Source organism: Chrysemys picta, chromosome 2, assembly GCF_011386835.1.
Source record: "Chrysemys picta bellii isolate R12L10 chromosome 2, ASM1138683v2, whole genome shotgun sequence".
NCBI classification, from domain to species: Eukaryota; Metazoa; Chordata; order Testudines; family Emydidae; genus Chrysemys; species Chrysemys picta.
The window spans coordinates 222,483,469-222,627,647 of record NC_088792.1 but is presented as its reverse complement, the minus strand read 5'-3'; the positions used below and the strand labels follow the sequence as shown (position 1 = coordinate 222,627,647).

General features: G+C 41.5%; 1 protein-coding gene and 1 long non-coding RNA gene across 7 annotated transcripts; both read left to right on the top strand.

Annotated features, from left to right (window-relative positions):
• The first annotated feature begins 55,012 nt into the window (after positions 1-55,012).
• Positions 55,013-76,273, top strand: LOC135981718 (uncharacterized). Of its 6 annotated transcripts, XR_010598875.1 has the most exons (8): positions 55,932-56,267; positions 57,641-57,768; positions 58,851-59,006; positions 59,100-59,165; positions 70,700-70,771; positions 71,739-71,822; positions 75,688-75,768; positions 75,982-76,273. It is a non-coding gene; the product is annotated as an uncharacterized LOC135981718 (long non-coding RNA). The 6 variants fall into 6 exon arrangements; XR_010598872.1 differs by lacking the exons at positions 55,932-56,267; positions 71,739-71,822 and adding an exon at positions 55,013-55,200; XR_010598873.1 differs by lacking the exon at positions 71,739-71,822 and having other exon boundaries at positions 55,935-56,259.
• A 19,173-nt stretch (positions 76,274-95,446) lies between these two features.
• Positions 95,447-138,725, top strand: OPRK1 (opioid receptor kappa 1). Its single transcript, XM_005301210.4, has 4 exons — positions 95,447-95,738; positions 96,256-96,580; positions 125,007-125,359; positions 133,576-138,725. The coding sequence occupies exons 2-4, from the start codon at positions 96,315-96,317 to the stop codon at positions 134,106-134,108; spliced, it is 1,152 nt and encodes a 383-aa protein (XP_005301267.1). The 5' UTR covers positions 95,447-95,738; positions 96,256-96,314; the 3' UTR covers positions 134,109-138,725.
• Positions 138,726-144,179: the final 5,454 nt, after the last annotated feature.

Sequence of the window (144,179 nt, the reverse complement as noted above, 5' to 3'; positions counted from 1 at the left end):
TTACAGAACTCCCTCTTTCCCCTTGTCCAAGTGTGTGTGTCAGGTCTCAATCTTTGTCCTAATGCAGCCAGGGTGTTACTCCCAAGATCTTCCTCTAGTTAAATTAATTTCAGCTGAACCCAGTTAAATCCTGCCATGGCTGGACAGGTGAGCAGTGGTCGGATTGTTGTGACCCTTCAGTTCAGAGACAGAGGTAAAACATCATCCTGGCCAACTACTGGATGAGGTTTTTACATCCAATCAACAAGATATTGAGGGATAATCATGCCCCTTTCCTTGTTAATCACACCAATAATCTCTGCAGCCTATAGCCAAACCTGCTTTCTCTTACCACTCACCTAATGTTGTTTTGTAAACAGATATGATGCTTCTTAAGTATTTTTCTATGAAGCTTCCAATTAGAGCCGTTTGAAAATTTTCCAGTGGAACAGGTTTCCATCAGAAAATGCTGATCTGATGGCATTGGGAAAAAAACCAGGCAGGCAGCCTGCCCAGCTCCCCAGCTTAGCCAGGAAACTGGGCTGAAAATGTTTGAAAAATTCCATTTTGGTTCTTCCAAAAGTGATTTTTTTTAAACTGTCCATTCCTCAGGAAGTATTGCATCTTGGACTTTTCGTTACAATTGGGAACAAGAAAAATGTTGGCAACGCGAACTTCCCCACAGGATGGAGATTCTGGTTTGTGTACAGCTCTAAAGACTTCAACTGAAACGGTTCCCACTGTACACAAGGACCTGGGTAGTACTGTGCAATGTACAGTACTAGCAGAGCAGGGAAGAATAATTCTAGTACTATTAGCCTAGTGGACAGATTCTTTGGACAATAAACTTCAAGAGAGTTATCTTGAGCACGTGAAGAAAGCCTCCACCTTTCTGCAATAGTGGCAATGGTTTGCACTATAGATGACTGTCATAAACATACAGTTAAGGGTAGCATAACGTCCCTCTTTACCCTGTAAGGGGTTAATTCCTCTTTTACCTGTAAAGGGTTCAGAAGCTCAGGTAACCTAACTGACACCTGACCAAAAGGACCAATAAGGGGACAAGATACTTTCAAATCTGGGGGCGGGGGGAGAGGCTTTGTCTGTCTGTTCTGTGTGCTTGCCGGAGACAGATCAAGAAAGCAAGCAATCCAACTCCATTAGTATTGGTGAAGGAATGCGTTAGCTTACTTTTATTTTGGCTTGTGATTTCCTTTGTAGGAGGAGGGAGGTTTATTCCTGGTTTTGTAACTTTAAGGTTTTGCCTAGAGGGGAGATCCTCTATGTTCTTGAGTCTTTTGTTATTCTGTATTTCCTTTACCTTTTCTTTAATTAAAATTCTTCTTTTAAGAACCTGACTGATTTTTCATTGTTTTAAGATCCAAGGGTTTGGGTCTGTGTTCACCGGTACCAATTGGTGAGGGGATTATTCTCAAGCCTGCCCAGGAAAAGGGGCTTAGGGGGATATTTGGGGAAGGTAGGGCTCCAAGTGGCCCTCCCTAAAAGTTTGTTTAAATCACTCGGTGGTCGCAGCGTTACTTAATCCAAGGTATAAGAAAGAATTTGTGTCTTGGGGAGTTTTTAAGCTAAGCTGGTAGAAATAAACTTAGGGGGTCTTTATGCGGGTCCCCACGTCTGTACCTTAAAGTTCAGAGTGGGGAGAGAACCCTGACAATGACACTTGTCAATCATTAATCTAGCTATGGTAGAGAAATGGCCCAAGTGAGGCTTTAGTGGCAAAATCATCCCCTGCACTACACATGCTCCTTTGTTGTTCCAGTGCATAATATGCTTTCTCCCCAAGCCAGGTTTTTTTTTCTAGTACTCTAACAGTAAAGAGACTTGTGGTCAGATTCTCAGCTGGTGTAAACTCTCATAGCTCCATTGACTTCCACAGAGCTATGCCCATGTACAGCAGATCCTCAAACTGCTGTAAGTGGTCATAGCTCTATGATTGCTGATGATTTCTTGACATCTCCAGTGACAATGTAGCAATTCTTTTGGGGCAATTTTCTGAAGCCCCACAAACATAGAGAAAGCAGTATATATAGGAATGAAATCTGCCATGCAGCGCCGAGAGTGGAATTTTGCCCTTAGTATTACAAGTGTTTGAAAACTAGCAAATACTTCGGTTTTCACTAAAAAGATAAATGGTTACCACATACTCAACACAATTAATATCAACAACAAGGGGGAAGGAACACAAGCTATAATAGGGAAAGAACAGTTAAGGACTATTTGGATAAGTTAGATGTATTCAAGTTTGCAGGGCCTGATGAAATTCACCCTAGGGTACTTAAGGAACTAGCTGGAGCAATCTTAGAACCATTAGCAATTATCTTTGAGGATGAATAAGTTGCCACAGGACTGGAGAAAGGCAAATGCAGAACCTATCCTTAAAAAGGGGAACAAACAGGACATGGGGAATTATAAACCAGTCAGCCTAACTTTGATACCTAGAAAGATACAGGAACAAATGATTAAACAATCAAATTGTGAGAAGATAATAGTGTTATAAGGAATAGCCAGCAGGGATTTGTCAAGAACAAATCAGGCCAAACCAACCCAACTTCCTTCTTTGACTGGATTACTGACCACGTGATTAGGGGGCAAGCTGTAGATGTGATATATCTTGATTTTAGTAAAGCATTTGACATTCTCATTAAGCAAACGAGGGAAATGTGTTTTAGATGGAAGTGAGGTAGAGGCAAAACTCACAATGGGATGTTGCAAACTCTAGAGCACAACACCGAGAGGAACATCCATGTACAGAGGGAAAGTGAATGTGTTCAGTAGTTCTTGATGGTTTGCTATCAAATAGTGAGGGATGTATTTAGTGGGATCCTGCAGGGGTCTGTCCTAGTTCCCTTGATTTAGATAATGTAGTGGCAATTAATTGCGGATGAGACCAAGCTGGGAAAGGTTGCTAGCATTTTGAAGAACAGGATTAGAATTCAAAAGGACCTGGACAAACTGGAGCCACCAAGATGAAAAAAAAAAATGAAATTCAATAAAGATAAGTTCAAAGTACTACACACAGGAAGGAAAAATCAAATACACAACTACAAAATGGGGAATAACTGACTAGCTGGTAGTACTGCTGAAAAGGATCTGGGGAGTTATAGTGGATCCCAAATTAAATATGTCAGAATTGTGATGCAGTTGCAAAAAAGACTAATATCATTCTGAAGTATCTTAACAGGCTTGTTATATGTAAGACATGGGAGATAACTGTCCCCTTCTATTCAGCATTGGTGAGGCCTCATGGTGTGTCCAATTCTGGACGGCACACTTTAGGAAAGATGTGGACAAACTGGAGAGAGTCCAGAGAGCTGCAAAAAAATGTATAAAAGGTTTAGGAAACCTGACCTATGGGGAAAGGTTAAAAAAATAGGCATCTTTAATCTTGAGAAAAGAAGATGGGGCGGGGGGCACGACCTGATAACAGTCTTCAAATATATTAAGGGCTGCTGTGAGGACGGTTATCAAGTGTTCACTGAAGGCAGGAGAAGTAATCCACTTAATCTGCAGCATGGGAGATTTAGGTTAGATATTAGGAAAAAACTTTCTACCTATAAGAATAGTTAAGCAATGGAATAGGCTTTCAGTGCAAGTTGTGGAAGCTCCATCATTGGAGGATTTAAAGAACAGGTTAGACAAACATCTGTCTTGGATGGTCTAGGTATACTTAGTTCTGCCTCAACGCAGGTGGCTAGATTAGATGATCGCTTGAGGTCCCCTCCAGCACTACACATGTATAATTGTATGCTGAAGTATTTTGCTGGATTTGAGTCAAAATATTTCAATTTTGTCTTTTTTGTTTGTATAATACAGCTTTAAAGGTAAAAAAAATCTTTTGGCTAAAATTAAGCGTACATTATCTTTTTATATTTGTTTTTTTTAACCTTTCCTTCAAATAGAAAAAACTTCCTAAAACTATAATCTCTTCCTAAAATCCTATTCTTTCCTAATCAAAGGTTTACTCATAAACTTTGTAAGCTTTAAATAAACAAAATTCCAATGCTGAGACACCACAAGCCAACAATAAGATTTACTGTTGTCTCAGTACATCCCTAGCTATCACACACAAGTAAAGCTTCATAGTCAGAATGTCACTGAAACTGAATCCCTGAATAGCTTTGCTATTTACATAACCAAGTTTTTAAAGAGACAAACTCCAAGCAGTGATGAGAATTCATTGTGAACTTCAAAACATTGGATAATTCTATTTTAATTTTATATAGTAGATCTTAGTTACTGTATTCCTAAAAGAGCTGGAAGGGAAATTTGGCATTTAATTTTATTATAAGAATTAAAAGGAAAACAAAATAAAAACATGATAGTGGATATAAATCAATCGGTGGATTTGTAATGGTTGGGGAAATATTTTCCATTAAAAAAAAAAGGGATAAAATACTGAAAACAGACAAGGAAATCTGAAAAAGGGGGAGGGAGTGGGAACGAAATGGCAAACTAACCAGATATAGTTCTCATCCTTCTGCCTGTATGTTTTATCCCTATCCCCAACCCATTACTTTTGTCTGTTAGGCCCTGATCCTGAACACACTTCATGTGAGCAGTCCCATTGTAATCCAGAGTAATTTGGGTAAAGTGGCCTTGTCTTAGGCCAGGTCTATACTACCACTTACTTGAGTATAACACGTCAACCACAGGTGTGAAAAAGCCACCTTCCAAGCGACGTAAATTACACCGACCTAAGTGTCAGTGTGGACAGCGTTATATCGGTGGGAGAACTTTTCCTGCCGACATAACTACCACTCCTCGTGGAGGTGGATTTATTATGCCGACGGGAGAATTTTCTCCCGTCGGCATAGAGCGTCTTCACCAAGATGTGCTATAGCAGTGCAGCTGCATTGGACCAGCTGCATCAATGTAGTACTCCTAGTGTAGACTAGCCCTTACAAACTCTGTTTAGATCTTTATCCTGCAAATTGTTCCATGCCAGCAGGCCTCCTATCAAAATCAATGGGGCTTTGTGCAGGCATAGGGGTGAGCCCGGATGGAACAGATTGCAGAATCAGGACCTTTGTCCGTGCACCACCTAACAAGATGTGGATGGCACTGTAATGTAAATAATACTACTAGATTGCCTAAAACATATTGGTTTGCACTAATGGAGCTTTACTTTGTTTTCTATAAATAAAATGCTGGCATGTGTTAACTGCATTACTGTGTCAACAGGAATTTCAGACACTCAGAACTCTAATAGTCCTCTTTAAAGTACTGCTTTCATCACTATTGAGGAAAATACTTAGGATTATCTCTTCTAACAGCCTGATCAGTAGTGGTGGTCTGATATTCTGCTCTCTCACTAGTGTTACTTGAATTACTAAAGTTCACTAGGACCTCGATATTGAGTAAAGTCAAATAATTTATATTTAAACTAAAATAAGCAAGTAATTGAAGTTGTGGCAGGAAAAGAGAAATTTTTTTGTCTTTAGCTTCTGTCAGTTCTCCTTTTAGAAATGTTTGTAGATAATAAGAGTTGTTTTATATGATTAGTTACTTGGTGTGTCCTGGACATGTTCCTTTAAGAAGAACATGTCTGTCTGAATGGAACTTAAATTGGAATAATTCGTATATTTCATTTGTTTTGCTAGAGGAGAAAAGCTTTTCCCTTGCTCTATGTCTCTGGCAGGTCTTTTAGAAATACAGTCAATAAAAATAATAGATCTAGCACAGGGGTTGGCAACCTTTCAGAAGTGGTGTGCCGAGTCTTCATTTATTCACTCTAATTTAAGGTTTCGCGTGCCAGTAATACATTTTAATGTTTTTAGAAAGTCTCTTTCTATAAGTCTATAATATATAACTAAACTATTGTTGTATGTAAATTAAATAAGGTTTTTAAAATATTTAATTAGCTTCATTTAAAATTAAATTAAATTACAATGCAGAGCCCCCCGGACCAGTGGCCAGACCCGGGCAGTGTGAGTGCCACTGAAAATAAGCTCGCGTGCCGCCTTTGGCACACGTGCCATAGGTTGCCTACCCCTGATCTAGCAATACAGCTTCAACCAACCAAACATCACACTATAGCAGAAAATTATCAGCCCCCACCCCCAAACAAACTAGCCCTCATCCAGCACACATTCATCCTCTTTACTGAACAAGGCAGGAGTCCTGTGGGGGTATGGCGGGCGGGGCGGGGGGAGGGGGGGGATTATGTAATTAAATACACTATCAGAGTGCATATACACAAGGATCTCCATTAAGGATGCATAGACAACCTTAGTTCTATCATTTCCTAACTTCCAAGTGCTTGACTTAGTAGCCTAAATAACGTTATTTTAACATTTCTTTTATAGGCAACTTCTGAATTTGTTTGTAAAAGTAAATTCGGTTGTGTGTTGCACTAAAAATTGCCTCATCAGCCATAATCAGCAGGATTTTTTGAACTCGGAACCTTTAGATTGTTACGACTTGAGCTATGGGACTAATTACATAGCAATTGCAAGCCACCCCCAGACAAATACCAGAGTGCTATGCCCAGCCACTCTTGAATTCCATATAGGGTATGTAATTTTTTTTGGAAAAATTGAAAACTGGCATTGAAAGAGCATTTTCCCACAAAAAAATTCTAATTCAATAAAACCACATTTTCTGAAGGGAAAATTTCTCTGAGAGGAGAAAAACTTCATCCCTCTCTAGTTCAGAGTGTGTTCTTGAAGAGAGTGGGGATGAAAAAGGGTTTTTTTCTGCTTTGACTTATTGTCTGTCTGAGTTAATTTATTAGCACTGGTTGTTTAATACTCCTATTATCCTTCTGCTTTCTCATTGTTGCTGCGTGGACATTATTATAGTGCAGGGGTTGGCAACCTTTCAGAAGTGGTGTGCCAAGTCTTCATTTATTCACTCTAATTTAAGGTTTTGCGTGCCAGTAATACATTTTAATGTTTTTAGAAAGTCTCTTTCTATAAGTCTATAATATATAACTAAACTATTGTTGTATGTAAAGTAAATAAGGTTTTTAAAATGTTTAAGAGGCTTCATTTAAAATTAAATTAAAATGCAGAGCCCCCCCCGGACCGGTGGCCAGGAACCGGGCAGTGTGAGTGCCACTGAAAATAAACTCGCGTGCCGCCTTTGGCACACATGCCATAGTTTGCCTACCCCTGTTATAGTAGATTAATTAAATGTCCAGGCTCACTGTTCTGTCAGGAACTCTTATCAGGCCTGACAGACTCACTACACCTAACACATTGCTGCTACAGTATTTATCTATAAAGGATGTCATGTGAGTATCAAATGATAGCCGGTGACACACAAGTCATTAACATCAATGTGAAGTGTATGTATTAACACTATATGAGGCATTATGTATTCCTGCATTAGGCTTTAAAGTCTGTAACCAAACACAGGGAGAAACAGGTTTTGTTCCAGACCGGAGGGAAGGTAGTTATCTTTCCATCATCTGTGAATTAAGTATTGTGAGACAAAAACTGTGGGAGCTACACTTACATGTAAAGTCAACAGAAAAAACAGGTTGATGGGGGGATGAGCGATGAATTCAATATGGCCCCAGCACACTGGAGAACAAACAGAAATACATTTCAAAGGTCTACTGCACTATGACAGGGGATGTAAGGACAACACACCGTTATCCATTTCACTGAGGAACACCCTTGGCAGAGGGGGTGATTTGTGCTTGGCTTAGATCCTGCTTTGACTGAAAACCAGCAAGCTCAGCAGAAAGACTTTGAGGGTGAAAAACTTCTTTAAACAAGGGTTGTAGCTTGTTAAAGATAAGTTTTAGTCTCTAGAAAGTGTTATACTTTTGTTTTATTCGTAACTATTTCTGTTTCCATGATTCTTACTCAATACTCTCTTGAATCTGTGAATCTTCGTTAACAAACTTATATTTGTTTTCACTACGAATAGTTTCCAGTGTTGTGTTGCTATAAAAGACCTGATCCTCAGTTGTAATCTTCCAGCCGGGTGTACTGTCTCTTTGGGATGGCTTACCTGATAATTACTGTGTGTGTCCAGTGACAGGGGCTAGACCAGAGGTGGGCAAACTTTTTGGCCCGAGGGCCACATCTGGGTATAGAAATTGTATGGTGCACCATGAATGCTCATGAAATTGGGGTTGGGGTGCGGGGGGGAGTGAGGGCTCTGGCTGGGGGTGCGGGCTCTGGGGTGGGGTTGGGGATGAGGGGTTTGGGGTGTAGGAGGGTGCTCCAGGCTGGGACTGAGGGGCTTGGAGGGTGGGAGGAGGATCAGGGATGGGGCAGGGGGTTGGGGTGCAGGGGGGTTGTTCAGGGGTGTAGGCTCGGGGCGGCGCTTACCTCAAGCGGCTCCTGGAAGCAGCGGTATATTCTCCCATCTGTAGGCGCTGCCCCTGCAGCTCCCATAGTAGCTCCGGGGGCGGCGCTTGGGGCAGGGGCAGCGTGCGGAGTGGAACCCCTTGGCTGCCCCTTCGCGTAGGAGCCGGAGTGGGGAGATACCGCTGCTTCTGGGAGCTGTGCCGAGCAGCCCCCAACCCTGCTCCCTGTCTGGAGCGCCAGAACTGGGCAAGCCCTAGACCTCGCTCCCCAGTGGGAGCTCAAGGGCCAGATTAAAATGGCTGGTGGGCCGGATGCAGCTCTTGGGCTGTTCTTTGCCCAACCGTGGGCCAGACACTTCAGGGGGAGGCTTCCGGGGAGTCAGGAACTTAGGTACACCCAAGGTTAACCTGCAAGGCAAAGCAAAGGCTGGCAGAGTCTGGGGGAGCTTGTTTGGGTGGCTAACTGACTTTGCATGTCAATTTACCACCAGCAAGTCTCTCTCACTGAGGCACAGGGTTAAAACGATGACCTATGGTTCTGGACACCTTGAAAAAGTGTCACATGCTCTTGTTTGGTTCCCTGTTGGCTAACAAAGAAAATAAACACCTTGTTAGCACAAGGACAGTGTGATGAGCTGCTCCTTGGACTTCCCTACTTTAGTTATCTTAAATCAGAACTTCTATGGCACTGTAACTTTAAATGAGAAAATTGATCTCTCAAAGTTTAATTTAACTCCAGAGTTTAATCAGTCTACTCTGTCAATCATATATTGTGCAGCAAGCTCCTTAATGCAGGCCTGATCTCTTTAAGATAGGGATTACTGACAGAATGAATTGTAACTCATTGAGACTTTAAAATTAAACTAATTAAAAATGTAAGCAAGGCAAGTTGTACACTTCTTTCACAGCAGCCTTAAATGGCCTGACTTTTTTTCAACTTAAGGCAGCAGATCAATAAAATGTAGAAGTAAGGTAGGCTGTGTCCTCTTAAACTATTGTACTCCGGTATTGGATTGCCTGGAATAGCTCTTCTGATGGTGAAATGAGGCTTTGTGTCCATACGCCATGGATTGGGTGAAGGTTTGCTTACACAAAGTATGGTACCTGGGTGCTACAGACTCCAGTAGCTCTAAAGCTTCCAAGTTAAATCCCACTTGAGAACTCTCTCTGGGGTGGAATCAGAGAACAGAGAGGCTATTTGTGGCATAAATCATGTCAGTGCAGCCCTGGCACATGCACAACTGTTCTGTAAAATGAACCCTACTTGAAAGTGGCTTTTAAATGACACAAATAATTGCCCTAACAGTGAAAGTGTCTTTTCCAAACAACAACCATTTACCTTAATGTGCAGGGACGAATAGCTTCTGAGCTGTCTGTGCAATCTCTAGCATACACTTCCCCACCACTATGCAAGTACTTCAAAGCAGGGTCACGTTTCACGGTCTTGCACCTAGTGTGGTCACTTATAACTGAACAAAGGGCATGAAAAATGATCCCATGTCATTTTGGCAGCATGTTATGCTCAATGGACCTCATTCATCAGGCCACCTTAGCTGAGTTTAGTGCAGGATCCAAGGAGAAGAGAGCAAAGCCAGCTTTTTGCTACCTTCGTTCTTCCTCTGTTCTTGGGCTGGCCCAGGGCCTGTCTAGACTCCAGTGCAAATCAGAGCATGCTCAGGGCTGACCTAAGTACCCAGACTCCAAAGGGCTGTTACAGCAGCCAGGAATGCCTCAGCCACGACCCACCCACCATGGGCTGCTACAGGGAGTGCTGAAGTCCTTATGCCAGCTCTGCACCTTCCAGGGAATTCCCTGGAGCTGGATCTGCTGGTTTGACAGGTCGTTTTCACCAGGAAAGCCAGTATAAATAAGCCACAGCAGTAGCACAAGGCTGAATCAAGCCCACTGTATGATCTCATGCTCCCTTCCGGCTGACTGACCTGTTTTGCAGGTTCCAGAGTGTTGCACTATAGTGGACTCATACAGCATGGTAATTGTGTTGCCCTCTGCAGTCAGGGCTGGCTCCAGCATTTCTGCCGCCCCAAGCAAAAAAAAAAAAAAAGCTGCGATCGCAATCACGACCAGCGGCGGCAATTGGGAAAAAAAAAAAAAAAAAAAGGAGCCGCTATCGGCGGCGGCAGTTCGGCAGCAGGTCCTTCGCTTCTAGAGGGAGCGAGGGACCTGCCATCCCCAAATTGCCACACATGCCGCCCTTCTCCCTTGGCCACCCCGGGCACCTGCTTCTTAAGCTGGTGCCTGGAGCCGGCCCTGTCTGCAGTCAACAGTCAGTGGATTCAATTAAAGTTGTTACTGAGTGATCATCTCTTTCATCCAATAGCAGGGACTTTTACATAGGTAGGATAGAGGATTCAGCTCTTATCTCTGAAGTTAGTGAGTTTTTTGCCATTGACTCAGTGGGCCCATACTGGATAGGTTGTATTCTTTATGGGACAGGGAATCGGCCTTCATCTGTGTCTAGCAGTAGCTGCCTCAAGTGTGTTCTAGCTGTCAGAAGGAAAGATTGCTTTCAGCCTGTGTTAATAGTAAATAGAAGATAAACATCTCTCCATTTTCTCTGACAGGGCCCAGTCTCCAGACAAACATGTTGTACTTTTTCTTAGACAAAAAGGAAATGATGCAAAGAATGGAATAGAAAGTTCTGCTCATATCTCCCAGTGCCTGCGTTCTGCAGCCTTGCCTGGTACTGCATCTTAACGGAGCTCCAATCTGACCATTTTCCCATGTCAGACCCTGATTTCAGCCACACCTCTTCCCCCAAGCAGTGTGGGGTATCTGAGGTTTAAGCACATGCCTGTGTGGTGTTTCTTTGTTTCAAATGTGCATTTGTTATAGGAAATTCAGATGAATTAAATGAGAAGCATAAAGACAAACTTTTAAAAAGTAAAGTACTACAGACATCCAGTTCCTGCTAGATCCTAAAAATCTAGTGGTATTACCTGCTAAATGGCATGTTCAGCTCTTAGCTGACAGCCAGAGCTGAATCTGATCAGAGTTCCAACCCCTATGCCAGTGCTAGCTGCAGTTTCTCTCTCCATTTCCATGAAAGCTGATGTTGGCTCAGCAGAAACATGGTGCCACTGCCAGTGAGTTTTAAAACCAGATAGTTTAAATCAGTGACCTTGCTCATTTCCATGGAAAGGGGCATTGAATGCCAGCCCAAATGAGAGGTTCCCTCTCTCTTGTTAATTGCAGCCATTGAGGCTGATGGCTGAGTTCTTTACTGCAGGTATAATTTTGCAACAGTACTTGAGATCTCTGTTGCCTCTCTTTAACGATGACAGGAGTATCAGAGAAAAAACTCTCCCTACTATCATTTCTCCTTTGAGTATGCAACATGATTTTAGGGACGATAAATTTGATGTGTGGTTATACTGGGTAACTGCAGTCAGATTCAGCCTTACATAAATCTAGATTGTGCCACCCTTCTTATTTTACTCTGAACAATCTCATTGAAATAAATAGGCCACCTCAAGAAAAAAGGTCCCACTCAACATATGGGTAGAACCTGGCCCGAAATGTCTAGCTTATATTATATGAATGTGAGCCAAAGACTAGAAGGCTTGAACATAAGAACGTCCATACTGAGTCAGACCAAATGTCCATCTAGCCCAGTATCCTGTCTTCCGACAGTGGCCAATGCCGGGTGCCCCAGAGGGAATGAACAGAACAGGTAATCATCAAGGGTCGCCCATTCCCAGCTTCTGGGAAACAGAGGCTAGGGACACCATCCCTGTCCACCCTGGCTAATAGCCATTGTTGGATCTATCCTTTATGAACTTATCTAGTTCTTTTTTGAACACTGTTATATATTTAAAGGGGAATCAAAGTCTCTGTTCCCTCATATATGAAAGGGGGAGGGAAGCTAAGTCTAGCAGGCTTAATTTACATATATTTCACCCCAATGCCATTCTGTACAGCATTTTATATTGTATTTTTTGGAGTTTGTGCTCTTTTTCTGGAAATATTAAATGATGCATATAATGTATTTGTGAAAGATACAGCCTGGGGAAAGAGGGTCACATGCTCAGCTGACAGGTGGTAGACTCTTATTGGGTAATGAGCCCAAAATCAATCAGACCACACAGTGTCTGAGAGCAGGACTCTGGCGGGAGGCTTTGCTCTGCCTTCCCTGCCCAGAGAGTCTGGATCCTATTTGGAGCTGACTTTGTGGAACTGGATCTAGTAGCAGTGGATCTGACACTGGAATTGGATGGGGCACTAGCTAGTTAGTGGCTTTGACGTCTTTGGATCAGAATCTGGCAGTAGCAGGTCTGGTAGCGCTGATTTTGTGGAACCAGCCCTGGAAAGTTGCAGAACAGAATAGGATCTGGTGGTGTGAACTTCACAGGAAAAGGCTGAGGAGAGCTATCTCCTGGCAGCCTCTCGTCTACCATTGAGTCTAATTGGTTTTGTAAATGAGGCATAGGGGGACTGGGGATTGTTTTGAGTGACAGTGTGGCCTTAGAGACAAAGCAGTGGGCTGGGACTCAGGAGACTGGGATCCTATTCCTGGCTCTGTCACTGCTGATCCTGAGGAAATCATTTCACCAGCTCCATGCCTCAGTTTCCCCATCTGTAAAATGGAGATCATGATACTGACCTCCTTAAGTGCTTTGAGACCTATTGGTGAAAAAACACTATATAAAAACTAGGTATTATTAAATATTTATAGTTCTGGGCCCCAACAAGCCAGGCAATTAATAACTGGGACTGTGCAGTCACCCATACCACTTGTACTGTTTGGGTTTTAATAATATCATTTTACTATGTAAATAAATGCTTATTTTCGCCATCCTGCACAAATTAAAAAAAAAACCACACACGCTATTTGTGGTTTCCTATTCCCAAGGATTCCAGATTGTTTGTTGGCAGGGAAGAACCACTAGTGAAGATGACTGGGGGGATGTAGGGTTCTTAAAACCTGAGATTAGATAAGGTCTGAGATGGGGGCTGAAGCCAGTTCTATGGCCTGTGTTATACTGAAGGCCACATGGTCACAATGGTTCCTGCCAGCCTTGGAATCTATGGATTTTATTTATTTTGGACATCATTTGAAACTGGCCTTTACTGCTAGTGACACCTGGCAGAAGGGTTACATGTATGCGAGAGCACTATTGCATTACAAAGGTTAAACTTTCGATATGTGGCTTTAAAAAAATTCCTCAGCTGGGACTCCTAGATATTCTTCAGTTGAGGATCACTTTAACCTGGACAATGTTTAGCTAGATAATATAGGACATTAGTTCCCCTCTGAAATAAAAGGTGACTTCCTGTTGAATGGGAGTTAGTGTTCCTAGTTCCCTTTTCATGTTGGGTCCTTGTTCTGGTAACGTAGAAGCATGTGTGTAAAGGTGAAACAGGTAAAAGCGCAAAATGGAGCCAGAAAAACCTTCACTGTTCATCAGACCTATTTGTCCAAATAGCAAATATTCTAAACTTTAGAATTAATGTAATAAAGGTAATGGAAGCTTGTACCATGTATGTGCTTTTCCTTGTCTTAGATAACATTTGAGCTCTTACATAAAATGCCTTGGTGATTTAATCAGGCTTCTCATTCTGTGAAATGCCATTTGCTGTGAAAAGGAAAAAAAGAGCAAAACAGACGAAAATATGTAAATTATGTCAAAATAAAAGTCTCTACATTAAGTTGAGCAACCCTGTTCCTTATTCTGCTGGTTTTCCCAATTAAATTGGAGAAGCTCATAGATCCATAGGCCAGAAAGGACCATTGTGACCATCTAGTCTCACCTCCTATATAACACAGTGCATGGAAAGTCCCAAAAATAATTCTGTGACGGACTTCCCCGGGGTGCAACCTGCAACTGGGATACTGCTGAGCCCTCTGGCATACCAGTCTGGGCCCCCTCTCACATTGTGAGGCTGTGACAAGCTGCAGTCCTCTCCAAGTCTTGCACTTACACAGCCATACACAAGTAGGGACACACCCACCGGCAGTGTAGTTACATGAGTGCTTTCGTCAGCCCTTCATAAACCAATAATTGAGAGTTCCCTCCCAGCTCTCCAGCTTAGGACCCCAGAATAGTACCATATTGCCTTAGTCAGAAGCCTGAGCTATGTAAGTTATTACCCAGTCCACCCCTCCCTCAGTATGGAGAGGACAATGCACCAGCCCCTGTTCCGGAGCAGATTTCCCTTTGCACTTCAAACAACACACAGTTTTAGGTAAAAATTATAAAACAGATGTATTAACTCCAGAAAGATAAATTTTAAGTGATTATAAGTAATAGCGTACAGATCAAAGTTGGTTACCTAAGAAATAAAACAAAATCACAATTTAAATTCTATACACTACACAGGATTTGAATCATGCAGTGTCTCACCCTGATGGTGCAAACAGTCCACCCATCTTCCATACACAGGCTAGAAATCCCTTCAGCCTGGGACCACCTCCCTGGTTCAGTCTTTGTTCCTCAGGTGTTTCCAGGTGTTGAGTTGTGGCGGGAGTGAGGCCAAGTGATGATGTCACTTCCCCCTTTTATAGTTTCTTCCATGTGGAGGGAACTTCATTGTTCCAAGCAAAGTCCTCAGCACAGTTTGTGGAAAAGTACAGGCACAAGATGGAGTCCAGTATCTCAAGATCTAGTCAATGCCCTTGCACGCTTCGATGAGTCATAGCAGCCATTATTCATATACTGGCTGAAGCATCCACAGGAAGCCCACCAGGTGGGGATAAGCTTCTTCTAAGGCCTATTGTGTTTCTTAATGGGCCATTACCTTGAATGGTTCATCCACAATGTGCTGGGTAGACTGGATGTACATGACCTTGTGGGTGTCACTGCAGAAGCAAACACATCTGAAATACTGGTACATATTCAATAGTCATAACTTCAGATACAATGATGGCACATAGAATCCAACATGATATTAATGTTCAACAGATCAGGACTTTTAAAGTGATACCTTACATGGCATACTTTTCACAAAACATATAATAATTATATCACCACGGTAAACATAGGGGTGCCAGGGTGTTGCGTCGGGGTATAGAATGTCACAAATTCTTACTCTGTATCTTTTAGAAAAAAATCCAAAATGGCTAGTGATGGAGAATCCACCGCAAACCTCAGTAAACTGTTCCAGTAGATTAGATTTTAGCTTCTGATTTATATTCGTTACTATCAACCTCCCTTTTCTTGTTTAATATTAATTAATATTAATTTTTATTTTTGTATTGCTGCCTGCACTTCCACTATAAACCAGGTCATTTTTCTTTAAACCCTTATGGTCTTCTTCCTTGATTGTGGGTTTTAGGCATCTGTTAAAGTGTTCTTAACAATTCACAATTATCATTCAAATTTTTTCTGATGAAATCATAGAAGATTAGGGTTGGAAGAGACCTCAGGAGGTCATCTAGTCCAACCTCCTGCTCAAAGCAGGACATCCGCAACTAAATCATCACAGCCAGGGCTTTGTCAAGCCGGGCCTTAAAAACCTCTAAGGATGGAGATTCCACCAGCTCCCTAGGTAACCCATTCCAGTGCTTCACCACCCTCCGAATGAAATAATTTTTCCTAATATTCAACCTAGACCTCCTGCACTGCAGCTTGAAACCATTGCTCCCTGTTCTGTCATCTGCCACCACTGAGAACAGCCTAGCTCCATCCTCTTTTGAACCCCGTTTCAGGTAGTTGAAGGCTGCTATCAAATCCCCTCCACTCTTCTCCTCTGAAGACTAAATAAGCCTAGGTCCATCAGCTTCTCCTCATAAGTCATGTGCCCCAGCCCCCTAATCATCTTTGTTGCCCTCCACTGGACTCTCTCCAATTTGACCACATCCTTTCTGTAGTGGGGCCCCCAAAACTGGATGCAATACTCCAGATGTGGCCTCACCAGTGCCGAACAGAGGGGCAATACTGCTGGCAATACTCCTACTAATACAGCCCAATATGCCATTAGCCTTCTTGGCAACAAGGGCACACTGTTGAATCATATCCAGCTTCTCGTCCACTATAATCCCCAGGTCCTTTTCTGCAGAACTGTCGCTTAGCCAGTCAGTCCCCAGCCTGTAGCAGTGCATGGGATTCTTCCATCCTAACTGCAGGACTCTGCACTTGTCCTTGTTGAACCTCATCAGATTTCTTTTAGCCAGATCCTCCAATTTGTCTAATTTGTTAGTCTCTAAGGTGCCACAAGTACTCCTGTTCTTCAATTTGTCTAAGTCACTCTGGACCCTACTCCTACCCACCAGCGTATTTACCACTTCTCCCAGTTTAGTGTCATCTGCAAACTTGCTGAGGGTGCAGTCCACACCATCATCTAGATCATTAATGAAGATATTGAAAAAACCGGCCCCAGGACCGAACCTTGCGGCACTCCGCTTGATACCGGCTGCCAACCAGACATCGAGCTATTGATCACTACATGTTAGGATCATTGAGCCTAACGATCTAGCCAGCTTTCTATCCACCATTATAGTCCATTCATCCAATCCATACTTTTTTAACTTGCTGGCAAGAATACTGTGGAGGTCCGTATCAAAAGCTTTGCTAAAGTCAAGATATAGCACATCCACCACTTTCCCCATATCTACAGAGCCAGTTATCTCATCATAGAAGGCAATCAGGTTGGTCAGGTATGACTTGCCCTTGGTGAATCCATGTTGACTGTTCCTGATCACCTTCCTCTCCTCCAAGTGCTTCAAAATGGATTCCTTTAGGATCTGCTTCATGATTTTTCTAGGGACTGAGGTGAGGTAGTTCCCTGGATTCTCCTTCTTCCCTTTTTTAAAGATGGCACTATATTTGCCTTTTCCCAATCATCTGGGACCTCCCCCAATCACCACGAGTTTTCAAAGATAATGGCCAATGGCTCTGCAATCACATCAGCCAACTCCCTCACACCTTCGGATGCATTAGATCTGGTCCCATGGACTTGTGCGTGTCCAGCTTTTCTAAATAATCCTTAACCTGTTCTTTCACTATTGAGGGCTGCTCACCTCCTCCCCATACTGTGCCTCCCAGTGCAGCAGTCTGGGAGCTGACCTTGTCTGTGAAGACTGAGGCAAAAAAACCATTGAGTATTTCATCTTTTTTTCACATTATCTGTCACTAGGTTGCCTCCCCCACTCAGTAAGGGCCTCACACTTTCCCTGACCACCTTCTTATTGTTAATGTACCTGTAGAAACCCTTCACATCCCTTGCTAGCTGCAACTCCAATTGTGCTTTGGCTTTCCTGATTACACCCCTGCATGCTCGAGCAATATCTTTATACTCCTCCCTAATCATCTGTCCAAGTTCTCACTTCTTTCTTTTTGTGTTTAAGTTCACTGAAGATTTCTCTGTTAAGCCAAATTCTTCCTCTCAGCTGATTTGGCTCATAATGGTTTTCAGGTTTGTGAAATTGGCCCTTTTAAAGCACCAGGGGTGTGTGTATATATTTTACTGGTTGGGACTTCATTGTGTTTGCAGATTATAAATGTGATCAAGTCATGATCACTTGTACCTAAGCTACCATTAATTTTTAGTTCTATGACCTCTTCATCTGTCAAGCCAAACTCTAATGTAGAATCCACTCATGTTGGATGCAGCACTTTTTGAGTTAGGAAATGCTCATCTATAATATTTAGAAATTCCAAGGATGTTTTAGTCCTGGCAGCATGAGACCTGCAGCATACATCACTCAGTCTTCCACCTGGGGAAGTGAGGAAACAGATTGACAGAGCAAGACGGGTACCCAGAAATCACCTACTACAGGACAGGCCCAACAAGGACAATAACAGAACACCACTGGCCATCACATACAGCCCCCAGCTAAAACCTCTCCAGCGCATTATCCACGATCTACAACCTATCCTGGAAAATGATCCCTCACTCTCACAGACTTTGGGAGGCAGGCCAGTCCTCGCTTACAGACAACCCCCCAACCTGAAACAAATACTCACCAGCAACTACACACCATACCACAGAAACACCAACCCAGGAACCAATCCCTGTAGCAAACCTCGTTGCCTACTCTGTCCCCATATCTACTCTGGCGACACCATCAGAGGACCCAACCACATCAGCCACACCATCAAGGGCTCATTCACCTGCACAGCCACTAATGTTATATATGCCATCATGTGCCAGCAATGCCCCTCTGCCATGTACATTGGCCAAACCGGACAGTCTCTCCGCAAAAGAATAAATGGACACAAATCGGACATCAGGAATGGTAACATACATAAGCCAGTAAGTGAACACTTCAATCTCCCTGGTCATTCTATTACAGATTTAAAAGTCAGTATCATTGAACAAAAAAACTTCAGAAACAGACTTCAAAGAGAAACAGCAGAACTAAAATTCATTTGCAAATTTAACACCATTAATCTGGGCTTGAACAGGGACTGGGAGTGGTTGGCTCATTACAGAAGCAGCTTTTCCTCTCCTGGAATTGACACCTCCTCATCTATTATTGGGAGTGGACTATATCCACCCTGATTGAATTGGCTCTGTCAACACTGGTTCTCCACTTGCGAAGTAACTCCCTGCTCTCCATGTGTCAGTATATAATGCCTGTATCTGTAACTTTCACTCTATGCATCCAAAGAAGTGAGGTTTTTACCCACGAAAGCTTATGTCCAAATAAATTTGTTAGTCTTTAAGGTGCCACCAGACTCCTTGTTGTTTCAGTCTTCCATAATCATACAACTTTCCCCCTCTACACATTGTAGATAGTGTAAGGAGCTGCTCATCCTATTCCCTAATGTGTGATTTGGTGGTCTGTAGCAGACATCAACTAGTACCCCATCTTGTGCCTTCTTTGTTAGGACATTGATCCATAAGCACGCAAGATCGTTTTCTTCCAAGTTATCAGTGACTCGGAAACTATTAATGACATTTTTGACATGGAGTGCCACTCCCCCACCCCTCATGCCCCCTCAATCCTTTATGCATAGATTATGACTGTTGATTTTACCATTCCAATCATGCAGATCATCCCACTGGTTTTCAGTAATACCAACTAGATTGATTTTGTACTCATAAATGGGCAATACTCATTCCTTTTGTTTGTTACCCATGCTTCTAGGATTGATGTATAGGGAATTAAAGAATTTCTTGTCTTCATGTCCTTTGGTTCCTTGATTAATTTTCTCACCATCTCAGTTTTGTGCTAAATGAATGCTCATATATTCCCATTTTTTACCCTCCCTTTTTGCTATTTGTTTAATGGTCTCCTGACTACTCTAGCCAGCCTGTCCTCAAGCAGATTGGTTCCCCTTCTATTGAGGTGGAGGCCGTTCATACTGTACAGCCATCACTCCCCAAAGGTGGACCATAGAAGGACCATCAGTGATCCACAAAATCAAAACCTCTGTCCTATGTTACTTACCAAGCCAGCAGTTCACTTCCAGAAGTGATTTAGTGGAGAATCCCTTTTGAGATTACTTGCATGAGTAAAACCAAATCCTGCTTGCCTTAGATGATACCAGTCTATTGGGATTCATGCTGTGCATAGTATTTTTGTTGTTCATTTGTAAACAGGGAAAACATGGATTGTCTAACTTCTGAGTTTTACTGACTTACATTATTCCATGTAAAAATATTTCAAATTTCAAGACGACTTAAAGAATAATAAGGAGGGTGTCTGAGTTGGCCCTGCATATGCCAACTTTTTATGGGCTACTTAGGGAAGACTTATGTCAAGTCTCTGCACTTAGTATCAATTTATTGTTGCTTGTTCCAGCCTCCTTGACTCTCCTGTCTTACCTGCCCAAAGCACAGCAGCTAAAATCATTTTTCTCTCCCCTGATCCCCCTCTAACCTATTTACTGGCTTCTGCTGCTTTCCATGTAGAGTTCAAATTACTGGTCCTCACTGTTCTGCCTGATATTCTCATTTCCTGACATTTCTTGCCTCATGCTCTGTCTTGTTCTCATCTTGTTCCCTTGGTCTGCTCATGCTTTCACCTTCCTACCTCTTGTCACACTATTCCCTATGCCTGGAATGACATTCCCCTTCCTGTGCCAGACATCCTTGCTTTTCTCCTCCTTGTCGGCAGCATGGTCTAAAGATAAGAAAAAAAGCTGCTTTGCATTCAAGGGCAAAAATGGACACAGACCAAGCCAAGCACAGAAAACAATAAAGTTTAGAGGCTGCAGAGATGGAAAACACAGACAAAACAGCGAAAGGAGGAGCCGAGCTTCGTGTCCCTGGAGCCGATGTGGGGATGCTAAAGAAGCCACAGTCAGCCGGCCTGGACTGAAATACCGAGCAAAGGGTCTCTAAAAGAGACATCCCAGAAGACCCCAGGGCGTAAAAGAACAGCTCTCCCAAGAGCAAAAGCAAGTTGAAAATTTTTGCAGCGTACCTATAGGCAACCCGTGCACAAAATAACCTCCTGCCCATCTCTCTCTCTGTCTCTCCTACCCCCGGGCCTGGCCAGCCCAGGCAGCGTGTTGGTAAGTATAAAAAAAGGGAGGGAAAAGGGTTGCAGGTGAATCTACCCCCGGTCATAGCAATAGTCTGTCAGCTACCTCATACAGAGAACCTATAATGAGGAATAATATGCATTGTGACCATTTGCTTTCTATCCTAAAAAGTTCACCAGGTTCTCAATTACAAGAGTTTTCATTGATCAAGCTGACTGCTATCTGATGATGGATGTAATGTGTAAAATAACTTTGGCTAAGGGCATACAATATAATTCTGATTAAAATTTACCATAAAAGACAGAGAGAAAGCTGATGTATTGAGCAGTAAAATAAGATTGAGAATATATCCCTTTTGTTAAGGCTGTCCCTATTTGTTACAATAGTCCAGTGCTTGTACATAATTATCTTAATATCTTTGTATCTTGATGACAAGTTAGCATTGTTGAAGGAATCACCTATTCTTCGGCAAAAAATTAATGGTGTCTTTGGGCACGGAGATTCTTTATTACACAGAGAAAGTTTTTGTCAAATTCCACATCTGGATTTTTCAAATGTGACAATTATCATAATGAGCAAGATCTGAATAAAGGGAGTTACTTTACTCAACCATTATCTTGAAAAGAGCCCTACATTAGAGCTAGAATGAGTTTTCTGTGTATGTGTCCAAATGACTTGGGTATAGTATAATGGGGAAACTCTTCCATCACTGAAAGTGCACATTACCAAGCAGGAGTGCAATCAAGAGAGGGAGCCTCATCTTGGATAGGAATGTCAAAGCATTCATCAGTCCATTAGTTCTTTGGGATTCCTGACAGATGCATGGACCAAAAAAGAGAGTAGGACAAAAGTTCCATTGTCCTAAAGAGAATCTTTCTGGACTTATTCTTTACGGTTATAAGCCAAATTCTTCCCTCGTGTATGTATATGTAGCTCCTACTGAGTTATGTTGCTGGCTTATTTCTGAGGGGAGAATTTAGCAGTGTCTTTCCATTAAGAAATAATGAAAAGTCTGGCATATCTTTCTTTCAAGAATGAATAAAACTCCCAAGAAAAAGCTTTCAGGGTCCTTTGGTCACATGTGCACAGAGGAGCTGAAGCAGGTGAAACTCTCCAGGGGTATGTACGGAGGGCAACAGTGGCTGTGCAGTATGCTCCCTCTTCTATCCCAACCCCACAGAAGCCTTTTGGCTACCATCTGGACAATTCAGGGGTCTGTTAGTCATGGGGGCTGTTTGTGGAATGACAGTAAACTGGGGGGGGGGGGGAGGAGAGGGAGAGGGGAAGTGCGAGAGAGGGAAGGTTTCATGGCCCTGTATTTCATTTTAGCATTTTGTAATTTACTATTATCCTTTTACTCATTTAAAAATATAAATACATCCAAACAATGATTTGTAAATCAGAAACAAAGGCTAAAGTGCATAGCTGAGACTGATATTTAAGAATTAAAATTTAAACATTCACAAATAAATTACAGATCTTATCGAATTTTCCCATAAATTTAATCCTAATAAATGAGTGTTCTGAACAATCAAAGTTTAAACTGACATTTTTATCTTGGAACTAAATTCTGCTTTCTGTTTCACTATAATAAAGTTGAAGCAGATTCTTCATTAATCTATATAGTTCCCCTGAAGACAATAAAAACCAACCACACAATTATAAACTTTCCAAAGTAATTGTTGGAACCTAGCCACTCTCCAGCAGCGACATGACTCAAAGGGCATGCAGCCACTCCCCCAAGGTGTGGGACAAGCCTCCTCCCTAGTTGGAGTGCCTTGTCTCCTCTCCTTGCTTGGGCTGGGTCCTGAGTTATTTTTCTGATGCCTGGCATCTCCACCCAACATGATGCCTCTCTGTGCCTGAGACCTAAGCAGTGCTGTCCCTTGGGAAAAATGAATAATGCTACTAATGGGCAAAGGTTTAAAAACCCCAGTACCCAAGAAACAAGAAAATACACCAGCACAACCCTAGTAAGAAGTGATATACCCCAAAATAACAGTATAACAAAACGGACTTTATTGGGAGCAGGAAAATAGGATCTGGGGAAGGAAAGGGTTATGTCGTTAACTAATACATACTAAACACAAACAAATCCACCTGCTAATACTCAGCTCTTCCCAAGGGGGGAGGGATAGCTTAGTGGTTTGGGCATTGGCCTGCTAAACCCAGGGTTGTGAGCTCAATCCTTGAGGGGGCCACTTAAGGATCTGGGGCAAAAATCAGTACTTGGTCCTGCTAGTGAAGGCAGGGGGCTGGACTCAATGACCTTTCAAGGTCCCTTCCCATTATAGGATATCTCTATTAATTATTATTATCCCCAACTCCCTCTCTGGCGATATGCTGATGAGGAGTCCAGAGATAAGGGCTGCAGCCTTGTGAATGAATGTTGGCTGGCTTAAAACAAAACAACAGTGATTGTGATGGGATGTCCACCGCACACTGGCAGAGAAGGGGTTAAAAGCAGCCTTGGGGAGGCGCATGGGGAGAAGCCAATCTGAAAGAGGCTGTGAGGAGCAGCCAATCAGGGTCCAGTAGGCCCATATAAAAAGAGCAGCAGGGCCAGAGGCAATCAGTTGCTTCAGGGAGCCCGATGGAGAGCATTGGGTTCCTAGAATGCTGCAGGAAGGTAGCACCTTGGACTGGGTAGCTGCTAGCATGGACTGGGGGAGCCAGAGAGAAAGAGAGAGAGCGCTCCTGGCTGGCTGCTGGGATTTGCAGGCTTAAGTCCTGAGAAGAGGGTGAAGAAGGTGCTGGAGCTCAAAACTAAAACTAGTCCTTGTCTCTGAGTCAGGCTGTCCCCTCCCACTGAAGGTCTGAGCAGCCCTGGCTCATCATTGGCACAGCAAACTGCCTGTCCATGTCACCTCATGCAGAAGCCTCACTCTTGGCCTCAGCAGGAGTTTCTACTCCACTCGGTCCCCATGCCTGACTCCAAGCATGCTGGGAAATGGTATCAGAGGGTTCTGGTAGCCATTACAGTTGTAGTTAGATCAGTCTAACACTCCAGGAGGTGACAAACTCCAAGTGGGATTCTGGGTAAGTTTACAGTATATACTTAATACCATATTTTCATTTTATCCAGCAATTAACCTTGTGTTAAACCTGCAATTCCAGTTTTACTTAGAGCTTAATCCTGAAGGTTCACGGTCTGGAGAAACAAGTATCGACCCTGCGTTGCATAAGAGAAAATGAAGATTTCCTGGACAGACGTCAGGATATGCTTCTACAGGCACAACATTCTGAAGAATCAGAGCAGGCTGTGCAGGGGACAGAGGGACGGTGAAGAAATTTGGCAGCATGTGACCTCCAGAAGAAGAAAGAGGAGCGTCCATGTACCAGCAATGGAGATACAGGTGAGCAACTGTTTTCATGTTCTCTCCACAGGTACTAATGCGGAGAGTAGACTAGATGATACATCTGAGGGAAGGGAGCAGAAGGAGACTCCACCAATTGGAAGGTATGAGATGCACTGTCATAGGGATGGGGGTTCCACGACCACCGCTCCCAAGAGAAGGAGGCGGGTGGTGGTGGTCGGGGGACTGCGTCATCTATCTGCCACCCCGACCGGGAAAACCGAGAGATCTGCTGCTTGCCAGGAGCTAGGATTCATGATGTACGGAGAGACTGCCGAGACTCATCAAGCCCTCGGATCGCTACCCCTTCCTGCTTCTCCAAGTGGGCACTTAGGGTTGTCAGGTCCTCTGGTCAAAAACTGGGCACCTGGCAACCCTAAATGGCTTTTGGACCCAGAAGCCAAAAACCGGACTGTCCAGGTAAAACCTGTATGAGTGGCAACCCTAAGTAAGCAGCACAAAAATAACTTTATTTTTGCCTCTATTTCCAACTTAGTTATTCTCATACTGGAAGACATCTGAAAATGAAAACCATAAATCCAAATACAATCTGGTTTTAGAAAATGAAAAGAAAAAAGGTTTTGCTATTAAAAACTTTCTCAAAAAATCCTAAGCAGCAGAAACTGTCATTTTGTCCACTTCCTGACCAGCTCCTGCAGTTTGAAATTGAAAGTCATGAACTGCCTTAATTCAGCAAACATGAATCTGTCATTGTATCAAGGTTTTAGTCAGGAAGAAGATTTGCGCAGTATCACTGAAGTGGCACTTGTAGTAGTAGCTGATATTTCCAGAGAAATTTTGCTTGAATTCAGTAAAACTGAATACCCCATAGCTGAGCTACAAAGCAACAAAGCTGAAGATCCCATAGATTATCTTAAAACAAACAAAAAACCCCAAAGACCTTGTAGGCGAATTTGAAAGGAGCAAAACAAAAGGCGCTGTAGATGAGTAAGTCAACGCATTCTTGCTGCTGAAATAGGTTTGGCATTCCGTCTGATAAAAGTGACTTTCAAGACACAGTTTTATCAGACTCGGCTGAATAACCTTGCTCTTTTTGCAATTGAAAAAGACAAGATAGCAAGGTTATAGCTGGAACAGTTTGCCAAGGAAAAGTGTCACGGTCATGCAAGGTTCCAGTATTTGGAAATATACAAGCCAACATGATTTGGGTGAGATTCCACTTTTGTTTAGGCTTCTGACTTACGTTTTTTTTTAAACTTTATCTTTTTTAAAGTGACATGACCATTTGGCCCCATGCGCAATAGTTTCTGACCGTGCTCTGACCTTTAAATCTGCCTGTCACTGGGGCAATTCTATGTAGGTTGAAAAGTTGTGACTCTTACTGATCTTGCACACAGAGTTCCCTATGTACCAATACTTTCGCCTGTGAAGATGCTTTTCAAAGTTCAAGAAGCTGTGCAGTGGCTGAAGTCAGAGCCAGAGCCAAGCTGTTGAACACAGTATGGTCTCCCCGCCCCATATAATGAAGCCTTCCTGTCTGACTGTGTGCAAGATCTTTAATTACCTTCAGTCTCAGGCTGATCAGATTTCAGAGTGGTAGCCATGTTAGTCTGTATCAGCAAAAACAATGAGGAGTCCTTGTGGTACCTTAGCAACTAACAAATGTATTTGGGCATAAGCTTTTGTAGGCTAAACTCCACTTCTTCAGATGCATGGAGTGAAAAATACAGTAAGCAGAATATATATGATAGCACATGAAAAGATGGGAGTTGCCTTTCCAAGGGGGGGTGTCAGTGCTAACGAGCCAATTCAATTAAGGTGGAAGTGGCCTATTCTTTTCCCTCTGCTGATACTCACACCTTCTTGTCAACTGTTTGAAATGGGCAACCTTGACTGGCCTCATTAGCACTACAAAAGTAATTTCCCCTCCCTTGGTATTCACCCCCTCTTGTCAACTGTTGAGAATAGGCCTCTGATACAAAAACTGCCCATTGTCTCTGGCATCACCATGCACAACTTACATTAAAGACAGGGAGATAACTATCCTCCATCTTGTCTGGAAGAAAAACCTGTTTGTCCATTTGGTTGGTTACAGACTTTAAAGCATAATATCCATAATTTCTTATACAGTGTTAATACATACATTTCACAATCATGTTAATTACCAGTGGGTCACTGGTTATTTGATCTCTCACATGACTTTCTTTATAGATAAGTATCATGACAGCAATTTGTTGGGTGTATTGAGTTTGTTAGGCCAGATGGGAGTTGTTACATAATGAACCACTTGCCAGCTGGCATTGAGGGGCTCTTAGGGTCACAAAGGCATGTTTCCCACACCTTGAATCATTCTTGCAGCTCTTCTCTGAACCCTTTCCATTCTGTCTACATCCTTTTTGAAATGTGAACATCAGAACTGGACACACTATTCCAATAATGGTCTTGCTAATGCCATACACAGAGGTAATAGTACATGTCTACTTTTGCTTGCTTTTCCCCTGCCTATGCACCAAAGGCTACATCTACACTGGCACGCATACCTGAGGACTAGATTGTGTATGTGGTTGCTTGTGCTCCACATACCCATGCCCACATATGCTGTGCTGCACATGGGTATAATGCTGTGTGTATGTGTATACCTGCATCCACACTCATAGTGCTACTCCAAGTACACAAGGCTAGCGCTTGCATTTCAGGGGTGGTATCCTAGGGTTGTGTGCATCACAGGGAGATAATCTAGGAACCATTTTGTTGCATACTGTAGGTACTGCTCCCTGCCTTCACACGTTTGCCAGTGGTGCTTCCTGATCATGTCGCCCCTAACTTTTATTCACTGCAAAACCAGGTTGAAGCCATGGATCATTTGTAAATGGTTCTGCTCTTACTCCTTATAGAGGGAACAATATTTGTGCAGTGTAGGCAGTGCTCAGCCTGGTACATGATGGTATTTGGGCAACATTTTCTTAGACATTGAAAACAGCTGATCTTGAGAGGCAATGAAAATTCATTCATGTCACACTGGACAAATACACTGGTATTGCCATAGTATGGCCTTTGGTGGATCATCAATTCTGATCCAGGAGAACCAGCATGGTGTGGTGGGATCACAATGTCTTGGAAAGCTGGGATGACTAGCAGTGGCTTCAGAACTTCCGAATGAGGAAACAGACCTTAATGGAGTTCTGTGAGCAGCTTGCATTAACCCTCCAGCAGAACACTCAATTCAGGGAAGCCATAGTGGTTCAGAAGCAGATTGCTATTGCCTTGTGGAGAATGGTTGTGGAATGTGCATTTGGTAGTCTGAAGGCTCGTTGGTGCTGCCTGTGCACCCGCCTGGATGCCATTTATATGATTGTTGACTGCTGTGCCCTGCACAACATTTGAGAGAGTAAAGGAGAGTGGTTTCCATGCCAAGTGGGTTCAGGAAAAATACAGCTTGCAAATTCTGTACAGGCAGCTGGATTCCATACAGATGCACCCCAGTCCTGGGCCCTAGTGGGAAATGGAAATTAGGGACTCTATATGTGCACATATGTTGACACAGCAGGGATCTTGAGGGGCAACAATGTCAAGGGACACCTTCACATCCTTTCTCTTTATCTGCTTTAAATGTACATTAGAGAACATACCTACCTACTTATGGGGCATATGGGCTGGTGTGTTGATGCAACTGCACCCCCTCTGTCCAGGCAGAGAATTGCACTAGAGTTTGCTCAGTCTGGTGGGATGATCAGTGAGTTTCTCTTGCCCAAGTCCTGTTGGGGGCGTGGGTTTTCGCCTTATTCCTGGTGAGGTCAACTGGTCCTGGCACCCAGGGGGTCTGAAAACCACCTCAGTTCTTCAGTCTCTTAGGTGTGCCCACTCCACTAGGTTCCAGCTTGAGTCCCTTAAGCCAGAAAGGCAGAATCAGGACTCAGTGACCCCTATTGTGCACTGAACTTCTTCCTACCTCACCTGGCTTTTCAGCCTGTTGGTCTGGTCATTCCTTCTATGTCTGGGCAGCTTCTCAGCAGCTTGCTGGCAGGAGTTCCCTTCTCCAGTGTGCTTGCTCATCTGGCAGCCATCCCGGCCCTCTGCTTCTCAGCTCTTTTATTCTCCTAGCTGCTGTGAGGCTGCCAATCAGCCTTGGATGGTAGTACCTGCATTAACCCCTTGGTTGCTGGGCCAGCATGGATATATATACACCCCATTACAAGGGTACATAGCTTTTTAAGGGATTTGTTCCCATTTGAAGTGCTGCAGCTGAAGTTTGTTATCTGTTGCTGTGGGTCACATTGTACACATTAAAGCCAATTATTATTGGGCACCTACATTGTGTCATCAGCATGGGGATGGGTTTCTGCTGTGGAGCATAGCAGCAGTGATGTAATGAGTTCATTAGTCAACGTTTGTCCTTCTCATTATTGGCACTTGAATGGAAGCCAACTCATCTGTTGTGATTCATTTAAAAAAAATAATGGGGTGGGTCTGATGGCAACAATTTCAGGCATTGATGCATATGACTTGCTTTTTTATTTTGCATCTCCTTGATCCCAGTTACAACAGTATGGGAAGCCTTCAGACAATTTACATAACGGTTTCTGATTTCACTTTAAAAGGTGAAGGACTTGTTTGCACTTCTTTTGGGAGATACGGGTTTTGAAGTACTTAACTGAATAGCACAAATAACTGATGAATGGAACCCTCTAATTTTAGTCTTACAAGAACTGCCTAGGGTGTTTTTTTTCCCCATTTATGGAGTCAAATTCTATTATTAATGTGCCTGCATAATTTTCAGCACCTTAAGTAATGGGTTTATGAGGAATAGCTGGGGAGGGGAGAGACATGCAACCATTATGTTAATATAGTGATTTAGAATTGTCAACCGTGCCGAGTGCAATTCACCGCTGTTAGAGCCCACTAATCCCTGGTGTGCTTGGAAGGTGCTTAAAGTCTTGAGGGGGTGGTTTGGTACAGGGTACTGACAGATGCTGTAATATTGCCAGTAAATTTTTATTTAGGTTTTCAAATTTCAACATGTTCAATAAAGGCATTAAGACACAGATTAATTAGTGCCATACAGCCTATGTATAAGACGTATGCTTAGCTGAAAATTAATAGTGGTTAATTTAATAGGAAACATACACTCCACTATTCCCTTTCTGCCATGTATCCCTAGGACTTCAGGTATTTCCCCCCAGGCTTGGGAAAGACTCAAACATTTCCACTATAATGGCAACAAAGTTTTTCACGCCATTCTACTACATGAGGTAGGAAGCTTGGGGCCCATTCCTAATCCAAAAAACACTTTCATTTCACTTACTCAGGAAGGAGGAGGTACACCCAGTTAAATCAGGTCAAATGCCTTACAGAAATCTGATATTATGCCAACACAGTTACCTTTAACAACCAAACTGGTAATCTCCTATAAAACAGATACCAAATTTGTTTCACAAAACCTGTTTTCTATAAAACCATTATTGATTGGCATTAGTTATGCTACCATCTTTTAAGTCTTTAGTGATTGCATCCTTTCCAGGATCTTTTGTGTGTATTTTTATATATCTATAGACATAGATAGTCCCAACCAGTGATGTATACATATCCATGTTCTGATGTGTGTACATAGAAATATATGTGGAACCTCCAGGAATGTTACTTGACATGGCCCAGGCTTGACAATGTACACTAAAAATGATGAAACCACATTTACTTTGGGTGACTTCTCATCTCTGTTACTACAGTACAAATTAATTTTTGATTATGTATCTTAATTAATTATATAATCTTTACATTTTAGCACCTTTTGTAATATATCCTCAGTTCAGGATAGCAAAGTGAAGAATGATTTCTTGACTAGAGAGAAGTTCAGAATTGACCTTAGAAACCTGCTCAGGAACTTACTGTCCTAATGAAGTTATATTAAATGTAACAATTAAATTTTATCTCCATGTGTCTGAACACAGGGCACTTTAAAAGATAGTCCTAACTGCTAGCATAAAACACAATATTCGAAGATTCAGGTAGAAGATTAGTAAAGTAACTTATAGTTTGTAAACTTGGTTGAGTTATTAAGGAGGATAAACTTCATTTAAAAAAATGATCTCACATCACATCAAGATAATAAGCGTAAAGGTGGAAACCTAATGACTTGTTCAAAATATCTTTGAGAAGTCACTAAGAGCCACATTTTCAAAGGTACCTAAGTGGGCTTTCACAAGCACCTAAGCAGTCTCATTAATATCAATAGGAGTTAGGCATTAATTAACCTGCTTAGGCACTTTTAAAAATCCCATTAGTCATCTATCTGCATCTTAAGGAAACTAAATATGTTTCAAAATATGGCCCCAAAAGCAACAAGCAACTTTCTAAACCCAATGATTGATTGTTAATTTGTTCTTGTACATGCTATTCTTCACCTTTTACCCTTGTAGTAAATGCTAAAGATAATTCAGCTAATAATGTGATCTAGGAGACACTGAAACACTAGACAAGTATTTTGTAGAAGGCATGGAGCATCTAGTAGCTGGAATAAGCCATTTAGTAAGGGTTCTTAAGATTCAGGCCTCTCAAGGCTATTTTTGTTCTCCAAAGAGTCTCTCAAGGACCTTATTTTGGAGAGTTTTCCCAGTTGTTCACATTAATGTCTCTGACCTCTCATTGGGGCTATCTGTTACTTTTCTTACATATTATCAAGATGATATATTTTCTTGATCCTTCCACTGTGTGGATTTTTAACATTCACAAGAGAAGCCAAATACTATGAAATAGTTAAAATGGCATGAACAAATAAAATGACTTACAATCACTCAGGCATTTTTAAACTTACATATGATTACAAGTTTAAGGATGTGTAGTACTGTAAATAAATAACCTGGGAAGAAACCATTGTTACCTGCTTCCCTGTTTATAAAAGTAGATTTTACTCAAAGGAATAGAAAACTGTTGGAAAAACACACACTGTATGTGTTACCACTGGATTCTGAACTGCTTTGTGAAGAAAACTCCTTCGGGGTACATATTTTAGACTTGACTTTAACGAATGTCTAAACAGAGAGACAGAACACAATTTGGCTAGCTATGACGGTCTCTGGATGCAAATCCTTTATTTTTTTCTTTGGCCATCCCAGGAATATAAGAAGAATTATTCCAGAACTTAGTGTCACATCAGTGCTCCTTTGTTGTGTCTGTACTTCTTAAAATCCCTCTGTGTATTCAGTAAGTCCTGAATAGATACTATATTAGATGAGACCCTTCTAAATTTTTTATTTTTACAGCTCTATCTGCAGTTCCCTAGTAGGATGATTACAGTATTTGCTATGTTCATACCCATCAAAGTTATAACTATGTAGTCAGGAGGGTTGACGAGGGGGAAGAACACTTTCTAAAACATGGTGTGTTTATACCCTAAGTCTTCTGTCAATATGGTATAGTGTGGTGTGACCAGCATCAGATAAATAAATTAATCTTAGTTTTGGGGAACATCTGCCTGTTTGTACATGGTCCCTGATTCAACTTCCTATGTGAATTCAGTGAGCATGAATATTAACAAAATGAAAATTACTCTACAAAAAAAAATGGAGGATGAGACTGCTAGCATTGGATCAGATCTTTCTAGCCATTTGTTTTCTATGTAGGATATGAGAAACTAGGAATAAGTTATTTCATTCCTTTACCTGTTCTTTCCCACCTTTTTTCTGTTTGTAGAGAAAGGGCCTACGTCTTGGAGGGAGAAAATAATGCCACCACCTTCAATTCTTCATTAGCCCTGGTGTGCAATCCACATGTGACTGGGGATCTTCATGGGTGTGGAAGGAAGAAGGAGGAACAGAACAGGGGCTTGCCAACTTTCTGTGTCATCCTCCCCATTGTAAAACTTGGAAGGTTCCATGAATAGAGAATGCAATATCATCATTATATTATATGGTTCCCACTAGAACTAGCTGAACAATGAAAACCTGACATTCAAGGTGCCTGCAACAGATCCATTTGATTTTTTTATTCTGAATTTTTTAATTTGAACTCAACTCCCTCCCCCCCATTTTTTTATTGACAGAATTTTTAACAGAAAACTCACTGTTTGGTTAATAAAAATATTTCCAATGTTTTTAACTTACAATGAAAAAAAGAGAGACAATTTTACACACACATGCACACACACACACACGGCAAAGTAAAATAAAAAAAGGCCCCCATATTATGAAAAAGATTTTCATTAAAAAGTATATTCCCACATTGACATCCTCCCTGAGGGTGTGTTTTGGTGCAGTCATTAGCAGGGATACTTTACATAAGGCTTATGTTATGCACAGTGCACAAGTTTAACAGACCCACACAATGGTGGAAAGCAGTGAAAAGCAAACCTCAAATTGCTATACCTGTTCATCTGAGTAGATAATGACTCTTTAATGTATTAATCTTTGAGGAGAAATAACCTCTGTTCTTTAATTGTAATTAAAATTGAGTTAGGGCAATTTGAAGATAAGTGGTATAGTCTCTTTGCTCACTTAGGGTCTGATTCAACTCCTGTGAAAGTCAATATTGGTTTCATCTGACACTGCAAGGACCAGGCTTTTTTAATCTTTCGTGGCTGCAGAAATTTCAAGGTTGGCTTACATAGTGTTTTATGGAAGGCATGATCTCCTGCAACTCCAGGTATGCTGAGAATGTTTGTGGAACATAGTGATGCTCAAGGGGCACTGGTTCATTGGGAGTATGATGTCTGCCAAAATCCTGCTTCCACAGATAGATCAGACATCCAGTCTGAAGTGGTGTGATTATCTATCAGCTCCTTGGTATAACATACTCTTCGACTTGGTTTGCTCTCTGTGTTCATTCTTTTTAATGAAAGCCTCCACTTTTCCATAATTCCTCATTTCATAGCACTTTCCCTTAGCTGAATGTTTAGTTCAATTTTATCCTATTATCATATACTATGCATAAGGCCCTACCAAATTCATGGTCCATTTTGGTCAATTTCACGGTCTAGGATTTTAAAAATAGTAAATTTCATGATTTCAGCTATTCAAATCTGAAATGTCACGGGGTCTTTTAATTGTTGGGGTCTTGGCCCAAAAAAGAGGTGTGTGTGGGCGTCCAAGGTTATTGAATGGGGGGTTGCGGTACTGCTACCCTTACTTCTGCACTGATGCTGGTGGCAGCCTGCCTTCAGAGCAGGGCAGCTGGACAGCGGCGGTTGCTGGCCAGGAGCCCAGCTCTGCAGGCAGAGCTGCCACTGCCAGCACCGCAGAAGTTAGGATGGCATGGTATGGTATTGTCACCCTTACTTCTGTGCTGCTGCCTGCAGAGCTGGGCCCTCAGTCAGCAGCCGCCACTCTCTGCCACCCAGCTCTGAAACAGCAGTGCAGAAGCAAGGGTGGTATGGTATGGTATTTCCACCCTTACTTCTGCGCTGCTGCTGGCGGGGCGCTGCCTGCTGGGCTGGGCACCTGGCCAACAGCTGCCACTCTCCAGCTGCACAGCTCTGAAGGCAGTGCAGAAGTAAGCGTGGCAATACTGTGACCCTCCTAAAATAATCTTGTGACCCCCCTGCAATCCTTTTTGGGTCAGGACCCCCAACTTGAGAAATGCTGGTCTCCCCCATGAAATCTGTATAGGGTAAAAGCACACAAAAGACCAGATTTCATGGTCCATGATGCGTTTCTTATGGCCATGAATTTGGTAGGGCCCTAACTATGTACAAACTAGATACCCATCCAGATCTTCCTCGCTCCAGTGTTCTATACTCATATCTGTGGTGAACCCTTGAACCTTTTGGTGATATTTTTGTCACAGTGGGTGTGTGTGGGGAGTGATTATTTTTGGCCTTAACATCACTTTTTTTTAATTCAAATCTTCAGAAAAATTGTGGATGTGGAGAAATAGGTATCTGAATATAGGTCTGTGTTAAGTCTGGACACAGACTGCAGTGAAATTTGCTAGTTAATAAATATTTCCGTGTCTACTCCTTATGTTGGTATAATACTTTATCAATATCTCATTTTAATGCCATATCTGAGATTTTAAAATCTATTTTAATGGCTCTACTTTTGGGATAGTCAGGTTGTACAAAGGCTAGGCAAAAATAAATCCTTAGTGGATACCATAAAATAAAAAAAATTAATTATACAGAGCTACATACACAATAATAATAATACCTAGCTCTTACATGCCTTTTTTTCATAAGTAGATGTCAACATGCTTTACAAAGAAGGTCAGTATTATTATCTCCATTTGACAAATGGGGACATGATTTACCCTTGGGCATCCAGTAGACAATTAAGACATTATGACTCATATGTGTTCCACGAGAGATACGATTGCCTTGACTTTTTTGTTCTGATGTACAGAGCTATTCATGGCAGAGCTGAATATCTATGAATACAAACTAGACCAACTAACTAGTGCATAGCAAATCTATGGACTGCATTGTCTAATCACCTAATGTCTCTTCAAAATCACAGATGCTGAATAAGATGAATGTGTTTAAAGTACATTTGGTTCTTCTGGTAGGTAGATGAGAGGCTTTTTTTAAAAAAAGCCTCTCAACAAAAAATGTCCAAAAGGTACGTAGGGTTCAATTATATCTCCAGCACAGTCGTGAATAATGAACAGCTCTGGGGTGTACTGTGCCTCAAATACACTGAGGCTCAAATCGCTCTCTGCTTCCTGCTGCTCCAAGGAGTAGAAGTTTGCTGCTTGTCTATAGATGCCACAGACCCCCTGCTTGGCTGATGCAGGGAGCTAAGTCTGGGCCCCTTCCTGTGCATGTGGCTAGGGAGTGAGCAGGTGGACAGTGTGACAGGTTGGGTCACAGAAACCCCCTTGGGACTGCCACCTGATGTGCTGAGACTACCCATAAGCCCGTTTTCCCTGGCAGCTTGGAACTTCAGTACCCTGCCTGGTTGTGCCAGACACACTAGCCTGCTACAAACACTGACCCAGGTCTGAACCACATCCCCCAAAAGCTGCAGGCTTAACTGAAAACAGATTAAGAAGTGCTCCTGTCTCCAACACCCAGATATCCAATGGGATCCAAACCCCAAATAAATCTGTTTTACTATGTATAAAGCTTATACAGGGTAAACTATGTCCACTGGATCCCCCTTTTCCACGTTTGTTGACCCCTTCAAAGAACTCTAATAGATTAGTAAGGCATGATTTCCCTTTACAGAAACCATGTTGACTTTTGCCCAACAATTTATGTTCTTCTATGTGTCTGACAATTTTATGCTTTACTATTGTTTCAACTAATTTGCCCGGTACTGACGTTAGACTTACCAGTCTGTAATTGTTGGCATCACCTATAGAACCCTTTTAAAATATTGGCATTACATTAGCTATCTTCCAGTCATTGGGTACAGAAGCTGATTTAAAGGACAGGTTACAAACCATAGTTAATAGTTCCGCAATTTCACATTTGAGTTCTTTCAGAACACTTGGGTGAATGCCATCTGGTCCCGGTGACTTGTTACTGTTAAGTTTATCAATTAATTCCAAAACCTCCTCTAGTGACACTTCAATCTATGACAATTCCTCAGATTGGTCACCTACAAAGGACAGCTCAGGTTTGGGAATCTCCCTAACATCCTCAGCCATGAAGACTGAAGCAAAGAATTCATTTAGTTTCTCTGAAATTACTTTATTGTCTTTAAGTGCTCCTTTTGTATCTCGATCATCCAGGGGCCCCACTGGTTTAGCAGGCTTCCTGCTTCTGATGTACTTTAAAAACATTTTATTATTACCTTTTGAGTTTTTGGCTAGCTGTTCTTCAAACTCCTTTTTGGCTTTTCTTATTGCATTTTTACATTTAATTTGGCAGTGTTTATGCTCCTTTCTATTCACCTCACTAGGATTTGACTTCCACTTTTTAAAAGATGCCTTTTTAGATGTTCCAATAAGCTTCTTTGGCAGACTAGACTCCTTCCTAATCTGGGTCCAGCAATCACTCACACCCTTGTAGTTACTGTCCTTTGTTCCAGTTTCTTTCAGGCATCTCTTTGGGGTGGAGAGGCTATCTCTTGAGCCAGCTGAAGACAAAATGGAGGGGTATCCAGGGGCTAATATTGTCTTTCTCTTGTCCCACCTCACAGGATAAGATGGGGTCTCTAGCCACTTGGACAAGTCACATGTCTCTGAATGATTCAGCTTTTTGCAGTCCAACACCATTGTTTACATGTTAGTTTGAATGTTCCCAGGAAAGCTCAGATGTGGATTGGCATCTCCAAAGTCCGTTGCTAGTTAAGTACTCCCAATTACTTGAATAACCCAACCCCTTAAGCCCTATGTTGACCAAATCTGTCTTATGAACTTCCTACAGCAAACACTTTAAATACAAGCATAGAGCCAATGCTCATAACTTCAGATATAAAAATGATACATGCATGCAAATAGGATGAATATATTCAGTAGATTATAACCTTTGCAAAGATATGTTACATGGCATACATAGCATAAAACATATTCCGGTTATGTCATATTTACACTCATAAGCATATGCCCATAAAGCATTATGGGGTGCAACATCACAGACAGTGCCCACATAACTCTTCACCCCAGAACCTAAGGGCCAGGGACCAAGTACAGATGGGAAAGGGTGATTGTTTGAGTCTTCCTGTCTCATTTACTCTGCAGCCCAGGAATATAGCAAAGATAGAATCTAGCATTTACTATTGATGCTATATATCTTATTAAAGAGAATCAGATAATGAAAACCAGAGAGTATCATTGAATAGGACAGTCAGAAACTTGTTTTATTGTCCACTGTGGATTTTCCTAAGGTGACAACAAGAAATCATTTCAAGACTCTTGTAAACAAGAGAGGCATGTGCAGTGAAACAAATGTCTGTCCAGATGTAATGTTTGTGTTACATTGGAGCATATTGAATTTGAAGAAATCTGTTGACTGGATATTGAGCAAAATAACTCTAAGTGTAGTAAAAGTGTAGACAGCTGGGCCTCAAGATTAAAACCATTAATGTCTGTCATTGAAATAGGGATCAGGTGCCCATCAGCTCTATGTCTATGTGGATGAAGAAGAACATGTTCTCTGATCACTTTAGTGCAGAAGTAAAGACATTCCTGATGGGTATGTTGATTAGACTTCTTCAGAGAACAGAGGACATCCAAATTACTTCTTCCTAGTTTCTGACAAACACATAGATGGTCAGGCAGAGGGCCACATTGTCACTTCTCAATCTGCCCTGTGTTACCCCAGGAGACGACCAATGAGAGCTTGAACCAAGAAGGGAATTGTCTGAGCACCTCCTTTGCTCCAGGAAGAACCATCTGTGCTGGTTCAGGTTTGCTGATCATCACGTTGGGTAGATGGGGAAAAATCAGGTCTCATTTCTTACAAAAAGGCCATATAATGGTCAAAGTACTGAAGTAAAACATTCAACCAGCTCTAGTTATTTAATCTCTACTTCTTTCTAAGAACATAAAGGGAGGTGCTACTGTGTTTGAGGCCAGGTCTACACTACAAATGTCTGCTGGCAAAGCTATATTGGCCAGAGGTGTGAAGAGGTATGACCCCTGACTGATATAGCTGTTCCTTCAAAAGCCCCTAGAATAGATGCGGTTATATCAGCAAAACTGTGCTTTGCCAGCATAGCATATTTTGCTTTGGGTGGGGGAATGGAATAAGTTGTGTCCATAGTATGTGTGCTTTGCCAGCATAGTATAGCTTTGCCAGCAAAGAGCTCCTGCTGTACACCTGGCTGGTAACACAATTCCAGCTCTTGACAAACACCGCTTCCACACTGCTTTCATTCATGTTCAGTAAATTGCATTTTGTCCTTCATATGAATTTACTTGAAGTAAATCCAGTGGAGAAAAAGACGTTCTTTCCACTTCTTGCTAGCGTATGTGCAATGTGCCTCAAGTGGCACGTGACTAAGATTCATCACTGAATTTGGTCCGCTGTTGGATCATTAGCTTCCCCGGGGCGGGTACTGACACAGAGAGCAACATAAATGCTGATTCATGTCACTCATTCCAAAGTAACTCCTCAATTGTTGACCAGATATAATTGGTGATCACATTCAGATAGAAGCTTGAAAAACGCACACTAACACTCTCATAGAAACTGTATTTCTTTTACCCTGAACAAACTTCAGAGATCTTTAACATACAGTAGAGGTTTTAACCAAATTTTCAAACCAAATAATACTTAGATAATACTATGTTTTGGCAAATACCACACAATTTGAGTTTGGTTCAAATTTAAAAATAAACTGTCTTTGTTCATGTATCATTTTATGTTTGCCTTCGGTGAACATTCAAGCTCCCAGAAACTGAATCTTAAGCTTACACGTTTGAGTATTTGCAGTGGAAGTTGTATAACTTTTATGGGATAGAACACTGATTCACACAGCAAGGGGACAGACTACTCAAAACTCGCATCACTTCACTGGCAACTGGCACAGAGGCAGTTAAATGAGCTTAACGAGGGTATGACCACATTGTCTGTGGTTAGTCTAGTGTGGAACATGTTCTTTCGTGGATGAATGGGATGAGGCAAAGTTAGCTATAAGTTCTTCTCTGTTTAACATTTGATGATGAGTAAGTTTGAGGAAATTGCAATCTTCTTGCAGACATTCCATGAGTAGAAAGAGGCAAAGCATGTTGAACTTATTTGCTCAATTCTAATACATTATTAATTTGCTGTAAGGTCCAGAGTTTTAGCTAAGCTTTAACTCAGTCTCCTTTTTTGTGGATGAAAGTCTACACGGGCAAATAAATAGGCCCACAGTATTGAAATTGTAATGAATTGTGGGTCCAAATACTAGTTAATATTTTCAAAGTGGTGCATGGGGTTTGGCTACATGTCTTTTATTAGTACTGAGATATAATGCTTTGAAGAGTAAAATCCTCATGTGTTGTTATTATGTAACAAGCATATACACTGATCTTGACACAACTAACTTATCATTGTATGTTTTGATGGCTGTGGAATTTAAGGCTGTACAAAGAACAAAATATGTTCCTGTACTATGTGCAATAGGACACTTGTTTTACATACAATAGTGACCAGGTGGCAGAAATGGTGCATGCAGGGCTGCCCGGAGGCTTTTGGAGGCCCGGGGCAAAATTTGAAGCTGAGGCTCTTTCACCCTTCCACAAAAATTGCCACTGAGGGAAGGCCCTGGGAGTAGAAGGGACACTGGAGAGCGAACCTGCCCTAGACTCACCCAACAGCAGTGGCTCCTGGCCCAAGGAGCTGAGTCTGGTTCCCTGCTCCAGGCATTGAGACCTGGGCTGCCGGGTTTGACTTGATTACTTCTCCATCATAGGAGCGTCCAGGCCAAAGCTGAGTGCCACTTCAACCCTGCATGCTAGCTTGAAAGACTATTCAAATTTCGCACCGTCATCCCACATACTAGGATGTAACGAGATTCCCTCACATTTGGCACACTACCAGTCTGTTAACACAGAGGGGATGCCAGCCAAAAATGAGTAGCAATTCTACCCCCATGCCAGGTCACAATGACATTTGCTTTGGGGACCCTCTCAAATGGGGGCCTGAGGCAAACTGCCCCTTTTCCCATCCCCCTCCGACCAGGATGGCCCTGTCAACATGCTATATTTAACACAAAGGAGTGGAAGGAATTTCTGTAGCACATTAATCTCAAATGAATAAATGAGCAAATCCTTCATAATATGAAGCATCGACTTCGGGAAGCAGCGGGAAACACTAAGTGGATAGACAAATTTATTAGAGCATAAGCTTTCGTGGACTACAGCCCACTTCTTCGTGGGCTGTAGTCCACGAAAGCTTATGCTCTAATAAATTTGTTAGTCTCTAAGGTGCCACAAGTCCTCCTGTTCTTCTTTTTGCGGATACAGACTAACACGGCTGCTACTCTGAAACTAAGTGGATACAGACTCATAGGATCTTAACCATTCAGTGGGCCAAAAAAAAGTAAAGCAGATGCTGCATCTGAAGCTTGGTCTACATTAGCAACTTATGTCAGTAAAAATATGGCTCTCACGGGTGTGAAAAATCCACACCTCTGAGCAATGCAGGGAGTGCTGTCTACACCTGGAGTTATGTCGGTATATGTTGATGGAAGGGCTTCTCCCATCAGCATGGCTACCGCTTCTCGGGGAGGTGGAGTACCTATGCCAACAGGAAAAGCTCTCCCATTGGTCTAGGTGGCATCATCACTGAGGTGCTGGGTTGGTGCAGCTGTGCCGCTGCAGCAATTTAAGTGTAGAGCAGTCCTGAGGGAAGAAAAATAATCTCTCCTTCTCAGTGGCCTCTGGGCCTTTTTAAAGGTCAGTTCCTCCAAAGCTGGTTATTCTGCTGGATGCCACAGCTACTCAGATTAGCTAAATCCAGTGCAAAAGCCCATTAACACTTTTATGAAGAATTGCATAATTTTAATGTATGTGGTAAAACTACAGTTGTTCATATGACCAACTGGGAATCTTTCTATTTCCTATATCTCGGTCACCATTGTTTAGTAGATTTCCTACTGGACATGTAGGAAACTTAGCTTATTGACTCAGAGGCTGGATAAAAAAATCTTGCCTTAATCCTTATTTGCAATGGAAAATGAAGGCAGCCTTTTATTTAAAGTAGAAAAGATAAAAAATAGTTTTAAAAAAGAAAAACATAAGAGATTGTGCAGACAATGGAGCCTTGCAACTGCATATCCAGCAACATACCCTGAACACAGCAAAATGCGGAGTGCTGATCAGTCGCACCTTTAAAAGAAAGTACAGATGGTGCAAATGAGAGAAATGTATTTAATGTATTTGAGAAATAAAAAAGCATTTCACCAGATTGAAAACCAATGGGAAGGAAAAGAACCAATATTATCTCTGGCTGAGAAGCATGACTCAATATAAACAAGGCCACAAGCTAATAACAAAAATGCTTTTATTTATTGCTCACTAACCTACAGGGCTTAGTACCACAGAGGGTTACAAAATTTCCCATAGAAATAACACTTTTCAATTCAATCCTGCAAGCATTATAGCACATTTCAGGACATAAAGGTAAAACTCCTTTAAAGTGAAAGAATGCTATATTAGAATTACATTAAAGAGAACTTTCACTGTCAAGTTAAAATATATTTATCTATTGAGGGTCCTACTTTGCCTCCTTATTCACACTGAATAGTACCTTACTCCAAAATAGATCCATTAATATACATCCTGTGTTAACCTCATCAATTTCTTTTTCTTGCTCACTTATTTTCTTATGTGCTGTTCACTATGGGATTTTGGTGCACATAAGAGGGAGACATTTATAAGCAGGCTACCATACTTAATTATAGCTTCTGCTATAGTTTAGTGGAAAGCAAACCTCACTGCTCTTGTCCAGCAATTGCAACTTTCTTTAACTTTGAGTCTTTCCTGTATAAATATGCACATGCTTAAAGCTGAAGCAAGACAGATGCCTAAAGTATCTTGTATCCTGAGATTTATAATTTACGTGAATGTCTGAGTGAGAGAATTTGTTAGTCAACAGGACCTGTTGATGTGTCTGTGCATGACACACAAGCCTGAACCAGCGACAATGACAGGGCTTGTAATTTCACATCAACAATAGAGCAGAAGAATTCTGCAAGAGAAAAGAAGCAGCAAGTAAGAAAAAATTCAAATAAAACTTGTGTAAAATATTTGTATCTTGAAGAGAACAACAACAACAAAATTACAAGGATTGCAATTTGCTCCTTATAGAATGGACAGGGACAGCAAGTCAACCATTTAATTTTTTCCAGGGCTTTTTGCTTTGTCAGCTGGAACCAAGTCTTGATAGCCTTCACGGCATGGTGAAAGGATGTTTTCTGTGAATAATTTCCTGAGGCAGAATAGGTTATGAGCAAAGCTGGCAGGAAAATGTAAAAACAATTTTGTGATTTTTTTTTTGACATTTTAAAGTTGTTTCTGTTTTGTAGAGTTCAAAACTGGACAATTTTTTTTCGTCTTAACTTTTTGTGGATTTGAAATTTTCAACATTTTCTTGGTTCTTCTCCTTCTTTTTTTCTTTTTGCCTATAAGTGACATAAATTGATTTTCCATTTTGATTTTTCCACTCTAACATTTCAAAAGTTGAAGTTATGGAAATTTAGTGTGGGGAAGAAAAGAAATTCAAAAACATGTGGGAGAGGAACCTACATACCACTCAGTGGCAAAAAAGGAACCCTCCTAAAATTTTAAAATAGCAAAAAAATATTTTTAAAAACTAAAATGAACATTTTTATTCTAAACAAAATGAAACTTCTCATCAAGCTTAATACATTTACGTAAATAAAATTTTCTTGCAAATTGTTTGTTTCCAATGAAAACACATTTTTGACATGAAATGTTTTCAATCAAAACATTTTTGACCAGCTCTAGTTCTAAATAATGTTTTGATACTTTGGGTATTGAACTAATTTCTTATTTTAATATTTTAGCTGCTTATTATGAATAGTTGTTGTATTTGTACTAAGCTGATTGATTAGCACATTTTAAGTAAAATGTTTTTATTTAAGAAGAAATCCATTCACCTTTATATTTTTTTTCCTGCCATTTTGCTCATATTGAAAATAATACTTTTCATTATCTTCCTACTTAACCATATACTAATGTCATATTATGTCATACATGAATAAGTTCCAATATCACAAAACCCTGTCACAAACAAGTATAATATGGGAGCAAGGTGCTGTATAAGGTTGGTTGTGAGGGAGAAAGCTGCTACTCAAATATCTGATGAACTGTCACGCTCTTGACCTCTCCACAGGGTATGGGGATGGGTCAGGCCCATGTCTCTGCACTAGCCAGTGGAAATAACTAGGCAGGGAGGAGTGGATTCTGCATCCTCTTAAATTGTGGCAATGTGGCCACCTCCCCCTGCAACCTATGGAGTTCTAGGAAGCTTTGTACCCAGTTCAGGTGTAATGTTTCCCACAACTCCTGCTGGGGCAGTCGGCCATGTCACCATCACTTAAGCAGAAATGTGTACTAATGGAAGAAAGCAAGGAAGACCTTTTATGAACATGTATTAACAAGGAGTAGGTAAGGACACACACTAAAATCTTCAACATAAATAAGTCAGCAAAGCTGGAAGATATGCATCTTAAAGTACTAAGGGAATTAATAAACTTACGGTACATACAATGGACAATTATTGGCAATAAACTTAGGGTACAGCAGGAAAGTAAACATAGCACCAATTTTGCCTCCACCCTCCCCAAAAAGGTTATTTCTAGACATTGTAATGAAAATGTACTTCTCAGTAGAGATGGGTGAAATTTTTTGGGCAAAAACTCTCCCCCTCCATCCCTGAAAATGCATATTTGGGTTGACTAAAACTTTTTGTGAATTCATGTTGAATTTGCTAAATTGTTTCAGCTAAAAAAATCAGAAAATGTTAATATTTCATTTTGATATTTTTGAAAAGAAACTTGATCTTTTTATTCAAAATGCCTTTTAAAATCTAATTTTACTTCTATTTTATAAAAATAGGGAAAATTCCACAAACGAAAAAAACCTCTCGTTTCTGGTCCAGAAAAACATTTTATTTGACTAAAACACATTCCCCCCACTTTTTTGGTTCAGCCACTGTCTGAAAAATCAGTTATTTACACAAACCTACTTCTCAGTGACCCCAGAATTATTTGCTACTGTTCATCTGTGCTTTTGCATGGAATGGCAATACAGACAATTTTGACTTACCATGTAATTGTCAGGACACTAGCAAGTTGCAATGTCTCTATTAATGGGCTCTGAGGATCATGACTAACGAGGAAGCCTTATTCCCTGTGTTTTCTACTGCTTTATCATAATTCAGGCAGCCTTTCCAGCCTTAATCACACCACATCACATCACTCAAATGCTATCTGGAATCAATTTCTTTACAACAGGCTTATCTCTGATTTCAGTAAGACAATTAGCAATGGTGTACTGCTTCCTCACTTGTTTTCTAATCACTTACTGTCACTCTACCGTGAGCAAGTTTCCAGTGAGCACATGTTTTGAATGATTGAGGATTGCCTACCTTGCAGTAGAACTGGTTTAATGCACCTTAATTTTAATGATTTCACCCAATGTCATACAACCCTTAGCAATAACAAATGTCCCTTTTGCTAGATGTCAGATTGTAAAGATACTTTTTATGATACTAGCTAAAGAAAAGACAATCTAATATTCCCAGAATTTCACACCTCTCCCTCACCTGAACCCTCCTTTACTACCCAGCCCTGGCTGAGAATTGATTCCCCAGCCCCTGGAATCTTTCCCTTCCAGAGTCAATCTTTGTGGATGTTGAGCTGGTAAATTAGGGTTTCACTATGTCTCTTTCTCTCTTCCTCTCACCCTCCTCCTCCGACTCCTCTCTGAGGCAAGCAAACTGAGCTAGCAGAAGTGATAGACCGTTGCCTACAACAGGCTAGAATGTTAGTGACTAATAATGAAGGAGGAAGGAATAGATTAACTGGTATATAAACTCTGTTCTGGGGTGGGGAAGGACCCTGAGAAATGAATGGAAAAGAGAAATATCCTTCTCCAAATAAGTTATTACAAACTCCTGTCTTCTAAGTAATATACAGACTAATAAGGATTTATGGCTCAAAAGGGGAGTCCGTTAAAACTGTCACTTCACTTTTATCCATCATAATGCTGCTTTAACAGAAGAGACGTATCCTTTAGGATTGTCGATTAATCACATTAAATCAGATTAATGACTTGCATCTGAAGAAGTGAGGTTCTTACCCACGAAAGCTTATGCTCCCTATACTTCTGTTAGTCTCAAAGGTGCCACAGGACCCTCTGTTGCTTTTTACAGACTCAGACTAACACGGCTACCCCTCTGATGATTAATCACAGTTAACTCAGGCAATGAACTCAAAAAAATTAATCGCGATTAAAAAAATTAATCATGATTAATCAGTTTTAATTGCACTGTTAAACAAGAGAATACCAATTGAAATTTATTAAATATTTTGGGTGTTTTTCTACATTTTCATACAGATCTTTTTATTCTGTGTTGTAATTGAAATCAAAGTGTATATTTTGAAATATTTGCACTGTAAAAATGATAAACAGAAGAAATAGTATTTTTCAATTCACTTCATACAAGTACCATAGTGCAATCTCTTTGTCCTGAAAGTGCAACTTACAAATGTAGATTTTTTTTGTTACATAACTGCACTCAAAAACAAAACAATGTAAAACTTCAGAGGCTACAAGTCCACTCAGTCCTACTTCTTGTTTAACCAATTGCTAAGAGAAACAAGTTTGTTTACATTCACAGGAGATAATGCTGCCCTCTTCTTATTTACAATGTCACCAGAAAGTGAGAACAGGCAATTACATGGCACTTTTGTAGTCAGCATTGCAAGGTATTTATGTGCCAGATATGTTAAACATTCGTATGCTCCTTCATGCTTCGGCCACCATTCCAGAGGACATGCTTCCATACTTGATGACTCTTGTTAAAAAAAAAATATGTTAATTAAATTTGTGACTGAACTCCTTGGGGGAGAATTGTATATCCCCTGCTCTGTTTTACCCACATTCTGCCATATATTTCAGTTTATAGCAGTCTCAGATGACCCAGCACACGTTGTTCATTTTAAGAACACTTTTACTGCAGATCTCACAAAACACAAAGAAGGTACCAATGTGAAATTTCTAAAGATAGCTACAGCACTCAACCCAAGATTTAAGAATCTGAAGTGCCTTCCAAAATCTGAGCGGGACGAGGTAGGGAGCATGCTTTCAGAAGTCTTAAAAGAGCAACACTCTTATGCGGAAACTACAGAACCCAAAGCACGAAAAAAGAAAATCAACCTTCCACTGGTGGCATCTGACTCAGATAATGAACATGTGTCGGTCCACACTGCTTTGGATGGTTTTCGAGCAGAACCCGTCATCAACATGGACACATGTCCTCTGAAATGGTGGTTGAAGCATGCGCATCTGGCACATAAATATCTTGCGACACCAGCTACTACAGTGCCATAGGAACACCTGTTCTCAATTTCAGGTGACATTGTAAACAAGAAGCGGGCAGCATTATCTCCTGCAAATGTAAACAAACTTGTTTGTCTGAGTGATTGGCTGAACAAAACGTAGGACTGAGTGGACTTGCAAGCTCTACAATTTTACATTTTGTTTTTGAATACAGTTATTTTTTGTACATAATTCTATATTTATAAGATCAACTTTCATGATAAAGAGATTGCATTACAGTACATGTATTAGGTGAATTGAAAAATACTATTTCTTTTGTCTTTTTACAGTGCAAACACTTGTAATCAAAAAGAAAGATAAAGTGAGCACTGTACACTTTGTATTCTGTGTTGTAATTGAAATCAATATATTTGAAAATGTAGAAAACATTTAAAATCAATGGTATTCTATTATTGTTTAGCAGTGCGATTAATTGTGCAATTAATTGTGATTAATTTTTTTAATCGTGCAATTAATTGCGATTAATTTTTTTAATTGTTTGACAGCCCTAGTATCCTTCAAAATGAGACTGCTCTAAATAATGTATGAAAGGAAGCTCAGGGTATGGGACTGATTATTTTATAGCCCTATTCCAGTTTTGGGCTAATAGAGCCACTCTATAGTCTTTGCTTCATTAGTGGCTCAGATAAAAACCTTTCCTGCTGAGCTCTAGCCTGCAGGATTTTCATCCTATTGGGAAATAGCCATTCTGCTCTCACCCTGCAGGAGCTTAGGTCTTACACAGCTTGTGGATGAATCTTTCCGGATGTGGACTTGAGATGTTTTATTTTGGGTTGGAGCCATTTCCAGCCCATGACCCAATGGATTATATTACTGTCACTTGAATGCTGGCTCTTATTACTGCCCCAAAAATCTGACTGACTGAATAATTATGGTATTAACCATCTTCATTATATCACTTTATTTGTAAAGCCATATGTTTGGGTCATGGACAATTAACACACAATAATAATCAAATAACCCCTCATAAAATATACAAAATGAATTCCAGCTACAGTACTAAGAAGTCTAATGGAATGAGAACATTTACATAACTACCAGTAATGGAGTGATTTGTCAAACATGGAATTAGTTTCCTTTCCTCCCTCCCAGAGCATTGTAACTGTACATGGCATTAAGGGATGCATTCTGGCTTTGAGGCACAGCCCTGTGAAAAGGTTGATGTTGAGGTTCAAGGCTGAAGCAGGAGCTCCTGAAGATGTTAGGACCCCAATCCCAATGAGAGCTCTGCAGAGGTGGAACCCCACTGAAGTAAATGAGGTTCTGCTTGGGTACGGGAGCCTGTCTACACTAAGCTAATTGTAGGACTGGGGCCTAAACAGGGAGTGTGGCTGCTCTTTGTCATCCTACTGCACTGAGCAAGCTGGGGTGCTAAGTGCAAGGAGGGGTGGCTCCATGACCTAGATAACAATATCACAATCAAGGCTGCATTGTCAGCTTTATCTGATTTCCTGGGGCAAAACCTGGAAGGAAGGAATTCTGAGTACTTATTTGCTCTCATTAAAAGTTGGAAGCACAGGGCCTGATTCTGATTTTACATGAGTATAAATCAAAAGTAATCCTACTGAGACCAATGGAGTTACTCTAGTGTAAAAAATGGTGTGACTGAGATCAGAATACATCCTGTAAGTTTTGACATCTGATCCCATGAAGAAACAGAAACAAAACAACAAAACCCACACAGCTCAATTTGTCATGGGTGGCTCTTTTTAAAATAGCATTTACCTTCTTATAAGTAAACATGGCACTTGTGAAAAGTTGTATGTATTTAACCACTAGTTTTATATAGTTACCCCCAGCTAACTCCTAGAACATAAACAGTAGCAGTGCTTCCCTGCAGTGATGGCTTAACCCTGACCTGGATTAAGCAGAGTATTTTTGGAAGATCTTTCTTAATGAGCTGGAAGACGTTAGCAAAATCTAGAGGTCATGGGGATGATGGAATTGCAAACTCCACTCATGGCAGAAGAATAATACACAGGGACCTATAGAGATTAGAGTTAGGGGCAAGAAATAACAAAATTAGATTCAGATTGGAAAAAATGCAAGTAAATATATCTGGGGGAAATTAATCCAAAACACTTTTATGGAGCATATGCTCCATAAAAGAGAGAGACCTCTGAAAACCTAATGCTGAAAGAGATCTAGGGGTATGAGAGAACATCAGACAAGCCATAAAGGATGAAGTCCTTGCCTCACTTTAAGTCTATGACAATTTTGCCACTGACTTCAATGGAGCCAGAATATTGCCGCAGTTTGCAAAGCAACATACCTGCCAGCAAAAAGGCCAATGTAGTTTTGTGCTGCATATACAGAAACAACATATAATGGGGTATGGAGGTAATACACCTCTACCCTGATATAACACAACCTGATCTAACACAAATTTGGATATAACATGGTAAAGCAGCGCTCGGGGAGGGGGGGGAGGTGCGCTCCGGCGGATCAAAGCAAGTTCAATATAATGCGGTTTCACCTATAACCTGGTAAGATTTTTTTGGCTCCCGAGGACAGTGTTATATCTGGGTAGAGGTGTACCTATTAACCAGGTCTGGGCATTTGTTACCAAAACAATATCGAGAAACTGGAAGGAGTTCAGACATGCATAATTAAGATTAGAGCTGGTTGGGAATTTTCCAGTGAAACAGTGTAGTCAGAAAATGCCAATTTGTTGAACCAGAAATGCTTGCAGAATCTGGACTGCCAGGCAGCCTGGTTCCTTGCCAGCTCACCTTATGGGCTGCAGGGGATCCTGGGCTTCCAAGGTCCACAGTGCTGGGGCAGGAGTGCCATACAGAGTGCCCCAGGATTTCCAGGATGTGTGGCTATGGGGAAGCCCTGCCATGTGGATTGCTACAGTGTCAGGGACCCCAGGGATTCCAGTCTCCCTGCCACAGAGATTGGAACCTAGACATTCTGGGAGTCCCAGCTATGCAGCAAGGAGTCTGGAAGTCCTGAGAATCCCATCTCAAGGCTCTGGGGGCAGCCCCACAATCTGAATCAGAACTAAACCAAATTTCAAAATGTCAAAATTTCCCATGAACCTGGAATTCCTAGTCTGAGCCAGCTCTAATTAAAATGATTGGTGGGGTGGAGGGATTGAGATGTGAGAATAGATTGTTTTCATCTTAAGACGTTGTGACAGAGGGCTGAGAGAAACAGCTGTCCCAGCATTCTGGTCACTTAAGCTCTGCTTAATTCCCCCCAGAGAAGACTTGAATGAGGAATGGAGTACTTAATTACCTAATAAGAGTGTGGGCTGGGGGCAGTAAGGAGCAAATTGTCCCATCAGCTGGGAGAGGTAGTTAAAAAGCATAGGAAGGCAGTGTAGAGAAGAGAGAGAGAAAAAAAACCTAGCAATGTTGAGGGAAAGGGGGAATCTCTGGAGGATGAGATTGTGCCCTCTTTTTGGAAAAAGGGCTGACATCTTAAAAAATATTGTAGATAGAGCTCCTGCACAGGATTGTGATGGTGCTGGTAATAATAATAAATTGTATAAAGGTATTAACAAACAAGAGGCATACAAGACTGTTTGTGTGGGATCACAGGACAGGAGTGAAGCCTGCCCTGTTACCTGTGTATAGCTAAGGCTCCATATAATTCATGGCAAGCTAACCCTAAATTTTGAGGCAGCTTTATTTATATTTAAAATTGGATAATTCCTAATTAAAAATGAAAACAACTGACTAAAGTAGTCTTAACTGATACTTTACATACTGTATTCCCTGTTATTTAGTTTGATAGTCAATTTATTTTAAGCTGTTTCACACATTTTCAACTTTCATTGTGTTTCAGATGTTTGTGTCGACAACAGATGAATACACTGTAGAAGTGGGAGCTCTCACTTCAGCAGGATTCCCTATTTATGGGGAGGGTCTCTCTGGGGCATCTGGGTTCAGAGGAAGACCATGGTATTGTGGTTTGCAGCGTTGCCAAGGAACAGGGCAGCTGGGCCTGAAATGCTGTGCTCATGTACCTGGTCCCCTGCGATGTTTGGAATCCAGAAGTGGGTTCTGTGGGAGTAACTCTGTGAGGAGAATCTCACTGAGGTTTCCTACTCTGGAAACCCCTCCATCAGTTTTACTATATGAGAGGTGCATGTGGGTATAACTAGGAATAGAGGGCGATTATATAGAAAGGGAGAATGTATACTGAAGCTCAAGAGAAACATCAAGATACAGTAGAAACCCCATTGCTTGCAACTTTTAAAAAACAGACTAAATAAAGCACTAGGAACAGTACTATATGGAACTATCCTGCTTTGGCAGGGGGCTGGACTGAATGACCTAATAGGTCTTTTGTATATCTAACTTCTGTGAGAAAAGGGACGTTTGATCAAATTAAAAGGCACTGCATTTAAAATAAAACATTGAAATGATAAAGTTTTGAAAGAAATTCACAAGTTAGTGAATTAGTTCAATGATTTTTTGACTAAAAGAGTTGGAGCCTCAGACAATTGATATTTAGATCCTAAAATTGACCATAAAAATATCTTTGCATCTCTATTATAAAATAAGGAACTGGTAAAGGAAATTGCTTAGGGGGTAAAGCGAGGCTGTACGTAGAAATCACCATATGCTGGTCTCAATCCATACTGTGAGTCAAGAGTTATCTGTTGCTCAAAGTGTTAAGGATTTGTTGTAATTTGAGGTGGATAAATGTTCATATTTTTAAACAGTGATTTATTGAAATATTTATTGTTCTATATAACTGGTAACTTAATACTAGAAACATTCTGTTTATTATCCAGTGGGGTTCAAACAAATATTTCTGCCTATTCTGCTTCTGACATACTGCACACTAGTGTTTTATAATTATTGATTTTTTTCCCCTCCATTCTCTGGATTAATGTCACTATTCTCTCTTGCCTTTTGGTTAGCTATTTTATTGCTTCAGAGTCATGCACAGTAACGTGGTCTAACCGAGGGGTCGGCAACGTTTGGCACGCGGCTTGCCAGGGTAAGCACCCTAGCGGGCCGGGCCAATTTATTTACCTGCTGACGCGGCAGGTTCGGCCGATTGCAGCTCCCACTGGCTGCGGTTCACCGTCCCAGGCCAATGGGGGCGGCGAGAAGCCGCGGCCAGCACATCACTCACCCGCACCACTTCCCGCCGCTCCCATTGGCCCGGGACGGTGAACCGCAGCCAGTGGGGGCCACGATCGGCCAAACCTGCCGCGTCAGCAGGTAAATAAACTGGCCTGGCCCGCCAGGGTGCTTACCCTGGCGAGCCGCATGCCAAACATTGCCGACCCCTGGTCTAACCTGATATAATAAGATGTCATGTCAAAAACTCAAGCAATTTGTTTTGATTTTTCCTCTCCATCATCTGCACGATGTAGGTTATATGGCAACTAACAGAGGGTAGGAAGAATCGAATGGTTCATCAGCCTGGGATAATTAAAATCCCAGTCCAGTCAATTGATATATATTTACTTACTGGCTATCAGACAAGCAGCTGATTTACATTTAGAAGTCTAGTGGCCCCAGTCTTGGGGCACTAACTGACCAGAATTTTCAACCTGAAGCTGAAATCTGTCTTCCTACCTTAGTTTCCTTATAATCACCACTGAGGAGCAGACAGAACTGATTTGCGTACTTAGCCCACTTGGGCTTGCTCCATGGAAGTCAATGGAAGTCCTGCCATTGACTTCAAAGGGACTAAGATAAAGCCCTAAATTCCTTCTCTGGCTCTACTCATCCAATTGCATAATGCTCTTTGGGAAGGTTGTGTAAAACAAGCACCAGAGGCACTTATAGGGAAGGTCATTCTATTTAATTATATTTTCAGTTTTAAATCAGTAATAAAACTTATGGGTACAAAAGCAATGTTCAGAAATCCCCTCTGACAGTGAATAGGCTTTCCCTACTCTGTTCTGCATGGTACTTTTACTTAAAAATTCCTTTATGCACCTATATATTCATAGACACATACACTTTAAGGTCAGAACGGACCATCATGATCATCTAGTCTGATCTCCTGCACATTGCAGGCCACAGAAACTCTCCCACCCATTCCTGCAATAGACCTCTAACTTCTGGCTGAGTTACTGAAGTCCTGTTATACCCTTATTGCCTATTTTATGCAATAAGTCATCTCATATGCTTTTTCAATATTTAGGAAAGCTACTATCATATATTTTTTATTTCTCCTTTTTTTGAGCTTCCATCTCTACTCTTACTATATAAGCAGCTTTATCCCTTCCCCTCCTGAACCCACTTTGCATATTATCTGTAAATTCATTTAGCTCTAGATATGTTTTTAATCTTTCAGTCACTATTCTTGCCATGGCTTTAACCATGGCAATTGGCCTGTACACATCAGGTCTTGTTTGCAGCTTATCTGCTTTCTATACTGGGACTACGATCACGTGTTTCCACTCTACTGGTAGCTCAACTTTCCCTCATATACTGTTGTACAGTTTTAGCAGTATTTTCAGACTCCCTTCATCCAGGTGTTTTTAGCATTTTGATATATATGACATCTTTGCCTGGTGCAGAGATTTTGCTTTTAGCTATAACTTTTTCAAGTTCCCTCATACTGAAGTTTTTGTTCAATATTGTAGCCTCATCTTCCACCCACCTCTTCCAGTTCTCATGATTCTCTTTAATGAATTTTCTTTTCCTCAAGTGGATTTCTATACTGAGATTTTCACCATTACTGACATTGTGGAATATTTTTGCTGGAACTTCACTTTTTCTTTATAAGAGTTTTTATCCCTTGGCCTTCTACAATAAGGCCTGGTAAAGAAATGCTCCTACTCTGTATTCCATTTGTTGTCATAATCTGCCTCTGATATTTTACTGATTTTCTCACAGTACTTTTACTAGCTTTCTTTTTTTGCATTTTTAAGACCTTTGCACAATTGCCTTGTTTCTTAAGTATTGATTATATAAGAAAGCAAAAAATACAGCTTGTTCCTTTCTTTAATTGCTTTTTTTGCACTCCTCATTTCGCTGTGGTACATGGTCTCTGCCTTTAGGGTGCTTTGATATCTTAAGTATAGCTAACTTTTCTGCCACCAGGATTCCTTTAGTTATATTGCTACTAAACTCCTCAATGCCATCATTTATACATTGTTCATTAATATTTTCATTACATTTGCTTCTAAATAGTTTCCAGTTTGCCTTTTTTATATTCCAATTAGCAGGAATCATCCTCCATCCTCAATATTGCCTTTTTCTTGATATAACTATACAGGAAAGTGATCACTTCCCATTCCCTCTTCCTTATCAATTTTCCAGTTGCATTTGCTTGCTAGACTACTTGACACAATTCCCAGATATGCACAGGAGAGATTTCCATGGTCTGTATTAAACCTAGTGGGTGTACCATCATTCAGAATTACTACATTATTTTTATTGATGAATTGTTCTAGACATTTGTCATTCTTACAATATTTTCCACTTCCCCATAATTTGTTATGGCCGTTTGGGTCTCCACATATATGTCCTGTTTCACCTTCAACTATCTCTGTCAAATCCTTAATCTCCAGTTTTTCCATGGGGCTTGTATAAATTAAATCTTCTCAAAACTGCAGATTTATTTTGCATTGGAATCTCAATAGCATTAGCCTCTATATTTAGTTTCTTCATCTTAATTTCAAGATAATTAAGTTTTTCTTTAAAAAAATTCTCCCACCCCTTCCTACTTCTTTGTCTTGCCTCTAGATGCCATATCCTTGGATTCTGAAATCTAATTTCCTATTAACCATGTTTCTTTTATGCAAATGATATCCGGGTTAGTAGCCTTAACAAGAATATTCTTTTTTAGTTCCTGTGCTATTAGGTTATGTGCATTTCAACAGTAAATAGTAGCATTCTATTTATCCTTCAATATTTTTTCACTTAAAAAAGCATGGACTCATTCTGCTGAGAAGTTGCTAACATGTAGGTACTTTTCTGTTGCTTTAACTATACTTCTCATTTTCTGTTTTCCCCCTGTCTGTGATGTGCAGTTTATTACTTCAATCATAACAGCTAAACCTATTTGTCTATACATAATGTCTTCTCCTATTTTCCCTGTATCACTCATTATATTCTTGGATTTATTTAGCTGTGTATTTGTCTTTCTCCTTATTGAGTTTGCTTTTCTCTTCCCCTTTTGGTCTTAGATGGCTCCTAATAGCTTCTACATATGACATGCTATTTGTAACTCTTTTATATCTTGCTTTCTTGCTATACAACCTACGTGTGTTGCACAGTGCTTTCCTCCACAGTTGCTACACTTGAATTTGGTTCCTTCCACACAATTGTCATAGGAGTGCCCCCCTGCACACCTACTGAATCTAGTTTTCCCTTTACATATATTTGCCACATGTCCAAACCTTTGGTATCTGTAACAACTCACTGGGGATGGTATATATGGTGTTGTCAAAAACAAAAATCTGATATCCAACTAGCACAACTGTTGATGGCTTTGTTTCCCTTCTTCTTGCTAATTAGCTGCTTAGCATATAGTACTTTATCTTCACCTATTCTTTGCTTTACCTCATCTTCAGTCATTTCAACTGGCAGCGCAAACTCAACTTGTCTTGTCTCTGTCAGCTACTCTAGGCAGTTGGCTCACTTCAATTTTCCTAGCATTGTAATCTTTAATAGTTTCCCCACTTGTTCCTTGCTTTATAGTCAATTAAATAGATCTCTTCATTGTAGCTTTGTAGCTCTTTCAATGTCTCCAGCACTTTTAAATCCACTCTACCACTTTCAGAGGGTTTATGTCACATCCTTGACTAGTGATTTCATTATTATAGCAGTATGATTTTTCTCTTTACTCTTTTATGTGATTTTGCCTGCTGTTTCTTCTTGTAGTTCTGGTATTTTCACCCTTTTCTTTTTCCTAACCTGTGACCAGTCTTCCCCTCTGCTTTCTCCATAATTTTCTAGACTGGTTTCAGTATTCTTCATTATATCTTCAATCTGCCCCCAAAGTATAGGTCAGCTAGCCTAAGCCAGCCTCAGCTGGAGTCCCCTACCAGCCAGCCAGATTCCAGCCCCATCAAATTGCTGCTGCTGGGCTTAAGAGCTGGTCTATTGCCTCTCATCAGTAGTCAGGTGCTGTAATCAATTCAGTAGCCATTATAGGCCAGCTGCACTCATTAGGTTGCCCGGAGACTGGTTCTGCTACAGAACCTGATTCTTGACAGTACACCCACAGCTCCATAAAAGTGCCTCCTTAGGGCCAGGTTTCTCTGGCTACTTCTCTCTCAATAGGTCTGGGGTGTGAAGTCCATTGATATAGTAGACCAAGACTGTGGAGGCATGGGCAGAGACTGAAGGTAACCTAGAGGTTTTGATTGTGAGTTCTTGGTGTAGGTATAGAGGTCTCAAGACCTTTATATAATCCTTGATGTAAACTCATAGACCTGGCCACCAGAGTACCTCTAGACCAGATGCCAGCTCTTGAATTGGCCAAATGGCCTGCATGTGGCAAATCATGACAACCTGGGCCTGCAAGGTCTGCAATTTCTATCAGAGAGATATTGGCCATTGCAGAATCCATGCTCGAGGCATCAGCTCTAATTCTCTTGCTTGTGTTTTGGCTGCTCAAACAATCAGTGACTGGCACATGGGTGGTCATATCTAGTGGCTGGAGCAGAAGTTGGTAGTCAGGAATAGGATTCAATGGTCAGAACCAGAGTCAGATGCCAAAGCCAAGGGTCAGAGCTGAAGTCAGGAATTGGAGCTTTAGGGGCAAGGCTGGAGCAGCATTGGAACAAGGCAGAAGCAAAACTGGGAACAAGCAGGTGCAGGAGTTATTGCAGCTGTAGGCAAATCCTTTGAGCAGTCACTAAACTGCTGAGGATGGACTTAAGAGCTGGTCTGATGACTATTTCCACCAATCAGATGGTGTCACTGTGACACTACATCCCATATTGATCATGGGTGTATGATTATGACACAATTTTTGTACCAGATGAGGCGTGAGGCGTCATTGGAAAAGTTATGATTTGCTGAATATGATTATCCTATTTGTGTGCATTGTGACAGACCCAGACTAGTGGGGTACAGGAGTCTGATAGAGGGCAAATATACCGGTCACTGGATGAGTAGTTTTCTGTTCCCTGAGTGACCAGAGCAGGGGCTGCACTAGAGTAATCAGGAACCTGCTAGAACCAGTTAAGGCAGGCAGGCTAATTAGAACACCTGGAGCCAATTAAGAAGAAGCTGCTAGAATCAATAAAGGCAGGCTAATCAGGGCACCTGGGTTTTAAAAAGGAGCTCACTTCAGTTTGTGGTGTGTGTGAGAGGAGCTGGGAGCAAGAGGTACAAGGAGCTGAGAGTGTGTGCTGCTGGAGGACTGAGGAGTACAAGCGTTATCAGACACCAGGAGGAAGGTCCTGTGGTGAGAATAAGGAAGGTGTTTGGAGGAGGCCATGGGGAAGTAGCCCAGGGAGTTGTAGCTGTCATGCAGCTGTTACAGGAGGTACTATAGACAGCTACAGTCCACCAGGCCCTGGGCTGGAACCTGGAGTAGAGGGTGGGCCCAGGTTCCCCCCACACCTCCCAATTGACCTGGACTGTGGGTTCTTCCAGAGGTCCCTGGGCTGTTCCCCCCCCCCCCCCCAACCCACATGGTGAATCTCTGAGGCAAGAAAATCCGCCAATAAGCGCAGGACCCACCAAGATAGAGGAGGAACTTTGTCACAGCATGTATCATTTTTGTATCTGATGTTATCAATATTGACCATATATCTGTATTTCAAATGTGCTTACTCTGAGTAACACCCACAGGTAGCCTTTCAGGTACAACAGTGAAGAAGCTAGACAGTGTTGATAGCCCATCAGCAAAGACCATGAACTATAGAAGAGCTTAGCCTTCCTATAAACATTTCAGCCAGCCTGTAAGTAATGGCTGCTATGACTCAGCAAGGGCATGTGACCAGACTACATGATATTGAACTCCATTTTGGGTACCTGTATTTTTCCACAAACTGGGCTGGGAACTGTTTTTGGAACAAAAAGTTTCCACCATATGTTAAAGCTATATAAAGTGGGGTGTGACATCATCTAGTGACCTCACTCCCCCGACTAGAAAACTCATGGTAACACCTAAGGAACAAAGACTGAACTGGGGGTGAGGGGGAGGGAAGTACTGGTTCCAGGCTAAAAGGATTTCTAGCCTGTATATGGAAACCTGGTGGACTGCTTGGATCATCAGTCAGGGTGAGAAATTACTAATTCATATCCAATCTATCTAGTATGTTAGGCTTAGTTTGCATTTTGCTTATTTGCTAGGTAATTTGCTTTGATCTGTTTGCTATCACTTATCACTCAAAAAAATCTATCTTTTGTAGTTAATACACTTGTTTTTTGCTTTATCTTAAACTGGTGTGCCTTTAAGTGACGTACACCTCTACCCTGATATAACGTGACCCAATATAACGCGGTAAAGCAGTGCTCCGAGGGGGATGGGGTGGGACTGCGCACTCTAGTGAATCAAAGCAAGTTCGATATAACACGGTTTCACTTACAATGCGGTAAGATTTTTTGGCTCCTGAGGACAGCGTTATATTGGGGTAGAGGTGTATCTGGGGGAAAAAGCTCTGTGAACAAAGGCTGTTGCATACTCCTCTCCACATTGAGGGAGGAAGAACTGAGTAATAAATTAATACTGGTTGGGGTTTTGACCAGGGCAGGATGGTACAGCTCTTGGGTCTTAGGCTGGGAAGCTGGCAGTTATTTTGGCTGTAACCTCTCTATTGTTGGTTCATGCAGTGGCTGGCCAGAGTCTGCATACAACTGCAGCTGGGTGTGTCCCAGCCTGTGTGAATGCTGGTGGGAGTATAGGACTGGGAGCCGTGCAGCTTGTCACAGTAACGCAGTGTGAGAGGAAACCCAGGCTGGTGAGTCAGAGGACTCAATGATACCCCAGTTCCAGGTGGCACCCTGGGGGGAACCTGTCAGTCACCAATCTGGCTGCCTACTACATGCCAGCTGTACTTGTTAGGTTGCCCACAGATGGCTCTGCTGCAGACCCTGATTCCTGGCACTAAAAACCCACGGGACTGAGTCTCAGAGCCTGGGTCAATTGACTTGAGCACACGGGGCCTGGGCCGTGAGTCTAAAAGTAGCAGAGGTTTCAGAGCCTGGGTTTCAGCCCAAGCCTGAACTTCTACACTACAGTGTTTAGCCCTGTAGCCCAAGCCCTGTAAGCCCAGTGAGCTGACAAGGAAGTCTTAATGGTGAACCTACCCTGCTAGTTCCAAACCAGAGGCAAGACAAGTCAGGGGACAAGAGGGATCCTGAGACTGTGGCTCTAGAGCAGTGGTGGGCAACCTGCAGCCCACGGGCTGCAGGTTGCCCACCACTGCTCTAGAGGGACAATTCACTCAAGTAAATATAAGCCCAGAGCCAAGTAAATTAGAAGAAAGATTTGTAGGATTTGATTGGCGCAATGCCCTATAGGCAGAGCTGTGAGGAAAACCTCTATCCTCAAAGTGTACTTTCTATAAGTGGAAGGCAGGAGATCCTCACTGGTGGTCCATGGAAGGCCAGCCCCAAAGGGAACAGGAACCCCTGGTAGAATCCCAACTGTGTAAAGAGGGTAGTGCATGAACAGCAAAGAAGTTCTCTTCCAAAGGCAAGAAAAGGCCTCATGTGAAATAAATGGGGGGAGGGGAAGTGTGTGACAGGGCAGGGTGAGTCACTGGGTTTGCAGAAGCACTGGGATGAATGCAAGTTTAACTGAAGACAATTATACACTTTCTGTTGGGGGATTGTAGGCACCTGAGTGATAATCACTGGGCTAACCAGGTAGCTGGGAAGATGTAAGTGGGAGGAACAGGAAGCAAGGGGGAGCTTAGTGGGTGAGCTTGGGTTGAGGAGTGAGATCTGCAGGGAAGCCTCCCCTTGCTGTAAACCTGCATTACCCTGTGATACTTTGGTAAAGAAAACTTTTTCACCATGAGTGTATTTATTCTAACAGCCCATGGTGTGTTTCTGACTGTGAAACCTCACAAACTGGCCAGATGGTGGAATATACTGGGAGGGTAGCAGCAGAGATGTCCTGTGACATACCTCCACTAGCACCAAATTTTGCTTTCATTTTCTTCAAAGTCAGAAATACTTTCAGCCACTTGAGGTAAATACTGCATTTACCTTCCTAACACAAATCCTGTAGGTCAGCCTCTTCTTTTTGATCTCATTGTGTGTCTTTGCTGCTTGTCTGTCTCAGGAAATGTACTTGATAGCACGGCTATATGCAAGAGGAAGGGAAGGACTAAGTCTGTTCACAGAAAAGGTAAATAGGTGGAATTTGTGTGAAATGTGTTCACTCTCATCAAGATTACTTGATATGTCTAATTCATTCATCCCAGGGCTGCTCAAATTTTTAATCTGATTGTTTGACACTTGCAATATACTGAGAAAAGACTGTTGCTTAAATAATGGATTTCATGTGGTTCGTTCACCTGCTTGATTTACTGCCTTAACACTTGGTTTCTAGGAGCAACACATCAGCATTATTGTTCTAAAACCAAATGCTGCATAACTATGAAATGTTGTCTTCAGTGAAGCTTTGACTAGAGTGAACCAAAAATCTTCTTACTAGAAGAATAAAATTAATTTTTACCTGAACGGTATGCATTACACTGAAGGAAAATGACCAGAAACTGTTCATTTCTTTTAGCCTTCAAGGTTCAATAACATACACTAGGCAATTTTTCCATAATAGAATTAATTCAAGAATATAATATCTTTTCTAGACCCTTTTACTTAACACCTTCCAGGGCCCAAAGCACTTTACAAATTCTCTCTCTCTTCCCCTCCTCCTCTCTCAGATCTTGATTAGAATCTCACCTTTCCAAAAGTTTGAATGTGTTCACATAAAGGTTCTTGTTCAACACAATATTGAGATGGGACCGCATTGCACACTTCCAATCCTGCATTCAGATACCACAGTGATGGACACAGATTCAGAATCTATGTACAATAGACAAAAAAAAATAGAATAAAAGAGCCTAACTTTGGCACCTTCCCTGGGAATTGCACTTGCCTGCAGTGGGAAGGCTTGTGTTCCAATCACACTGAGACCTATGTTGGTGGGGTTTTAACTGCTGGTAGGGTCCCACAAACCTGACAGATCAAAAGTAAGGGAGCAGATGGAAATCAGTCCACTGGACATCCAGGATGGTGTTGAGTGATAGGCTGTTTAGGCTGAATCCCCACTCTGGCACCTCCAGTGCTGGAAGTAGGGGCCCCACAAGGTTTTTAAAAACTAATACTTGCCACTCCAGGCTTGTATTAAACTCCCAAGGTTACAGCTTTTTTTCTGACCTTGGCTTGGTAAATGCTGCCACCACCCAAATGCAAAAAAACCCCCTTGGACTCAGGAAGGAGCACTTGGGAATTCCTCCCTGTGGGGAACCTTCCGGGGAAGAGCTGAGAAAGAAAACAAAGGAAATTAGCTGTGGCCACCAGCTAATTAAACAACACATGCACAAACCTTTTAGGACACCAAAAATTCAATCCTGGTCTTAAAAAAAGGTAAATTTTATTAAAAACAAAAAAAGAAAATACATCTGGAATTTAGACTTTTGCTAGATTTTTAAAAAAGCAATTCCAAAAATTAAACACCCAGAACAGCTTTCTTGGGGGTTCAGGTTAAAGGTTGCAAGCAAACAAAAGCATCTGGGGTTAGCAGAGAGACGATCCACAGCCAAAATAAGAAATAAACCTGATAGTGTCTGTCTAAACATTCCCTATCCAAATTATTTCTTCTAGGTATGGAAGATGACTTTTTATACCTGGTTCAAGCCTTACACTGCATTTCTGCTGCCCTCTGTTCCCCTCTTTCCCAGAGAGACATAACACAAAGGGAAGGGTTTTCTCCCCCCGCCCCCCAATTTAAAAAAGTTCTAGCCTTCCCTTTGGCTCTTTTGGTCAGGTGCCCACTCCTTTTCCTTTATCTGGGGAACTCTGTTAACCCTTTACAGGTAAAGCAAGCAGAGAACAGCTACCAAGAGGAACTTTATTGCTAACTGGCTGCCTGGGTGTCCATAAAAGGAAGCTTACACCCCCCCCCCTTATTTATCACATAGGCCAACCATCTATCCTTGTAAAAATACATCCCTTCATTCACAATGCTCCAGATAACAGCTGCAGGAAATGAGACTATGGTGATCTGTCCCCAGCTGAGTTCATTACACATCCCTTCCTTATTCTCTGTTGAATATGTTCACTGCATGAGGCAGGAGTCCTATAGCAAAAACAGTAGGTGATCATTTAATTAAAATCTGCATGGTAATGCATATGCACAGGATGGAGAGTAAAGGTTGTGCATTCATGAAAGATGTAACAAGCCAAAACAACCCACTCCCCCACAAATCTGGGGAATTCCCAAATCAACTTAATTACAAGTGACATTGGCATTAATTCCAATCTAGAATAAAGGGGTTTCATCAGTAATCTCAATATAAATATTAGTAATAAATATATCACAATACCCAGCTATTCTAAATATAAACATTTATATGTACACATTAACGAGCTTGATTCGCCTCAGTAACAAATACAAATTTTAACACAAGTCAGTATTATACACTTTGCTACATTTTGTACATGTAATGTAATAGGAAATTAGAAGTACTTTATCAACACTTCTATTGTCGGTCGATAATTGTGTAACAATATTTCCCATTTAACAGTCAGATTTAAAAAAAATTCAGATAAAATCAATAAATTGTACATAATTTTTAAAAACTCTTGGGTCAGAATGGAGGTGGTTGTGCTGCAATAAAATATGTATTTCTTTACACTTTTTAAGAAATGTTATGTGTACTATTCATTTCTTTGTTTTTAACTGGCTTCTTGGGTTTTTATAAATATTGCAATAGGTAAGTAACATGTAATTTTGAAATCTTAATTTTGTTTATTTTTAAGCAAAGTTTTTTGCTTTTGGATAAGATACCATCTGGAATTTTTAATACTTGCTTTTTGTAAACTTGTAACGGTATAATACAAAATTCTTCAGACTTGGCTTGGTTTTTGAAGTCTCAATGAAATCTGAACAAGCCACATTTTAAGAGAATTTGTTCACTGGCTTTGAAACACACGTAGTGCAATTGACAATATAACCCCTTTTATGGATTTTTATGGCCAGGAAAGACAGTGATGTAATCCAAATTGACCACCTGTAATTGCAGGACATAGACTTCACCCAGTGATTCCTGCATCTAGCCTAGCAACTTGTGTTCAAAAGAAATGCTGGATTAAATATAAAATAGTAAAAGATGCCTGACATTGTTTGATAGTCACAAATTTTTTTAAAAAATCTTTTCATAAAATCTGTTTTACAGGCTGAACTGTTAAGGGTAAACTGGCAGCTTTGTATTATTTAAATAGCATTCCATGATTAACTGGCTAACCAGCACTCAGGAGCTTGTCGGCCATTGCAAGCTCCCAGCCTTCAGCTATTTCAAAACTGCACAGTTTACAGAGAGAACTGAACCAACTCCCCATTAATTGTTTAATACAAGATGGATCATGACTCAATGCTAAAATGTCTGTCTGAGAATAAATGAGAATGTGCCAATGAAATTACTGTCACCCTGCTGATCCCTTGAAGTAGGGTTTTGCTAACACTGTCATTTATTTAGGGGAGCCTTCATCTCTGTGTTGCCTGCTGCCCATCCTGAGACAGGAGGGTTCTCTGCCAATTGAAGTCACTAAAACACAGGATTTGGGGACTTCATCAGCAGAGTCAAGGGAAGGGTAGGGACAGTTTTGTGGCCTGCAGCATGCAGGGGGGTCAGACCAGATGATCATAATGGTCCCTTCTGACCTTAAAGTCTAAGTCTATGAGTACTCTTCAGCATGAAGGTGCCTAACATAGGCATATACACTAACAGCAGATGACCAACCTCTGTTTCTCATTACTTCAGCCAGAATAAACTGGAACAAAGTTTTACAGTCACTTGTGCATTAGATTCACCCTTGAGATTCTGTCACTCAGAGGCCAACCTTTGCAATGTTCAAACAGCCACTCAAAGTTTGGCTGAACAAATTAATTACATGTTAAATAATGTAGGGAAGGCTTTATGTACTATCATGTAACATATTATTTGCAAGCTTAGATAAGCTTAGAAGTGGTATTTAAGTTAAACCTGATCATAAAAAATGTTATCACACTACTCATGGACCCATGCACAAGCAATTTAAACCTGTGCAGCTACTTGAAGACTAGCAGCCTGAATTTCTCTACCCCAAAGGCCATGAGCTGTCATTGCATCGGGTGGAGCCATATATTCGACTTCTCAGCAGCCTGGCACAATAGTGGGAACAAAACACTGACTTCAGTGGGGCCAAGATTTCACCTTTTGGGATTATCTATATTTAGGGAAATGTTTAGTGTTAGAAAAGGTTTTACATACAGTAGAACCTCAGTTATGAAACTGACAGTCAACCACCCACCTCATTTGGAACCGGAAGTACGCAATCAGGCAGAAGCGCACACACACACGTAAATACAGTACAGTACTGTGTTAAACATAAACTGCTAAAAAAAAGGGAAAGTTTAAAAAAAAAAATCTGACAAAGGAAGGAAACTGTTTCTGTGCTTGTTTCATTTAAATTAAAATGGTTAAAAGCAGCATTTTTTTCTGCACAGTAAAGTTTCAAAGATGTATTAAGTCAATGTTCAATGTAAACGTTTGAAAGAACAACCATAACATTCTGTTCAGAGTTATGAACACTTCAGAGTTACGAACGACCTCCATTCCCAAGGTGTTCGTAACTCTGAGGTTCTATTGTAAAACACTTCAACTCAAAGTGTTACGTGATATTTTGCTCTTAATGTGGACAATGGCAGTTGTGTTTAAAAATGTTGTAGCTGGTCATGCTTAACCCTGTAGATTGGGAAAATGCATCATGTTAAAAAACCTTAAGGATCTAGGACTAACCATGGTCAGTTAGATTAATAGATTCCAAAGCCAGAAGGGAATAGTTTCAATCGTTAATTACTCTTGCTGTTAAAAATATATGCCTTATTTCCAGTCTGAATTTGCCTAGCTTCAACTTCCAGCCCTTAGATCATGTTATACTTTTCTCTGTATCATTGTCCTTGTCCACACAAAGTAGTTTTTAATATCACATGAGAGCACGCATTAACTAACATGATACATACCTCCTATTGGGCTGGTGAATCTCACTGCCCAATGTGCTCTGGGGCTGCATAGGTATCTCTGAAAGCATACTGTAATGACAAAGGGGTTGCACATGTGTAAATGAGAGCAGAATTTAACCTGCAGGATGTGTGTTGTTGGTGATAAGTCAGAAAAACAAGAATCCGGCTTGATTTCTAGATTAGGCTGAATTTGCAAAGCTGGAGGTTAGAAAAACATCTTTTTACTTGTAAATTGAATTGTTTGGATATAGAATTCCATTGAGACATGAAACCCCATGATACTATTTTTACAATCGCTCTGAAATACAACCAAAGGATGTAACTGTGGGGAAATATTTCATATTTATTATCTCCTCAGAACATAACCATAATTTAAAACTCTATTATATTCAAGCATGGATATAAACTGATATTCTGGAGTGATAAAACACGATAGTAATTTCAGAGTCAACATTACTTAATAAAGGGCCAGTTTGCAGACAAAATAATATACTGAGAAATGAAGAGATCCCATGGAGCCAAGAAACACAAACTTTCAATTTACCATTATAAAAATTGACAATGTTTACAAATAAAGCTTTTCTTTTTTCTCTCCCTAGACAAAATATAATATAAGCCAATTGGATGAGCAAAAATTACATAAGTATCTGCTAGGAATCTCTAATATAATGCCTTATTCTTCCCTACAGGACTGTATAGCCTCTTCAGAGAAGGAATGGGCTCTGAACTGTCTCATATGTAACACTAAAGTTTCACATGTATTAAATCATTCTTCCTTTTAAAGATGCATTTTCCTCTCTTCCACATTTATAAAAGAGAATTCTATTGCTCAGCCAGGCTTATAACTCCAAGAGTTTGTGGACTGATGAAAATGCTTGTCTTACTTGGATCATAGAGTTTTTGAGCAATGTACATTGTTAAAACTGGCTATTAAAACATTACAAAAGGTAGCAATGCTCGAGACATTGGCCTATTCCTCATAAATACCTCACAGCCAGCGCACAGATTCTGAAGCGTTTTATTAAGGTTTCTGACTCAAAAAATGGTGGGTAAATTAAGCCTTCTTATAAGATCTGTTTATAATGAATTTGTGTTTAGGAACACCTTACTGTTTAGTTTTAGAGAGTTTAATGCCACTTTTTCTATTTACAATCAGAAATGTTCCTTTGACTTTATGCCAACACTTGGATGGAATCTCCTGTTAAGTACATAATTAAAATTTGAAATACTTAATGCTGTAGATTTATTATCTTTTATAATCTGTGCTCCTGTGGTTGGTGGATTATCCCTGCATTTGGGTGCCATAAAGTCTCTTGACGTTGTATCCAACTTAAGGTGACCAGATAGCAAGTGTAAAAAATCTGGACGGGGTGAGGGGGTAATAGGTGCCTATATAAGAAAAAGCCCCCAAAATCAGGCCTGTCCCTATAAAATCAGGACATTTGATCACCCTAATCCAACTACATTGATGTGAGTAGTACTTAGCTATGTGATAGTTGAATTAGGCCAACATGACTACTCACAGAAGTAAGGATTTCTCATGTAAGGGTAGCAGGATATGGCTGTTACTGCTTTGATGGAAAATGAAGGTGAGCCAGGTGGTGAGCGAAATGCTATTGGAAACCACAGACTTGCCAAGTAGTTCAGCTTTACAAAACAGTTCCCTTTCTGTGGTCTGTCATATACAAATGAGGCCACGGCTTCTAGTAGTGGTTCATAAGTGACACCACTGTTTTTAGAGGTGGACATGAGTTGTGATGTTCAGAGGCACATCTAAATCTCACTTGGATCTGAAGTTCCTCAAAGCGGGGGGGGGGGGGGGGGGCAGAATAGGGGGTTAGATAATGTGTTCCACTTTACCCCCATCTTTTCTTGTATGAAAATATTTTATTAATGAGTTATTTATTTCTCCCTGGTGTGGTAGATGCAGTGATTTGGTGTCTCCGGATATATTGTAGTATGGTAAAGAGAGAGAGCTTTCTTTCATTCCTATCTGTGCAATGAGAATAGATATATATGGCTCATTAAACACTTCCTAGTTTACTCCCATTTTAAAATAGAATTACAATTGGGATGTAATGTGGCCATGAACAAAGATTTGTGTGGCAGAAGCTTTCAACAGAAATCAGGAGAAAGGCCTGAAATATTAGGGAAAGTCCAATAAGCCAATCATTCTCAACCAGGGGTTGGGGGGCTACAAGCAGGTTTCTGGGGGTCCTCCAAGCAGGGCTAGCGTTAGACTCACTGGGGCCCAGGGCAGAAAGCCAAAGCCACCCCCCAAATGGGGCTGAAGCCAAAGCCTGAGCAACTTAGCTACCTGCTAACACCAGGCCTGGCTTTTATATGCAGAAAACCAGTTGTGGCACAGGTGGGCCATGGAGGTTTTTATATCCTGTTGGGGGGGCCTCAGAAAGAAAAAGGTTGAGAATCCCTGCAATAAGCAATAACCTTGTTACTGATTCACAGTGGATAGAAATAATATCTTTATTATATAGAGAGAGTACTTATGTAATTTACGCAGTCTATTAATTGGCTTCCTTTGGGAGCAGACCCCGATCATGTATTATTGACCGTGCCATTGAAAGAAGCAGAAGAGATACAAGGAGCCACTGGTGGTATTTGTCTTTTTGTAATAGCTGTAGGTCTGACAATTCACAGAAATTAAAGCCAGTGTATGAAACTTTCCAAGTACAGCTGAATTGGAACAAAAAGTTGAAATTTCAATATTTCCTGCTTAATGAACATTCTGAAAAAATTCATTTTGGAACTATCAAAGCACAGTTATTAAAGAGCTTCATTTCATTAAGGTTGAAGCACTTTGTTTCCACTTTATTCTTTTGCCCATTACATACTGTGACAAACCCAGACCAGTGGGGTACAGGAGTCTGGTAGAGGGCAAATATACTGGTCACTGGATGAGTAGTTTTCTGTTCCCTGAGTGACCAGAGCAGGGGCTGCACTAGAGTAATCAGGAACCTGCTAGAACCAGTTAAGGCAGGCAGGCTAATTAGGACACCTGGAGCCAATTAAGAAGCTGCTAGAATCAATTAAGGCAGGCTAATCAGGGCACCTGGGTTTTAAAAGGGAGCTCACTTCAGTTTGTGGTGTGAGTGTGAGGAGCTGGGCGCAAGAGGCGCATGGAGCTGAGAGTGGGAGGGTGTGCTGCTGGAGGACTGAGGAGCACAAGTGTTATCAGACACCAGGAGGAAGGTCCTTTGGTGAGAATAAGGAAGGTGTTTGGAGGAGGCCATGGGGAAGTAGCCCAGGGAGTTGTAGCTGTCATGCAGCTGTTACAGGAGGCACTATAGATAGCTGCAGTCCACAGGGCCCTGGGCTGGAACCTGGAGTAGGGGGTGGGCCCGGGTTCCCCCCAAACCTCCCAATTGACCTGGACCGTGGGTTCTTCCAGAGGGGAAAGTCTCTGGGCTGTTCCCCAACCCACATGCTGAATCTCTGAGGCAAGAAAATCTGCCAATAAGCGCAGGACCCACCAAGATACAGGAGGAACTTTGTCACAATACACATAGTCGAAACAAAGAATGTGACATTCTATTCATTGTGGGAGAGTGCTGTAACCCCCATAGTCCTCATTTTCATATAATTGTAATCTTACCCTACATGGCATGCTTTATATGTATCAGGGGAAAGGTTATGATCTGCTCAAAGTCATTTCTCTATCCAAATATGTGTATAATTAATGCATATGACGTTAGGAGAATTGTATAGTATGGTTGTCACTAAAACATGCTGTAAGTTGGGGGAATCAGCCAGATATAAGCTCCCCAGATACAACAGCATGGAAAGTAACACACACCCGGGCAGGGTGTCAAACAACTTATGGACAGCTATTGTCCAGCAAAGGAGCTACAATGCAATGACTCACCAGGGGAATTGCTCAACCTTGCTTGGAGAGACTCAGTAATGCTCACCTGACTCTGAAAGGGGGAGGAGGGGCAAAGCCAAGAGAGAGGAAAGGACATGATAAAAGGAAAAAGACCTTTGCCATACTCTTCCTCTTTTCCACCTACATCTACAGACCACCACCACCAAGCGACTCATCCGCTCATCAAAGGGAGCCTGACTGAAGAGTAACCAGCCAGCCTGTGGTGAGAAGCATCTAAGTTTGTAAGGACATTGAAAGTGTTAAGATCAGCTTAGAATGTGCTTTGCTTTTATTTCATTTGACCAAATCTGACATGTTATGCTTTGACTTATAATCACTTAAAATCTATCTTTATAGTTAATAAATGTGTGTGTTTATTCTACCTGAAGGAGGGCGTTTGGTTTGAAGAGTGTCAGAGACTCCCCTTGGGATAACAAGTGTGGTACATATCAATTTCTTTGTTAAATTGACAAACTCGTATAAGTTTGCAGCATCCAGCGGGCATAACTGGACACTGCAAGACGGAGGTTCCTAGGGTTGTGTCTGGGACTGGAGATAAGTAGCTGGAAGCAGCTTACATGCCAGAGGGTGTACATGATCAGCCCAGGAGTGGGGGTTTTTACAGCAGAGCAGGGTAAGGCTGGCTCCCAGAGTCAAGGATTGGAGAGGTCTAGCAGATCACCGGTCCAGATAACACCAGAGGGGAACATCACAAAGGGGTTCAATATTTTTTCATAAAAAATTTCAACCAAATCAAAACATTTAGATTTCGTCAAATCCATGCTTTCTTATGGAAAACTGTGCAATCAGAAAAATTGTGACAGGAGGATCTTGCTGGCGTAGTGGGACTATGAGTAGCCTAAAACTGCCACAGAGGTTAAACCATGCCACCTCCCCACCACTGGTTTAGGGGAGATAGCTGGGGAAAGAAGTTTGGCCATGGAAAAGGGGTGTGGCTGGAGTGTAGCTTTCAGGTGGCTCCCACATGCATGGAAACTTGATCAATGGCTCCAAGATTAGGGGAACATAAAGGTGGCTTGAAGTTACCTTTGCAACATCCCTCTTGAGTTACATTGGGTGCTCCTCTGTTAGAGCCAGAGACTGAGTCCTCTGTTTATAATTAAACTTCCAAAATATTAAAGATTTATTTTCTCCGTTATCTTCTGTATACATTACCCTTTGTGGAGACTAATTTCAGTGCTATCTGCCCAAAATTCTACATTCTTATGTGCCATTGCTTTTCCACTGCAGATGATTTGAAACAGTAATGGGACTTTCTCCTTTTGGGGCTGTCTTTGCAAAGAAATGATCCAGTTATACAATAGTTTGGCGTTTTGTTTCACTTGTTAAAAAGCATCAAACATTAAGAGATTCTGGCTTTGTATCACTAGGTACAGTTTTAATGACATAAGACTAATAAAACACCAATCTAAACTGGCAAATCATTTTCCTTCTCCAATTTTATTAAAAATAAAACAAAATAGCAAGACAGTTCATATTAATCAGAAGGGTTACTCCCCAGATTTCCAATAATTTGTATCTTTATGTTTCTCATTAGGCTTTGAGCTAGAAATTCCAAACAAAACAGATATCATTAAATTGCAAAAAAAGTCATTAATGCAGAGTTAAGATTGCCTGGGGATAGCCTTTCCATAACACTGAGGTCAGTAAAACTCAAACTTCTGAAAACCATGAAATATCAGATAAATGCCCATGCAAACTTAACTCTGCCCCCTGGGAGCTGGCAATAGCCACTGGAAATTATCTGCATGCACTCCAGCTGCATTCACTGTATTAGGTGTAACTGTATTGAGTGGTGAAGGAATAAGTTGGAGCAGCTTTGAAGAGCTGGGATTGGTGTTATGAGGAGATCTGGGTCTGAGTTCCCCCGATGTGTGTTATCAAAGGAAAGAGGAGAATATGTACTTTCAGGTTCCAGCCTGCATCATTGCAGTACAGAATTGTGTCAGTAGCAGAGCAATGTCAATAGTGAGGTGGGATATGAGGGCAGTCTGTGGATTTCATAGATTCCAAGGCCAGAAGGGACTACTGTGATCATCTAGTCTGACCTCCTATGTAGCACAGGCCAGAGGCCTTCCCCCAAATAATTCCTAGAGCCAATGTATTAAGAAAAAATATTCAATCTTGATTTAAAAATGGTCAGTGATAGAGAATCCACCATGAGCCTTGGTAAATTGTTCCAGTGGTCAGTTATCCTTGATGTTAAAAAAAATTATGCCTTATTTCCAGTCTGAATTTATCTAGTTTCAGCTTCCAGCCACTGGATCATGCTATACCATTCTCTTATGGATTGAAGAGTCCGTTATTAAATATTTGTACCCTACGTAGATACTTATGGACTGTAATCAAGTCACTCTTGAACCTTCTTTGATAAACTAAATAGGCTCAATCATAAATTAATGGAGATATCCTATCTCCTAGAACTGGAAGGGACCTTGAAAGGTCATCCAGTCCAGCCCCCTGCCTTCACTAGCAGGACCAAGTACTGATTTTGCCCCAGATCCCTAAGTGGCCCCCTGAAGGATTGAACTCACAACTTTGGGTTTAATAGGCATTCTCATGGCTCTTTTCTGAACCCTCTCGAATTTATCACCATTCTTCTTTAATTCTGGGCATTAGAACTGGACACAGTATTCCAGCAGTGGTTACACCATTGCCAAATACAGAGATAAAATAACCTCTCTGTTCTTATTCAAGATTCTCCTGTTTATGCATTCTAGGTTTGCATTAGTTCTTTACTTAATCCTAGGTTCGCACTAGCTCCACTACAACACCCAAACCATTGTCAGTCATGGAGTCCCAGAATAGAGTCCCCCATCCTGTAAGTACGCCTACAGTCTTTGTTTCTTGATAAATATATTTACATTTAGTCATATTAAATTTGTATATTATATTACCCAGTTGCACCCATGAAATCTACATTGCTCTGAATCAGTGACCTGACATTTTCATTATGTACCATGCTCCCAATTTTTGTGTGAACTGCAAACTTTATCAGTGATGATTTTATGTTTTCTTTCAGGTTATTGATTAAAGAAATAACATAGTGCCAAGAACCAACCTCTACAGGACCCCATTGGAAACATATCTGCTCAATGACAATTCCCCATTTACAGTTACATTTGAGACAGTTTTTAATGTGTGCCATGTTAATTTTCTATCTTTCTAGTTTTTTAATCAAACTGTCATGCAGTCCCAAGATAAATGCCTCACAGAAATCTAAGTAAATTATATCAACATTATTCACTTTATCAACCAAACTTTAGTGATGGGTAAGGGAAAGTTTAGGTGGTATCCTGTGTGCAAGTGTGAAGCAGTTGTAAAAGTGGTTGTTAAATTTTACAAGTGTGGCATTCTTTTGGGGGAGTAGTCTCAAGTGTTTGAGCACAGGGCAAGTGCAGGTAGCATCAAGGCAGAGTTTGAGTATATGTGTTATGGGTATTGTGAGGCTCTAAGGGCAGAGTTAAGGTGGTGGGTGTTTACCTTAACTCTGTATTTCCTGGTTTTCAGAAGTGTGTGTGTTTTGCTGAACTTGAGATTCTGGAAGGTCACTGGGCAACCTTAACTCTGTGTTAGTTAAGTTTTTAGCCATTTAGTTTCCTAGGTTTTTTAAACAGAAAAATAATTTTTTCGGGTAGATTTCAGTAGTCATATAGGCAGTTGTAATTCTCACCGAGGTTTGCAGTTGATATGCTACTGTGGCTAGGTAATCAAAAGAGGTAGCTTTTATACAGTGCTGTTCATCAATAGATCTCAAAGAACTTTACATCATTATCCCTGTTTTACAGATGGAAAAGTGAGGCATTGAGAGGTGAAGTGACTTGCCCAAGGTCAGCCAGCAGGCCAGTGGCAGAGCTAGGAATAGTCTTTCAGTAAGTCACATGGTTGCTATGTGATTCTTCAGGGCTGCACCCCACTCCTGTACATTTTGTTATATTGGAATGGGGATAATGGTCGTGCTTTGAAATGTTTGCAGTGTAGTGGCTAACAGGGTCACTGAGAAAAAATCATCCATGGTCTAGGTCCCAGAGCCTTGACAGTTTTATTACATAGACAAGGTGGATGAGGTAATATCCTTTATTGGACCAACTTCTGTTCGTGAAAGAGACAAGCTTTTAAGCTACACAGAGCTCTTCTTCATGTCTGGGAAAGTTACTCAGTATATCATAGCTAAATATAAGGTGGAACAGATTGTTTAAGTATAAATAATTAACACACATTCTAAGGCGAAGTGGCCAGTTAACACCTCTGCAGTCATAGGACAAAAAAAGAGGGTGAGTATGTTGCAGATTGTTGTAATAAACCATAAATCCAGTGTCTTTATTAAGACCATGACTTTTAGTGCCTAGCAAAGTCATGAATTTAAGCTCCTAGACTCATCTTTTGAAGGTGTTGTGAAGGTTTCCTTTGAGCACAAGGACAGAGAAGTCAGATCACGGAGTGATCGTTTAATGAAAATTGTTCATCCACGGGTGAAGTCATTTTTGTGTGAGTTCATTCAAGAGTCTAGTGATTATCTGGATTCATCCACATAGCTGTTATTGGAGCATTTAGTGCATTGGATGAGGTACACCAAATGTTGTGATAGGCATGTGGAGGACCCAGGAACCTTGAAAGATGTGTTGTGTAGGGGGTATTGATCATCATAGCAATGGATTACCATTACCTCACCCACCTAATCTCGGGTTTATTACATGGTTGTTACAGTAACTTTAAGCATGTGAGACTGCTGTGTCTTTCTCCTTCTTCAAGCCCTGACCCCTATTCCCTGCAATATGTATCCCCCTGCCAACATTTCCAGCTCCCCTCCCTTTCCCATCCCACTAAGCCATTAGTTGGCACTGTAGAAGCCATCAATATGTACAAAGCTGCTCCTTGCTGTGTCCTACCCTGTGCTGCTGCATACATATATCACAGGCAGCAGCTTATTGGAGGGCTGCACACTACCTTAGCTGTGTGACTGGAGCTGAACCCTGAGCTGGGCCCCTCATTCCCTCTACCCACCTCCAGCAGGGACTCCTGTCCCTGCTTCAGCCAGGCTTCCCCAGCCATGCTCCAGGTCCACCCAGTCTGTCCCTCCTCTAAACGTGGCCTCTCTCTCTCCCTCACACACTGGCCAGGCCCTCCACTCCACACAGGGGTGATGTATGTCTTAATTATTCATTTTTTTTCTGGATTTCAGGTGTTTAAATTTGTGTTGCCTTCATTCTGCCCCTGCCTCCTCCCTTCCTCCCCCAGCTTATATGGAGCAGCAGGGAGAGGAGCTTAAACCCCTGAAGAAGGGTAGGGATGACCAGCCTCACCACTCCTAACTCCCCCCAATGTGAGGGTTAGCAGCAAAGTGACATCCAGGATGAATCAATAGCTTTCTCCTCCATGGGGTTTTCCATATATAGGTACAAACCCTGTCTCTGGTAATGAAAACGCCTATGATATAATGCATCCAAACCTCTCTCAATTGTGGCTTTTTCATCTTATATGCCAGATTCTGGTCAGACATTTATGGGGAGGAAGGGGGAAAGCACAAAGATCCTTTCCCCACTCTTCTCACTGAAGCAGAACAAGGGTCTGGTGATCTCCCCTGTCAGCATAATAAACCCACCTCCATGAGTGGAGGTAGCTATGCTGGCGGGAGAAGCTCTCTCACCAACATGGCACTGTGCATATGAGTGCTTATGTTGGTGTAATTTATGTCACTCAGGGGGAGGGTGGTTTATTCACACACCCCTGAGCGACATAAGTTATGCCGACATAGGCGGTAGTGTAGACATAGCCCACGTCTCTGTGCTCCTCTTAGGGTGGTGGGGCTCGCCAATGCCCATTTCGGTGGACTTTCCCTAAATGGTATATTGTACCCCACATTGAAAGTGAAAGTTTTAAAGTTGTCTCAACCCAAACTTGGAGTCTACATGTGCAACTTTTTTGTCTGTACCAAAACCCATCTTTGCACATGGAAATCAAGTCATTAGATGACTAACAGCTTCATTTGTACTTTAAAATACCATGTGCATTATAAATGCAACTTCTTTGGGTATCTTGAACAGTGCCCAGACAGAGCTTGATAGTGAAAAATGTTGGCATATCTTTAAAACGATACATATTCCAGTTCCTTACCTCTCCGAGAGAGAAATGACACATGGCTTCTGCAATCACTTCCTGATACCTTTAAATATTGTTCTTCTGGAGAAGATGCAATTTGTCATAACCCTTCATCTTTCATATAATTTTTTTCTGGCATTCTGGTTGATCTGTATTTGGCCACTCCACTGTGAGCCAGCCTTTCTGTTTGTTCACTGCATGGGTGCTGTCTGTCACGCAGTGTTCTAGTGACTGCTGTCTGATGCTTACTTTACTGCAAGGCTTAGGGAGATAAGTACTATCTTCAGTAACCACAAAGATTATTTGGATGCAATATATTTTTCTTCCCTGCTAAATAGTTGCATTTGTATGGATAAAGCTTGTGGATTTTGTTTTCTCCCCCCCCCCCTAGAAATGGAATTTATAAACAGTCTGATGCCTGTATTGATTTCTGTTGGTTGTGGATAGGATGATTTATGTATAAATTAACTTTTTTTTGGTTTGGGGCAACATATTCAGTTTGTACTGAACAAGCAGATAGTTTTTGGTTATTAAACTTGCCTGGGAAGGAATAAAACTCCTGTCATGGCTTTGATGTCACATACAATTAACTTTTGCTGCTGATTTAGTTTTGCCACTGAGCTTATTTCCAAATGAAAAATTGGCAGACTATAGATACTCTGGGCTCTTGTCTTCCAAATCCCTTAGAAATGAGAAGAATGTATTTAAAGATTTATCGGGTGGGAGGCGCTGGGAGGGGAGGTGCTGATCAGTGGGGCTGGGTGGGAGGTGCTGGAGGGTGGGAGGTGCTGGAGGGTGGAGCTTATAGGGGGGCTGCTGGTGGGTACTCAGCACTCACCATTTTTTTCCATGGTGGGCAGCAAGTGGGGTGGGCTGTCCAGGCTTCTTGCTCCAGCTCCTGACTGGGAGCTGGGTCAGAGGGAAGCCACCCTGGCTTCTTGTCCTGGGGGCTCCAAGTTGGGAGCAGGGGAGGGGGAAGCTGCCCCGGCTTCTTATGCAGGCTCCCAGGGAAGCGGTGGAGGATGAAGCTAAGCCTTGTTCCTGCTTTGATTATCTTTTGTCTCGATACTGCCTCCTCCTCTTCCTTTTCTGGCAGCCCTCTTGTGTCCATTCTCTCCAAAATGCTTCAGCTAATAACATTTCCCACTACTGCTGCTCCAATCTCTGTCACCCCAACTTTTAAAATTATTTCCCCCATCTCTTTCTGCATTACTGTCATCTTGAAGCACAGGAGATTTCCATGCATCTCTCTTTCTCATTAGCCTCAATGAAATGGACATTTTGAGATCAGAATTTACCTGCTAATAGAGTTGGTCAAAAATTTCGGACAGAACAATTTTCTGTTGGAAAATGCTGATTTGACTAAAACAAAACACTTTGTGGGAATGTATCTACTGTATTGTAAAAAATTGGACATGAAATGATAATAAAGTTGAAATGTTTTTACTTTTATAATAATTTATTTTTAATATATACTGTAATATATAAATAAATTTACAATTAGGACTATATTGTAACAAAAAGTTTAAAAAAATCAACTAAACATTTTAATATGGTTGTTTTGATGTTTCCAAATAAAATATCTGGCAAATCTTGTTTCATGGGAAATTTTGATATTTCGATCTTGTTCCAATTTAGGATGAAAGGGAATTTCAAAATGTCAATTTCCCAGAGATCAGAAATTCAGTCTCCAGACCAGCTCTACTTGGATAATAACAGGTTTGTAGTTTTAATTTTCCTTTTGATCTCTGATGGAAAGTTTTATGTAATTTTCATGATGCAGATCATGTTATCGTTGGTAGTGATAGCTTATTAACTCCATAGATGCTTAGAATTTGAGCACTATATATCAAGTTTCTGTGTGCATTCTTTTATTTGATGCAGTTTCTAGTTCTAGCTTCATTAGATACAAGTTATTCCATTCCCTTACAGGTCTCCATCTTCATCACTGCCCCTGCTTGGTTCAGACTAATTATCAGAGGCATAATGCTGTATTTTACTATCTTCAAATGGCAGACAGAAATGGGATAGATGTGATGTATGACTATTTTCTTCCAAAGTTTTGCAAATCTATGGTATGATAAATTGTACAAAAAAAATTTATTTTCCAAATAGGAGTGCATTGTTAAAACAGCATTTATCTACTTGACGCAGTGCATTTTTGTCAATCCTTAACTGTCACAACATTTTGTAATAAAGGCATTCTCTGGTCGTTATGTGTTGATTAACCACAATATGGTGCTCAACATTTTTTCTTATAGATAAGGAAAATGTCTCCTCAGTAGCATATATATATATATATAAATTGGATGCAGTATAACGTTAGCTTAATACATTACATTTCAGATTAGCTATAAAAATTTCACTGGCTATTGCAAACTAAGTGATTTTTTCCATCTTTGGTAGTATAAAGGCAATGTCAGCAGAGGCGTCCTCCCTCCAGAGCGAGTTTAAAAACTTTATTCAGTGTTGTTTATAAGCGAAGCAGCCTTGGAAATTAAAATGTTTCCTTACCAAATTTATTTTCCTCTGACATTTATTCACGCTGGTTCATGATTGTTGTGAGCACTGGCATGCCCGCATAATTTTCTTTTCAAATTCAGGGTGCTGAAAAACTGTTCTATTAATAATTGTAATAGCACAGAGGCAGTTTACCAAACACTTCTAATGAAAAGTGCTCTCAGTATAGATGCCAGTGTGTCAGCTATAAAATGATTTGTCATAAGGAGGAGAAAAAGGTAGCAAACAATAGAATTGGATATTAAGAGTGAAGTACAGACAATTTCCATCACTTCTTGCACTTGCTGATGGTATTTTTCTTAAGTAGCTTAAATAATTCAAAGGATGAGATCATCTTCTCTTAGAAGTTTTGTCTGCAGATTTTATTTTCTTCTTTAAAAACAGAAACATAGTTTAACGTAAGTTTCCTTAAAAGTTGTAAGGATTGACAATTAAAGGTGAAATCCTGGGTCTATTAAGATAATGGGAGTTTTGTCATTGACTTTGGTGAGGCCGGGATTTCATCTTACATTTTATTAGCATTGGTATTTCAAGCTACTTGAATATTAACTTACTTATGAAATAATAATTGTATTCTGGACTAAATAAATTCCAAGGCCAAAGTCCAAGTTTTTTATAGGAAATAAACTCCAAAGCGAAAGCCAGGGTGTTTCTTAGGCCCAGAAAGATTTATGATTGAGTTAAAAGGGTCATCTGTTAATTTCAGTGTAACAACAAAGAAATATCATTAATTTTAGCATGGTAGTCCCTAAAAGTCAGGATTCCATTGCGTTAGGCACTATGCAAACATAGAACAGAGATGGTCTCTGCCTCACAAAGCTTACAACCTGAGAATAAACTAAGAGCTGGATGCAACAGACAGATTGGGGTAACACATGGAAGCAATGAGATGACACCAGTCATCATGATAAGCAGTGGTCCCAGCATACCAGCTGCCTAACCACTGCTGAGTTTTTGTAGCCATCCTGGCAGAAAGAAATTTTAAGGCAGACTTTGAAAGAGGATGATGAGGTAGTTTTGTGGATATTTACTGGTAGCTCCTCCTTAGCATAAGGGGCAGCATGGGAGAAAGCATGAAGGTGCTTTTTGACAAATGTTACCATTGGGCAATTAAGATTGGCTTCATTTGCAGAATGAAGGTCTGAGATGTATGGTGAGGATAGGCTGTGAAGGCATCAAAAGTGATGACAAGTTGTTTGTGGTTAACAAGGTGAGGAAGGGGAAGCTAGTGGAGGGATGCAAAGAGAGGGGGCTTATAAGGTTAAAGCAATGAGCCAGAAACATTATCTTTGCAACAGCATTTTGAATGGCTATAAGTGGAACAAAATGGGATTTATCAAAAACAGAGAAGACGAGTATACAGTAGTCAAGTCATATGATGATCAGGACCTGAATGAGAGATTTAGTTGTATGGATGGAGAAAAAAGGCTAACTCCTAGAGATGTTATACAGGAAGAACTAGGGAGATATAGAAATACTCCTCTTTTACTCTTGCACTTTGCTGGCTACCATATATCCCTGTGAACTGTTTGGCTGCTGCCCTCAGTACTCGATAGCCCCATGCCTTAGTTTGGGAAATAACTGGACAGTGATTATGCAAATCCCTACACTCTTTGTGATTGGTTGAGGATTATTCTTAGCTAGAGTCTATGGATTTGCTTTTGGATGGCTATTGAAAATAACAGTACAGTAATTATTAATATTACACTACCCCGAGCTTCTGAGAATTGCATAGCTAAGACATAAGCCCCAAACCAACAAAGCACTTAAGATAACTATAACCTAATTATAATCTTTAATGTGACTACTCACAAGTTTATGTTAAACAGGTGCTTTTCTGGATTGGGACCTGTGTGTATAACTGGGATTGCCATTAAAAGTCCACATTTCCCTGCAGGTGCTACATAGTTAAGACAGGTATTTTGAAGGAAACCTTATCCTTACCTGCAGTGCCTGTTGTTTCAAACCCTGAGTGCTCAGCATTGACTTACCATTGATTTACCATTGAAATTAGGCGAATGCATACTACGTGCTTTGGAAGATCCCACTCACTGTGGCTGTTCCCTGCCTTATACACCTTGCAGGGCCAGACATCATCTGACCTTAAAGTTCTTTTGTAATTTAGATATTTTTTAGCTATTGGCAACTTGGCTTTACGGGCAGAGGGGAAAGATAGTACTAATAAAAATATCTAAAGCTCTCTAAAATTATCAAAAATAATTGTAGTGTAGTAATATAGATGGCATAAATAAAATATATGTGTGATAATATAAAGGTTTTATTGGGGATAACTTGCTTACCTCACAAGTTTAGGATGACTGCAGTATTCAGATGAATTATAAATCCCGTTTGTGTGCCAGTAAAACCATAGAACAAATGGAAAATGGGTGCACAGCAATAATTAATTATAATTGTTGCTCTTGTTCAAGGGATCAGAAAATGATGTGCTCAAAAACAGATGTGGTAGCATAGATAAAGAGTGAAACGTACCCTTTCTGTAGAGTGCAAAAGAAGAGAAGAAACACTAATAATAATAAAAAGTAGAGGACTGATAGCAATAGAATTCTGCGATATGAACAAGGGGAACAAGTGGTCCTTTGGACCCATCTAGTAAAGATCCACTTTCGGAAATAAAAGATGTTTTATGCATCCATCTCCAGTTCTAGGAGGAGGATTACATAGCCATTTGTTTGAAACTGAAGACATGGCTGTGGAGCCAATTGTATTTACGACATATAACAGAAAGAAATGTTCGATGGAATGGTAAGGCCTACAGTTTGAACCTTCCTCAGTAGGGTGAGTTTTAATTTGTTGGCAGTACTTTATGTCTATGGGAAACTATACCATAAAGTACCACCAACAAATTAAAATGTATATGTATCAATGTCTGTATATCTCCTATTCTAGGAGGAGGACTACATAGCCAATTGTTTGAAACTTTATAGTCCAGTAGTCTTTTCAATGCAAAATTCTTTATTTCCTGAAACTACCTGGTTGTACTGAAAAGATTACCTGACTAGGAACACTTTGAGGGTTTACTAGCTATTCCATGGATGGAGTTCATACACTGTAGTAGATCTTTTCTCAGCCTCACAGGAGTACTAAAGTTTTCCTGTGATTTAGATTTGATAAACAGATCACACATGATCATTTTGTCCAGGAAATGAAAGGAGACCTAGAAAACTTAACATCTTGTCTAGCTTTTTATAGTTATCAAAAGCAAAGTACATTGAGATTCTTAGATGGAAGGCACTATGCAAGTGGTTGTTGTTATTATTATTATTATTATTATATTTTATTATTACTACTTAACAAGTTTTGGTTTGTTGAAACAACAATATTTTTTAGACTGCTGGATGAGACATTAGTCAGCCTCCAGCAGTGTTATCATTCAATTTCTTACACTATTCTCATGCAATCTAATCAATAATTCTTCTTGTCATAAAAATACAGAATCAGCAACAAGCAATTCATGAATTTTATGACATAGCTAAATTTCCATTAGTCTTGGGATTTATAGATTGCACACTCATCCCCTTTCATGCTCCTGCACAGAACAAAAGCATATTCAGAATATGAAAGCTATTAAGTTCCTGAATATGCAGATGATGTAAAATGCCAAGGATAAAAGATTCCACAGGGATTGGTGTTGGGTTCAGTTTTATTTCAAATTCTTATTCATCATCTGGAAGAAGAGGGAAAAGGCCATTATTTCAAGCCCCTATTCCTGCAAACCTTTGCTAACACAGGAAATACTTACTCATGTATGTAGTCCCATTGACCTCAAGTGGACTACCGGTGTGAGTAAGGATTGAGCCCTAAATTTGGCAATGATACTAACAATGGGAAACATTTCAACATTTCAAATACCAGTGTGGGAAGTGAAATGATATGGAGTATTTAAGACAGCCCAGACATATGGTTAGGGACTGGAGAGGCAAAGTATATTAGACATGGGTCTGAAAGGAAGCAGATCCTACATTCTAATTCTGACTCTGGCAATAGACTTCTTCTATAGCTTTAGTTAAGTCTTAACATTTCTGCCTTGGTATCCCCAGCTTACAGGAGTGTTGTGGTGATTTAAGCAGTTTGTAAAGCACTATCTATGTGCCAAAATTAATCAGAAAGCACAAAAAGGAAAAAAAAAAGCTCCAGTGATCATGCTTCTTCCTTCTTCCCACTCCCAGTTTGTTTGGACAATTTTCCTTTGCAAAACTCATTTAAATGTTGGCACTGATGCACAGACCCTAGGATGAGCAGTTGGGCTCTATTTCTGCAGCAGAAGCTGAGGAGTGGGGGAGATATCTCCACTGTAGCGCACACTGTGTGTAACATGAGTCAGTTAAGTTTGAGTCAGTTGAGTTTGGTGTGTATCCCAGAGAATCCTCTTGCTTCCCCTATGGTGTGTATAAGTTGCTTATGTATTTACAGGCTTGATCAAAATGATAGGGCTGGCTCTTCTTTTAATATTAATGATTTGTTATGAATCTTGGTCTAAGAAGAGTTGTTCCTAATCTGATATGGTAACATCTGATAAAAGATTCTCCAGTGGCTATACCTGCAGGTGAAACATGAAAAATAAGACTGGTCTTAACTGATATATATGGCTAATTAAATGATGTGCACCTCTTCAAAAAAACATCTGCTTGATAGAGATAAATTCTCAGCCTATTTCAAAAGGAATTATCTTCAGCACTGTCACTTAGCAGTAACAGTTACATTGTACCTAAATTTGTAGTAGTGGCTGGCTTTAGAAAAAAATCACTAAAGTAATTGGACTTAGGAAAGTTCATAGCTAAATATTTATTGCATTCCTGAATAATTTCCTCTTTAAGCTATGAAATGCCTACAGTTGATTGGCATAACACACTAATCCTGGGTCATAAAAGGATAGCTACAGAATAGGAATGAAAGGGGTAATAGGTGTTTCAGGAAGACTTGTGCTTTAAATGAAAGGTAAAAAAATTAAGACAAAGCAAACAGGAATAATGCTTATGTCAGGTAAATCATGCTCAATGAAGGATTAAGCTAGCAAGCTTTCATATTAATCACACAGCCAAAGTGCTATAGGCAACAAAGTCTGCTTTTTGAACCATAGTGCTGGTTAGCAATTATACAGAAAAATGGCTTATCAGAGCATACAGTTACTGACAAGCTTCCATGGCAACATTTGTGAAAAAGAACCTTAACCTAAACAGAACTTGCTTATATGAATGAAACATTTCCAGTGTTTATGGAACTGAGGTAGCCTCCGAAGCAAGGATGGAAACCATGGTTATTTTTGTTGTTACTGCTACGTGAGATGAAAAATCTAATGGTGATGACAAGTACTTATAAGCTTTTTTTCCATGGCACTTTCAGTAACTCAGCAAAATGGCTCTTTAGGAGAACAAATATTGCAATCTTAGGTCCCATTCCAGCTCTTATTGGAGACAAAGTGGTCTGAGCAGGGGCTGCTATCTGATTTGATCTATTTGCAGTACATTCACCACTGTATTATTCAGATAACATACAAAATGTAGAGTAGTATCACTTGTTTGGAAAAGGACCAGACTCTACTTCTCCCTCATTTTACTTTGTATTCTTAAGGGGGATTATTCTTGGTGGTGTTTGGCAATTTTCAGACCATTATGTAGTCACCATTATTGAGGGAAGGCTTATGCAAAAAGATGTCTTGCATTGTTCCCTAACACTGGTAAGACAAAGACTCATTCTGATATCTCAGTGGTCCCCAAAGATTTCAGGATCCCCCCCTTACTCCTGTCTGCGCCTCCCCCTGGAGCAGGGCCATGGCTCCCGGGGGGGGAAAGGAAGAACGTGGACAGGGGTAAGGGGGCCAATGCTGGGGCCGCAGCTGGGGATGGGTCTGGAGCCACGTCTGGGGGCAGAGTCCCAGCCGAGGCTGGGGGCAGTGCCGGGGCTGGAGCAGAGCTGGGGGCAGAGCGGGTGTCAAGGTTCTTTCCCCACTCTGAACTTTAGAGTACAGATATGGGGACCTGCATGTGAACCTCTAAACTGAATTAACAGCTTAGATCTGGTTTTGCTGCCACCACTCCCAAATATTAACTCCCTTCCCTGGGTACCCTTGAGAGACTTCTCCACCAATTCCTAGTGAGTCCAGATCCAATCCCCTTGGATCTTAAAACAAGGAAAAATCAATCAGGTTCTTAAAAAGAAGGCTTTTGATTAAAGAAAGAAAGGTAAAAAATCATCTCTGTAAAATCAGGATGGAAATTAACTTTACAGGGTAATCAGATTCAAAGAGCTCAGAGGAACACCCTCTAGCCTTAAGTTCAAAGTTACAGCAAACAGAGGTAAACCCTCTAGCAAAAGGTACATTTACAAGTTGAGAAAACAAAGATAAACCTAACATGCCTTGCCTGGCTGTTACTTACAAGTCTGAAATATGAGAGACTTGTTCAGAAAGATTTGGAGAGCATGGATTGATGTCTAGTCCCTTTTAGTCCCAAGAACGAACATCCCCCAAAACAAAGAGCACAAACAAAAGCCTTCCCCCCCCCCCCCCGCCACCAAGATTTGAAAGTATCTTGTCGCCTTATTGGTCCTTTGGGTCAGGTGTCAGAGAGGTTACCTGAGCTTCTTAACCTTTTACAGGTAAAACGATTTTGGTGTCTCTGGCCAGGAGGGATTTTATAGTATTGTACACAGGAGGGTGGTTACCCTTCCCTTTATAGTTATGACAGCGGGGCTGGGTGGTGCTCCCCCCCGGACTCCCCCCCCAACCTTCCTCCAAGCCCCCCCAACGGATGTGCCCCACCATTTGGGGACCACTGTGATATCTGTACAGGGAATTTCACAGATAAGGTTCTAAAACGGAGATATTTATGCTCTCTGGCACCCAGAATTTACCTTGAGGATCATCAGTCACAATCTCCCAATAAATTTCTGTTGATATGCTAGGGTGTGGAAATAGCAGCAGCTTTTGAAATGACTAGTTTGTAGGTCACTGAGGGCTTTGAAGATTAGAACTGGTACCCAGTGTTGCTGAGTCTCATGATAATTATTGTTTTCCTCACAGTCCCAGGTCCAGGAATCAAGTGGATATGTAACTATTTTAGCCTTTGTTCTTAAAGAAAAAGAGTTTCTAGCCCTTTTGGCTGTGGAGAAAGCTTCAAAATGTGATCCCAGCGGACCCTAAAGCCTGAAAAAGAAGAAGACAAATAAAAAGAACACCAGATCTATTCTTTTTACATAATCTCATGATTTTTGGTGTGCCTGACTCCTGATTTTTTGAATGTTTGGGGTTGGTAATATTGGGTACCAGAAGTGTAATGAGAATTAGATAAGTTGGCAGAAGGATGCTCCTTTTCATTTATATAGAGCAAAGATTTTATGTTGCTCAAGAAATATTTTGCTGTTGTTTTAACCCAATAGAAGGTCTTAGATTCATCAGCGTGGCCAGATTCACCAGTGTGGCTCCAGTTATCTCAGAGACATTCTCAGACCTATTATGACATTTTTATTTAACATCATAAATTATAAACATAGTACTTAAAAGTACCATAATTGTGTCTGGATTTGTTGTTGGCTGATAGCTCAGCAGAGCAAATTTAATCCAAATAGGTTTTGAAGCTGGACACATCTTGATAAGCATAAAACAGAGACTTTAATTACTCTAAAACTGCCATATGAATTTATGTCATTGAACAGAACCTAACATTTAGCAAAATGACAGTAAATGCCATTTAAAAACCACAGCCCAAATTTTCACATTTGGATGCCTAACAGAAGACACCCAAATCCATGTTTAAGCACCTAAATAAATAGTTTAGTATCATCTCTTAAATTGAAACTGTTAAGTTTTCTCACGGTTTACTGAGTCTATCAACAATCTAGCCTGAGACACTAAACCCTTTGGGGAAGGAACCTGATCTTTATATCTGCCTGTAAAGCATCAGGAAGTTTCACTATATTTTTAATAAATAACACTAATCTTCAGGGAATAAACTACTGTTAGAATTTTATTGCCTTCTCAAATAATTGTCTGTTTGGTATATCACAGCTACAAATAAATAGTTTTCATAGAATCATAGACGATTAGGGTAGGAAGAGATCTCAAGAGGTCATCTAGTCCAACCCCCTGCTCAAAACAGGACCAACACCAACTAAATCATCCTAGCCAGGGCTTTGTCAAGCCGGGCCTTAAAAATCTCTAACAATGGAGATTCCACCAGCTCCCTAGGTAACCCATTCCAGTGCTTCACCACCCTCCTAGTGAAATAATTTTTCCTAATATCCAACCTAGACCTTCCCCCTCTGCAACTTGAGACCATTGCTCCTTGTTCTGTCATCTGCCACCACTGAGAACAGCTGAGCTCCATCCTCTTTGGAACCCCCCTTCAGGTAGTTGAGGGTGTCTATCAAATTCCCCCCCCCCACACACTCTTCTCTTCTGCAGACTTAATAAGCCCAATTCCCTCAGACTCTCCTTATAAGTCATGTGCCCCAGCCCCCTAATCATTTTCGTTGCCCTCCACTGGACTCTCTCCAGTTTGTCCACATCCTTTCTGTAGTGGGGGGGCCCAAAACTGGACTCAATACTGGCCTCACCAGTGCCGAATAGAGGGGAATAATCACTTCCCTCGATCTGCTGGCAATGCTCCTACTAATGTAGCCCAATATGCCGCTAGCCTTCTTGGCAGGAAGGGCACACTGTTGACTCATATCCAGCTTCTCATCCACTGTAATCCCCAGGTTCTTTTCTGCAGAACTGTCAGTTAGCCAGTCGATCCCGAGCCTGTAGCAGTGCATGAGATTCTTCCGTCCTAAGTGCAGGACTCTGCACTTGTCCTTTCTGAACCTCATCAAATTTTGTTTGTCCCTATCCTCCAATTTGTCTAGGTTTTGTCCAGACAGACTGGATAACCATAACTGAGCTCATACATGGCATGGGTCTTTGATGTTTTTCAGTTGTATTAATGTTTTCAATTTCATTGTCTAAATAAGTTAATCTGTGTCTCTAGATGACTTCAGGGAACTTGGAAAGGTGCAGTAGGAGAAAAATGTCTAAGTAGGGTGACCAAATAGCAAGTGTGAAAAACTGGGACACTTTTTTCTGTGTGTGTGATGGGGGGGACAGGCGGCAATATAGTTGCATATATAAGACAAAACCCCTAATATCCGGACATCGGTCACTCTATGTCTAAGTGATCTTCTCAGAGATCCTTCCTGTCCTGCAAGTGAAGGAAGATACAGGAGGAAAAAAGACCCCAAATAGTTTTTAAAAGGTCCCTCTCTCAGCAGGGAAGAGACATAGTTGAGGGAAACAGACTGACACCCAGACCTGAGAGGTTTAGAATATCTAAGAATGAGAGGCCTGCCTAGGGGCTCTCCCAAGGGATGGTAAACCTCTAGGTAAGATAGGTATGAATGTAGACTTTTTGTTATTTTAACAATTAATTTTCTCTTAAGTTTTGCTTTATTCCTACTGTTAAGATTCAACAATACTTTGGTTTAAGAAGGCTGTCTGATCGCAGTATTCACCACTGATCACAAGCTCCAGAAGGCAAGAACCACAGGTGCTAAACCCAGTCAAACCTTGTCATAACTATAAAGGGAAGGGGGTAACAGCTGTCCTGTGTACAATACTATAAAATCCCTCCTGGCCAGAGACACCAAAATCGTTTTACCTGTAAAAGGTTAAGAAGCTCAGGTAACCTCTCTGACACCTGACCCAAAGGACCAATACGGGGACAAGATACTTTCAAATCTTGGGGCGGGGGGGGAAGGCTTTTGTTTGTGCTCTTTGTTTGGGAGTTCCTTTGCTCTTGGGACTGAGAGGGACCAGATATCAATCCAGGTTCTCCACATCTTTCTAAACAAGTCTCTCCTATTTCAAACTTGTAAGTAAATAGCCAGGCAAAGTGTCTTAGTTTTACTTTGTTTTTTCAACTTGTCAATGTACCTTTTACTAAAGTGTTTATCTTTGTTTGCTGTACTTTGAACCTAAGATTAGAGGGGAGTCCTCTGAGCTCTTTAAGTTTGATTACCCTGTAAAGTTATTTTCCATACTGATTTTACAGAGATGATTTTTACCTTTTTCTTTAATTAAAAGCCTTCTTTTTAAGAACCTGATTGATTTTTCCTTGTTTTAAGATCCAAGGGGTTTGGATCTGTATTCACCAGGGAATTGGTAAAGGTTTCTCAAGGCTACCCAGGGAAGGGAATTAGTTTTTAAGAATGGTGGCAGCGAACCAAAACTAAGCTGGTAGTTAAGCTTAGAAGTTTTCATGCAGGCCCCTACATTTGTACCCTAAAGTTCAAAGTGGGGATACAGCCTTGACAGACCTGCTTGGGCAGTATGATTGAGACACAAGGTATAGTAAGTAGCCCAGGTCCCGGTGTAGGAGTGGGAGAATCATGGGACTCCTACCATGAGAGGTAAAGGCTCAAGGTCTGAGATCTGAGTAGGTGCACCCGGAGAGAAGATGTAAACTGTAACTCTGCCATTTTAGCTCATTTTACAAAAGTAACTTTACAGCCAGTGAACATCTCTCCAATACTATTTCTTGTGTGATTTTTTTTTTTTTGAAAGTTTTAATACTAAGGGATACATGATTCCCTATTGTCTCCTTTGGGCACTGACTACCTGACAGGCAGCTGAACTGATGTTCTGCTGAACTGGGGGTGAGAGGCAAAATTTACAGAGCATGTGGTAGAGATGGAGGTGGGGAATGCAGTGGTTAGCTTTTAAATTAGATGGGGCTTGACCTTCTTGGCTATAATGTATATATTTTTATACAATGAAAACCATTTGTTTTCTTTTTCTTCTTCATTATATAATTTGTTTTTTGCATGAAGTTTGCTTTGCCTTGGCAACTCTTTCCACTTTTGTAGCATGATTTCCTTCTGCTTGAGTTGCCCATATAATTTTCTATAGTTTTGTTAATATGAAGTTTCCCATTATCTTTTTCAGAATCTCACTGCAAACTTACAGCCAAATTCAGCCATATACAGTAGTACCTTACATCATTAGTCTCATGATTTAATGAGATTATTCATCAAGTAAGATACTACTCAGAGTGAATAATGGTGGCATAATTTGGCCTTAGTAATTTACATGATCCATTTAGTTGCTTGCTAATGTGATCATCTCCAGCATACACAAATGTCGTTTTTAGCTTTTCTTTAAGTGATTGACAAATTGATCATAGTCCCATTTTCTTCTTGCATCGTTTGTCTAAACAAATGTCTGTCACATTGGCAGATTTACATATGCTGCAAAACAGTAATATGCTTTTCAGACTCGTTTCCATAATTACAGTTAATTTCAGTATCCATAATGGGATCAAATATATCTTTAATAGGCAAACTTCACAGTGTAACACTGCACACCAGCGGTTTGTCTGTGGCTCATATACAGAGTTGAAATATCTCCTTCTATGTTTTTTCATCTTCTGATGTTGCCAATTCACATGTATAATCAAACAGCTCCATTATTACAAGGCCACAGTGTTTGTAGATAGGCTTATGCTCAAACCTTAATATCTTTCTGTCACTTAGTGTTGGAGTACTTAAAATATAATTAGGCACACAATTAATGACCATTCTTCATTTGCAGATTGCAGTCATATTTATGGTTAGCATCCCTATGATAGATACATATTGTAGCACCTACACCCTCTGCTGTTTGTATTGAATATAGCTATTAAAATGATTAAATTTACTTTGCTTTCTTTATTCTTCACTTCAGAGAGTGAATTGGAGTACATCCTGTGCCAGGTTTGTTACAGTATTTGTGTGCATGAGGACAATGAGAATTAAGATTTCAGGACCAAGCCCCTGTGTGGTTATCAGACCCTAACATCTTTTTCTCATTTGGTGGTATTCCTCAAATACTGCCGTTTTCCCCTGCATGCTAAAGTTTCAGTTATGTATTTTTCCTTCCCTTAAATGATACTTGTTTTGCATATTGTGTGCTGCTGGGTTAGTGTCAATGCAGTTTTATAAAACCTTGGAATTCAGTTTGAGTTGCGTGTCTGAAGTACCAGTGATTGCAAAGTCACACTGAATCTTAGCTCTTTACTGATGGCACTACTTGCAGGGTTTATTGTTTTGGTATCACTGATTTTTTTAAAAAAAGTAATTCGCTCAAAATTTCTCCCCATCCCAACACTTCGTGAAAGTCTCAATATCTTTGACCTGCATTGGTGATCCTGCTTGATTCCATTCCCTCTTAGAATCAAGCATGCTCTTTGTGGTGTCAAGTGAACAGCTTTGTTGTTATGTGTGTATATCATTAATTAGTTAACAATTAAGATGTAAAGAGCAAGGCCATGGCACAAGAGAACAAAGAAGTGGGAGAAGCTCAGGCTCTGAGTTGTGAGTTGCCTATGCAGAGTCAATGTATTTTTCGTGTAACCAACAGACAGATGGTGATTGAATAAAATTGCTATTTCTTGGTAGTCTTTTTTTTTTTTTCTCCAGCATCTGGTATACTCACTCCATCTTATCTGTTCCTTATTTCTGTCAGTCTCTTTTTCCATCAGGCTTAGATTGTTTACTTGCTTTTCCGATGTCTAAGAAGCACACTGATGACACAGTAGTCTAAAACACCCAAAATCTCTTTTGGTGGTTTCTGTTTAAACGTAATTCAACAGGAAAAGAAACAAGATTGAGTCTTCTGGAGTCCAATAGCTGAAATCCATCTGGGAAGAATAGTAGTCATTTTAGTAGACAGCCTGCACAACTCAGGGATCTTTCCAAAAGAAATTAACAGAACTATTTTAAGGTGATTTTTGACTGTGAAGCCCAGCAGTGACTTCTACAGCATCTCTACAATACAGAAGTCTGCTGAGAGATCAAATAGTATCAGCACTAGCAGCTGACCTCTCTCTATTCTCCTGAGCAGATTATGAACCACTGACACTAACATTATTGCCATATCTTGTCCAGGCCTATATCCTACTTGATTGGAAACCAAGGAATTGGAGGATATCAGATGCTGTTGGAGTTGGTCAAACATTACCTTCCCAATGGCCTTCCTCAAAAGGAGTTATTAGATACCAGACAATAATTAGGAGAACATTAAGGACAAGAAATGGTTTCCTGAGTATCCTCAACCACAGGTTGAGAAGTTGCTCTCTTTAAGGAAGGTACTAAAAATCTCTGCCAGTAAAGGGTTCAGGTATTCTCAGTAGGCTTCCAGCAGCCATGAAGATTTTGGATGCAAACCACAGGTGGCTGACTGCAGCTCTTCTGGAGCATTAGTTGCAGAAATTGGATAAAAGTCAATCAGGGAAGGAGGTGCATTTGCTCCCTCCTGCTTTCATATTGTTACCATAGATACTGTGAGATTGCCCTGAATCTGGTTAATGTTATGAGAAAAGTAGATTAAAACTCCTCACAATGGGAAAGTGCCCACTGGGAAATTGCCTAAAGGCAATCTGGATTGATTGTATGGACCACCACCATCTCCAATAGTTTTACTGGTTGTGACTTCATAGAGATTATCACAGAGGAGAAGGACCTCTCTGTCCATTTGATTTAGGAATTAAATCCTTGTGTTGCAGTTAGTCAGATTTGGTGCTCAAATCCTTATCCTCCCCCTCCTTTATTGACTCAGCATCTTGACCACTCTTCATTCAGAAAATATTTGGCAGGTACTGTGTCATTGTACTTGTAAACTCTCTAGTTGGTTATGTTTCACTGTAGGGCTCCCTCTTCTATACATCTTTCTGCTAGAGGAAGTCTGAGTTCTGAAAAGAGAAGAGGAAGGTGACCCAATGCTTGGTTGAGCTTTTTTCCTGAAGAAGCAATGGATGGCAATACCAATGACTTACTTTAAAATAGAATTTGAACATCTTTCATTGGCAGGTAAAAATGGAGCCTCCTGAGAATGAAGTTTACAATACAGTATATCTATCTACATGCACATGAACCATGTAGGAATAATTATTTTATGTTCTTTTCCCCCCCACAGGAACAGGATAAAATATAAATTCCTGACAGCTAGTTTTCGCACAGACAGCTATCATTTCTGAATGTGTGTAGACAGGAGAACTTGGTTCCCTTAGCAACCAAAGCTGCTTGAAAGCTCTTTAAATTCTCTCTCATTATTCAGGTTCTCTTTTATTGTAGCCGTTGGTCAATCAGGTAGCAAAGAGAAAAATAGTTATCAGGTGGACTAAAATGGAGCAAGTTAGCAGATATTTGGGGTGTGGGGAGTGTGACTACTTATTGTTTCCCAGAAGACTAAAAAGAGGTCTTGCAAATGATCACAGTCCCCACACCAAAGCTTATGGCTGAAATTCAAGTTTTCAGCTTTCTTCAGAGTTTAACTTACAAACCCCAAAAGACTATTCCATCTTCGGGGAACAATAATTGAAACTGTAGCAGAAAATGAGACTTTTTTTCATTCAACAGGGGGCTTCACAGCCTAATCATCTGGCAAAATGACAGAGACAGCAAGTAGCCTGCAGAAACACCACTGTCTGCCATGATCCAGTCAGCTTTCAGAAGATGAATAGGGTTAGCACGTAGATGGGAGAGCTTAAAAGACACCTAATCTTCTGAGATGGTGACGTCAGTCCCATGCAGCAGCCTGCCACATAGGTGCTAGAGAAAGTAATGCTGGTGATTCAGTAGGTTTTACTCTTACATCTGAATCAGTACTGAATTAATGTCCTCGTATATTGTTAGAGGGCACTGTGCTGATGGATATGCCTTTTTATTTTGTTTTCTAATGAGATGATGAGCTGAGGCCCTGCCTACTTGTTTTCATTAAAGATTCTAGTACATACAGGACAACTATATGTTAATTAGGTTACAAAGTCACGCGTTTGACAGGAAATGTCAGATATATGGTAACATGTGCAAGCACATTTATGTTGCATAGGCAACCATGCATCTTGCTACCTCGTGCATCCAATCTGTGCAGTGCAGGAGGCAGGGCTCGTATGGAAAAAATATGTGATCATGTGATTATAGAATACCATAGCACATATGCACAAGAGGGAACCAAATCTGGCATTTTTAAACTTTTTGGTTGTTTGAATTTGCAACCTAAATAATATTCTTTTAATATACTATTTTGTATGTATTCTCCTATTTTTAAGGGGGAAAAGTAAAAATTCCACTATGTATATCAACCATGTATCCCCACCCCCATCATCAGATCTGGAACCCTTTATTTTCATTACTGTAGTACAAACTATTACTCAAGCTGCAAGACTAACTGTTGGCACTATCTGCTGGGTCCAGGGGCATGGCCTGGCTTGGATGTCTCTCTCCCCACCCCTCTACCACCCCAGGAGGCAGGAGGATCTTCAGTCCCATCTGGTGTCCCAGAGAAGGGCATAGGCTCCTGAGTGGATTGCTAAGATCTTTTTTCTTTCTCCCCTTACCCATGTGAGTTGAAGGATCTCCCGTCCCTTGTGATGACAGTTACGCCATTCAGTCGAGGATAGGGTTGCCAATATTGGTTGGACATATTCCTGGAGGTTTCATCACATGACATAATTTTAAATCTTATGGACTCCAGGACAATCCTGGAGGGTTGGCAACTATAGTTGAGGATAAGCATACCTGTTTGCATAACTTTTAGTACTTGGAGATCCTTTGCCATTTATAAGCCATAACCATACTCAGTACTTAGATGGAGAATGGAAGTTGGGAAGAGGAAGGGTGGTCCCTTATCTAAACCTTTAAAAAGTTCGGGGTCAGTTATTAATTAAACTGTATTTATTCACTCTTTTCATTTTAGATTTGTCCGGAACATCCAAAATAGCAGGGGGTTTTTCTCCATAAGAACATTTCTGATCCACCTAGAGTAACTGGAGAACAACAAACCACTTCCTCCTCATCCACCCTATCTTCAATGTAACAATCAGAAGTCTCACTTTATTGATAGATAGGCTGCATTCTGGTCAATTTATCTATCTATATAGTGACAGACCAGACCAGTGGGGTACAGGAGTCTGGTAGAGGGCAAATATACTGGTCACTGGATGAGTAGTTTTCTGTTTCCTGAGTGACCAGAGCAGGGGCTGTACTAGAGTAATCAGGAACCTGCTAGAACCAACTAAGGCAGGCAGGCTAATTAGGACACCTGGAGCCAATTAAGAAGAAGCTTCTAGAATCAATTAAGGCAGGCTAATCAGGGCACCTGGGTTTTAAAAAGGAGCTCACACCAGTTTGTGGTGGGAATGTGAGGAGCTGGGAGCAAGAGGTGCAAGGAGCTGAGAGGGTGTGCTGCTGGAGGTCTGAGAAGCACAAGCATTATCAGACACCAGGAGGAAGGTCCTTTGGTGAGAATAAGGAAAGTGTTTGGAGGAGGCTATGCGGAAGTAGCCCAGGGAGTTGTAGCTGTCATGCAGCTGTTACAAGAGGCACTATAGACAGCTGCAGTCCACAGGGCCCTGGGCTGGAACCCGGAGTAAAGGGCGGGCCCGGGTTCCCCCCAAACCCTGGACCGTGGGTTCTCCCAGAGGGGAAGGTCTCTGGGCTGTTCCCCAACCCACATGGTGAATCTCTGAGGCAAGAAAATCCGCCAATAAGCGCAGGAACCACCAAGATAGAGGAGGAACTTTGTCACTATATATATATAGTTACATGTTACCTATGTAATATGGAAAAGTTCAAATAAAATGTTAAAAGTAATTGAAAATTACTGAATTAAAGTATAGATTAAAAGTGACAGCCAGTAAATTGCCCCCTAGCCAGCACTTCAATCATATAGGCACCTATTACCCCCCACCCCATCCTGATTTTTCACACTTGCTCTTTGGTCACCCTACTTCAGTCAGGCCGAGGTTAAAGAAGGTCGGGTCCCTGTGCACTATGGAAGTTGGGGAGCCCCCACCTTCTGTAAACTAGACAGCAAAAGTGTCCCTGCTCCATATATACTCTACCCAACACAGACCCCAGAATTTCCCTCTCCTCACCACACACATAGACACCTGAATGCCTCTCCCACCCCATTTATATCCCACCATCTCTCTACCAGCCCCCAACCCAGAAACCCTGACATACACCACACTTATTGCAGCCCCCAACACCTCAGCTCCACCAGCCAGAGCCCCCAACATTCCAGTCCTCAACTCCACTGCTGCCCCACCCCCATCCCCACCCCCACTCACGCCATAGCCCACCAGCAACTCACCTGCAGCTCCTCATGTGCTGCCCCCAGGACCCATCTGGTCACTCTCCTGCGCACCTCTGACTCAGTGCTTTGTTCTCATCCCAGGCCAGGGTGGCTCCTCCTGATCCTGGTGGCCCAGTTCTGCTCATTCCCATCACCTGCCCTGCACTTACACAACCCCCACGTCACTCAGGTTTAGCACACTTGCCCCTCTGTCATGATGGAGGGACAGCCAGGCCAAATTTGAGCAGTGCCACTCAATTTTTTTTTCTCCTGGTCGTCAGGGGCCTCCCTCAGATGTGGTGGCTGTGCAAGTGCACAAGTGCATATTGGTTAATCCAGGTCTGACTTCCGTATGTTAAGATTGGCCTATAGGCTGCAGCTGGAGGAAGAAGAGAAGCTGTGGGGAGCAGCTTTTTTCATGGCAGTCCATAGGTCATTGCTACATCTTTGAAATGCGTATGACTCACTCAGGGACGTTTCTGTCACGTTTTTGTTGCATCTGTTGTTTTTGGTAGTTTCAAATTTATTTAAAACACTACAGCTACATCTACGTATTGGAGAGCAGAGAAGTATGCTACGAAACATGGTTTGGTTTTGGCAAAATGTCAAGCATTGTGATTGGGTTTTCAAACCACGTTGGCCTGTGGGTTTGGAGCCACTTTCTAAGATGTTGTTAGTAACTCTTCAACTGAAATCAGAGCATGGAGTAAAGTCTCTGCATTACAAAAGGCGCAAGAGGAACACATACCACCCTGTTGAACTCCACCAAAATGCACAGAAGCACTTTACATTCAGTCACCTGCCGTTGTCTTCTTCGGGGAAGCCCTGCTTACCCTATTGTCCGTCCTTACAAAGACAGCTAGTCTGTTTCCTCTCTCTGCTGCAGAGTGTGGGCCTAGAGGATCTTCTGTTTCGCTCACCAATTTGGCATTTAGAGAGAAACATAGTGGAGCTCTCCACCCCCAACTGGGGTCAGATTAATTAAATAGCATCCAGAATCATGTTCAGGATCCAAATACCTGCATGACTGAATATTTTCATCTGATATTCAACTTCTAGGGATTTGGGTTGTGTATCCCCTCCCCCCATATGCTGCTGCTTTGGGATATAGTTTATGGTGGAATCCCTCTAAACACATATCAGGTCCCTGGGGGGTTAGTTTCTGGTGGAATGTAATATTATGATGTTATGTGACAATGGCAAAGACTCACAAAAGAGCTGCTTTCTTTTAACACTGTACAAGGAAGCTAATGAGAAAAAGAACAAGGATATTTTATCTAAATCTACTGTCTCACTCTCTGCTTCCCTGCTGAGCTTCTGCCTATAACTGTCCCTAGACCCCTCTTAACTGACTTCTTGCTATAGATATGAAATATTACACAACCTCCCACTGAGGAACCGTTTGGATCCAGTTTCATGAATCTACATTCTGTCCTCCCCAAAATATATTATGAGACACAATGTGCAAACTTTCCATTAATAGGAAAAAGTCAAAAGGGTTTCATTTGAGATTCCTCTTTTGTCCAGTGTGTTCTAGTTAGCAAAATTTGGAATATTCAGTAAGGGAGCAAGTACCATTGCATGAAGGCCTTAAAACTGCCTACGAGGGAAAAAAAGGGAAAGACAACTTGGAAAAGTGTATAGAAATGATACATTCATTTAGTGTAGAACTTACTGTCTGTCTTTCCTTTCAACTTGTCTGCCTGTCAGTGTTTAGACAGAAGTCATGTGAGCTTTTGAGCTGCAGGGACTGAGATAGAGGAGAATGTGTGCGTTAATGCAGAGTGCTACTGGAGACCTGGCAGAGTGAGAGTGAGACAGAGAGTGTGTGTGAGTGTAAAAGGGGGAAGTGCTGGGAGTTGTAGCAGCAGCAGCTGCTGCCACCTCGGAGCTAAAGATTCGGATTCAGCTCCATCTCCAGCACGTTTTCAGCTCTCCAGAGGCATAGATGCTCCAGGTTCAAAAGTCCTAGAAGATCAGTGACACCTCCAAGAGCTGAAAGGATGCTTCTTTACTACTCCTAAAAGCATTTGGGGACTCTGCTCCTTTTTCAGGACTGAAAGAGGTAATTATTGAAATTTCGTTGATCTCATTTAAAGGTGTCACATCCGAATGTGGAAAAAACTCAGGGCAGAAAAGCACACAATCGTGGTGAAGGGGGTGGATTTCCCCCCCCCCTTTTCATTGTAGTCAAGGCAGTAAGAACACCTAGAGATTAAGACACTGTTTGACTTAAAAAAATGTGGAGGGAGGGGGAAACCAGAGGAGTGGAACTGAGCTGTTTCTAAATTGTTATGGTCTCTCCTCTGTTTTGTTCCTAATGTGTAATCTCTAAGTGGAGGAAACTTTAGCCATGCATCTCATAGAGCATTTACCAGCACTTACCTCTTATATTAAACAATGATGAGATTTTAAAATATTGCATTTAATTAAATGGGATTTATTTACGCCTCTGCTTATTAAAATATCCCCCCTCCCCACCATTGACCCTCCCATCCCCCCCCACACATGATTTTGAAATGCAGGTCTGTTTGAATGGAAAGTTTGCACAGTGTGTTTCATTCTCTCTCTTCTCTTTCAAGCCTATTTGCCTTCTGCTGTCTCCATCCTTGTCCCATCCTCCTCTCTGCTTGTGGTAACAATGGACCCTATGGAGCCCCCCGTGCACATTTTCCGTGAGGAGCCACCCTCCACCTGCTCTCCAGGTCCCTGCCTCCTCCCCAGCAGCAGCAGCTGGCTCCTGGACTGGGCCGAATATGGCAACAATGCCAGTGGTGGCTTTGAAGACCTGCAGCAGAACCATACCAACATTTCCCCAGCTATTCCCATTATCATCACTGCTGTCTACTCTGTGGTCTTTGTGGTTGGCTTGGTGGGCAACTCTCTGGTCATGTTTGTCATCATAAGGTAAGGGATCTTGGGGAGAACTGTTTGGCTTTTGAGTACCACACTAAGGAGGCTTCAAATGATACCCCATTGGAAGGGATGTAAGGGAAGGGGTGGGGAGAAAGCTCTTTGGGAGATATAAGGTGCATATCCTAGGAACCATAGGGAAGTGACTGAACTGAGTCCAAGTGCTAGTTGGTAGCTATTTACATTTTTGACTTTTGCCTGGGAGTACAACTAGAAACCCAAAGGAGAAATGGATTAGAAAGTTATAAATTCTGTAGCCTGTGAGTTGGAGGAGAGAAGGTGCTGCCTGGCTGTGTACTGGAAATGTGTGGATAGAGCCCCCGCAAGGATCAGAAGCAGTTAATGTTATAGAAAACGATGAACTAGTATAAGGAAACTTCTTCTGCAAGGCATCCTTTTCCTGGGCAAGGCACCCTAAAAGAAGGGAATTGTTTATGGTTCCAGTATGCATTATTGTATTATCATATTATCTTTTACTGACTTTTTTTTAAGATAAAGACTTTATAAAAATTTGGAAATTCTGAATATAAAGATGGGAGTGCTTTTTCTTTAAATTAGGCTATTATGATAGTTTCCAGGATTAAATGCCATTATTGTTTTTAGGCCTGATAAAATCAAAGTAAGCATTGTTAGGGGTTGCTTTTCATATTCCAAATGACAGGAGAAAAGAGATTTATTTGCACTAATTGGTGTTTATGCTAAACAGCTCATTTAAATGCACTCATATTTACACTTGTATATTGATGTATATCTTTAAAACCCTGGAAATGATGGGGTGTGATTTTTTTTCTCTCTATTTTTATAATTTCCCTGTGCAATTACTGTATCAAAGTATGCCATATAGTGCAGCTCAGAAGGTTTATAGCTCAATTCTCTGCGAGTGAAATCACTCAACCGTTTGGTCTCCTGCTTCATAATGTATTTGAATCCTGCAATAAACACTGTGCAGTTCACTTTCTGGAGCATTTTAGTGCTTGAGTAAAATAAGTCCATATATGAAAATTAAGCTGACATGAATTCAAAAGGTTCTGGTGAAGAAAACTGGCCTCGTTTGGGTCAAGCAGTTCCAAAATGAGGAAAAAATGTCAAGATTGACTCAGATTGAAGTTAAGTGGAAGACAATGTAGTTGTTATTTCCAATGTACTTTAGGAGAAACACTTACAATCAGGTGAAGCCCCTTGAAAATAAAAAATAAAATCCCTTTAAAAAATCAACACAGTAAATAAGATGCCTGTTTGTCAATGTGAAATAATTAGTTTGCTCCAGGCTGCAAATTTTATACTGCTACCTGCTATCTACTTTGTCCTTTACATACAATAGAAAATAAAATCCCTAATGTATAGGGAGAACTGAGTGTTTCCCTGACACACCCTCAGTCATAAGGGGAGAACTTCTTTAAGCTGTCAGTCTAATAGTGACAATTAACTAGATGGGCAGGCAAAATAAACTCAGAGCCTCAACCCTGAAAGCAAGCTAATATGTATTATACTGGCTTGTGTGTATTTCCTCTTTCCCTCTTACTTCTTCCCTCCTGAGATTTTTTTTTCCTGGCATCCCCTGCTAGTTATGCATTTCTTTCTGTTCTCCACCCCAGCTCTTTTGTTGCTCTTTCTTCTTTGTGTCTCCCCTACCTATATTTCTACATGGAAAACCCTGAGATTGTTCACAATATCTTTCCCCTTCCCCTCCCCTTATTTTTCTGTGGCAAATGATTTAAATGTTCTGACATTTAGAATATATAAAATATATAATAAACCCTAATTTGAAATATTCCAATTGGTGTTGCATTGAGTGTCTCTATCTGATTTTTCATAATCCAGTGAAAAATATATTTTATATGTTGCAACAAACTCCTTTTCTCCACAAACACCAGCTCTGTGGGAAGCTTTGGAGAAAGCGGCATGGGAGAGTCATTTCCCTCTGCCATTTCATTTCTTTATTCTTCTCCTTTCCCTGCTGCCCCTAGTAGTCTCGAGGGGGAGGATGATGACATTGTTGCTCCTCTTTTTTTTTTTTTTTTTTTTTTTTACTCCCCAGACATGTGGGGGAATTCATGTGATGTCCCTCACTGCTGTTTCTACTCCGTACAATCCCTTCAGGCTAATGCTGCTGTTCCCTTCCTAACATCAGTACTGTTGCTAGGCATTGATGCTGAGATGGGGAGACTCCGGCTTACTACTTTTTTAGCTCTTCAGGTAATCAGTTGCCTAAAGGAGGCGGGGCTTTAAATAAGACACCTAATGTCATGAGACTCATAAGATTGTGAAAGTTGGCAATATTGTATCACATGCAGGAGACGAACAGAAGCATCGGGGGACCTGCGGAAGGGCAGAAGAAGTGAGGAGAAGTCTGGAGGGCTCCATAAACCAGCTAACATCCAGCCAAAAGCTGCAGAGTAGACAGGTCTGCCCTATTCCTCACCCCTCTTGGAGCTGTCAAAACAGCTTTTTGATAAACCACATAGAAAAGGAGGTGTCTCTTAAGCTGATTTTCCTGATGCAAAAAGACTGACTTAATTGGCTTATGAGCAGACTGGGATGAAACTGAGACTTTGATTCACTAGCTGTCTTCTCCCCCGCCCTTCTAGATGGCCAAATGGGGAAGAATATCTAGTCGAGCTCTCCAGAGAATGTTCGTTCTGTTTCATGCAAACTTCTGAGGTTTTGAAATTTGTCTTTGTGCCAATGTGGAACAAAACCAAAACCTTTCAAAAGTTTTAGTGTAGTGGAATTTTGTTTAAAAGTCCATTGTTGGATCAAAAAGTTTGGGTTTTTTATTTGACTTTCTCTCTCTCGTGTGCATCCGCCCCAGACCTGAGAAACTTTCTCATTTAAAATTTCATCAAAATGCATCTGTGAAATATTTATTTTTTAATTTTGGCATTTTTCATCAGTAACAACAATAAAAAGACACAGTTTTGTCAAAAAAATTCCAGGCAGCTCTAATATGTAGCCGTTGTCCCTGACTTAGACCTGTAGTGTCTGAACTGACTGGTGGTCTGGATTAGGCCTCTGGTCAGTAAATTCAGACTTTCAAAGACTTCTGCCTGAGCACCAGCTGTTCAGAGGGCTATAGTAACACTGGAGGGAAATGAAGTTTACCTCTCCAGAGCAGGGAGGGGGAGAGAGAGCAAGTCCTCACCTGGGGACTACATCCCCCTATGAGAGAAAAGGGAGGAATGAGAAGAGAACTCTTTAACTGCATCCCCTTGGAGATAGGACCAAAGATGAAGAGACAGAAGTAGAGAAGAGCCCTACCTCAAGAGACAACAATGAGAAAGGAAAAAAGAACTAAGGGGCAAAGACAAAGTGAGGAGAAAACACCTACCACGTGGGAGATTCTAACTCTGTGAGAAGAGAGTGGGAGAAAGATAAAAGAACCCCTGATGGTGGTGGGAGAAAAGGGGAGAAATGAGAATCCACACCTGCAGGCCCATCACCAGGGAGGATAAAAGAGAGAGCTTCTGTTTTTGTGGTGAAGGGGATTAGGGAAAAGAAAGGGTGGGGGAAAGAATGAAAAGAGGAGCGAGAGAAAGCAGACATCCAATGAGGCCCTCATCAACGGGGGAGCCTGTAGAAAAAAGGGGAGAAGAGGTAGGTGGTGAGAATCAATGGGGAGGGAAAGAGGAGTGAATCTCCACTTCAATAGATAAGGAAGGGACAGTGGAGAAAATGGTGGAAAAAAAGGCACTATAGGGAGTAGAACTGGAAACAGGATAAAGATACCTAGGCTTCCTCAATAACACCATATTCAAAGGGGAGGTGTGGGCACAGAATGCACAAAATAAGTGAAGTCTAGTCACTGGTGCCTTAAGGGAAGAGAGAAAGAAAGGAGGTTGTTTTCTGTGACTGGCCCTGAAGGGAGAGGGCAACTGGAGAAAAGGAGATGTCTGTGGCAGGCTCTACAAACAGCTAAACCCCAGTTAGACTGCCTGGAGAGACTGGGAATAAGGATCCAGCCTGTGGAGAACCAAATTGAGGGAGGAGCTCTAGGGAGGAAGCCCCAAGAGTCAATGACTTGGGTAGGAGCTGGGCCAACAGGAAGAAAGTACAGAGAATCAGTACTTGGTCTACACTACGAGTTTCAACACAGTGCTGCGTGAAACTTAAGGAGCTGAGACAAGCGTACCAGAAAGCCAAAGAATCAAATGGATGCTCACGGAGGGAGGGGCGGCTGACTGTAGCTATTCCACAGTTCCCGCACTCTCTGAAAACCGTTTGAATTCTCGGTTGAGCTCCCAGTGCCAGAAGGGTGAAAAACATAGTCGCGGGTGGTTCAGGGTATATGTCGTCAGGCCCCCACCCCTCCCGTGAAAGCAAAGGGAAAAAATTGTTTCTCGCCTTTTTTTCACTGTCACTGTATGGGTATGTCTACACTACGAAATCAGGTCGAATTTATAGAAGCCGGTTTTATAGAAATCGGTTGTATACAGCCGCTTGTGTGTGTCCCCACATAAAATGCTCTAAGTGCATGAAGTCGGCGGACCGCGTCCACAGTACCGAGGCTAGCATAGACTTCCAGAGCGTTGCACTGGGGATAGCTATCCCACAGTTCCCGCAGTCTCCGCCGCCCATTGGAATTCTGGGTTGAGATCCCAATGCCTGAATGATGCAAAACAGTGTCGCGGGGGGTTCTGGGTACATGTCGTCAGGCACCTCCCCCTCCGTCAGAGCAACGGCAGACAATTGATTTGCGCCTTTTTACCTGGGTTACCTGTGCAGACAACATACCACGCCAAGCATGGAGCCCGCTCAGCTCAGCTCACCATCACCATATGTCCTCTGGGTGCCGGCAGACATGGTGCTGCATTGCTACACAGCAGCAGCTAATTGCCTTTTGGCAGTAGACGGTGAAGTATGACTGGTAGCCTTCATCGGCGATCTGGGTGCTGGCAGACGTGGGGCTCGCAGACGTGGGGCTGCATTGCACACAACAGCAGCCCCTTGCCTTTTGGTAGAAGATGGTATATTACGACTGGTATCTGTCGTCATCGTTCTGCAGTGGCTGTCAATCATGGGCACCTGGGCAGTCTTGACGATGATGGCTATCAGTCGTAGTATGCTATTTTCTGCCAAGCGCCCAATATTTTCTGCCAAGCACCCAGAAGATGCTGAGGGCTATCAGTCATGCTGCAATGTCGTCTGCCAGCTTAAGATGTAAAAAATAGATTTGTTCTGTATTCATTTGCTTCCCCCTCCCTCCATGAAATCAACGGCCTGCTAAACCCAGGGTTTTGAGTTCAATCTTTGGGGGGGTGGGCATTCTGTGTGACAGTTGTTTGTGTTTCTCCCTGATGCACAGCCACCTTTGTTGATTTTAATTCCCTGTACCTGTACGCCATGTCGTCACTCACCCCTCCCTCCCTCCGTCCGTCAGATACTAGTTTCGTGCCTTTTTTCAGACCAGACGCCATAGCACTGGGATCATGGAGCCCGCTCAGATCACTGCGGCAATTATGAGCACTGTGAACACCACGCACATTGTCCTGGAGTATATGCAGAGCCAGGACATGCCAAAACAAAACCAGGACCAGCCGAGGAGGCGATTGCAGTGCGGCGACGAGAGTGACGAGGACATTGATATGGACATAGACCTCTCACAAAGTACAGGCCCCAGCAATGTGCAAATCATGGTGTTACTAGGGCAGGTTCATGCCGTGGAACGCCGATTCTGGGCCCAGGAAACAAGCACAGACTGGTGGGACCGCATCGTGCTGCATGTGTGGGACGATTCCCAGTGGCTGCGAAACTTTCGCATGCGTAAGGGCACTTTCATGGAACTTTGTGACTTGCTTTCCCCTGCCCTGAAGCGCCAGAATACCAGGATGAGAGCAGCCCTCACAGTTGAGAAGCGAATGGCGATAGCCCTGTGGAAGCTTGCAACGCCAGACAGCTACCGGTCAGTCAGGAATCAATTTGGAGTGGGCAAATCTATTGTGGGGGCTGCTGTGATCCAAGATGCCAGGGCAATGAAAGACCTGGTGATATCAAGGGTAGTGACACTGGGAAACGTGCAGGCCATAGTGGATGGCTTTGCTGCAATGGGATTCCCAAACTGTGGTGGGGAGATAGATGGAACCCATATCCCTATCTTGGCACCGGAGCACCAAGCCACCAAGTACATAAACCGCAAGGGGTACTTTTCAATGCTGCTGCAAGCCCTGGTGGAGCACAAGGGACGTTTCACCAACATCAACATGGAATCACCGGGAAAGGTACATGATGCTCGTGTCTTCAGGCACTCTGGTCTGTTTCGAAAGCTGGAGGAAGGGACTTTCTTCCCGGACCAGAAAATAACCGTTGGGGATTTTGAAATGTCTATAGTTACCCTTGGGGACCCAGCCTACCCCTTAATGCCATGGCTCATGAAGCCGTACACAGGCAGCCTGGACAGTAGTCAAGACCTGTTCAACTACAGGCTGAGCAAGTGCCGAATGGTGGTGGAATGTGCATTTGGACATTTAAAAGCGCGCTAGCGCAGCTTACTGAGTCGCTCAGACCTCAGCGAAAAGAATATCCCCATTGTTATTGCTGCTTGCTTTGCGCTCCGCAATATCTGTGAGAGTAAGGGGGAGACATTTATGGCGGGGTGGGAGGTTGAGGCACATCGCCTGGCCACTGATTATGCGTAGCCAGACACCATGGCGGTTAGAAGAGCACAGCGGGGCGCGGTACGCATCAGCAAAGCTTTGAAAATGAGTTTTGTGACTGGCCAGGCTACGGTGTGAAACTTCTGTTTGTTTCTCCTTGATGAACCCTCCGCCGCCCCCCCCCCCACCCGGTTCACTCTACTTCTCTGTAAACCAACCAACCCACCCTCCCCTCCCCCTTCAAGCACCACTTGCAGAGGCAATAAAGTAATTCATGCATTCTTTATTAATTCATCACACAACTAGGGGAATAATTGCCAAGGTAGCCCAGGATCGGTGGGGGAGGAGGGAAGGAAAAGGACACATTGCAGTTTAAAACTTTAACTCTTATTGAAGGCCAGCCTTCTGATGCTCGGGCAATCATCTGGGGTGGAGTGACTGGGTGGCCGGAGGCCCCCCCACCGTGTTCTTGGGCGTCTGGGTGAGGAGGCTATGGAACTTGGGGAGGAGGGCTGTTGGTTACACAGGGGCTGTAGCAGCGGTCTCTGCTCCTGCTACCTTTCCTGCAGCTCAGCCATACGCTGGAGCATATCAGTTTGATGCTCCAGCACCCGGAGCATCAACTCTTGCCTTCCGTCTGCAAGCTGACGCCACCTATCATCTTCAGCCCGCCACTTGCTCTGTTCATCCCGCGATTCAGCCCGCCACCTCTCCTCTCGTTCATACTGTGCTTTTCTGTAGTCTGACATTGACTGCCTGCACGCATTCTGCTGTGCTCTTTCAGCGTGGGAGGACATCTGGAGCTCCGTGAGCATGTCATCCCGAGTTCGCTGTTTTCTCCTTCTAATCTTCACTAGCCTCTGTGAAGGAGAAACATTTGCAGCTGGTGGAGGAGAAGGGAGAGGTGGTTAAAAAAGACATATTTTAGAGAACAATGGGTACACTCTTTTATGTTAAATTTTGCTGTTCACATTACACAGCACATGTGCTTTCATTACAAGGTCACATTTTTCCTCTTATATTGAGGGCCTGCTGGTTTGGTGTGAGAGATCATTCACGCAGTGCCAGGCAACAGATTTCGGCTTGCAGGCAGCCATGGTAAGTCACAGTCTTTTGGCCTTTTTCACCTTCTTAACATGTGGGAATGGTTTCAAACAGTAGTGCCCTCATTTCCCATACCAAGCACCCATTGGGTTGGCCATTTAAAATGGGTTTGCAATGTAAAAGGAGGGGCTGCGGTTCTCGGGTTAACATGCAGCACAAACCCAACTGACCCCCTCCCCCTCACACACTCAATTCTCTGGGATGATCACTTCATCCCTCCCCCTGCACCGCGTGGCTAACAGCGGGGAACATTTCTGTTCAGCCGAGCAGGAATGGGCACCTCTGTATGTCCCCTTAATAAAATCACCCCATTTCAACCAGGTGACCGTGAATGATATCACTCTCCTGAGGATAACAAAGAGCGATAAGGAATGGATGTTGTCTGCATGCCAGCAAACACCGGGACCATACGCTGCCATGCTTTGTTATGCAATGATTCCAGACTACGTACTACTGGCCTGGCATGGTAAAGTACCATGGCAGACGGGATAAGGCAGCCCTCCCCAGAAACCTTTTGCAAAGGCTTTGGGAGTACATGAAGGAGAGCTTTCTGGAGATGTCCCTGGAGGATTTCTGCTCCATCCCCATACACGTTAACAGACTTTTCCAGTAGCTGTACTGGCGGCGATTGCCAGGGCAAATTAATCATTAAACACGCTTGCTTTTAAACCGTGTGTAATATTTACAAAGGTAAACTCACCTGAGGTCCCCAGTGTGCCCTCAGGGTCTGGGAGCACGCCTTGGGTGAGTTCGGGGGTTACTGGCTCCAGGTCCAGGGTGATAAACATATCCTGGCTGTTGGGGAAACCGGTTTCTCCGCTTCCTTGCTGCTGTGAGCTATCCACAGTATCTTCATCCTCCTCTTCCTCGTACCCCGAACCCTCTTCCCTGTGTGTTTCTCCAGTAAAGGAGTCATAGCACACGGGTGGGGTAGTGGTGGCTGCACCCCCTAGCATGGCATGCAGCTCCGCGTAGAAGCGGCATGTTTGCGGCTCTGCCCCGGACCTTCCGTTTGCCTCTCTGGCTTTGTGGTAGGCTTGCCTTAGCTCCTTAATTTTCACGCGGTACTGCTGTGCGTCCCTGTTATGGCCTCTGTCCTTCATGGCCTTGGAGACCTTTTCTAATATTTTGCCATTTCTTTTATGGCTACGGAGTTCAGCTAGCACTGATTCATCTCCCCATATGACGAGCCGATCCCGTACCTCCCGTTTGGTCCATGCTGGAGCTCTTTTGCGATCCTGGCACTCCATCATGGTTACCTGTGCTGATGAGCTCTGTGTGGTCACCTGTGCTCTCCACGCTGGGCAAACAGGAAATGAAATTCAAACGTTCGCGGGTCTTTTCCTGTCTACCTGGTCAGTGCATCTGAGTTGAGAGTGCTGTCCAGAGCGGTCACAATGAAGCACTGTGGGATAGCTCCCAGAGGCCAATAACGTTGAATTCCGTCCACACTACCCCAATTCCGACCCGCTAAGGCCGATTTTGTCGCTAATCCCCTCGTCGGAGGTGGAGTAAAGAAACCGGTTTAAAGGGTCCCTTAAGTTGAAAGAAAGGGCTTCGTCGTGTGAACGTGTCCAGGCTTAATTCGATTTAACACTGCTAAAGTTGACCTAAACTCGTAGTGTAGACCAGGCCTAAGTCTACTGGATGTTGCTGGCAGATGCGGTGCTGCAGCGCTACACAGCAGCATCCCCTTGCCTTGCCTTGCGGACGGCAGACAGTACAGTATGACTGGTAACCATCATTGTCGTCCCGTGGGTGCTCCTGGCTGGCCTTAGTGAGGTCGGTCGGGAGCGCATGGACAAAAAAGGGAATGACTCCAGGTCATTCTCTTCTTTAAGTTTTGTGTAATGGAGATTCAGTCCTGCCTGGAATATCATGCCAGCTGGAGGCTTCTGCCTCAGGCTGCTCTCCCAGTTGGCAGCACCGCATGGTTGCACCTACCCCAGCCTACCCCTTGCTCCCAGGGCTCACAATCAGACACTTTTTGCTGCAAATAAAAAAATAAAGCTGCCGTTTAGAACTGTCCCCCAACATACATATCCTGGGACATTTTGTATTTTACCAGTGTCAACCAAAGGCCCACACACAAATGGAGATTCAGTCCTGCCTGTGCTTCTATCCTAGTGCTTATCACAGATTCCCATTTTCAGCATAGGCTGAGCAAGTGCAGAATGGTGGTTCACTGTAAGCCAACTGCCCTCCCCTCCCCCCTTTGATCTCTGCTTGCAGAGGCAATAAAGTCGGTGTTGTTTCAAATCCATGCATTCTTTATTACTTCATCACACAAAAGGGGGGATAACTGCCAAGGTAACCCGGGAGGGGTGGGGGAGGAGGGAAGCAATGGGTGGTCTTGTTGTAGGGGCACCCCCTAGAATGGCATGCAGATCATCATTTCTGCGGGATGTCTGGGGCTCTGACCCGGAGTGGCTGTTTGCCTCTCTGGTTCGTTAGTAGGCTTGCCTGATATTCTAGGCAGGACTGACTCTCCATTAGACAAAACTTAAAGAAGAGAATGACCTGGGGTGTCATTCCCATTTTTGTCCAGGCGCCCCCAACCGACCTCACTGAGGCTGGCCAGGAGCACCCATAACAGCAGCAGATGGTACAGTATGACTGGTAACAGTCTTTGCCAACTTACAAAGGCAAGGGGATGCTGCTGTGTAGCGCTGCAGTACCGCATCTGTCAGCAGCATCCAGTAGACATACGGTGACAGTGAAAAAAGGCTGAACGGGCTCCATGGTTGCCATTCTATGGCGTCTGCCCGGGCAATCCAGGGAAAAGGGCGCGAAATGATTGTCTGTCGTTGCTTTCACGGAGGGAGGATTGACTGACGACATTTACCTATAACCACCCGCGACAAATTTTTGGCCCCATCAGGCATTGGGATCTCAACCCAGAATTCCAATGGGCGGGGGAGACTGCGGGAACTATGGGATAGCTACCCACAGTGCAACAATCCGGAAGTCGACACTAGCCTCGATACATGGACGCACACCACCGAATTAATGTGCTTAGTGTGGCCGCATGCACTCGACTTTATACAATCGGTTGCCAAAAATCGAATTCTGTAAATTTGGAGTAATCCCGTAGTGTAGACATACCCTATGAGAAAGCAGGGTAGAAGAGTAGCTCAGGAAGGGTGGAAGACTCATTTCTTTTACATTTCCTTTGGGACTATTGTTTAAATTTATCAGCACCATGTTCTGAGAGAGATGATGGGCAAGGTGTTCTGGGGAGGCTGACCCTGCCACAGAGGCCGTATCAGAGCCTACATAGCAGAGTAAAGAGAGACCCTTCACCACTATTGTAGTACTCTATATCCTACTGGTGGGAGGTTAGAAGTGGGAGAATGCCAACTCAGCCATTCCATCCCTGGTGGGGTGGGGGGTAGAAGTGAGGTAGAAGATAGAAGAGGGACCAAAAAGTCAGTGGTACTAGTGGAGAAGTGTGGCCTGGTGGATTGGGACTCCAGAGTCGAGCTGGGTGAAATTTTTCGACAAATACTGTAGTTTGTAGTTGAAAAATGCACTTTTGGGTCAACTAAATCTATTAGTGAATTCATGTTGAGTTTGCTGATTAATTTCAATTGAAGTTGAAATGGTCAAAATATTTCAGTAATGTTGAACCAAAACATTTCCTTTCAACCTAAACGTTTCCTTTTTACTTTCATTTTGACAAAAACAAAGGAAAGGATTCATAAAATGACTGAGGCAGAGGAAGCAACTACTCTCCCTTTATAACTTTAGCCTTGTCCCTTATAAATTTAGGGGTATGTAGCTGCGTTGTGGGAGATCCAGGTTCAATTCCCTCTTCTGCCTGATGAGACAGAAGGATTTGAATGTGGGTCTCCTACATTGCAGAAGAATGCCCTAACCACTGGCCTATAGGATATTCTGACTTGGGGATTTCTCAATCTCTCCTCTTGAAGCTGTTCTGCTTTTTATAAATGATTAGTCACTGAAGCAGGGATTTAAACTGGGATCTTCCAAATCCCAAGTGAGTGCCCTAACCACTGGGCTAAAGTTTATGAGGGAGTGGGTGGCACCATCACTGCCTCTCCTTCCTCCAGTCGTTTCCTTGGCTTTTGTCAGAATGCCTGAGGGTGAAACAACATGAAATGTTTCCTTTTAACAGTACCAAAAGATTTTGTTTTGACTCAAAACTTTTCAATTTGTTGAAAAATGTCATTTTTGGTATGACCCAAAATTAAACTTTTGTTGATTTTTTTTTAAATTGCCAGTAAACTGGAAAATCCATTATCTGCCCATCTCTCCTCTGGAGACCCGGTTCCTATTTCTGGCTCTGCCACTTACCTGGATCCTCAGCAAGTCATTTCACCTCCTTTTGCCTCAGTTTCCCCACCCATAAAAGGGTTCTAATATTTATCTCCTGTGTAAAGTGTTTTGATATCAATGGATGAAAAGTGCTATATAGAATCTTGGTGGTATTATAAATTGTTGGGGTTCCTTCGAGAACTCTTTCACCCAGCTGCCCGAGAACTCAGTTCAACTCCACTCTTGTCACTCAGAATCATTTATCAGGCATACAGCTAATACAGCAACACAGCTTTTGGCATACAGCAAAGCTATGCTGAATTGATTAGACTCAAGCACAGGGGGTGGGTATCAGGTGTACCACACATCCAAAGTTACACAGAAAACATCTTCCTATATATGTATTTACACATTACCTGACATATACTATACATTAAAAGACGAACAGGAGTTCACTTCTTCGGATGGGCTGTAGTCCACGAAAGCTTATGCTCTAATAAATTTGTTAGTCTCTAAGGTGCCACAAGTACTCCTGTTCTTCTTTTTGCAGATACAGACTAACACGGCTGCTACTCTGAAACCTGTCATGGGATTGACTTGGTTACTTTATAGAAAAGAATCCCTGTACCGCATGCTCTGTCCACGTACAACTTAGTTTTTAACCTCATCAGAAACTTTTCTGACTGGCAGTTGCAGCTGGTGTTTCATTTATTTTTTCCTTTAACTTAGCACTACAATTTATTACCTCCCTTTTCTGTGCCCAGGTTACATCCCTACTAGTACATTGAGAAGCTGTTAAGCCCTATTTCCTTTTAAGTGATTTTAATTAAATCATCCAGAGTTAAACAATTTAAATCAGATTGTCCCTGTGCCTGCAGCAGCCGGCATAACTGATCATTTACAAACATGTTCATTAGGAAGGGCCCATTTCCTTTAGAAGGGCGGTAAACTCTGTGGGGGGAAAAACATAGTGGTGGTAGCTGTCATCACTTAAACTCCTTTTTGCATCATTTGTTTGATTACTAAGGATTTTACCAGGCGTGACAGCACCAAGTTATATTGCTGTAACTGGGTTTCATTATCAAACCAACTATTCTCTTTCTTAAAAAAACCCAACACAGTCAACATCCTCTTTAGCACTTTATTACTTGTACTAGCCCCAACTATCTAGTCCCCTCCGAGCTCTGCAGTGTCAATTTGTGCAAAAGCTCCTTTTAACTCTTTACTCTTTTCCCTCAGATCACTTATTTTTCAAAGTGACACATTTCTCAGCTGATTATTGTCAGTGTCTCTGAACTTATCTTTTATGTTTTTTTGCACTTATCCCTTAACTTAATACTCTTTGCCTGAAAAGCTGTACTCACTAAATACAGTCCTTGAAGGATGGCTGCTTTTTACTTTGGATTTATGCAAAAAGGTAATAGACACTGTTTTCTCTCTTCCATTTAGTCTATTTCCTCCTCTACAACTCTGATTTCTTCTTTGTGCTTTTTTGTGTTCACCCTTCTGGGTAGCACATTTCATTTGTAAGTTTTAGCCACCAGAAATAATCTTTGTAAAATTGCTGCTGCATTGATCTGGACTCAGGATTCAAAACAAAACAAAACAAACAAAAAAACTAGATACTATTTTTCCATGGCTGCCAATGGGTCCTATCTTTTGAAAATTTCAGTGGCACCCAACAGACCTTTGCTGTGCTCTGCAAATAATTTATTTATTTATGGCATTCAACGGAGCTCTGCTGTGCTCTGCTAAACATTCTTTTTTTGTTTAATCTAATACCACTCTCTGGATTTCCTTTTTCACCTGAATACTTCTCTAGGGTTTACCCCTAGATTTAACTCACTTCTTCAGCGTGGGGCCTCATATTTAAACCTTTAAACCCTTCCAATGCAATTTCCCTTAATGCTAGGTTGCAACCCTCACACTAAGGGATGTATACATTATCTGCTCCAGATGAGGGGATCTGAGTCAGTGTACCATGGTGTTGGGGTTCCCCCGAGTCCTCTTGCACTCAGTTGTCCAAGAACTCCATTTTACTCCAGTCTCTTCACTTAGATTCCTTTATTTAGCATACAGCAAAGCTACACTGACTGGCTTAGACTCAAGCATGGGGGAAGGGATGTAGGGCATACCACACATTCACAGTTAAACAGAAAATCTCTTCCTTTATATACGTTTACACACATTATGTTGCATTTACTATACATTGCATTACATATTTTGGGATTGGCTTGGTTACTTTGCAGAAACCAAGCCCTTTACAGCATGCTCTGCCCACACGCTGTCCATACACGATGTAAGATTTTCACCTCATCTTACATTCCAGGCCTTTTTTGTCCATTGTTATCTTGCCCATTGTGAATGATTCCATGGGTGTTCCCCCTTATCTTAGGTAGTACAGACATTGTTTCCAAACTACTGATCCATTTACCTTCCTGATACAGTCTCCCAAGAAATGAGGCTTCACCCATGTCCAATTACTCATGTCAGGCCAGGCCTACATAAATCACTGAGCAATGTTTATATTACATTACAAGTGTCTATATTACATTTCTACAGCAAACCATTTTTGAGCTATGACAACATCAAAGACCTTAGAATATGCTTCTAAAAGGGAAAAACACATTTTTAAAATTTCATATGCAAACAGGCCTTGTCCCTTTCCACCAAAACTTTTCCTGCCTCCTGCAAATTCGACTCTGACTAGGGACTTCACAGGAAAAATTTCAGGCAAAATGGTGCTTTCTTGAGACAGCTGGAAGGGATGAAAAGGCGTATTTGTAATGGAAACTGAGTTACAACTTTAATTATGGAATTGCTATCACAGTGTTGTACACAGCCACCACGGGAGCTATGTGTCTGTTGTTTCACTCATTCTGGATTCACCTCTTCAATGTGCTCTGTCTTGATTGCCCCAGGAGGTCACCTACTCGGAAGAACTGCTGTCATCAAACTCCAAGACAGCCAATCCTGTATTTCTTTGAAAATTATTTCGCAAGCCTCCAGTGGTCTGAATAATTCTCTAGGATTAAAAACAGTTTTAACAACAGGCAGTGTCACAGCTATGTGCGTTCATTCCTAAGGGAAAAGAGGAGCTTGTACGGCTCTGGTTTGTCTAATGTCTTAGGGGGAAAAAAAGCATCATTGAATATAATGGCATCCTGTGTTACAGGAATACTCTATTAAGAAATGTCATAATGTAGTCAACTCTTTCTCAGATTACTTTATGTGCTACTGCTATAAAGATATTCTTTGTCCCTTGTCAGTCTCATACTACTTTTTTGTACTTTCATTAACTTGCGTGCCCCCCACCCCCAAATGTTTCTCCATGCCTCCTGCGGGGGGTACGGGCATGCCCCACAGTTTGGGGACCACTGTCCTTGGAGGTGGTGCTATTAATCCCATTTTACAGATGGGGAATTGGGGCCCAGAGAAGCTAAATTACTTGCTTAAGGGCACACAGAATGTCTATGATGGAGCAGGGACTTGAGCCAAGTCTCCCACATCCTAGTTTAACGATCTAACCACTGGCCCCTTGGTGGAGCTGGGTGACACTTGGACTTCCAGTTTTGAAAGCCAGTATTTTGAAATTAATTCCGCATTGGAAAGAAAACAAGCATTTTGGAATTTTTCCATTAAAAAAAATAAAAAATTATCAATTCTAGGTCAACTGAAACATTCCATTTTGATGAAATTTAAATGTTTTCTTCCAATTTTGTCTTTTAAAATTGTTTTATTTTATTATAATTTATGACAGAATATAAAATTTGAAACAAAAATCATTTTGAAATGAAAAATCAAGATGTTCCATTCCAACAAGGTCGACCTATTGAAATGTTTAGTTTCAACGTTTTATACAATAAATTTTGTTGAAATTGACATGTTGCCATGGAAAGTTTAGATATTAGATGAAATGACACTTTCTGATAGAAATTTTTTCTGCTGGACAATTTTTGACCAGCTCTACTCCTTGGCAAGTTACTTAGCCCCTCTGTGTCTAAGTTTTCCCATCTATAAAATGGGGATAATTCTTATTTATTTACCTAACTGTGGTGTACAGCCCATTACCTTATTGTTTCAAACAAAGCTAACACCACACTTACTAGCACTCTCATTTGTTGAGTTGGAAAGATGCCTTCCCAACAAACGTGCATCAGACATGAGTGTACCAAGTTAGCTTTGAGAGAAGAAACTTGGCAAGGAAAAATACTTTAATTCTTAGGATATATACATTGAGTGAGGATGGGAAAGGGAGGTCTTTGACAAAAGTGATTTCTGCACATAAAGAAAATGATTTAAAAAGGAAAGGAGGGAGAGAGCAAAAAAAGGCACAATGGATCTTTATGGCCCTGCTGGGAAACCTTGTTTACTGCTCTAACCATCAAGTTTGGAATATTCTTCCTGGAGCCACAGGTTCAAATCTAGTCAGGTTCAGCCTTTCATTCTCGGGGGAAGGTAAAATGAGTTCCATACAGTTTACTATTTGGACCATTCAGACAGGTCAATATGCTTCCTTTCCCCACCAACGATGCCCAATACTTAAACATACCCCTTTCCCAGCACTCCACCCCAAAGGTAAGCTTCTGGTTTACAGTTTAACTCTCTCAGGGGCATGCACCAGTGTGAAGCAATCAACACACACACACACATACACACACACTTTGACAGCCTAACATCCTTTTATATCTATTTATATATATTTATATATGCATTTTATATTTAATCATGAATAGTACAGGGAGAGTACAGAACACACAAAACAGTAAACCATCCTAAATGCAATGTCCCTCACTAGATCACCCTTCCCTTGGGAGTCCTTGGGGGAATCGCCTGTGTTCTGTCAGTTAGGCAGGCAGGCAGGGTCCTCTGCCCCTTGCCTACTCCCTGCAGCAGTCTCCCTTATCTTAATTTGGTGCAAAATGGCTCTCCTCCAGTTCCCTCTGTGAGTCCCTTTATAGACGCCTCCTGAGGTCACCTGCTTCTTCAGTTCTGCCATTTGGTACTTTTTTCATTACTCCCAACCTGTTCCCCTCCTTCAGAGCAGAGGAGGAGGTGTCTTGTGCTATGTACAGCAAACCTATGGTCCAAAGGTGCTCTACTTTGCTCAGTGCTGATTGCTCACTATTATCTCTGGCCTGGCAGAGACGTGACACAAACCTGCTAGCAGGGTGGATCCACATACATGACAGGCTTTCCTTTACACAGTAATTTCATGACACAATTCATATAACCATTTCCAATTCAGAAGTTGTGCAGAAAGAATCCCCAATTTGTCACAGCACACGCTGCGGGATTCTCAAAACCTAACCATACAACTGGGCTGGTAGATAGGAGCATAAATATCTATATGTAGTTTTGAGTGGGAATTTTCAAAGGTCCTTTTAAGTGTCTATTCTTAAAAATCTGACTACATAGGTAAGTGCACAGACAATGGGAGCTTCAGGTGCTCAGCACCTCTGAAAAGCAGGCCCTAGTTATCTCAAGTTGGACACAAGAGCTGGCATTGAAAACTGTGGCTTAAGTTACCAATCACATAGTTAAGTGCACAGACATTGAAGGCTAGTTTGGTCAGAAGCTGAGGGTACAAGAACAAGTGCCTGGCAAGTTAATGGTGGGGTAGTTTGGTGGCACTCTGTTTCACTGCATAACTTACAGATGAGTTTCCTGCTGCATAGATGTGCTACAAAATTAACTATGCCTTCCTCTATGTGTCACATGGTTTGTTGCATGTGTAGGAAAATGTCCACAGTTTACTTTTCTTAATTCTTATATATTTAATCAGAAATGCTTAATGTCTTCAAAGTATTTTTTCCCAAATCTTGTGGAAGAGCTGCAGAAGACACCCCGAATCTGCTCTTGGATCAAGCACTCTTGGACAATGGTGAGCACCCTATGTATTATTACATTCCTGACCTTTGCTAAATGATTTGTATTGACAGTGGGAAAGAGGGGGCATTGCTTGCTGTTTGCTAGGCAGGTCATACAGTGATACACATTTATGTTGCCTTGCAGGTTGAGAGAGACAAAAAAAATCTTCATTTCCCCTGAAGTCATCAGTGCATTCCTCATCATAACAGTGATGTTCTTCAATAACTTTTATGGAAGATCTGCAAAATATTCACTGGAACTATTCAAAAGAATATGTCCTGGGGTTATCACCACTTGGAGAGGGATAGTGTCATGTGGTGGGGGCAGACAATACCAGGAACTGGCAAGTAATGTCAGCACTCATCTGGAGGATTTGCTCCTGAAAATATTTGCTCCTTTAATGATCTGCCACTCATTAGCTGATTCACTTTCCCCCTTCTTCCTTCCTCTTTCATCTATCCCACCTTGTCTTCAGCTGTCAGGGAAAACTCCAGATTCCATGTAAGCAGCCGATTGGGACTGTTCTACATAGCTGCTTCCATGGGTCTTGCCCATGGACAGATACCTCATAAAGTCCCCCTGCGTCCCCCTGCCAACCCCACCCCAGGGTGGCTGATCCCCCTACACTGTGCAAGGAGGCTCTAGCTCTGAAGAGGAGCCTCCCTTACCAGTAGCCCTGAGATACTGTTTGTTTGCTGGCTGCCTGAGCTCCGCCCCGGCTAAAGCCAGCCCTGAGAGACTGTTCTGCTTGTTGGCAACCTGAACCTACTCAAATCCAGGCCCCAGCTCACCTGTAGACTGTTTTGGTTTGTTGGCTGCCTGAGCTCTGCCTGGGCCAAAGCCAGCCCTGAGAGATGGTGTTTAAGGGCTGACTACTTGAGCTATCCAAGCCCAGGCTAAAGCCTGACAACGATTGTTAATCGCTCAGCCCTGTTGTGGGCTCTTGGCTGTCTTGCAGACTCTGGTCCTGGCCAGACAGGGCCAGCCTGAGTGGCCTCCCTCCGAGCGGGAGAGTGAGGAACCATTACATAGTCCCATCTTGACTGTGTCAAGTAATTTCTGGTTCAGGCCAAACCCAGTGAGGCTGCATTTCTTGGCTGATAACTGCATTCCACACAGAATCATGTGAGAGAGAGGCAGATTATGAAAGTGTTTTCTCTGAAAAGATTTTACTATATGCTCTGATGAGAATGGGGAGGGAGTTGCAATGTAGAGTTGCAGTCTCAAATAGAGGAAGGGGGTCCTAGAAGGTCTGTACTAATCAGGAATAAAAATGGGAAATGGCAACATTATATTCTAAACATAGACATCAGTTCCTGGCTCAGCTAAGTCTTCTTTGTGCTGTTTAGGGTGAAAGAGTGCTGGGGAGGAAAGGGGAGATGGCCAGAACATCATGAATTCTGGCAAACATGTAAGGCCATAGGAAGGCATTATAAGTCTGCACAAATTAGAGCAGTCCTGGGGCTGCTCAAGCTTGTGTGGGCCAAATTGTCCCCCAGCATCCTCAAGGATGGGGAGGATGTGAAGGTCCTGTACATCCACCATTGCCCTCCTCACATCTATGCCAAGTAGAGCTTAGCCAAGCCCCAGACAGTTTAAATGCGCTCACCGAACTATGCTTTCAAACCCTACTTGATTCGTCAGAAAGTCTTCACCATAATGACTGCTAAGGGCATTTCAGGCAGGACGGGCATCCACCAGTGCTGGTTCATGGTATGTGACAGAGAGTGTGTGTGTGTGCAGGTGAATTTCCTCACCCAAGGCAGGATTTTTTAAATCTCTCAGTTGATGATCAGTGAATATGAGAATCAGCTGCTGTTGAGATGTCAGGACCTCCTTCTAGAGGTAGTCCCAGAATAACTGGCTTGTCAAACACTGTCCAGAAGGGGAAGGCTAATTAGTCTCCAGAGAAGATCTGAGTTTGGCCCAAATGATCCAAGAGTGCTATGTCTGCCCTGAAGTGTCCCATAAGGAAAGATTGTGCTTGATGGAGTGAATGGTATGGGAGATAACTGGAGAGGTATGGAGGCTATTAAGAAGTGGGTGGTATGCAACAATGAGGTGAGGAAGCTAGAGGAATGCATAGAGGCCAGAGGTAGATCCCACGTAATCTCTCCCAAGTGGAGACACTAGAGCTGTACCCCACCCAGACCATCAACAGGCTATGGGGACTTGAGACCACCCTAATGACCAGCTCTTCCCAGATAAATACACATGGAAATGTAAGTCATATAGTGTGATTTTTATTTCTCACAACTTCTGAGATGTATAGCGTCTTACGCTTACTACTCTGAATGTTCCCTGATACCCCAGTGAGCATTAACGGAATGCCTATTTAAGATGCAACTCCCATTGTGACGTTCCCCTGGTGTTATCTGTACCAGTGATCTGCTAGGTCACTCTAATCCTCGAATCTGGGAGACAGCCTTACCCTGCTCTGCTGTGAGAACTCCCACTCCTGGGCTGTTCACGCACAGCCTCTGGCATGTAAGCTGCTCCCAGCTATGTGAGTGAGCACTTTTGGCCAGCTGCTGCTTGGATTGTGCAACTGAATGACACTAGCCAATATCTCCGGTCTCAGACTCAACCCTAGGAACCTCCATCTTGCAGTATCCAGTTGTGCCCGCTGGATGCTGCAAGCTTATATGAGTTCGACAATTTAACAAAGAAATTGATATGTACCAGGCTTGTTAACCCAAGGGGAGTCTCTGACATGCTTCAAACCAAATGCACTGCTTCAGGTAGAATAAACAAACAAATTTATTTACTACAAAAGATAGATTTTAAGTGATTATAAGTCAAAGCACAACAAGTCGGAGTTGGTCAAATGAAATAAAAGCAAAATGCTTTCTAAGCTGATCTTAACACTTTCAATGCCCTTACAAACTTAGATGTTTCTCACCACAGGCTGGCTGGCTTTCCCAGGCTTTCCCCTTGATCAGTGCTTCAGTCGCTTGGTGGTGGTGTCTGTAGATGGAGGTGGAAGAGAGAGGAAGAGCATGGCAAACGTCTCTCCCTTTTATCATGTTCTTTCTTCCCTCTTGGCTTTGGGGGGAGTCAGGTGAGCATTACCTCATCGTAGTCCCAAACTGACCAAGGGAAGGGGGGTGACTCACTCGAAAGTCCAACAGCTCCTTTGTTGCTGCCTAGGCCAGTGTCCTTTGTTCCTATGAGGCTGGGCTGGGTTTGTCCCATACATGCCCTGATGAGGTGTGAACTGCCCCTCTGTTTCTGGAGAGTTTTGTCTGGGCTTGTTTTAAGCCATGAGGACACATTTTCAGCCTCATAACTATATACATGAAATTACAACCTATAATATTACTATAACAGCAATGCTCAGTCATCATGAGCCTTCCGAAGACACCCAACATGATAAACTTTGCACTGGATACCACATGATCATATTATAAGGATGAACATGGGGGTGCAGGGTGTTCCACCGAGATACAGAGTGTCACAGCCATGTGTCCTAATTTTCAGATATACAGTAATCAGATGGAACATACCTAATGTCAGCTACCAGTGCTCTCTTCTATCTCCATGGTAAGGCAGAGGCCACGTGCCTTGCTCTGAGAACAGGCTGAAGATGTTTCCCCATGAGTAGTATTCATGCCGCATACATACCGAGCCTCTGTTTGTGTGTATTGAATTTTCCCCCCTTTTACTCTCCCCCAGAAACAGCCTGACCAATGCAGTTCCCTTCATAAGATTGGGCTGCCACTAGTCAGGATCTTCAGAGGTAACCATTCCCTAGCCCTTCACATGCCACAGTCCTTGCAAAGGAAGAAAGGGGGAAATGGCACTCTGACAACCTTCTACTGGAGCCATTATTGCTTCTCCCCATGAGCAATGAGACCTGTGCCCTCCTCCAGGTGACACCTGGCCCACAGAATCCATTCAAGTGAAGGATAGAGTTCCTCCTTGTTGGACCAACAATTGACGCATACGACGCACCTGGTTCTTCAGGAACTGCCAGGCAGAACCTGGAACCTTTTGTCCCAGAGCCACTGACACATACCAAGGGAGGTTATGGTGTCCTGCAACAAAACCTCACTGCAGGAAAGAGGAATGTTGAGGCTGAAGAATGCTACGTGGACAGAAGAGCAGCATTCACTAGGGAAGTGGTGAACTGGACCCATGTGAGTGCAGAGGATCCGAGTGGGTTATCCAGCTCCCTATATACAGAGTTCCTGACTAGTGTGGCTGTTTCCAAGAGCCCCCATTTTGCCTTATATTAGAAGATCTCCTCCTGTCAAAACTGGAAGACCGTGATGACTGCAAGGCTAGTGAAATGGCAACATCTCAAGATTTGAGCAAGAGAAAATTCAGCTATTGCAAGAGAAAGAGATTTGCAACCAGATGGTTTAAAAATTGTAATTTTTGTCTGTTTTTATTAAAACCTATTTAACTTAAATCACTACATTTTTGGATAAAGGAAGTATTCCTTAAAATCTAATATCTTTCTCCTTTCAAGTATGAGACGTCCTTGAATCTGATTGCTTTCTCAGCAAAACCATGGGACACCAAGCTTGACATTACTGCTATTAGTAAAGGTAAAACAGAAACTTTCTTCTTAATTAAAAATGAACAACGTCTTTGAATCTTCTTTATCCAAAGGTGTGTGTGTGGCGGGGGGGAGGGGGGGGAGATGGATTCATAATGCAGTGTGGCTTTGTCCTCAGTGAGTGACTTAGACCATGTTTCAAGTTTTATGAGGCTTCTCCTGCCCTTGAATGTACAAATCCCGTACTTTAGCTCAAGCATAAAAGCTCAAACTTTTTGACCTGAGTTCAAGCCCCATAGATGTCTCATTCAGGGGTGTAGTTATAAATGGAGGCCCATGTGAAGATTTTAACTCTTGTTGACCTTTGAAAGTTGGGATGAATTTCTACAATCGGGGATATGTGTAATTCATATCAGCATTGTGTGGCTCTTTATCCTCCTCTAGGGCTAAACCATATAAACAGGGTTAAGTCTATTATTTCATTTGAGCTATTAGACCTAGTCCTTCAGCTGTAGCATGTGAGGTTCATGCTTTTTGATCCAGAGTTCCCAGGTTGACTCCTGGCAGATGACCCAGCCAGCACTGATTTTGCAAGGGAACTGACTTATTTAAAAAAATCCTTTGCAATTTATATTTAATATTTTAATAACAATTTTTGTACAAAATTTTAACTAGTTACAATAAGATTTATAATAAAAAGTAAACATTATGGCAAGGATTTTAAAAATGAGCATCTCAGGTTTTGCTCCTAAGTCCATATTTAGGCAGCTAAATAAGTGGCCTGATTTTTCAGAAGTGCTGTATCAGTAGGAGCTGTTGGGCACTCACCACTCTTGAAAATCAAGCCACTTATTTAGGTGCCTAGATACAGACCTAGGAATCTAGCTTTAGGCAACTTTTTTTAAGTCTTAGCCTATAATTATTATGTTAAAGCTAATTCAGTGAGAGGCAACTCTTGAATTTGTGTGATAACAATAATAATGATTACTATGAACATGTGAATTTGTTTTCTGGGCTCCCTACTACTAAAAAATACTGATTTTTACACTCTATGCTGGCTCTGTGTTAAGTTTCATATTGACGTAAGCTTTTTTAATGACTTTTAAGAGTATAAAAACATTAGATTCATTCTACTTCATATGTCCCCAGTCTTTCACTATGTTCTGATTCAATTGGTATTGACAAAAAAAAAGAGGAGTCCTTGTGGCACCTTAGAGACTAACAAATTTATTTGGGCTTAAACTTTCGTGGGCTAGAACCCCTTCATCAGGTGTATGAAGTAAAAAATACAGCAGCAGGAATAAATACATGAAAGATGGGGGTTGCTTTACCAAGTGTTAGGTCAGTCTAACGAGAGAAATCAATTAATAGCAGGATACCAAGGGAGGAAAAATAACTTTTGAAGTGGTAAGAGAGAGGCCCGTTACAGACAGTTGACAAGAAGGTGTGAGTAACAGTAGGGAGAAATTAGTATTGGGGAAATTAAGTTTAGGTTTTGTAATGACCCAACTACTCCCAGTCTTTATTCAGGCCTAATCTGATCGTATCTAGTTTGCAAATTAATTCCAGTTCTGTAGCTTCACGTTGGAGTCTGTTTTTGAAGGTTTTTTTTTTTGAAGAGTTGCCACTTTGAGGTCTGTTATTGAGTGACCAGAGAGATTGAAGTGTTTTCCTCCTGGTTTTTGAATGTTATGATTCCTGATGTCAGATTTGTGTCCATTTATTCTTTTGCATAGAGACTGTCCAGTTTGGCCAATGTACATGGCAAAGGGGCATTGGTGGCACATGATGGCATATATCACATTGGTAGATGAAATTGGTATTGAGTTTACCCTAAATATATAAATATTGAGATCTGGGGCCTTTCCCAGTTATGCCCCTTGTCTTTGCCCCTTGCTGCTGCTATCCATGGGAATTTCACACAAGGGAGCCTAGCAAGATAGCATCCATCTGTAGCTTAAAGAAATGTTTGACATTTGTTTTTTGTATGTTTTAATTCATTGCGACAGCTGTCCTCCTATACCACTTCTTTGCTATGCTTCATTCTATTTAATGCATTTTTACTTCACATATTAACCACTATCGTAGAATGTTGTCATAGTATATTTGTCATTCTTGCAAAACAAATTGATCTCATACTGAAGTGAAACATTTCAGCCTGATGTTATTTTGTCAAAGTTATGTCTGGATGAAAAATGATTTTGAGCCACCTTTTTAGCTTTAACTAAAATCATTAATGCAATACTATAATTTCTATATCCTCATTCTCTTTGTCACTGCTTGCAATAGTATTGTCAAAGAATCCTTCCATATTAGTAATGAATATTGATACTTTTCTGGAATGTGTACCAATTTGTTAATAACACTATGCCTACCAAACCTCAAATTTCCCTGTAGGTTTGTTAGCTGTTATTCCTCCCCCCCCCCGCCCCCGTTACTCGCTGTCTTGAACAAATGTATAAGTGTTGATGTGTCCTGTTGGCTACATCCTACTCCAGAAGCGAGTGCATTGCAGTGATGGGTGAAATAAGAAGTGGGGTAAATTTTTCAAAAGTGCCTAAGTGACTTAGGAGCCAAAGTTCATTTAATGTCATTGGAAGTCAGTAGGCCTTGGGCTTCCAAGTGCTGAAATTGCTTGGATGCTTTTGAGAATTTTACTCATAATTTGTAAGCAGACAAATGGCATTTCCACTTTGCTCCTTACAAAGTGGACACACTTTATGATCATTTTTCTTCCTGGGGTTTGGTAACTTAAACAATAATATCCAAACATAAATTTAAGTCAAAGTTTTTCCTCTGGGATATCTCTATTCCTCCCGGGTATGTTAGTACCAGAGAGGCTCCAGCCACCCCTATTATATGCTAGCTGGAGATAACAAGATCCACCTACGAACATAAGACAGCAGAAATTATTCTGCATCTTCATACAAGCTTCTAGCATCTGAGCTTATGTTGACTGAGGAGAGGAGCCTTTCACTTTTATGTAGGATCCTCAAAACTGCCACTCTGTTACATTTCTCATTATATCATGGGCTATATTTGACCCTCTTTCTGTGCACAGAACTTCCACTGAAGTTAATGGGGGAAAGGGGCTGGGGTTGTACAAAGACCCAGGGTAGAATATGATCCACAGTTTATAAATATTTTCTAAAGGCTCTTTGAAAACTTTAGATGAAAGACAGTAAATGTGAGTCATCTTATATGTGCTGCATTAAATCCAACTCTGCTCTTAGTCCCGTACTTGACATTTTAAAACAGATACTGATATTTTCCTCAGAGCTGAAGTTAAACTATTGGATCAATAATTTTAATTTTCTGCGGCATCCCTAAACTTTTTTTTTAGGAAAACATGACGTTTTAAGTCAATACTTTCACCCTGTACAAGTGCAGGCCTGTGCAAAGCAAGGTACTTGGAAAACCAGACTTCCCATAAACCATTGACTTCCATTGTCTGAGGTCATAAAAAAAACCAGGGAAGAGAGAGGACAGCTAATCAACCAGATATCTGTTCACTTTTTTGTCATGTGTTGGAGAGTACAAGTAATATGTGATTTTTGAAAACCCAATCAGCAGATTATGGCATCTTTCTGATTGCTTCTACTGTGCATTTACTAATTGTCTGTCAAAATGTCTTCCCAAGAAGCTGTCTGACTCCAAATCAGACTCCATAGCTGATAATAGAAGCATTTCTGAATCTAGCAGCAGGCAGTCACAGCAATGAAAATGAACCTAACTCCATTCCATGTTTTTTGCTGGTAACTGATCTTATGACACCAACAATGATAAAGCTAAAGGGGATAAGGTGCTGGGCCAGGATATGTCTGTGTGTGTGTAGAGGGAGTCCAGCCCTGACTGGTGCTTTCTCTCTCTTCCCCCGCATCTTTCTCCTGCTCTTGGTGTTGGGAGAACTCCACGGGTAGAGGAGAATGGGCCACTGGGGCCATGTGGTGGGTTAAGGGGCTTATGTGGGGGGCATTTGGGTTGGCTGTCGGTTCTCCCCACCCCCGGTTCTCTGCTCCAACAGCTCTCAGGTATTCTCACTGCAGTGTGGGCTGCTTTGGTGGAGACATGAGCCTGACTTTTGAACATTCAGTGACTTTGGCAGGCTGCCAAACTTTTTTTGTGGTTGCAAGTGAGAGAATGAAAATGGCAATTTGAACACTTTCTATCTCAGCCAAGTCTGAATGGGATTTCATGGGATAAAGAAAAGGCACTTTTGTAGCTCAAGGGGATCCCCCTGCTAAGTATCAAAGGCCTCTTGTCGACAATGATGACAAAGTAAAAGTCACAGAATCCTCTGTAATGTAAAGTGTTAGGCAACTGCTACCAGCTCCTTCTATAATATATTGGTAAAGTATAGGTTATTGCTAGGCTACAATGAAGCCAGGTGCCCTCTCACCCAAGGTCACTAGAGCTTCTGGGTGAGAGATTCAAGTTCCCTCAACTTGCAGGTTCAGGAGACTAGCAGAAAAGACAATTTTTCCTTCTAATCTATGAGAGTCTTTGGACAGCAGTAAACAGTCTGATCCCCCATTGGGCAGGAGATCTGTGAAAGACATCTGCTACAGCAGCCTGATTGGACACTGATCCCAGGGCCATAATGCCCGTAAGCCTTAGCTTGGGGGCGCACTTGTGGAGAGGTAATTGTGTGGGAGGGCTCACAAAAGTCTTCTCATTACTAGACTTTGTACATTTACTTTTATATTAAAAATTAAGATTTTAGGAGAAAGTGGCTGTGTTACAAAATGTGGTGCTCACAAATCCTAGGTTTTCAGGTACAAATCAGTTAATTATATACCCAAACAGGTAGTTAGGCACATTAATGCCTATTTGCACACACATTTGAGATCTGTGGATAGAACAAGTTTGAACAAGGAAAAGTTGTTGTGAATCTTATAATACTTTCAGATCTCTAAAAGAAAAGTAGTAGAGTCAAAAGCAGATCCAGATTTCCTGAGACACAGTCTCTTGTACAATCAGCAAGACCACAACTGTCCTAGAATAATAGTGCCTGACTAGTGTTTATCAGCATATTCACATCGACAATGATGAGAAACAATCAATATTCTGTTGTGTGCCACCTCAGAAACTTTAAGGGCCCACCGTTGAAAATCTGGCCCCCATAGTTTTGTATGGTATTGCAGGCCACGTTTCTTAATCGGTGTTACACAAAGCAATGAAATATCAGTTTTGCTTGAATGTATATCGAGAAAATAGTATTATGATTAATGTAATTTTTATGGACTCTAGTAGCCTATTTAACCAGGTATCTTACACCAGCTGAGGATTTGGCCCTGCAAGAGTAATGATTAATGATTTATTCATGCCGTAGCATGGTGAGACGAGGATACCCATTACTTCTGTAAAAAAAACCCCCAACAATAGGCAGTAAGGGTACATCTAAACTGCAATAAAAAAGCCATGACACCAAATCTCAGAGCCCAGGTCAGTTGACTCAGACTCATGGGGCTCAGGCTGTGGGGCTAAAAATTGCAGTAGATGTTTGGGCTCAAGTTGGAGCCTGGATTCTGAGACCCGACTCCCTCTTGGGGCTTCAGAGCTTGGGCTCCAGCCCGAGCCTGAACATCTACACTGCAATTTTTAGTCTCACACTTTGAACCCTGCAAGTCCAAGTCAGCTGACCTGGGCCAACCACAGCCATGCTATGGATCTTTGATTGCAGTGTAGATGTATTTTCAGATGCTTGTAAGGAAAGGAACTGCTAGAATTTTCTATCACTTGCAAATGAAGCAAATTATTTTCTCATTTATTTGCAGTTGGATTTTAGAGGATGAAACTAAATCTAGCATCTTTATAATGGCTTGACTAATTTACATGATCCCATTAAAATTACTCAAAAATCCATTTTTGCCTCTGGCAAGTAAATCTAAGTGGTGATACAGCAGCAGCAACATAGCTGAGAGACTAAATGTAACATATTTAATATAATCCCTCAGTCTTGAACGTGCTTGCATTTTTGTCCAAAAGATTGTTACAACACAGTTTCCCTAATACACTAGCTTCATATGTGAATATGTTGCTATAATTAAGATTTATTTTTCTTGTACTTCAGGTATACAAAGATGAAGACAGCAACGAACATTTATATTTTCAATCTGGCTATGGCAGATGCTTTAGTTACTACGACTATGCCTTTTCAAAGCACTGAATACCTGATGAACTCTTGGCCATTTGGGGATGTGCTGTGTAAAATAGTTATTTCAATTGACTATTATAACATGTTTACCAGCATATTCACATTGACCATGATGAGTGTTGATCGATACATTGCTGTGTGTCACCCTGTGAAAGCCCTGGACTTCCGCACTCCTCTCAAGGCAAAGATAATCAATATCTGTATCTGGCTATTGTCCTCATCTGTTGGTATATCTGCCATAGTCCTTGGAGGCACCAAAGTCAGAGAAGGTGAGCATAATTTTGATAATTTTAAACTCAAATTCTTTTGCTTCTAAAATAATGTAAATGTAACTTGGAATACGGAGTAGAGTGGAACCTTATTGAATCCCACTTCACTAATATGTACATCATTTAAATTGTACATAAAAAACCTGGTCACATTTTCTCAGCAAAATTGTAATAGTGGAATACTTCTCTAAGAACTCATATTTCTAAGACTTCAATACTTAAATATGCTACAGAATATTATAGTATGAAATATTAAAGTTAAAGATAAGATACAGTCGTCAACTAAATGAACAAATGACATTTTATGATGCATTATCCTGATATATCCAGGAGGAAGAAGTCAGCATAAAGGTCTGAGATTTGGCTGGAGAACTTCATGAGAGAAGTTTCAGTGGAGATCAAAAATGGAAGCCAGATTGGTGTTTGAAGAGCGTCAAGCAGAATTAGAAGTCAGAGGCTGATTGTAAATAACCAATTCAAGGAGCTTAGAGAAAAAGAGGGGAAAGAAGATAGGTCATGGTAGCTGGAGAGAAAAGTATGTCAAGGGAGGAGTTGGGAGTAGGAGCAAGATAGGGCAACAAAGAGGCATAGGGTCTGTGGGACAGGTATCCCAAGCTCCCATTGCCTATAATGGGAACTAGCATTCTGGGTAAGGACTGCGGGATTACCCCTTAGAAGCAGAGTTTCACTGTAAATGGACATACATGCACAAATGAGTTTCAGTGAATCCGAGTATTCTGTTGGCCTAATAGATCAGTGCTTTAAACACATACCAAGTGGGTGTAAAGCAGAACCATCCTGATGAGGTAGAGTTGAACACTTAATTTGCACAAGCTACAAAGTAGAGGGCAGCAGAGAATCGGGCCCTATAAAGCAGAATGCTCTATATTCCAAATGGAGGAACATCTGAGGAAAAAGTGGAAACATTTTGATGCCATGCTTCTCCAATGAAAGATTTAAACGCATAAGATTAGTAGCTCTTGACTTTTTTAGGTAGAGTCAGAATAAGTACTACTTAGAAGACCAAGAAGCCATGTATTGTAATCTACATCCGCGTTCCTCTAAATATTTGTGTCACTTGGAAAATTATGAATTCCAGTGCATATTCAGTGACTTCAGATTCCATCTTAAGTAAATGTAAGCCATATTATGAACCGCCCCTGAGAAGATGAGGACAATTGTAGCTCTTGTGCTCTCTCTTACTCAAGAACTTCATTGGGTTAGCACTTTGAGCCACCCAAAAAGTGGGTGAGGATGGAGTAGCAATGTGCTGTGGCCATGACCCCACCACTATAGCATCAAACAGCAGACCTGGTCAACTGTGGAATGGAGCTCATATTGTCCCTCTTATGGGGCTGCATATCTCTAAACACTGTGGAACTCCAGCAGACAGGAATTTATGAATTTTATGGAAGACTGCTCTACCCATTTATGAAAGCAGCTGCTACTGATTTCAATTTCTGTTAAATCGTTTGGCATAGATCCATGCAAACAAAGCATTAGCATGTTCAGAGAGAAAACTTGTTGGCTATTGGTCTGCACTGGTGTGCAAAACGTATGGATTTTGTTCCTGATCTTGGGATGCATTCAGACCTTTGGAAAGAAAGTGTCTTCTCTTGCTCTGCAGCAGTGGTTCTCAACCTGCGGCCCAATCAGCACAGAGCTATGGCCCATGTGATATCCTCAGGGCCATACAGCTAGTATTGGATGTGGCCCACAATGGTAACTAGTTTGAGAACCACTGCTTTGCAGGAACTTTTTTGACTAATAAAGCATTGACAGTCTCAATAAAGCAATAACTGGCTCTGGAAAGAGTCCCTTTCAGGTATCCTCAGCTGGGAAGAATAGTTGTCTGGCTTGCTTATATAATATTTTTAAAGAAATGAAACACTTAAGTCAGCAAGTTACCTAGGAATGTGCATAGCTTTTTAAGCACAGCAGTAATCCTATTCACTACAATGGGGTAGAGGTGCTTAAGGGTTAGTCATGTACCTAAGTACTTTGCTGAATCATGTGAGTGAGCTTCCTCCTCCTGAAACTGGAGACTGATAATTGTGCATAGTGAGATTGAGCACTATTTGCAAATGCACTTCAATGCTGACTGCAAAACCCCTGCATTTCTAATTGTCAGCCTCATTTGAGTAATTACAGCCAACTATATTGTCTGGTGCTTATTTGAATTCAACAAATAAATCGGGAGTAGGATGAACAGAGACGTCCCTTGGGTATGGTGAATCGGGGCGACTGCTGCAGGCCCTGTGCTTTGGGGCCCCACGGTCCGGTGCGATTGGTCAGCGCGTTCAGTCCCAGAAGTGACGGGTCGGTCCCGGAAGTGACGGATTCGTCACTTCTGTCCTGACTCCGCAACCCCCTAGGGATGGCCCTGAGGATGAAGTGACCATGCTACTTTTTTCACTTCCAGCCAAAGCTCAGGTTTAACCTCTAATTCTCCAGTGGGGAAAAGTATTTCTGGGTAGGACTCTGTGTGGTCAATTTAACGTCTGAGCATCAAATAACCTTGCCCATCTCTAAAAATTATTCTCTTAGATTGTCTAGCCCATCTAGTTCTCCTAATGCAGGATTATTCCCAACAGTGTATTTGCTAACAGTTTCTTCCTTCAGCATAAGTTTGGTATGTCTGACCTTAGTAGAGTTTCTCCTTTACTGACAGACCAATCTCTTTTTAAAAAATGTGGAATTCTAGTTTCTTCCAAGGCCCTGGTCCTGCAAACTGGCCATGAACAAATTCAGGCTGGAAATTAGAAAAAGGTTTCTAACCATCACAGAGGTGAGGTTCTGGAACAGCTTCCCACTAGGAATTGTGAGGGCAAACAACTTCGTTTTGAGAGGGAGATGGACAAATTTATGAATGTGTTTGTGCAACAGGGTTTCTTGTGATGGTGGGGGTAGGTCTCAATAGCACTGGGTCTTACTTCTGGATTATGTCTTATGTTCCTAAGGTTTCAGAGTAGCAGCTGTGTTAGTCTGTATCCACAAAAAGAACAGGAGTACTTGTGGCACCTTAGATTAACAAATTTATTTGAGTATAAGCTTTCATGGGCTACTGCTGGAGTGTCCGGCTTTTAAATATTACCAAGTTGGCAACCCTAGTTGCTTGGCTGGCTGGTCCTTGCTCACATGCTCAGGATCTAACTGCTAGCCATATGTGGGGTCAGGAAGGAATTTTCCCCCAGGTCAGTCTGGCAGTGACCCTGGGGGATTTTCACCTGTGTGGCTGTGGGTCATTTGCCAGGATTTTCTGGGTTTATTTTACTTTACCATTCCCCTGCCATTATGGGGACCTTGGGTAAGTTATAGTAAATATTTTACTAAAATATATTTAGCTAGGGTGGAATCGGAGTCAATTCCAACAGTTTCTTATTATGTAATTGAAAAATTTAAAAGACGATACTGGATCTAAATCCATAACAATGTACAATATTCTGCACTTTTTTGAGTAATTGAAGTAATTTTTAATTTAAAATTAAAGGAATGTGGATTACTGATAAGTGTCCATGTTCTTACTGAACTACTTACTGTCTATATATTCAAAGCTAATTTGGTAAGTAATTGGTTCTACCAGTTCTTTAAATTTCAACCTAGAAGACTTTAACCTATTAGAAGTTCAAAGATCTGAAAATAGCAGCTTTGAAATTCACATGCACAAAACTCATAGAAACATGAAAAAGGAAATGTGTAAATTGAATATCTTCCAAATGTTGCTCTAATAGGTTTGTTAAGTTAATAATTACAAATGTGCAGGAACTTTTTTGTTTTTTTTTTTTTTGGAGGGAGTTTCATGACTTTGACATTTTGTTTTGTTCTAGGAAAAAAAGAAATGTTTTTGAATGCCATTGGGGTTAACAGGGAATTTTAAGTATGAAAGTAAAATAGAAGCAACATTTCTTACTTCTCTCAAAATGTAAATCACATGCTACACAAAGCTCGTGAATGAGTTTTAAATGTTTTGCATGAGAATCTAACATTAAGTAACTTTTGTGCTATAGCCTTTAAACAGGGCCAGTCTTAGCATGTTTCCAAGTTTAAAAAAATATTTTGCTTCCACCTTCTTTCTCAGCTCCCTCCCCCCACAATAATGTATTAACTGTGATACTGCTTCAAAATAACAAATCCAGGGACTTGCTATGGTTTTCAAGACCTACACAATGACAGCTCTGGATGACCATGAGGACATTGTGAATAATCTGAGATCATTAGGAAATGCAGGGACATGTTTTCAAGGGTAATGATCATTTTAGCATCATTTTGCTCTTTTGCTACAAGGAGAAGGTCTAGAAACTTTTCCCAAAAATGAAAGCTAACTGAAATGAAATTCTCCTTTGCATTTTTTTGTTTCTTTGGAGAACCACCTCTTTCTTTAAATACAGACAGTGTGAGGGAGGTCTATATTGTGCTTTCTGCTACTTAAGAAATGCATTAACTGCATTGCACAAAAATGAGATAGCTAAAAAATATAGACACTTGTTCCCAGACTCCATAAAGCTGTCACATTTATTAATTAAGAGAGTGTAAAAAGAACTGAGTTGACATCTAAATCAAATATTTGCTGTAATTTATCTTGCAAAAACATGCAATACAATATCAAAGATGTGGTGAATACTAGAACTGAGAGGACGGAGGAAGAGCTGTTTCACAAAAGATTTTGAAATTTGGCTTTATTCAGAATTGGAACAAATCCTGAAAATTTCAAAGTTCTCCATGAAGAAAAATTCTGAAAAAAATTAGTTTCAGATCAATCAAAATTTGACAACATTAAATTGAGTATTTTATATTTATACATCTATTCTTGTAAATATTATAGAATATATAACACAATACAAGTTACATAATTTTGAAAAAAGTCATTTCAAAATGAAAAATCAAAAAGTTTCATCCAAAAATGTTAAAATAGGATGTATCAACACTTTCAGAAGTTTTCTCCCTTCAATTTTTTTGTAAATGAATTTGCAACAAAATTGACCTAATTTCATTAAGTGTTTTGATTTTGACAGAACTGCATATTTTGACAGAATATGGTTCCATCAAAGTTTCTCTGACCAATCCTAGTGAATAGTCTGTTGTAGATTGTTAAGAAACAATGCTGTACAAATAATACATTGAATCTTGGCTCCTTTTGAATCCTGATCCAGTAAATGCCAATGCATAACACTTTGCAGAAGAAGAATGATTCTAGTGGAGGAAAATGAATATGAACATATGTAACCTTTGGGTGGGCTAAAGTTCACTTCATTGCCCTTTTCCAATGCCTAAAAAACCCAACTACCACAGAAAAGCAGCTGGAGACTTAGAATTAGTCTCTAAGGATTTTCAGTATGGATTGCACAGGGTCAGCCTCCCCACATTCAAGTCCCCAAAAGACCAAAAGGAATGAACTTAATTAAGTACCAACTGTATAAAGTCTTATGATTAAAGAAACATAATAAATAATAATAACAATGTTTATAAGAACAGGAGTACTTGTGGCACCTTAGAGACTAACAAATTTATTAGAGCATAAGCTTTCGTGGGCTACTGCACACTTCTTCGGATGCATATAGAGTGGAACATATATTGAGGAGATATATATACACACATACAGGGTTTATAAGATGGCTATTTTATGTTTATAAGATGGCTATTTTATAGTCCATATACATTATCTTCACTATTATACATAAATGTAAATAAAGAAAACAAATTAAATCTAAACAGGTCAGTCCCCACAGAAACACAGTGAGAAGAAACTAAGCGCTTGTCTATACTTACATGCTGGTTCGGCGGCAGGCAATCGAACTTCTGGGTTCAATTTATCGCGTCTTGTCTGGACGCGATAAATCGAACCCAGAAGTGCTCCCCGTCAACTCCGGTAATCCTGCTTGGTGCGAGGAGTACGCGGCGTCGACGGGGGAGCCTGCCTGCCGCGTCTGGACCGTGGTAAGTTCGAACTAAGGTACGTCGACTTCAGCTACGTTATTCACGTAGCTGAAGTTTCATACCTTAGTTCGAATTGGGGAGTTAGTGTAGACCAGGCCTCAGAGTTCCCAAAAAGCTTAGGTTGAGTTCACCCGAGTATCAGAGTCTTTGAAACTCAAATCTATAAATCTGCTGAGTCAAAAGCAACATCTTCCTTCCACTTGCTTGTAAGAATCTTCAACTGGAATCCATGCAGACTCTTCCCCTTCCTCTGCTGAAATCACAGTTAGCCAGTCAGCTAACTGATTAACCAACCACTCAGTTAAGTATATAGATTAAAAAAAAAACTGTCACAAGAAAAATGCAAAAAATGAGAAAGTAAAATGACTTTTTCTCCATCATCACATTTAAATAAAAGAAAAGTTGGTGAATCATATTAGTTGAGACAATTTAACTACATTCAAAATTTGAACAACATTCAAAATATTCAATTAAAATAAAAGAAATGAGTTTTCCCTCCCGATTTTCCCTTTCTATAATTAACATTGCCCATGCTTCTCTTCTGCAGGGTTAACAATATCACTAACCTGCTGCAAAATAATTCAGACCTAGGAAAATACCCTGCTTCCTTCTCCTGGGCTCAGCTTCTCCCAGCCCACACAGGACACGTGGCCTTTTGTATAGCAGCTGCCCTGATTGCTTTCCCTCATGGAGTCTGACTCCAGTAGCTAGGGATTCTATTGAGCATACCCCAAACTACCACACCCAACTCCAGAAACTTCTGGATGTGGAGTGCTAATTGTGCATCTGCCTAGCAACAGTGACCCAGACCCAGCTCACTCCTATCCACCCCTCAATAGATCTCGTAAAGAGATATCTCCCTAGTGGGCACATGGATTCCACAGACAGGAATGAAAGCCAAACTACCAGTCATAGTGAAAAATGCCCAGTAAACAACAGTGGAGAATCTGACCCTTTGTCTTGTTTTCCCATTTATCTTGTGTCTTGGTTTATATGATGGAATACTACACTGACATAAGCAAGTGAACTTAAGAATATCACACTGACTACAAGTCTCCTGTATGATGAAGTAAGACTAGAACATAAAATAAAATGTCAGCATGTGACCCCCATTCATAAAATTATTGCAAGAACAGAAGTGAACTGATGTCAATGGGGTCAAATCCTGCAGTCCCTACTCAGACAGAATTCTCAATGAAGTGTTCTGCAAAAGGAGCAACTCAGTTAGACTCTGTGTATACCAGTTTGCTTTACCTATGATTCATTTAAAAAAATATATTATTTCCAAGGGAATGCAGCACTTAGACTGCATAGCGTTTGCACTGAAGAAAGCATGTGGGAAAACATTTCTGCAAACTAATTGTCTCATTGCAAGATTGTCTCATGATGGCAGAAATCTCACGAGATCAGCTAACCTCATGAGATTTCCACCATTCAGGAAGGCAGAAATCTAGCCTTTTTTGGTGGAAATAGCATAAAAGCAGCTACAAGATTTCAACTCAGTTGAACCGGTGGTGGAGCTAATAAGGAGGTGTGTGTGTGTGTGTGTGCGTGACTCCACCGCCCCTGCTAGCCTTTGGATGTATGTGTGTCAGCTTTGAGTCCATCCCACTCTCACCTGGCAGAGGCGGTTCCTGTCCTGTGGAGCTGGGCCCAGCTCCTTGCTCCGGGTGTTGTGACACCCATGTGCAATGTCACAATGCCACTCACTTAAATTTGGCCCACACAAACCTCCATCATGATGGAGAGGTGGCCGGGCCAAACCTGAATGGTGCTGCGGCTCCAGGTACCAGGCTCCAATGGCCAGAGTGAAGAGCCAGACCTAGTCCTGTGGGACAGGACCATTGCTTCCCAGCGAGTGTGAGGCCTCCAGTTCACCAACAACCCATTGCCCCTCCCTCAGTTGCAAAACCTGGCTCTGCCACTGCATGGAACCTGGCCTCAAATCAAATTGAGATCCAGAGCCTAACAACTATTCAGTGCATCTCTATAGATTGTATTTTTGTGCCTCTGTAGGTTTTATGCCACTCTTGTGCACAAAAGTTTGTATGTAATGTAATACATTTTAAAATATTCTCCAACTAGTCCTGAAAGACAGCAGTGGAAAACTAGTTTCAATGACAACTGAAAGCAATTATTGGAGTGATTTAATGATAACTCCATTTATTTGTATCACATTACATGGTAATCACTTTTGCAAGCTTATACTGTAATACAGATATAGGTTGGAATGTCTAATAATAAAGCAATTTTCTTCTTCTTCTTGCCTCTTCCATTTATAGATACTGCTAGTACTGAATGTTCTTTGCAGTTTCCAGACACTGATTATCTGTGGTGGGACATCTTCATGAAAATCTGCGTCTTTGTCTTTGCATTTGTTATTCCAGTTCTCATTATCATTGTTTGCTATACCCTGATGATCCTGCGCTTGAAGAGCGTACGACTTCTCTCAGGGTCTCGAGAAAAAGACCGAAACCTTCGTCGGATCACCAGATTGGTGCTTGTCGTTGTGGCAGTTTTCATTATCTGTTGGACTCCCATTCACATTTTTGTGCTGGTTGAGGCACTAGGGGATGTGCCCCATAGCACTGCAGCAATCTCCAGCTATTATTTCTGTATTGCTTTGGGTTACACCAACAGCAGTCTAAATCCTATCTTGTATGCTTTTTTGGATGAAAACTTCAAGCGCTGTTTCAAGGACTTCTGCTTTCCCTTTAAGATGAGGATGGACAGGCAGAGCACCAGCAGAGTCAGAAACACAGTCCAAGACCCTGCTTACCTGAGGGAAGTGGATGGGACAAACAAACCAGTATGACTAGTCGTGGAGATGTCATCTTACTGTCCTCAAGGAAGAGGAGAATCAAATGATCTTGGACTAACTCAAATAACCACTGTGGTTTGAGACATTTTTGATAATATTTAGGAATTCTCATAGTTTGAACTACAATACGTTATTTGCTTAGGACAGGGAATTCCCCAAAATAAGCTCAAAGAAAAAAGAAGACTCACTGCCAGATTTTGGAACCATATTTACAGTGGAGCTGAGCAAGTGGTAAAATACCCACTTTCAGCAAGGTAGGAAGTGCTTCATATTGTATCAGGTGACTCTGGACAAGAAAAAAATTGAACTGTTCTTCTTATAGCGTATATCTGCCACCATCTAGTCTATACCAAGCAACATTTGGTGGTAACACTAAATCAGGTTATGGCAGAAACTCTGTTTTGACCTAAAAATCTTCGCTTCAGAAACAAAAAGAAGGCATCTTAACTTATTTTGCTGCCTTACAATGAATAGTATCAGTTCTGAGACTACAAAACATGGCAGAGCTATGTAATCAAAATTCTCATTAACTACTTTGTGTGAAATAACATACGTTTGTCTGTATTGTGGAGATCCAGTTTAAGCATGATCTGCCTTCTGATCAAAATGATTTTATTGTGTCTGTGTATTGTGAAAATTTTCAATGTTTAAAAAAAATCAAGATTTAAAGATAATCCTTAATATATTTTAGCACATGTTAAGTCACATACGATGCGTACTGTTTTTATATGTGATTCTCCAAAAGATGTATATTTATTGATTGTGGATATTCCAGTATGCCTTTCAACAACTTGTTTTTCAGCAAAATGCTAGAAAAATGCAAAGAATTCTTGACTGGTCATTAAATCGTTAAAAAAACAATATAACACAAGACCCAACAGTAAAAGAGCAAATAGGCATGGCTAAAATTATTATATAAATAAAAAAAAATTAATGGTGATATCTTATCTCCTAGAACTGGAAGGGACTTTGAAAGGTCATCGAGTCCAGCCCCCTGCCTTCACTAGCAGGACCAAGTACTGATTTTGCCCCAGATCCCTAAGTGGCCCCCTCAAGGTCTGAGCTGACAACCCTGGGTTTAGCAGGCCAGTGCTCAAACCACTGAGCTATCCCTCTCCCATATGTTAGCTGGCTTTGATCTATACACCATTTAAGCAAATTTTAAAAAGCAAAGACTGTATACGATGACTGGTTACTAAAAATGTAGTAAATTGACACAAAAATCAATGAGAGTTAATTGTATTTATAAGTACACACTATGGCACTGGCTAGAGAAAGCTCTCATTACACATTTAGTCACATTGATACATTTAGCTTCAAAAGAGTCTTATACATCAAGTAAGTAATACTACCTCCATTTTTCAATAAACGCATAGAAGCCAAGGCAAAGAGAACTTAAGTGACTTGCCCAAGGTTATAAGGTAAGTTTATGGTAGAACTGAGACTAAACTACGGAACATCGTCTCCCACCCATGTGCTTTTAACTACTAGAACAACTACACCATCTAGGATCTTAATCTTACTCCCATTGAAGTTAATAGGAGTGTTGCTGTTGTGTTCATTGGGAGCAGAATTAGACACCAAGTGAACACCAACTGTTTCATCATTTTCATCACTCATAGTAAAGACTTGAGGTCACCGTCATAATTTACAGTGCAATTCAACTGGAGGCTGTTTTGTTGGTGCCTAAAGCTGCCTCTTAACTCCAAGCAGACATGTATGATTTTAAATAAAGATACACATGCCAATATTTTCAATAATGGGTGCCTAAATGTAGGCTCCTACGTTCATATTTAGGTACCTAAGTGAGTGCAGAGTCCACAGACTGCTAGGTGCCGAGCACTTTTGAAATTCATGCCACTTACTTAGGCACTTAAGCATTTAGAATCCTAACTTTAGGGACCTATTCTTGAAAATATTGGCCACAGTATCTGGTTAAATCTAGCACTTTCTGATTGTGCCTATATGGCCAAAATTTAATCATTTTTGTTGCTCTCCTCTGGACTTTCTCCAATTTGTCCCCTGAAATGTGGCATCCAGAACTGGACCCAATACTCCAGCTGAGGCCTTATCAGAATGGAGTAGAGTGGAAGAATTACTTCTCATGTCTTGCTTACAAAACTCCTGCTAATACATCCCAGAATGATGTTTGCTTTTTTTGCAACAGTATTACACTGTTGACTCATATTTAGCTTGTGATCCACTCTGACCTCCAGATTCATTTCCGCAGTACTCTTTCCTAGGCAGTCATTTCCCATTTTGTATGTGTGCAATTGATTGTGCCTTCCTAAGTGGAGTGCTTTGCATTTGTCCTTATTGAATTTCATCCTATTTACTTCAGACCATTTCTCCAGTTTATTCAGATCATTTTGAATTTTAATCTTATCCTCCAAAGCACTTGCAATCCCTCCTGGCTTGGTGTCATCTGCAAACATTATAAGTGTACTCTCTATGCCACTATCTAAATCACCAATGACAATATTGAACAGAACCGGATCCAGAACTGATCCCTGTGGGACACCACTTGATCTGTCCTTCCAGCTTGACTGTGAGCCACTGATAACTACTTTCTGGGAACGATTTTCCAACCAGTTATTCAGGCACCTTATAGTAGCTCCATTTAGGCTATATTTTCCTAGTTTGTTTATGAGAAGGTCACACAAGACAGTATCAAAAGCCTTACTAAAGTCAAGATATACCTTGGCCTTTTTAAATTTTGTTCCTACATGCTTGAGTTATTTATATTCATCCTTCCTAATTTGACATAGTTTCTGTAGGACGCCTTTCTGAGTTTCAAATAATTGAAGATCTCCTGAATAAGCCAGGGTGGTCTCTTGACATACTTCTTATCTTTCCTATGCAGTGGGATAGTTTACTCTTGTGCCCTTAACAATGTCTTTTTCAAAAACCTGCCAACTCTCTCAAACTGTTTCTCCCCTTAGATTTTCTTCCCATGGGATCTTACCTACCAACTCCCTGAGTTTGCTAAAGTCTTTCTTCTTGAAATCCATTATTTTTATTCTGCTGTATTCCCTCCTACCATTCCTTAGAATCATGAACTCTATCATTTCATGATCACTTTCACCCAAGCTGCCTTCCACTTTTTAATTCACAACCAGTTCCTCCCTATTTGTCAAAAATCAAATCTAGAACAACCTCTCCCCTGGTTGCTTTCTCCACCTTCTGTAATTAAATTTGTCTCCAATGCATGCCAAGGACTTTTTTGGATAATCTGTCCCCTGCTGTATTATTTTCTTAACAGATGTCTGGGTAGTTGAAGTCCCCCATCACCACCAAGTCCTGTGCTTTGGATGATTGTTAGTTGTTTAAAAAAACCTCATCCACCTCTTCTTGGTTAGGTGGTCTATAGGCCCCTGTCATGATATCACCCTGTTTTTTCCAACTTTTATCCTTACCTAGAAGAAAAATTGGGTTTGTTTAGTCTTGGGAAGAGAAGACTGAGGGGGGAACATGATAACAGTTTTCAAATAAAAATAAACAGTTTTTATTAAAGGCTGTTACAAAGAGGTGGGTGAAAAATTGTTTTCTTTAACCTTTCACGATAGGACAAGATGCAATGGGCTTAAATTTCAGCAAGAGTGGTTTAGGTTGGACATTAGGAAAATCTTCCGAATTGTCAGGGTAGTTAAGTAGTGGAATAAATTGCCTGAACAGGTTGTGGAATCTTCGTCATTGGAGGTTTTTAAGTACAGGTTAGACAAATATCTGTTAGGAATGGTCTACTTATTACTTAGTCCTGCTTTGAGTTCAGGCTACTGGAGTAGATGACCTATTGAGGTCCCTTCCAGTCCTACACTTCTGTGATTTGATTTGTATGTGCACATCTGTGATTTGCAGACGTAAGCCAGGCACCTGCAATGACTGCACATTCCCAACTCTGAAAACCTGGCTCATAATTCTTTACTTAAACTTTGCCTAAGTGGCTGTACTCCTTTCTAAATAATCTAACATTCAAAGAGATAGTGAATTTTACCCTGAGCTATCAGATGTGCCTAATGTAATAAGGGCAAAATTCTAGTCTCTAAAATCTCAATGTGGATCTACATTCTACTGCATATCTGCCCTCCTCTATGAAGAATTCTTAACTTGAGGTTCTGTGCAGTGTGCAGAGAATACACAATTAGGTTCCACATTGTGGATCAGAGAGCCATAGGATATATATGAAATGGGTTTCGTCCTTCATATGGCATTAACAATGTATAACTATAATTTTTTAAATTTAAATAATATGGTATGTGAAAGACGACAATTGAAATGTTTGGAAAGCAATCCAAAAGCCCTGTTCAAAATCATACGTGAATGGTAAAGCATCTTCCAGTTATTTAAAATAAACATAGGGTTATTCAGTAACTTCATAGTATCATCTGGGGAAATGTTGAAAAAGATGAGTGAACGGACTTGACCCCATGAGTTCTTCTCATTCTAAAAAAAAAAAGAAAGTGTATTTGTGTTCACATTTTGCTAGTGTACTGTATATATGTACATGTGTTTAAATAGAGGTGTTAGTCTCTGCATTATGTGCATTGCCCTGCCTTGTAATGAAAAATCAATGTAGCTCTTAAGTTGTAAAATAGAAATCTAATAATCAAATTTGTGTTTTGATTTGGTTATTTATTTAAATCACCTGACCTGCCTTAGTGGGGAAAGATATCAGCGCGTAGTAATTTTTGTATGATATGCAAATGTTATACTTGCTGAAGAATCATACAAATGTTCTTAAGGTTATTTTTTTCCTTGGAAGATTAATGGATGAATCAGTCTGGATAAAGAAGCAGGGGGTGAGAAAGTCATCTATGCTAATTTGCAACAGCTGAAGATGTGACGTTACAACATTTACTTCATCCTATTTGCAAGGCTAAAACATTTCTTAGAGGAAACATGAAAAAAGTGGATTATGCAGAAAACACATTGCACTAGTTGCAAGGTTTTGGTAATGCTTCCAGAAAACACAATTCCAAGGGATTATTACTGAATTGTATTGAAACTTGTACACTTAGGCTATGTCTACGCTACCACTTAGGTTGGTATAACTTATGTTGCTAGGGGTGTGAAAAAACCACACTCCTGAGCAACATAAGTTACACCAACATAAGCGCTGGTGTGGACAGTGCTATGTTGGCAGAAGGGAGCTTCTCCCACTGACATAGCTACCACCACTCATTGGGGTTGATTTAATTATGTCGATGGGAGAGCTCTCTCCCGTCGGCATAGAGCGGCTACACGAGAGATCTTTGGTACAGCGGTGCTGCTGTAAGCTCTCTAGTGTAGACATAGCCTTAGTCTCTTTTTTGAAATCTCATCTAGCCCTCTGTGTCATAATGGGTGATAGCAACTGGAGAGATAGGTCTGACTGCATGGTATTCCATATTTATATCTTCTAGGTCCATCCCTTCTCTGATACCATGGTTAGCTCTCCCAGTGACTGGGGTGGGGAGAGGTTGTCTTTTCTGCAGTTTGGAGCCAGGGTTGCTGGCTAGGATCACCTGGGTATATCTCACTTAATCAAATTCCCTTGGGCATTGGTGCACCTCACTCCCTCCTATTCTCTGCCTGTGGCACACAATAGTTTAATCTCCTGAGGATCGTAATATCTTGGTCTAATGCCAGTTCTTGGGTTAAGGTGTAGGTGGCTGGGTGATGTTGGTGGCCTGTGCTCTACAGGAGCTCAAATGTCGCTAGATGATCTGGTGGTCACTTTTGGCCTTAAACTCTGTGATTTTTTCTTTGGCTAACCCAATGCTTTGGTTTAAAATGATCTCACCCACAGGATTGATTGAAATGACTAACAGTAATTGAACGGTCATGGACTGAAAGCATTATAAGCACTAGCTAACACTTATTGTTATAAGCTGTAGTCATTTTTGTGCACACTGCGAAGAATAGACACAAGCAAAGAATCCTTAAAGATGTAGCTCATGCTTCCCTTGATTCCCATACCTTTACTCAGCTCAGCCTTCTTTTTGGCTAAAGATAAACCCCTCTTCTCATGATGTTTTGAATTCCCCAAGAAATGATCATTAACAAAAAGAATTAAAATCCAGGTATGTCACAGTACCATTGATATGTTGCTTCGTTTTACTTACTGCCATGTATCTTACATAGATTGTACACAGTGACCAACACTACTGGAAACATCTCGATACCTAGATTTAGTCCTCTCCTAATTCCATTCCCAAACTAGAAACAAGGTCATGTTGCCTTCAGTAATAATAGTTAGATGGGCCACCATTTCTTATTATCTATGAATAAATTGTGCCAGAAGATTTTTTCTTTTTGTTTTTTCAGCCACAGTTATTTTTTCTTATTAAGCTAATGAAGGCAGAGAGAGAGCAAGAGAGAAATTATTTAGCTAATTTCCAGCCAATTGTAACTCAGAGACAGAAAGAAAGCATTATTAGATTACAACCAGTCTCTGCTAACACACAGCACCAGAAGATCTCACTTATGCAAGTGCCTTTGAGTGAGTGAGGGAAAGTTTCCCCTCACAGATTAAAAAGGCTACTTTTGTGTATTACTTCTGACACCCTAAATAAATAAAATGTAAGAAGAAACAAGTTTCAGGCATTATGCTATTTGGTCATCTGCTCAAATAAAATTTTAAAGAGTAACTATACATTATTCCTAATAAACAATCCAACCTGTTGTGTCAGCATCAGTGAATTAGAACATTGAGCACACTTTCAAGTAGTGATCATACTAGTTTGAGGTGATTAGTTTGGTAGTTAGGGTTCAAAAACGAGCTAGATAAATTCATGGAGGATAGGTTCATCAATGGCTATTAGCCAGGATTGTAAAGTTATTTGGTTTATTTGTGATGGGTGTTTGGAAATCCTTTCTTTAACAAGCTGCCCCAACGTGAAAGGGGTATAGTAACCCTGTGCGCGCAGATATGGAGGATGGGACAGCTCGCGTGCAAGTCAGTGCAGTTAATGTTCAATGCACGTGCAGAGAGAAGGAGACAGCTCCGAGAGGCAATGTCTCTACTACCTACCTCCTGATCGTGATCTTAGTCCTGATCCGGCTGCTGTTGGTCTGAGTTCCTCCTGTGCTTCCTGACGTCCCTCTAGCTTTTTTGCCGCCCCAAGCACGGCAAGCAGGCTGCCTTCGGCGGCATGCCTGCGGGAGCTCTGCCAGTCCTGCGGCTTCAGCGTACCCGCTGCCGAATTGCCGCTGAATCCGCAGGACCAGCGGACCTCCCACAGGCAAACCGCCAAAGGCTGCCTGACTGCCATCCTCACAGGGGCCAGCAGGGCGCCTCCCGCAGCTTGCCGCCCCAGACACGCGCTTGGAGCATTGGTGCCTGGAGCCGCCGCTGCTGAACACAGTGGCAGGTCCAGATCTAACCTCCCAGAATCAAGGCAGAAAACCAGAGGAAACCCTTTCTGGATGATTTTGATCTGTAAAGTACAAACGTCTCTATATATTATACCTTAGGTGAAAAGGGGTCTGGGCTTCACGCCCTCACAAACCTCCGAGTCATATCTTTATGTATCTACTTACCCCATATTTAATAAACCACTTTCTAGCTTGTTTAATTTGTTCCTTATTAGTCTTTCACAGTAAAACCAGCAGGTGACAGATCCTGACTCGGGGATAATCTGTGCCTGTGTCTTCTTTAGCAGGGGTCCTTTAATATTTTTCTAAATTACCCCATTACAGGATGGGCAGGGATGGTGTCCCTAGCCTCTGTATGCCAGAAGCTGTGAATGGGTGATAGGGCATGGATCACTTGATGATTATCTGTTCTGTTCATTCCCTCTGGGGCACCTGGCATTGGTCACTCTTGGAAGACGGGATACTGGGCTAGATGGACCTTTTGTCTGACCCAGTATGGCCACTCTTCTGATACTATCTGATTAAATTCCAAAATAGTAAGAGAAGAGGCAACTTTAGCAGCATTTTTGGCCTACCCAATACCAGAAATCAATGAAAATCCCAGGGGGAAAACCACTTCTTAGGAGCTATGTAACCCACTTTGGCAGACCTAAAAATGTCAGATAGTTTAAACTGTCAGAAAAAAGTGCAAAAGCATTATAGTTACCTTTCTCAGACATAGTACCACCATTCAGTAAGCATATGTCTCAGGATGGATGCAGTGTTTTGTCCAGACTGCTAATATAATCATTTTTACATGTTGCCCAACCAATTTTCAAAGCAGGGTAGTGAGAGATCTCCTCTCAAAATTAGCCAATCAAAATTCTCAAGTAAAATTTCAAATCCCAAGGAACAGGGAAGAGATTTGAAAAAGCACAAAGGGGACTTAGCTGCCCAATTCCCATTGAAAATCAGTGGGCCTTGGGTGCCTAATTCCCATTTGTGCCTTAGAAAATCTCCTTCCAAAATGCTAAGTTATATGGCACTTCATTCCAAACTTGGGAGCTGAGACTCAGACAACCTGACCCAGATCCTTAAATCAATGGGACTTAGGTCTAAATATCTTTGAAGCCCTGGGCCCCAATGTTTTTCTATGCCTAGCTTCAGCAAGAGATAGGAATGGCTATGATTTTCAAAGAAGAGTCTTAGAGTTTCACGAAACAAAACATTAAAAAAGGTAACTGGAGCTATATTGATTTAAACCTGGTAAAAGTCTAGCTCCTGATGTTGACTTTGCAACTGTTAAAGAGTTGTCCAGCACCCTGATCATATTGCTTGCTCAAGGAGAGATGACATCCAAAAATGGCTGGCATTAAGAAAACAGGACATGCAACTCCCTATCCATTAGAACACTTAAAGCTATTTAAAGTTATTATAGGTGTAAATGGGTCACTGCTGAAATGGAGAGATTGCTTGGTGGAAACATTTTGCTATTAATTCCACCCAGCCTCTTTTCTAATACAGGGGGTTGGAACTATTACTCCTAGGGGAATTCTGCGCCAATGCGCAAGCACAGAATTAATGTCCCCCACAGATTGTACTCTTTCCCTGAAGAAAAAAATGGATTCACATGCCCCTTCTGGGCAGCAATCAGGGATGTGTGTGTGTGTCTGGTTCGAGTAGCCAGGGGAGATGTAAATTATTGCCTTGGGGGGTGGGGCTGGGCTTTCTCTGTCCCTCTCACTCGCTATCGTGGTGTGCCCAGGGCTGGGGATGTCCTTGGCTGGTGGCTCCTACTGTGTGCCGGGATCCAGCTGCTTCTGGCTGGGCTGAGGGACTGGGAGACAGGACTGCCTCTTCCCCTCCACAGGCCACTCCTAGGGCTGGAGCTCGGTCAGACTCATCTCCAGGAACTTCCCCCAAGTGCAGGAAGTTCCATACCTCCTCCCACTTTCTGCCCCCATGGCTCCCCAGCCATGGGGGGAGGGGTCAGTGTATGGAGAGGTGCCCTCCATCTGCCCAACTCCCATGCATCCTGACCCCTCTGACACACACCCAGACCCCCCTTGCTAAGCCTCATGTCCCTGCATCTGGACTCCCTATACCCACACTCCCACGCCAAGCCCCACCCACACTCCCCCTCAGCACCTACCATTTTTTCCTCATGGGTGCTCCAGTCCTGTGGTTCCAACCTTGCTAAAGACTCATGTGGATGTCAGTGCAATACCACAGGATGGGATTTTTTTCAAACCTAAGGCCGTACCCCTCTCTTTAGCATTTCTTATTGGCTAGCTCAGACGGCTCCCCATTCAGCTTCTGTGAATTCTATTCTTAGGTGCCTAACTCTCCCCATACATTGTATAGGGATCCTGGGCACCTAACCAGGGGCTTAGGATTCCACTGGGTGGCAGGGTAACCAGGGTTAAGCATTGCAATGCTGAGCCTAGATCCCCTTTGTGGGTCTAGCCCTAAGTGTCTTGACCCAATGTTAGAAAGACTTGGTGTCAGAATTGCAACTATAAGACCTCTTTCAAGTTAGACATATGGCTCTGTAATGAAAGAAGATCTAATTATCTTGCAATGGTAACTTAAAAGCGCTGATCCTAAAGTTAAGTTTTAGTTTTGTTCTCTGGTTCAGTCCAATTATTGATTATGCACAAAAACAAAAGGTTTAAGCTAAATAAAATGACTTTTATTTCCAATAGCCTTTTTTCTGCTCCAACTATTTAC

Excerpts from the sequence above, each read along its gene's own strand:
- OPRK1 (XM_005301210.4), top strand. The coding sequence starts at position 96,315 with ATGGACCCTATGGAGCCCCCCGTGCACATTTTCCGTGAGGAGCCACCC. Across the intron at positions 96,581-125,006 it reads GTCATGTTTGTCATCATAAG|GTATACAAAGATGAAGACAG; the intron begins GTAAGGGATCTT and ends CTTGTACTTCAG. Across the intron at positions 125,360-133,575 it reads AGGCACCAAAGTCAGAGAAG|ATACTGCTAGTACTGAATGT; the intron begins GTGAGCATAATT and ends TTCCATTTATAG.